Source organism: Archocentrus centrarchus, chromosome 18 (assembly GCF_007364275.1).
Source record: "Archocentrus centrarchus isolate MPI-CPG fArcCen1 chromosome 18, fArcCen1, whole genome shotgun sequence".
NCBI classification, from domain to species: Eukaryota; Metazoa; Chordata; class Actinopteri; order Cichliformes; family Cichlidae; genus Archocentrus; species Archocentrus centrarchus.
In genome coordinates, this window is record NC_044363.1 from 145,067 (window position 1) to 289,245 (window position 144,179).

The following is a 144,179-nucleotide window of genomic DNA, read 5'->3' on the forward strand; positions in this document are numbered from 1 at the left end:
AAAAAGGATCCATTACTTTTAAAACACAGTGTTTAAGACTGTGTAAGTAATATTAAACATCAAGTTTAACATGTTATGTTTAGTATTATTTTCTGCAGGGTTTTCCTTCATTTATGTACAGAAACATGTTGAGGGTCTGGACTCCCTTTTTCTGCTAAACTCTTGTTCTCTTGAATGCATCACTACAAATACACACTCAACAACAATTTACTAGGTACCCTGTTCAACTGCTTGTTAACTCAAATATCTAATCCATCATTTACACAGCAGCAACTCAGTGCATGCAGACATGGTCAAGATGAACTCCTCAAGTTTAACCTGAGCATGATGAGAATGAGGAAGAAATGTGATTTAGGTGACTTTGAACATGCCATGGTTCCTGCATTGCATCATCAGTTCAGACTGGTGGTGTAATGGTGTGGGGGATATTTTCTTGGCACACTTTGGGCCCATTAGCACCAACTCAGCACCAAACATCACAGCCTACCTGAGTATTGTTGCTGAATACTGTCCATCCCTTTATGACCACAGTGTACCATCTTCTGATGGCTGCTTCGAGCAGGATGTTGCAAAGCTCAAAGCATCTCAACTGGGTTCTTGAACACAACAGTGAGTTCACTGCACTCAGATGGCCCCACAGCCGCCAGATCTCAATCCAAAAGAGCACCTTTGGGATGTGAAAGAACACTCCATTCACATTATAGATGTGCGGCTGACAGATCTGCAGCAACTATGTGATGCTATCATGTCAATTGTCATGTCAGTATGTGATTCATTGAATTGGAACCGAACTTGGGCTGGGACTGATGATGTTTGATGAGTCCATAAGTGCACACAAATACACATATTCAGAAACTGCCTCAGTCATCAGCCACCAAGCACAAAAACATCTGTACCTCATCATGGACTCATTTAGTAACGCCACTAAAGATAGAGCGGCGCCGTGTAGGCACTAGTCAAAAAGAGGCATTGGCGTCTCTGTTATGTTAGATTTCAGCTGAAGGAAAAAGCAGGGGTAAGGTGCAGGACCCAAATGAGGGTCTGTCACACAAAGAGGATGATATATTTATTTTGAATTTTAATAGCAATCACAAAGAAGTAAACTGTTTGTAGACCCAGTTTTTTTTTTTTTTTTTTTTTTTTACAATAAATTGTCCATCAGTAAAAACCTAATTCATTTCCAGAGAAAAGAAATTGACACTCACATAAAAAAAAAAAAAGTCCAACCTCTCAGGGAGCTTTTGATCCCCTACAGCACCCTGACAGTCAAACATTTCTCATTAAAACAGAGTTTGTTCGGCTTTCCAAAGACTTGAATGCACCAGAATGAACACAAGGCTAATAATGAGGGTCACACACCTGTGACCCACATCAGGTGATCACAACCAAATTGTGCCTGGGTCCTAGTGCCTGCGCCCTAGAGCCAAATTGTTTGAACTAAATTGCTACCAATTAATTAAAAAAGACATAAAATACAATCACTCATTGAATTAAAAAAAAAAAAAAAATCAAACACCAGGTTGTCAGATTTTGTAATCTGACATCAGAATGATCCAGCTCCAAACTAAATAACTGACTAACTAAGGCTGCTTTGATACGGTTTACTATGATTAATGGCACAATGCACTTTATTATAAAAGCATTAATAAGCCTAAAACATGGCTGAATGTGAAATGTGGACAAACTGCGCTGAGCTGCTTTAACCTCCTCAGCATCCCTGTTAGCAGGGAGGAGGCGCCCTCTTGTGGACGCATCAGTTTTTCAGTTTCATCCTGACTTTCTTCTTTTACCTGGAAATGTACAATCGAACCCTGGCCCACATTTGAATTGTTTGAGCACCCCTGTGCTTCTTCATTTAAATGTCTGAAGTCTTCTTTCTGGATTTGGTGAAAATCTGTCTGAAAGCAAGCAACTGTCTCCCTGAGATTTTACTGAGTCTTCTGTCTCTGATCATTTTCAATCTTTCTGTAATTCAGTCCATATTTTACTCGTGCAAATATTAAATGCTTTACATGGTAGAAGGTAATGGAGGACACATACTAGTCATATGTGACTGATAACGGCTGATAACATCCAATTGAATGTGTTATAATCATAAACTGAAGAAAAGAAGCTTTACAGGACCAACAAACTTCAAGAACAGCAGTTTCGTGGGGTGTTTTCAGTTTGACAATTCAGAAGTCTGTTCTTGTTACTGAACGAAAGAAAAGATCTATAATCACTAAAGCAGCTTTTTCTTAGCATGAAATTTAATTGTGGCCACTGAACAAAAACAGATGAAACTATTGAAAGGACATTAAACTTCCAGAAACACCCAGCAGATCAACCAAACCAGCTCTGCCTGCCAAAGGTAGCGCCGTAAGAAACGGCTGCATGACCCAAGGACACATATCCCCCTATGTGTGTTGTGTTTGTGTATTTGGATGGTGTTCTGTAACTGCAATTTCCAATGTGTGAACTTGTTCACCCACATGGCAATAAAACTTCATTCATTCATTCATTCATTCATTCAGATGCAGCTCAGGGCAAATAAACATGCCTATCCTCTACAGTACAGAAGCCTTCATCATTTAGTTTTAGATTTAAATGTGTAAATGATTGAGTGTGATCAAACTCTGAAAAATGACATTAAATGGCATCATTTTAGATACAATCATTGATTTTTAGTATAAGCATCAAGTTAAAAATGTCCATTATAATCTCAAACAGCTCAAATATTTAAATTTTTGTTCCATTTTCAAAGTTCAAACCTTAAAAACATTAAGTTTACTATCGTATATGATCAAGAAAATCAACAATCTTCACATTTCAGAAACCAGAAGCAGCTTTAAATATGACTAAAATTATAAACCAATCAATTCTCTGATCATCGACTAACTGATAAATTACTGCAATTCCAGTGGATTCTTTGCATTTGAAAACCCACTACAGCAGCTACAGAATAAAACCACTAACCAGACTGATTCAAGGTTTAAAACATGCTGATTAGTATAATTTAAACTCACATGATTATCAGGCATAAGAACAGATCCAGATTTATATTGATGTAAGGTATATAAATGTAAGTACAGTTTGAATCAGTGCAATATTGTTTTCAGACACCAATGGACCACTGAACTTCTGAGTTTCTAAAACATAAAGCCTCATTTAGAAAATGAGGCTTATGTACTCAAGTACATAATGATCAGGGATCATCATGAACATATCTTCTCTGTCTATCTGACTTTAATCAACTCTGCAGTGGCTCCAGGACAGAAATAAAGCCAAAGTCCAGCATAGAGCGGCTGAGTGAATGTGGTCTGGACTCTGTGGAGGAGAGTCATGGTTTCAGAGATGCTGTAGAAAGACAGAATACCTGCTCTGTGATCCAGGTACACTCCTACTCTGGAGGACCAAGGACCTGAGAGGTCAGTGCAGACACTGTTGTGAAAAAAGTCATATCTATTTTTGACACAAAGTAATGCCCAAGAATTATTATTGTATCCAAGTAAACATTCTCTTGAATTCCCTACTCTGCTGATATTCTTGTATGTGACTGCTACTTCTATTCCACTCCCTCTCCACTCCACCTCCCAGTAACAACGTCCAGTCAGACTCTCTCTACTGAGGACCTGATCATAAAAGGTGAATCTGTCTGGATGATCAGGATAAGACTGTTGTTGTTTTGTTTGTCTTGCTTTTCTGTTTCTCCGAGACAATACTATTTCTCTGTGTGCTGTATTTGGATCCAGTGTGATTTCACGTGAATATTTTAAGAATCCAGCTCTGGTCTTTGGCTCTGATGGTGACAGTAAATCATCCACTTCAGTGACTCTCAGTGAGATGTTTGTCCATTCCTCTCTCAGGATGTCCTGTAGTTTATCTCTGGTCTCTGACACAGCTGCTGTCACGTCCTCAAAGTACCTCAAAGGACCAATATTGATGCTGGATGAGTGTGTAGACTCACTGAGAGCTGACAGTGAGGGGTAGCTGTGTAGAAACTGGTTGTGATCCTCTGTGTGTGAGAGCTGCTCCAGCTCGGCGTCTTTCCTCTTCAGCTCAGCGATCTCCTGCTCCAGCTTCTCCTGAAGCTCTTTGACTCGACTCACTTCAGTTTCCTGCTGGGATCTGACCTGCTGCTTCACATCAGAGCTTCTTTTCTGGATCAGATGAATCAGCTCAGTGAACATCTTCTCACTGTCCTCCACTGCTTTATCAGCGGAGCCACTGATGGCCTCCACCTCCTGTTGAAGCAGCTTCACATCTTTCTCTCGGTCCTGGATTCTCTGCTGGATGTTTAGTCGTCTCACCTCGAGCTCCTTCTGCTTCTCAGTCCTTTCTGCTGCAGCTGGGACTGTTTCATGGCCTTTATGTTCATCCATTGTGCAGAGATAACAGATACTCTGCTGATCAGTACGACAGAAAATCTTCATCACCTCATCATGACGAGAGCAGATGTTCTCCTGGAGCTTCTTGCAGGGGGCCACCAGCTTGTGTTTCTTTAATGGAGCTGCGTCATAGTGAGGTTGGAGGTGTTTCTCACAGTAAGAGACCAGACAGAATAAACAGGACTTGGTGGCTTTCAGCTTCCTCCCTGTGCAGATATCACAGGCCACATCTTCAGCTCCAGCATAGCAGTGATCAGCTGGAGCAGCTTGGAGTCCAGTCTTCTTCAGCTGTTCCACTAAAACTGCTAACATGGTGTTTTTCTCCAGGACAGGCCTCGGTGTGAAAGTCTTTCTGCACTGAGGGCAGCTGTGGATTTTCTTCTTCTCCTTCTCTGCATCCCAGAAACATTTAATGCAGTTCATGCAGTAGCTGTGTCCACAGTTTGTAGTCACCGGATCCTTCAGTAGATCCAGACAGATGGAACAAGAGAAGGTTTCTCGGTCCAGCTCAACTCCTTTCTGCGCCATTTCTCCTCAGTATCAGTGACTGTGTGAGTTTCTCTTCCTTATAATTGAAACTAGTCTGAGCTCTGATCTCAACAGCATGTGTTTCTGCAGTGAACGGAGCCTGTCAGCTTTGACACGTCACCACATGTTGGTTACACCCATCTTCAAACTGCTGATCTGAAGGGGAGGGAACGAGGAAACATGGACAGGGAGGAGGCGCTGTGTTTAAGAGCAGGAAGAAGAGGGAGGAGTTATCAGGAAGACGAGTGCTTTGAGAACAATACTGTGTTTAACCCTTTTTATTTACTGCTCACCTCAACCTCTAATCTTGTTTACCCTTCCTTCAATGTAAATAAACTTCACTTTAGAAATGTCAGAGTTCTCATTGAAATGAACAAACAGTGCTGCAGTTTTAGTCAATGCAGGAGAATAATGATCCTAAACATACAGATAAGGCAGAACTGGTGTGATGCTTATGTTAAGTTTATAGTAACTTTATTTGCTTTTACTCCTCAAATACCATCAAAGGTGAGAGGGTGCAGCAGATGTAGTAGTTGGTATATGAGGTGAACATAGTACAAATAGGCGTCCTGTTTTAGGATTATAGAACAAAAAGACTGGTTTAGAATCATTTGCAGCAAACAGAAAAAAATATCAAGGAATACAGCTGTTTCCAAGAATGGTGCACTTTCATTTTGCACTCAATCTCACTTGCATCAGCCACACTCTTGCTTATTAACACAGTTCCCTTCAACAACTTGTTTAAATCTCAAGAAAGAATGGGGAATCTTCTTAGAGGACTGCCTGTCCCACCAAGACAACATTCAGCTCCACACAGATGCTGCTCCCTTTGTCGGTGTGTGGGGTTTTATTGCAGACGGTAATTCTCCACCAAATTGCTTCCGTCCAGTTCAGTCTCCAAACTCTTTCCACTCAACTTCAGCTCTTCTCTGAATCTTCTTAGTTGTCATCATGATACTTCTGTGGGTGTTCAAGAGATCCCTTCTTATTCTTTCCGCCACCTGTAACAATGATAAAAATGCTGGAGCAACCTCCATCTTGGTGCTTTATCTAACACGGCTGAGTTAAGAACCTCAGCTCATAGTGCTGCATCATTACATCTGTTCCTGTCAGTTAAAATACGCACATGCAGTGGTATGTCTCAGTGGCATCAGTTCTACCTATCACTCACAGGTTACACCTGTTCACCATGCATGCACTTTATACATCACTACTCATAAAACAAGACTCAAAACAAGCAGGGAGAACAGCACATCATCACAGCTCTAAACTGATGTGGTGAGTTAGCTGGTGAGCTATATTAGATTCCATGCTTGGTAATTACCTACATACATGCAGCAGAGTTACAATATTAATATGCCTACTGACAGCCTTTCTAACAAAGACCGCAATCAACATCGCTGATGTAAACCTGGAGTTAAATTGGGCCTTGCAGATGGGAAACCTAACACTGAACTGAGGAATGATTCACTTCAGAACTGATTAGTGAGCTCCAGAGGACGTTAATGTGGACTGTGATCAGCTGACCTGTGCTGTTGCTGCTGCATTATACAGCACTGGTATTTATTCAGCACATTCATACTACAAGCAATTCAGACACATTCATACAGCACTTTTGAGTCTATACACCTGAAGCACTTTATCTATTGAACACGCACACCGTTGGAGGAATTGGTTTAGTGTGGGGTTCAGTGTCTTGCTCAAGGACATGTTGAACTGAAGGACCTGGGGATCAAACTTTTGATTAGCAGAGGACCTGCTTACTCTCCCGAGCCACAGCCACCAACACATTAGCAGAAGTCACATGAACTATTTTACTGTTATGGCTGCTTTCAGTAATACTAAAGATAATTATTGTGTTAAATTAAATTAATGACCGTGACCTTTTGACCTCGTAGTTAATCTCTCAGCTTCACACTGCACTTGCTTGGTACTTTCACAGCCTTCAGTCATGTATCCTGTAGCAAACATATTTTTACAACTTGCATCACTTTGGTTTCAACTCCTGAGGGAAATGAGTCACTATGGTGTACAATTGCACTTACTGTGGAGGAAAATCCTCGGCTCCGTCTGCCAAATGCTCCACTAATTCACTGCCAGCTGTGTCTGTGTGCTGAGTGCTGCTGAGTGGGTAGTGTGCTGCACTCTGTGGGAGGTTTTTATAATGAAATCTACAATATATGAGGCCCAGCAGGTGAACGGAGAGCTGAACCTAACAGGAATTTTTTTAACATCGAGCCTGTTTGTGTGTCGGCACTTCTCCAGAATGAGGAATCCCCCATCGTTTGAAATCCAGAGCAGCTGCTAAATCCTGTGAGAAGACGAGTGGAGAAGGTCTGTCATCACTTTGAGATGTCCGCTGATAATACATCTGAAACACTGTTTAAGTACTTGCTGTCTTTTGGGATGGATGTTAGCATGGAGTATGCTGAAATCTGTTCAGGGTTGTTTGTATGACAGTTCTTTAAATTTAGATTAAAGGTAGCTTCCCGTCACAAGATAACATTTATACAGTGGCCCAATGCAGGTTTACGCATGGGCCTCCAGTTAATCATTTATGCTTATGCTGAATTATTTATGCTTCTGCCCAGTAACTATTCAATTCAATTCACTTTTATTTATACAGTGCCAAATCACAACAGTCACCTCAAGGCGCTTTATACTGTAAGGTACAATAACTCATTCCATTACTAAAAGCACAGACTGACAACGGTCCGATGTTTCAATATTTTTTAATGTTTTTTTGTTTGTTTGTTTGTTTGTCTAAAATGTTTGCTCATATTGGTAAGTCAACAGGATTTATGAAGGGGTTGTAAGTGGTTATTTTGAAGGGAGAATTTTTTTTAACATCGATCCTGTGCCGCTTAACTATCTGCCAATTAGGATGAGCCTGTCGGACCTCCACTGGCTCACTGGGCCTACAGCTTCACTTTGGCTGCCAGGGAAAAGGAGCAAGACGATCCCTGCCCGAGACTACAGGTGGACTGCCAACACTGTATTTCACTCTGGCAGACTGAGGGCAGATTTGAAACTGTGGTATGAGCCCCCCATCCCAGCACTCATTTCTTACCGGGCACCAACACCTGAGTGCTTTTTTAGCTATCGGCTGATGGTATAGACCAAACAAGTAGTACATGATCTGTAATACAATTGTATAACTGCACTAGACATGTGATTGTGTGCTATTTACTGCCATACCTACTGTCTAAAACAATACGTAATCCGTTTTGAAGGTACTTATCAGGGCTACTAGGTGCTTTCTTCACTACACTGCATTGTGTAGTCGTGTAAACTTTCAGTTTTGTCAGCTGCCTAAAATAACAAGCATGTTGCCAACAAACACTGGTAGCTTGAGCACACAGCAGCATGTCGATCCACGCATGGACATTGTATTTATGTCGATAGATTTGTCCATTATGCTGTTTGCTTTTGTTGTCTATTACGGAGTTGGACATTAATGTTCCACTTGTTTTGGAATAAAATGTCCATCCATCCATCCATCCATTCGCTTCCGCACATCCTGTTAAGGGTCGCGGGGGGGGGCTGGAGCCTATCCCAGCTGTCATAGGGCGAGAGGCAGGGTACACCCTGAACAGGTCGCCAGCCTGTTGCAGGGCCAACACGGAGTGACAGAAAACCTTTCACACTCACATTCACGCACTCAGTCACACCTATGGGCAATTTAGATTAGCCAATTAACCTAACCCCAGTAATAAAATGTGTTCACACCAAAAGCTTTGACTTCTGCCCTTTATTGTTTGGAATTGGGATTTCAGGGGCTGATAAATAAATGCATAATTAAGAAAGACTACATCAACCAAATCTTACTCATATGTAGTGTTTAAAAAAATGACTCGATGTCTGTTAATAAAATGTCAATTTTTGGGTATATGGTTAATTTTTCAATTTCTGGCTAGAGCAGGACTTGAACAAGTGCCCCTGGAACCTACTCTTTTCTAAGTTAAACACATAAAATTGACAATATTTAATAGAATATACAATAGATATAAAAATGGACACATAGAAATGTTGATAATCAAGTATTAAATGGTCAAACATTAAAAATTGCCAGGTTTCTCTCTTTATTTCCCCCATTTCTTCTCTTCTTTTTTTTTCACATCCACTTATCCTGTTCAGAGTCGATCGAGAGAGAGAGAGAGAGGCAGGCCCGGGTCAAGGTGGCATCAAACCCGGGCCTTCCAGATGGTATTCTAACTGTGAGGCAGCAGTGCTAACCACCGCAGCACAATGCTGCCCTATTATTGATTTTCAAAAAGTGCCATGGGGTTGTTGTATCTACATTCTAATAAATAGTCATTTTTGGCTGCTACAAAATAACTTGATAGAACTGTGATATTATATTTGTGGCAATTTCTGCTGTCTTTGAAAGACACAGGCCAACAAGCCATTTACATCAGTTTAAATAAAAAACATTTTTATTGAAAAAAAAACGGAAATCACTTATTAGCAGACCATCCCTTTTTAGCACAACACCCACGGATGTTGGTGGGGCGGATCCTGCACTCGCCTCAAGCGGTGTCCAAACCAAACAGACCTTTGTGATGAAGCAAGTCCGCTGTGGGTGATCAAGGAAATGCTTCGCTGCCAGACTGACAAAATGAAACTTCTATTAGTGTTTGCGTCCATTCCCCTTTTTATCTGCCAGAGCCTGGGAGAATTGATCCAAACGACTGTAGGGGAAGATGTTAGGTTTTCGCTCTCAGAGGAGTGCAAGAAGGGAGAAGGCACTCTGCATCAGCGGCTGGATGATGCCAGCACTCAGCTGGTTGCATCTCTTAATGGAGTCTGGAAATCGGAGCGAGGTTACACTAGACGAGTGATTGCAAGAGGCGATTCTCTAATCTTGAAAAATGCAGATTTCAACGACAGCGGACATTATGAGTTTACCTGCAACAAGAAAGATCTGGAAGCCTACAAACTGGAAGTATTTCTACCGTTTGAAGTTGTTGTGACCGAGGGCAAGGATGCCATCCTCCCGTGTCGCTCCATCACAGCGGGCCAGTCGGTGAAGTCTGTGCGCTGGAGAAGAAGCAGGGAAGTGCTGCTCCATCTGAATGCTCAGTCGGGGGAAATCATATACGGGAATGGCTTTGGTGAAAGCCGGGTATCGATACCCTCAGACTGGCACCAACGAGCAGACCTGTCTCTCACCATAAAACAAGCTCAGCTGAAAGATGAGGGAGTTTATTACTGTGATATGGAGAAGATGCGCCGGCATCGCTCTGCTGTCCGCTTGCAAGTCCGCAAACCACCGGTAACCGCACCACTCTTTGATCTATCTGTCTGTCTGTCTGTCTGTCTACCTATCAGGGGGTTTAAATTCAGTCCGGGAGCTTGGTTTGGAGAGGCCTTTTATCCGATTGTACAATGGACAAACCATAATTTTAAAGCAAGATAACTTTATTTGCAGTATAAAAACACTATTTAAACGACCGGCCGCTCGGGAAACCTCCCGAGTCTCCCGATGGCCACCACGCCCCTGCTACCTATTTATAGCACTTCACATCCGTAGGTCACTGTTTTAATGGATCACAGCAGAGCTTTGGTTTTCTGTGTAAATGCATGCAGGGACGAAACTGAAAGGTAGTTAAATCTCCCACATACTGCACTGACTAATGTGTGATTTCTTTGTCTTGCCCTCTGTAGCCATCAGAGTCCTCCTCCCATTGGGTATGGACCACAATCCTCATAACAGCAGCTGTAACATCTGGGATCAGTGGTCCTCTGGCTTTCTATTTGGGCCGGAAAGCCAAGCCCACACATGCCTGAAGAAACCAGAGGAGACAGTGACTGAACAGTCCAATGAGTGGGCCAAAGGGGTATCCTTCTGTTGCTGTTGTTTGGGTTTTTGTTGTTGTTGTTTGTTTTTATAAATGATCAATCATCAAGAGAACAGTGCATCTCTACAAATGACCCTGTAAAGCTCTACTGCCAAAAATAAAAATAATAAACAAAAAAGTCTTCAGAGGTGCATAATGAAAATCAAGGACACATACAAGGTTGACATAAACTAATGTCCTCTTATAAACCTGAACTTTCTGTAGTACGGTACTTTTTGTGCCAAGGTCCAAACCACAACTTTTCTTTCACTGTGTAACAGAAGTCATTACTTCATTAATTACACAAAACAGCAAACATTTGCACACTGCTAACTTACAGACACTGTAAAGACACACACACACACACACACACACACACACACACACACACACACACACACACACACACAGATTTCTATTTTATTGACTTTTTGTCTGTCTGGCTAACAAAGATTCTTTAGACATATTAATTTAGAGGAGTCTGTGACTCAGTCAGCACCTCCAAAGATCTGTTTTATTCATGTACTTTATCCTGTCAATGATTTGTTTATTACTCATTTATTATTTACACCATTATGGGTGCCTGGGGCTCAGGATGTAGCGCAGGTCATCTACTAGTTGGAAGATTGGTGGTTCAGTTCCTCCAGGCCCATGTCCTTTGGCAAAGTACTAAACCCCGAGTTGTTCCCAGTGCATTCTTTGGATTGTGAATGTTAGATAGAAAACACTTAAGAGTGTGTGTGTGTGTGTGTGTGTGTGTGTGTGTGTGTGTGTGTGTGTGTGTGTGTGTGTGTGTGTGTGTGTGTGTGTGTGTGTGTGTGTATGAAGTACTTTGAGTGCCGAAGTAGAAAAGTGCATAAGAAGCAGTCAGGTTACCAGTTTAAACTATGCATAATTTGGGTGGGGCTAATATGTTGGGCAGTGTGTGTGAGTCTGTTTGCGTGTCTTCAAAAAGGCTTTTTGTCAAAATTTGTTTTATGTTCAATAAATGCACAACATTTAAGTTAGTGGATAATTGTGTTAAATTAAACCTGAAGTCAGTAACCAGGCTGCTCAGAGAAAATGTGCAGCATCAGAGAGATGCAGGATAACAAATCCAAACACAGGCAGGACCATCTTTAAAGGAAAGGAGAGCAATGAGTCCTGCAACATCCAGTACGAGACAGAGGTCTGACCTCCACAATGTGGGATTATGGAGCAGGGGCATCTTTCTTGGACGGCATCCTCTCAGTCCATTGTGAGGTAAAATGGCTTCACTGTGGACAGTGATGCTGGCGTTCCAGCAGTTCCCAGTTCACGGCAGGCTTGAGCTTTGGTGGTTCCTGGATTGTTCTTGAACACAGTCCTTTCCTGTCATCTGTGGGTGATTGTTTGGGTCTTCTTCCAGACCCTGGCAAAGTAATGAAACACCAGAATATCTTTCAGTTCAGTTCAATTTTATTAATATAGCACCAAATCACAACTGTCGCCTCTAGGCGCTTTACATTTTAAGGTAAAGACCCTAGCACCCCAGGCCTATAGCAGCATAACTAAGGGATGGTTCAGGGTCATCTGATCCAGTCCTAACTTGAAGCTTGATCAAAAAGGAAAGTTTTAAGCCTAATCTTAAAAATAGAGAGGGTGTCTGTCTCCTGAATCCAGACTGGGAGCTGGTTGCACAGAAGAGGGGCCTGAAAAGCTCTGCCTCCCATTCTACTTTCAAGTATCCTAGTACCCCACAGAGTTTGTCAGAGTTACAGTGGCTTGCAAAAGTATTCTGAACTTTTCCATATTTTGTCACATTACAACCACAAACATAAATATATTTCACTGGAATTTAATGTGAAAGACAAACACAAAGTGGTCTACAATTGTGAAGTGGAAAGAAAATTATTCATGATTCAAAACATTTTTTTCCAGTAAAATATATTTATGTTTCTGGTTGTAATGTGACACAATATGGAAAAGTTCAAGGGATATGAATACTTTTGCAAGCCACTGTGTCTTCATGGAATGCAGCTGTTTTTAAACATCCACTGAATGGGACACCAGTGATGATAGTATCTTACTGAGCACGATAACAGGCTGTAACTGATAGCTCATTTTGCACCATTTTCTTTTACCAATGGAGACTACTATGTAATGTCATTTGACAGTGATGTTTGTTGTTATGTCTCCTCATTTATTACAACTTCCTATCACGCATTTCTTAGACAAATAGAAAAAATGAATAGTATATAAAATGTTTTAACTCTTTTATCTTGTGTTCTTATCCTTGTTTTCTAATAGCCTGCTTCTTTTGATGAGCATGTCTGAGCAGATAAGCTGACAGTCTTGTGTCAAACTGAGGCGGGACGGTATTTGACAGACACACCCAGTGCCAGAAGTGCCAGAAGCCGTGGAGTAACGGGAAATGAAGTGAAAGGACTGACTCCGCTTTGGCAGAGCTGTTTAACATTTGACTTTAAATCAAAACTGTTTTTGCTCAGGTGAAGACTGTTCGGTTATAGTTTATTTAGCTTTGATGAAACAGCACTGTTACGCTGGCGGAGGAGGCCAGGCGGGCGGGGCTCGGTTATTGTTAAAATCAGAGGTGGGAAGTAACGAAGTACAAATACTTCGTTACTGTACTTAAGTAGATTTTTTAGGTATCTGTACTTTACTTGAGTATTTATTTTTCTGAGTACTTTTTACTTTTACTCCCTACATTTTTACACAAATATCGGTACTTTCTACTTCTTACATTTTCAAACAGACTCGTTACTTTTTAACACGTCAGGGAGAAGTTTGCATTTCCGGTCAGTGCGCCGTCAGTCATCAAACGATCTGAGCCTAAACGGAGGAATAATAACATATAAGAGACAATCGTACTGGCGTATCCTCCATCACCGGGGCTTATCGGGTACAAAGGGATTAAATACACAAACCCATGTAATTAATGTCTCCTTTATAGCGCTATAATCAGGGGTCACAGCGGGCCGGACCGAATCCGTAAGTTATGCTCGCAGGACATAAACAGCTTAGCTAGCGCTACTGAAGAGGAACGAGCATGAAGGGAGTAACGTGTGGCAGGTAAATGCAACGTTTTTAAATGCTCAACAAATATCAGCAAACACACAAAGTGTGTGCAGTTTGTCACACAGTGTGTCTGCTAGCTAAAAGAAGAGCTGCTGTATTTCAGGGAGAGAAAAGAGAGAGAAGTTCACTCAGAGATGGAGAAAGAGGACAGGAGAGGAAGAAGAGAGGTTAGAATTAAAGGTAAGGACTGGAAAATAAACTGAAGTATGCTGACTTTGTGTAATTCAAAGATTGGATGAAAATACTGCAGTTTAGTACGTAATAAACAGGTTATCTTGTTGTACTGTATTTACAGTAAAGCTCTGTGTTGGTGCACTTTGTGTTCATGGTCAGAGTTACAGGTTACATCAGTGCAGCAGAGATGAGTTTGAATCAAAGCTGCTGATGCTGAGATTCATTCACTGAATCCAACATTTCTACAGCCTGTATGCTGTCAGTGTAGGGGATGGAGATCAGCTCAGAGAGCTGTGAAATACTGGGTTACATCTTTGTGAGTTCAGTTCATCCACACAGAGCAGTAAACCTCAGAGCAGCAGCAGCAGGTCAGCTGATCACAGCCTGCACACCAACATCATTTACTGCAGCTCACAATAGTAAGTTGTTATTCTTCTCCCCATGCAGAGCCACTACAGCTGATCTTAGGGTTCCTCCAGCTTCTGAATCCCACTGTAACCCCTGAGTATCCTCATGTTGGTGTTTAGGTGGAGGCACAGTCACCCTCTACTATGGAGGACACAGAGAATAGAGCTGTGTTTAAATTCCCTTTCACAGTTTGTGTCCTACAGAACAGATTCAAGCTGAGTGCATTCATTAGGATTAAAATTTAGATTGGAATAACGTTTGTGTTCTCATTTATTATTTTATATTATTACAATAATGTATAATAAGGTTCCGTTAGCTTTACACAAAAATAGCAGGTAGAAACATCCTCCAAAGAGCTACTTTTACTTTCTTACTTTGAGTAAATTTCAGAGCCTGTACTTTTTTACTTTTACTTAAGTAAAGAAGTTGAACCAGTACTTCGACTTTTACTAAAGTATTTTTTAACACAAGTACTTGTACTTCTACTTAAGTACAGAATGTTAGTACTTTTGCCACCTCTGGTTAAAATACATGTGCTGTAATTTTGTGCCAAATGGTTGTACTGTGTGAATCTATTTTGGAATATTTTACCGTAGTCCAATATTTGGGCCTTTTGCCGTCATTCACGCTGGGCAAAGGATGGACTGTAAGATCGCATGTCTTACCGTTATGACAGACATGGTTATGGATGAACCGCCCCACCCATTTTATTCCCAGAAATGGTGAATTTCTGATTTATTGTCTGTTCTTTTATCATTTACAGTTTTATCATTTTCTTTTGTCATGTTCACCTTCACACTTGACCATACTGCGGTCAGCCTGAAATAAAGCAAAGAACGGGGGGCTGCCCTCACTATTTTACAGTCAATAAATATTCATCTGGCCCGCGACTGGGTTTTGGTCCGGTCTGTGATTGAGTTTGACACCCCTGCTATATGCACTTATTTCCACTAGCAAAAATGTATGATGAAAGGCTTACCGTCGTGAACCCACCTACTTCCTGGTTTGTTGCTCGGCATTTTCCTTCAGGCTGCTCTCTGGAGAGGAACCATGGATAGGCATGAGAAAAGGAAGCTTCTGTGAAGCACTGAACCACTTGAACCAATTGTTTCGAAAATATAGGTTCATGACTCGAAGCTTCAATTATAGCGTCCTCTCGTGGAAAAGTGCAATGTTTTCAATTACACACACGCAGCATACCCGCACACACCTCAGTGATCTGAAGCATCTTTGCATTGTTCGAGGCACACCTGTTATTACTGAAGTACATTGTTTATTCAACTGTTTTTCACAGACATGGGGAGAAGAAGAAAAAAGGCACTTTCAATTTAAGGAAATGCGCTTTTGCGTTAATATTGATAGGACAGAGTCCGTCATCACGGTGAAAGGACGGGCGAGAGATTGCAGCAAAGGTTGTCTTTAAATCATGCCTCAGCAGTAACTACAGGCTGTAACAACGCGAAAACTGTGCGAGTATGAATCTGTCTGTCTGTCTCACTCGCTCCTTCACTCGTAACCACCTGAACCAGTCAGGTGGTGCATTACGAGAATGAAGCAGTTGGGCTGCTTCGGACGTCACATGTCACGTGATTTTTTTTTTTTCTTCCTCCGCCCTAAAGCAAGCTTCGAAGCAGTGGTTCTCCGGAGTTGTAAGCCCAGGGCTCGAAGGGTCGGTTTCACACTCTCATCACTACATGGACGAATTTAGCAAAGTTTGTGTCGTTTTTCCCCACAGGCCGTTTTTCTGTGTGCTCCTGCTCGCCGCAGTCCTGTCTTCTTGTACAGGTAGGATTTGTTTGTAGGAGTGGTTTATGTGTGTGCGGCTTTTCCACCAGTCACTTTGCAAATCATATATTAATACATACAGTATTTGTTATAAAAGCTGCTGGGGTTGAGCCCGCTCGGTGCGGTGCAGAGCTCTCCCGAGAATCATCGGGTTTCTGGAATGATCGGTTAATTCAGTCAAAGCTGCCGCCACATCAGATGATACAAAATAAATATGAACTCCTGACAGGTAATTCGGCGTACTTCATTTTCCAAGTATTGGTCATATTGATGCCGAATAAAGCTCACTGTAACTTTGGTACGGAAGCGCAACTCATAAAAGGTGAGAAGAAAAAACATTGTAAACTGTATGAGAAAAAGGCATAAGTGATCATAAAACATCCCATAATCGTGAGAGTAGGATGCCATTATTTCGAAGAGAAAAAGAGGAGGAAAGATATGGGTCTCATAGCATGTTAAAAAAAATATAGTACTACTTGAAGTCGGGGTTTAACGCTGTCCTCGTTTGCTCTGTTTTCTGGTATTAATATGAATGTGATATTCAGTCTAAGTATTTTGGAAACTGTTTCGTTATAGGCGTAAACTTTGTGAGCAGCCCCCCCCCCCCCCCCCCCCCCCCAAAAAAAAAGAAAACCACAAAAAAAAAAAAACAGGAAGTTTAACGCTGCCATGCTAGACTACAAGTTAACTTCGTCTTTTTCTTCAGCACGGGGAACATTTGGTTACATTTCTGAGAGATGCAGTCCTGCCGTGTAGCTATTAACAAATAATTTTTTTAGCCATACGCCGTTAGACTTATCAACAGTGATTACTGGACTATTTCATTAGTGACGAAACCTGAAAATCTGCAGGGAACTCATAGAAGATCTGACACCTTGTAATCTCGGTATTGTAATAGCGGAAAAAGTGGGTGTGGTGGTGGAGGTGGAGGTGGAGGTGGGCTGCGCTTATGCAAATATGTCTGTAGACGGAGCACTCAGCTCATTTTTGCAGAATGTTGCTTAATGAATGCTGTGAAACAGCATTCATTAAGCAACTGTTAAGCAACAGCTTTTATAACAAGTAACTGGTTTTAGTGTTCTGCATATTTGACACACTTACATTTTCCAGCTTAAACAAAATTTAATATTAGACAAACATGACCCAAGTAAATATAAAATCCAGTTTTTAAATGATAATTTTGTTAAGGGAATAAAGCTGTCCAAAGCTGCCTGCATGAAAAAGTAACAGCCCCTCTCATTAAATTATGAATTAACTGTGATTAACCACATTTTTGGAAAAATGAGTTTAATTTCACGAGACACACCCAGGCCTGATTACTGCATGACCAAGAAATCCCTTAAACAGAACCTGTCTGACAAAGTGAGGCAGGTTTAAAGATCGCAAAAACTACTAACGCATCATACCACAATCTAAAGAAACAGCTGAGAAAGTCAGTGATCTCAGTCAGTCTGGAAAGGGTTGCAAAGCCTTTTCTAAGGGTGGCCGGCCTACCAAAATTACTCCAAGAGCACATCAAAAACTCATCCTGGGGTCACAAAAGAACCCAAAACAACATCTGAAGAGCTGCAGGCCTCACCTGCCTCAGTTAAAGTCAGAGTTCATGATTGAAAATTAAGAACGAGACTGGGCAAAAATGGCCTGTTCCAAGGAGAAAAGCACTGCTGACCAAAAAGAACACAAAAGCTCATCTAATATTTACCAGTTTGCTGGCTGGTAATTGTTTTACATACATTGCCATGAGAACAAAACAGTTTAGCTGGCAGTACTGCTGCTTGTGTGTTAACAGTAAATTATCACAGTGAAAACCAAACAAAGAGTAACTTACTTGACTTTATGTCATGCACAGAGTTTGGAGCATTTACTGTCAGCAAAGGCTGCAGCAAAGGTTAAAGTGTGGTTTATAAAGGGCAAGCTGTCAGCTGATTCTTCCTTTCTTTTTCTTTTGCATTGTACAACTTCCTGCTTTGTCCTGTACTTATTACTCAGTACAGGAAATACTGCACTGAAATACTTTTTCTTTTCTTTTTTTTTTTTTCTTTTTTTTTTTAGGTTTACTGGGTATTTAGTGCTTTTTTAAAAAAAAAAAAAAAAATCTGCAGCAATGTTAACGATGATGATTCAAATACCTAAGTCACTAGAGAGGAAAGACTGGGGCCTGTCTATCTGTATGACACACTGCTGTTTCCGTCGCCTCCTTTCATGGTGTTTATCAAAACAGTGACAAGGATGGATTTACATAACAGTGGGCAGTGTAGCGAGCAAATTCAACAAAGGAAAGGGGCAACAAAAATTGTGGCCTCCCAGCCAACCTCTCTCCTCCACTAATAAGAGCAGGTGAGTGTCACCTTTAAACTGCCGTCTGTTGCTGTCTTTGCCCGTGTGACCCAAACACCATGACAACAAGCATGAAATCAAAGCATAAATCAAGATGATGTATATATGTCTCTTACAGAAAGAGCTGCCTCGTGATGATTTTTAATTTTTTTTTAATTTTTAAAATTCCTTTTATAGGTATGGTTGCTCTTTTTTCTTTTACTGGTGTCTTCCCATAATCGTTGAAGGTAACTGTAAATGTTTTTCTGTACACTGTGTGACGCGTGATATGCACGATAGAAGTCATTAGCAGGACTCTGGAGAACTTGACTGCATACTGAGGAGGTAATTCAGCCATTTGATTCAGGTGTGTTGGATCAGGGACACATTTAAACCTGCAGGACACCGGCCCTCGAGGCCTGGAGTTGCCCACCCCTGGCCTACACTGTACATTTTTAAAACTCATTTATACTCCCTGGCCTTCAATCCAGCATGAGACATTGATCTCACCTGTTTTTAATGTATTACAGTTTTTATTTATTTTTAATTGATTGCTTTTTTTTTCCTTAATATTTTTACTCATTTGGTGTACAGCACTTTGTATTTGCTGTAGCTTTTTAAAGTGCTTGATAAATAAAGCTTGATGATGAGGAGGATGAGGATGATGATGATGATAAAGGGGCCTTATTTCCATATCCATGTTTTAATTGGCGGATCTACTGGAGTAGATTTCCACGATGTACACTGTTGTGGCAGACTTAAGACGTAATTTCAAAGCCACTCACCGGTATTAGCAGCAGGCAAGAATGATGGGCTTGACTCGTTTGCACCGTTCTTACTTCTTACTCCAGTCAAAAAAGAATCAGGTCGTAGTTTTGAGCGTTTATTTCCACCATCTTGTTCATCCAGGTCACATTTCCATCCACATACATCCGAGCTTCTCTCAGATCAGACACACATGAAAATATCCCTACAATGATCCACGTTTTAGATGGTAGCTAAATAATAACAGCATCAATCTTTACCTACAGTTGCAGCACGGTCAAAAAACCTTTTTACACTCTGCCGCTGATCCACACTTCTATTCTAACCTCTGTGTCCTAGTGAGCATGCGCAGAGCTTAGTTCAATAGCTAACTAAAAGAACAGAACAAAAGTTTTACAGTTAAATCTAATGCCATTTAAGGCCTTACATGAGCAGTAACAGCAACAACCAACAATAACAAATGAAGAACACACTATACACCTACAAACTAAAGTTGCACCATCTTAAGTTCACATTGGCTCCTACATACACTTTGTACACTTTTCCTTTTTTCTTTTTTCTTTTTTTTTTAACCTTTATTGCTGATAACCACATTTTTACTGGCAATTAACATCACAGGGCATCCTCTGAGTCCCAAAAGATGAAGTCAGACTCCGTTCATTATATGAAAAAGACAAAACAAATGTATAGAGCGGTGGAGGGAGAGGCATAATATAGGTGTTATTTTTAGCTGCAGCTGGGCAGTCACATGTTCCTCATTTTATATTCTTGTTTGCCCATGTGATCCCTCACCATGTCACAGTTCCTCCAGCATTTACTTCTGTGCTGGCTTTTAAATGCAAAGGTTGTTAATGGTGTCATGAAGAACCTCATTTTAGTCTTCCAAATTCTTTCCAAAGGCTTCCACAGGGAGTTCCCTGTGGCCTTTGAAACATGAGTGTCTATCTATCTATCTATCTATCTATCTATCTATCTATCTATCTATCATATAGATTAGAATAGATCTATAGAATATATATAGAGATAGATAGAAGCTATTATATATAATATAGATATATAACTAGAGAGTATAATATTAGCGAAATAGAGATCAGAGAGAGAGATATAGAGAGACGAGAGAGAGAGAGCGAGAGAGAGAGAGAGAGGAGAGCGAGAGGAGAGCGAGAGAGAGAGAGAGAGAGCGAGAGAGCGAGAGAGAGAGAGAGCGAGAGAAAGAGAGACGAGAGAGAGAGAGAGAGCGAGAAGAGAGAGCGAGCGGAGCGAGAGCGACGAGCGAGCGAGAGCAGCGAGAGCGAGCGAGCGAGCGAGAGCGAGCGAGAGCGAGCGAGCGAGCGAGGAGCGAGAGAGCGAGCGAGCGAGCGAGCGAGCGAGCGAGCGAGAGCGAGCGAGAGATAGAGAGAGCAGCGAGCTAGCGAGCGAGCGAGCTAGCGAGATAGAGATATGATATATAGAGAGTAGATATATATAGATATATATATATAGATATATATATATATTATATATATATATATATATATATATATATATAAAATATATTTTTTTTGTTACCAGGTTGTGTTCAGACAAAGTGGTTTTCTGTGTGAAGGTTCCTTTCCGATGTATTCTGTCTACTTTATAGCATAGCTTCAAATTTGTAAGAATGTACATCATTTAGAGATGAATTTGATTTACCTCAAAATTGTGTAAATGATTTGAATACACATCCATTGAGAAGCTGATTTATTTATTATAGTCAGACCATTCTCTGTCTATCTTGTATGAGCCCTGTCAGATAAGAATGGTAAAAACTCCACATTCCCTGCAATAGGCAAGGCCCTTGACGGTGCTACACCACCTCTAAGTTTCTTTTGGACCAAGTTCCATACTTTCAGTGTGTTACTGAGCCATAGCTTATCACTTTTAAGTTTTTTTTTTTTAAGATTTAGGACAAAAGGGGAGTGTGAATAGACATTCCAGGCATGGAGTTTTGTTCATTAATTCTAACGCTATTTGCATCTGGGCTGCCCGGTAGTAAAGTTTCAGATTAGGTAGGCCCAGACCTCCTTTCTCTATTGTAGACACCAATATTTTCAGTTGTATTCTTGGTCTCCAGATCTGCCAGATGAATTTTGATAGTAGTTTCTCTAATGACTTAAAGGTATTGCTTTGTGGTATTATGATTGGAAGGGACTGAAATAGAAATTATAAATTATCACAGATTCCATTCTGCCAAAGGGGGACATCTGCTCAAAAATATTGTTTATTTTCAGTGTCTTTATCTATTTTAGCCAAGTTTCCCCTTTGACATCCTACTGTACAAACGGATCCTTTTAGAGCCGTCTGAAACCTGAGATTTTGGATCACATGGATTACTCAATCATATGTTTCCCTATGTACGTGTGGTCTGTTGTCATTGGTCTGGTGTCAGTGTTGGTGCACTGGAGCCCTCATCTGCTATGGAAGAAACTTCTGCAGAAGTCTGTTGTCATTGGTGTTTCTAGGAAAAAGGTGCACATTACAAATGTATACTTTCAATTTAATGAAAAAGCTTAGTACTGGCCTAAAGCAAGGTGTAGTTTCTTAGCACTCTAGCACATATGTTGGTGTATTTTAATTTTGGAGAGTTCTGATGTTTATATTAGCAGCTTTTGGGCTGTGGAGTAGCCAAGTTGTTGTTACACGGGTAAAAGATGTTGACTTTGGCACTTGTTCTATTCACAGGATCAGCAGCCTCAGTCGATACTGTACTAAAAATCGTGGCCACTGCAGGTGAAACTGTCCTTCTGCCCTGCATCACCACTGCCAGCAATGATGTGCCACCAGTGGAGTGGACTAAACAGGGTACACATTCATCATCAGTCATCGCCTTCCTGTACCGGGATGGATGTGAGACCTTTGAGATGAAGGATCCGGTCTTTCGGTACAGAACAAATCTCGTCATGCATGAACTTCACCATGGAAACCTCTCAATGTTGATGTCCAACGTGCAACCAAATGACAGTGGAATATACCAGTGTGTGATTCCGAACAAGAAAAAGCAAGTCCTCACAACTCTGGAGCTGTTTGTAGGTACGTCTGCTCGAAGGTTAGAGCTGCATTTAGTCTCCCAAAAGTCCTTTTTCTCCATTTTGGAGGTCTGTACAGGTTTCATATATTGATTCAGGTTTCTCTGAACACCCTGAGGAGCTCATGTCACAGACTTCATTGTTTATTCTAAGCAACAGAAACCGTTGGAAGAACTCGTTTCTTTGAGGGCATTTTCACCCACATCATACGTGGTTCTCTAAGGTGCAGATGCAGATTCTTTAATGGGGTTCATCTCATAAAGCTCAGATGATATTTCCTAATTGTTTCCCACAGTAAAAGGTTTTGTATAAACATTTGAATTGAAATGTTGGTTGGAAAGTTTGAAGGCCACAGCCTGAATAATTCTTATTTTTGCAGGTGCCGTTTCTGAGCCGAGACTCTTAGTTGTTCCAGGTGTGGGAGGTGGACTGACTCTGCAGTGCGAGGCCAGGTGCTGGTTCCCCGAGCCTCTGATCACTCTGTTTGATAACCAGGGAATTGAGCTCAGTGCTGAACCCCAAAGGAGATTAAAGAACACCCCTGGGTGCCTCACGGTCATAAGAAGAGTGACTCTGCAAGCTGCTACCAACAGGTTTCAATTCAGCTTTAATACTCAAACTTAATGCAAATTTATATTCTGACAGAGATGTGGGAGTGGCTTCGTTTGGATCATTTACTTTATTTACTTCCCCCAAAGTGGCATGCTTTTTCAAAAGATGTTCTGCCTGCACAGTGATGTAATATGTGTGCACGCAGTCTTCTTTTTCCCAGGAAAAAACCATAAACCGAGTGAATAAAACTTAAATGTGCTTCTTTTGATCACAGGGTCACCTGCAGAGTCCATCAGCCTGAGATAAACCAGACCAGGGACTCCGAGATTTACATACCAGGTACACCAAAGCTTTACCGAGCAGCTGCAACAGCTAGATTACATAAAACCTCATTCATTTCTATATTTTAATACCCATGCAGCTGTTCAGACACACACAGAATATGATGATTGACTCATATAAGCGGATTAAACATTGTAACTTGTTTTATCTCAGTGTGATTAAATGAGGCAAATTTTAACTATATTTTGGATGTTAGAACAAAGATGTTTTAGTCATTAATACGTATTGTGACACTGCATTACTTCATTCTAATTATTTTAATATTATAACTCTATAACAATGTCAACTGCATTTTTCAGATTCACACCTTAGATGCATCCATCCATCTATCCATAGTACCATAATAGTGCCAATCAGAGAAAAGTGACAGTATTGTCAGTGTTTTATATTTATGATAGATTTAGCATTTCTTATTTCTGGATCGTTTGCGTTTGAATTGATTTGGTGAATGAAGTCACGAAGGCCCACATGCACCTCACTGAGATTTACTGAGACGTGTTTATGTACTTGTACTTCTAGGGGACTGGTGCCACTGGTGGTTAACAGTATTATTTTTTTTTTTAATCCCACTGTTCATGTTTGATCTTTTTTTTAATTTTTTAATTTTTTATCATTTCAGAGGAGTGCCTGAGATCCTGCACTGTAATCATTGCAACCACTGCTGCAATTACAACCATTGTAGTTGTGTGTATCTGTGCTGCTGTTGCCTTTTTAGTCAAGAAACATTACTTCTGTGGTAACTCCTTTTTTGTCTTTATTTTTAACTACTAGTGTTTTTTCATTACCTGGGGGGGATAATTTATATATATATAATAATAATAAGCATATATAATATAATATATATATATATATATATATATATATATATATATATATATATATATATATATATATATATATATATATATATATATATATATATATATCTATATATATATATAAGCATATATATATGTATATATGCTAATTATTATTGTCTTAAGACCAGTGAAATGTCAGGAATGAAGTCTTAACTGTATTTTTGTGTTCATGCAGCAGGGCAACAAAAATTTAGACCTGTTAATGAAGACAAAGACGTCACTGGATTAACCACTAAAAGGAGTGACCACAAATCCAAGCCAGATCAAGTCCAACAGCCCAGGCAGTCTGCAAATGAGCCCAGATCCTCACCGGGCACCTCAAGGCGCTACATCCCACCCCCACCAAAGTCTCCCTACAACAGCAACGCCCCCAAACCAGCATCCTCAAACAACATCGATCGTCCAAAATCTGGCTGCTTACCACAGACCAACGATTCAGAACCTGTCGTTTCAGGACAAAATCCAGCATACATGAAAAAAACCAGAAACAGTGGCAGTTCTGCTGTTTCAACAAGTGAGGGTGCTGCACCATCCATCCCTCCTCCAGATTCAAAAGAAAAGCCTCCTTCACGTTCAATGAGTGTGTCTGAACGACAGCCTCGTGGAGGTGTTGTAAGATCTCCGCGCAGGAATACCTTCTCTGTCCCGACTAACAACCCCTTCAGCGTCCTGTCAGAAGACTCCGAAGACGCAAAGCCGCTGATCTAGATGAAGAGTGGTAACATTTGACGAGGCAGCTTTTGTGTTTGCATATATGAAACAAAACATGCCAGGTTAATGATTAAATCTTAGTAAAAGCTGTCAGTTAGATGGGAGTTTGGGTGGTTTAAAAAAAAAATGTAATACAGGTTTACAAAATGCTTGATCCAACTGAGCCTATGAAGACAGCTGGACCATCAGCTGTGAGCAGGAAAGCTCAATGTAGCACATCACCACAAACCTTTACAGCTTGGGAGAAGTGATCTTTTAATACCTGTTACACATGGCTGTCCATAAGGAAATATTTCTGTTTTAGTACCATCTATTTATAACAGAAACTCGCTGTAAGTTGGAGGGGAAAAAAACAAAAATATAAACATGTTCTTAACTTGTTTCAATAAGCTTAACTAGCACAGACTTTTTTTTTTTTCTTTTCTTTTGGCATTTTCACAGTTATGCTTCTGGTACTCGGTGCTTATTGATCAGCAAGACATCAGCGTCCAGTCAGTGTTTGGGTCAGACTGTACACACACATATCTGTGAGTAAATTACATGTGATGGGATATTGTCCCTGCCAGGCGGTCGGCACGTTTTTAAATTTGTGAACCTGATGATTTGGGAACGATGTGACCTAAGATATTTAAATTGATATCACAGTTGCATCTACTAAAAATCTAAAGATCTGAACTAAAAATTCAAATCTTGAGGCCATTGACCTCAAGGTCAGAGGTCAAGTTTTCAGAAAATATTGTGGATGCGATACATTGAGAACAATGTGACCTGGGATGTTCAAATTTAGGCCGTAGATGCATCTGCTAAAAGTTTTGGTTGACTTGTCAATCACAGAAAGTGACAGCATTTATTTTTTTAAATTCCTGGTTCTAACAGTCATTTGCTTTTGAGATGATATTGTTAATAAAGTTACTGAGGCTCATATGCACCCCATTAAGATGTATTGTGCCAACTAAGAGTGTACTGCGAGGAGGCTGAGGGGGAGCACTGGCAGGTGACCGTATTGTATCAGGGGAAACAATATTCAGAACCTCCATTATATTAGCTTTGTAATTTTTTTTTTTTTTTTTTTTTTTTGTCACTGGTGGAAAGGTGCAGGCTTGCAATGTTGTCACTTCTCCAGGTAAACATATACCTTATTCCTTATATAGACAAATGGGAATATGTAGGGGGAAAAAAGTATCTAAAAAGTTAAATTAAAGTTGTCATGTAAGTAAAAATTGTTGTAATTACTGGGTTAAACCAGGCTGTGCTTTCCAGTAATATTTTATCACACTGAAATCAATTTAACAATAGTCTGATTTCCAAAGATTATCAATATTATATTTTTATACACCCATTGAAAGTTGGGGGCATGGAATTTTCCACTCAACAACTGGAACACCGTTAAGCCTACACTTAACAGTCTTCATGGGTCGATAGCTTATGACTAAAGCAAGATTAGGGTTTTATATGGGGTCACTGGGATCAAGGTCATATCGTTTTAAATCTTTGTTTTTTGTTCATTTTTTTTTTTTTTTAAATCCAGAAATGGTTTGAAGGTTTTGGATGAAACCTTGCATAATTATTCTTCATATCAAGACATTATGCAGAGATCAACTCCTGGAGGTTAAGGTCACATAATTATTATTAAATCTTTATTTTTTTATGTGACAACAAACGGGATTAATGCAGTGCGATGGGCGTATTTTGTCCCGCTAGATGTTGCTCTTGTTACCAGTTGCTCTTGGAATTAAACAAAAATTTAAAGACGCTATTTGAAAAATGAAATGTTGAGCAGTTAACATTTGCTCCATTGCTTATCTGTTGGATGACTCGGCTGTTCTGCCTCCTGGGTTGGAGATGGAACGAGAAGACTGTCTCCCCTTCTCAGCAGGTGCAGTTATTCTGTCACCTGTGCCACTGAATAAATCAAACTACAATAGTAATCCAATCATTCACAACTGTATACGTATCTGGAAGCAACTTAAGAAACAGTTCAAGCTTAGAAATGTGTCTTTCCTATTACCTATAGTGGCGAACCCCTCATTTGCCCCTTGTAATTCAGGTGGCTCTTTTTTTACATGGAAAGACATGGGAATCCAGACTTCAGGCGACCTGTATGTGGAGGGAGTGTTTACATCTTTTCAATAGCTTAAGGAAAAATATACTCTCCCACAATGTGACTTCTTTAAATATTTGCAGGTCAGGAGCTGTCAAATCACATCTCTCTGATTTTGAGGGTGCAGAGCCAGACAAATTGGATGGCTGTTTAAAATATCTAACTCTGTGTTTAGAATAAATTAGATTTCTGCTCAGAAAAAAACTCAAGGAATTTGATGAGATTTGGGACCATTTTGTCTCCTATTTGAAAGGCTTAAAGTAATTTAAATCCTGTAGATGACGATGCTATGAGTAACACTCGGGGGTGTTTGCATTTATATGTTGGTTTGTTTCGGTTTTTTTTTTCCCCTCACTATTTTACTGTCTTGTGGAATGTTACATAGTTGTTGTTGACTTTCCGTATAGGGTCTTTGTTATTTGATGTGATGTATTTCTTTTCATTCCTTTAATAATGACAAGATTTCCTCATAGTTTTTGTTGTGTTTAGAAAAAAGAGGACAGGAAGAAAAATTTTTTGTTTGTTTGCTTTTGTTTTTGTTTTTGATTTTTCTTTTCTTCTTGCTAAAATGTTAAATGAATACCTTTATTAGAATGAATGAACATGTTTCTTTCAATAAAAATATTTAAGACAAAAAAGAAAAATGAAATGTACAAAAAACTAAAGATGCTATGAACCTTGAGTTTGGAACTGCACCCAAGTTTTATTTTTGCTGTGAAAACTGCAGTTTATTCAGGCATCATGTAGCCATCTGCTGCTTCGCTGCAGTGAAAATAATCAAACTACAAATACTTTTAGTGGTTATTTTTCTGCTCTTGGGACTTTGTTGCTGGGATATAAATCCTCCTTATTTCACACTTTTATCTTGAATGTGATGTTCATACACATTCAGTACAGATGTTTCACTACAGAGGTTTCACTGTTGGGGTTGTGTACAGTTTTTAATGCTACATTTGAATATCTTTAATATGTCAGTGTTTTTACTTTTTATTATATACATATATAAAATATGCCTCCTGGATAAATCACGTCATTACATTGATCCAAAACCTGAAACTTGGATTTCTGAGCCTCATTCTTAATGTGATTTTTTTTTTCCCCTAGCACTTAACTTTGTATCCTCATCATTTAAATTTTTATTGACTCAATTAATATTTGTATGAAATCTGTATGAATAAATGCATATTTTTTCCTCTTTAAGACTTCTTGTTTTGGTTCAGATTTAATAAAAATAAATAAATACATAAATTCATGCTAACACAGTTACACTGCCTCAGACTTGGGGAGCTGCTCATACAAAATAACAGAAAAATATGTGAAATCAAATGAGTTCATTCAGCCTGGTGTTCTTTTTAACCACATGGATGAACTCTGACTACAACCTACTTACCAATGTAAGCAAAGATATTAGACATATAAACACATCCTGCTCCCAGGATGTGTTTCAAGGTCTCACTGGCAAAAACTGAACAGCTTAGTTTCTTTGCTCACTGCTCATGACTTTTGCCTGCATGTTCACGTGTGTAAAATTAAAATACACAGTTCACAGTTTGAAAAAACAAATGACACCAGCATGAATTAATAAGCAAGTTGTCATAAGGAAACTGCAGGGGAAATCTGCAGTCAGCTGAGACAGAGGAAGACACGTTTCTCCCTCTGAAAACGCTGTGTCCAGATAAACAGACAGTATGATGAAAGTATTACCGTCATGAGCCCACCGAAGCCCTACTTTGCGTATATACCACAGTCAAAACTGCTGCTCATCATTTTGCTTCAGGCTGCTCTCTGAGGAGCCATGGAAGACATTAGCAAAGTTTGCGTCCTTTTTTGCCCCTTTTTTCAAGCCCGTGGATCCCACAGGTCGTTTTTTTGCGTGTTCCTGCTCGCCGTGGTCCTGTCTTCTTGTACAGGTAGGCTTTATATGTAGGCTGCAGTACAGGGGGTTATGGCTTTCATATTTGCTATATATTTATTATCTCCCCTGTGAATCATCGGGGGGTTTAAGGTTTTTTCAGTCTTCAATTAATTCAGTCACAGCTGCCACCAAATCAAATGATGCAAAGTAGAGATGAACTATTAAAAAATTAAAAGTCTGAATTTTCTGTTTGTTTTTTTTCCGAAAAGGTCTTTACTCTCGGTACTGCAGTAAAGGAAAAAGTGGGAAAAAAAATAGGAATTTTTGCCCACTCTTCTTTGCAGAATTGTTTTAATTCAGCCACACTGGAGGGTTTTCCAGCATGAAAGGCCCGTTTGCAGTAATCAGGCCTGGGTGTGGCTAGTCAAACTGGATTGAGCGTTCTAAATAAACAAACAAACAAACAAAAAAACATGTTTAATCACAGTTAATTTATGATTTAGGAAAATTCTGTTTTTTACCAGAAAATCCTGAAGGAGAATGTCCGGCCGAGAGTTCATGCCCTGAAGCTCAGGCACATTTGAGTATGCAGTACGACAATGATCTGAAACACCAGCAAGTCCACCTCCGAGTGGCTCAAAACAGGCAAAATGAAGGTTTTGGAGTGGTCTAGTGAAAGGCTGGACTTAGATGCAATGTTTTAGCATGACATTCATGCTTGAAAACCCTTCAGGGTGGCTGAATTAAAACAGATCTTTAAAGAAGAGAAGCAGAGTAGCTCCAATAAACGCTTCTCACTTCTTGAATTTTAAAGTTCAGCATTCGGTTGTAGTCAGGGGGAAGTTTACTGTAACAGAACAACATGGCTGAAAGATTTTTGGATGTCAGTTCTCAGATTTCTTCATGTATGTGAAAATTTATTCACTTCCTTAAACAATAAGCGCTTATAATACTACCATTTAAGCAATAACACTCATACTGTACCTGGTTGTTGTTGCTGTTACCTGCTATTTCAGTTTCAGCTGTTGATCATATCACACTATGACTGAAAGTTTGTGGTTTTAGTCAATTAAAACTGGAAACACATCAATGTCAGCGTTTGTAGTTTCATTAGGAATGTGTGGCATTAAAGGAGGTCAAGTCTTAAAAAATAGAACGTGCTTATTTGAATGTTTTGTTTTGCTCATGTCATTAAATGTTGGTTTAAAGAGTTAGTGGTTTGACTTCATCAGCACATAAAAAGTAAATATATTAGTTTCAGTCATTTTCAAAAACAAAAGGCCGATCTGACTTTGAAAATAACAACACCACATCCATCGCACTGCTTCCCCAAAGACTTCTATACAACCACACTTTCTGGCCACCTTGCTGAGGCAGTACTCAATCGTAATGAAAAATAAATTAAAGTAGAGTCGAGTAGAGTCGAGTTGAATCGAGCAGGTGCTTTTTAAAATGTAAAATCCCTTTAGAAATCCTGTTTTACGGCAGCTGACAAATACAGTGCTGCTGCTGTTTGTGTGTCAACAGTAAATTATAACAATTAAAAAAATATACAGTAACTTGACTTCGTATTCGATACACAGAGAGTAACAAAGTGTGATTATGGTTTATTGTTAAAAACAGCAACAAATGTTAAAGTGTGGTTTGTAAAGGGCAAGCTGTCAGCTGATTCTTTCTCTCTCTTATTTATTTATTTTTTTTGCAGTGTACAACTTCTTGCTTTGTCCAGTACTTAACACTCAGTTCTGGTCTTGCTCTCTCTCTCTCTCTCTCTCTCTCTCTCTCTTTTTTTTGTAGGTTTGCTGGGAATTTAGTGCTGCTTATGATAAAACTTGCAGTAAAGGGTGGGTTTTAAAGGAAGAGCTGTCAGGTGATTTCCTATTTTTACTGCAAAACAGGGATTGTGGTGGTTGTTGTTTTTCTAACAGATGTCTTCCCATAATCGTCACTCAGTTCTGTGAGTTGAAAGTAAATGTAAATGTTTTTCTCTAAACAGTGACTTGTGATACACAGAGTTCAGGAAATTCATTTTGCAAGAACAAACAGGATTTTCAAAATTGCATAACTTAGTGGGAATAAAAGAGAAGTAAATGTTTGCATGCATTCAGAAGTATTTTCGTGTATGTCTGCGTGGCTTTCAACACTTTCCACATACCTTTTTAACTGCTTACAGGCTCAGAAGAAAAAACAACTACTGTATGTTACATAACAGTGGAGTTCAAACCATTTAAAGAAATCAGTTCTGCAGCAGAAATGCCTCCTTTTGTTCTAATAAGAGTGTGTACAGAGCAGAATGTTGGTTTCTCATCTTTCCTACAGAACCCTGCCAGCAGTTAGTCCTTATTAGTTAAAAAGTTAAAGAAAGCTTCCTATTCTGATTTCCTTCTCCATGTTTTGATTATTGGAGTCTGCTAGAATAGCTTTGCATGATACACACCTCAAAGTACTTTTTATTTTTATCCATCCATCCATCCATCCATCCATCCACCCATCCATCTTCTTCCACTTATCCGTTTCAGGTTCATGATTAACTGCAGTCTATACATCTACATTGGCTTTGTTTTTCCAGCCCTGGAAGTTTTCATTGATCTGCTGTTGTCGGTGTTTCTAGTGAAACTTGCATCTCACAAATATAAACTTTCAATTTATTGAAAATGTTTCATAGTGACCTAAAGCAGAGTCTGTGTAATTTCTTTTAGCAAACATTTCTCAAGCAGGAGAAAATACATTTCTTTGCATATTTTAATTTTGGTGAGTCCTGATGTTTACTTTAATAGATTTGGGGCAACAAATGGAGTTGAGTAGAGCAGAGGAGTAACCGAGTTGTTGTCACACAGGTTAAAAAAAAAAAAAAAAAGTTTGAATCAGTTTTTAAAAGAAACTAATTAGCTCCACTATGTTTCGATGTGTTTTATCTATTCACAGGAAAAATGTCAGTGGATACTGCACAAAAGATTGTGGCCTCTGTAGGTGAAACTGTCCTTCTGCCCTGCAACACCACCATCAAAGGTGATGTGCCAACAGTGGAGTGGACTAAAGAGGGTCTGTTTCCAAGCATTGTCTTCCTGTACCGGGATGGATGTGAGACCTTCGAGATGAAGAATCGGGTCTTTCAGTACAGAACAAACCTCATCAGGCACGAACTTCACCATGGAAACCTCTCACTGGTGATTTCCAACGTGCAACCAAACGACGGCGGAAAATACCAGTGTGTGATTCGGAGGAACAAGAAAAAGCAAGTCATCTTAAGACTGGAGCTGTTTGTAGGTATGTCTCCACTTTGAGATGCTTTGAAATCACAGTCTGTCTGAGATTTGTTGCTGATCATTTACTGAACTTTACTGCCATAGTTTACCATCTGTAATTGGTTCTTCCAACACGGTAAGGCAGCCTTTCACAGAGTTGGTTCAAACTGGTTCTAACAGTACTTCAGTAACATTCCCGGGAATTTGCTGGAACACCTTTGGCAGGATGGTAAATTTACTGCAGGAATGACAGGATGCAGTCATTTCAAGAAAGAGCAGAATCTCAAAGGAATGTTTCCAACATCTTTCCATTCTTTGTTTTAAGCAAAGTTATCGTCTGCAGATTGAACTGCTTGTTTCAGGGCATTTTCACCCACATCATATGTGGCAAAGGTTCAATAAGATACAGATTCTTGGTCAATGTCTCTCATAAACTTCAGATGATATTTCCTAATTGTTTTCCACACTGATACATGTTATAAAGTCTTGTATAAACAGGTGAATTGAAATGTTGGTGTGAAAGGTCAAAGGCAACGGCTTAAATAATTCTTATCTTCTTATTTTTGCAGGTGCTGTTTCTGAGCCGAGACTCTCGGTTGTTCCAGGTGTGGGAGGTGGACTGACTCTGCGGTGTGAGGCCAGGTGCTGGTTCCCTGAGCCTCTGATTACTCTGTTTGACAATCAGGGAAATGAGCTCAGTGCTGAAGACCCAAGGAGAAATGAAGACTCCTCAGGGTGTTTCACAGTCACAAGAAGAGTGATTCTGCAGACTGCTATCAACAGGTCTAATATCATTATAATACTTAAAGATTACGAACTTTAATCTGGCTCTATCTGGGTCATTTTCTTTATTGTCCTCAGGGAAGTGGGATTGTTAAATTATTACAGCACAGCACAGAGTTTTCTTTTCCCGACAAAATTATGTGAATAAAACTTAAATGTGTGTTTTTTGAAAACAGGGTCACCTGCAGAGTCCACCAGCCTGAGATAAAACAGACCAGGCACTCTGAGATTTACATACCAGGTACACCAGAGCTTTAACACACCTGGATTACATAAAACTGATATTTGTGTCTATGCTTTACGATTCGTCCAGCTCTTCTAAACACACAAACACGCACACACACACACACACACACACACACACACAATGCTGAAAATTTTAAAATAAAGTTAATTTTGAATGTCAGGAAAAATGAGTTTCTGGTTATCATTGTTTATTTTAGTGTTACTTCTGTTTTCTCTAATGACTGTAAATTTTTTTGTGTGATAACAAATGATGTCGCCTCATTACATAATTTTTGAAAATTTTAATGTTCTAATGTGTTTTTCAGGTGAGTGCCTGGGAAGCAGCACCAAAACGATTATAATCACTGTCTCAGTGATGATTGTTTTAGTCGCAGTCATTGCCTGTTTAGTTAAGAAATGTGAATGCTCTGGTGAGTCTTTTTTTTTTTTGGTATTACTTCATTTTTAAACAAATTATTTGTTCATTAACTGAATAAATTTGGCCATCAAAGTGTGAGAATATTTTAAAGATATTTTAAAAAGCAATCTGTTGCAAAGCTCAGTGGGATTGTGATGACGTCAAAGGTCTTATATTTTTTTCTTGTCCAAATAGAGATTCTGCTTGTAAGAACAGTGAGATGTCAAGATTGGAAAAAAAAAAAAAAAGCTAACTGAATGTTTCTTTGTGTGTGTGTGTTCATATAGTGGGAAGACAAAAGTCGAGCCTTGAGAAAAAACAGATCGTCCGATTAACTACTGAGCCAAATGACCTCTATTCTGTGTTGATTCAAGTCCAACAGTCCAGCCAGTCTACAAATGACTCCAGATCCTCACAAGGCACCACAAAACCTGTCATCCTACCCCCACCAGAGTCTCCCCACACCATCAGCATTCCCAAACCAGAGGCCTCAGCCAATAGAAACCATCCAAACTCTAACAGCTTAGCACAGATCAAGGATTCAAGCCCTGCCGTTTCAGGACTAAATCCAGCACCAGGCTGCCAGCTAGCACTGAGCACTCAACAAATAATGGTTTCATCAGATAATGGTGCTGTGTTGTCCAGTCCTCCTGCAGATTCAAAAGAAATACATCTTGCCCGTTCGAAGAGTCTGCTCATGTCCAGGTCTCGTACAGGTGGTGCACATGCCCTTCAGCGCAGCAAGACCGTCACATTGTAGAAGCAAGATGGCGCCGGTGTGTGTGGCTGCTCGTCTGTCATTCTCATGTTTGTTTGTGTTTATATTGTTTTTAACCTATGTCATTTATGGAACTGAGTCTCTGCTGGTGTATGATCGCCGAACACTACTGGACCTCCAACCTTCGGTCCAGGACATGGTGATATTTGGTGTTGGTGGACAGCAATCCTTGCCCCCGTTTCTGTCGGAGATTCCGAGTCATCTGTGGCGGGTTCCTGCGCTGCCTTCCCGGCGGAGACGTCATCGTCGTCGCGGAAGAAGAAGCGGCCGGCTGGTGAAGCTGAAATTTTACCTGACGCACTCTTCTGCTTCTACCCGATCGGTGCATGGATCGTTTCTAGGATCTCGTGTGCCTCAGCGTTTCCTGGATCCCGTTGATGCCTGTTTGGTGCCCATTGTCGGCTTTGAAGCCCTTCGGCCCCGCCGCCCATGCCCTCTCCGGCTCAACATGCGCCGACAATGTCTCCGAAACCTGAGACCGCTGTGCCGGGTTTCCCGACTTGTTGGAGCCCATGCTCCAGTTCCTGTCAGGATTGGCCTGGTAAATGCCAGGTCGCTGGCGAATAAAACTTTTATTCTTCGGGACTTTTTTAGTTCCCGTAACCTGGATCTTCTGTTTGTGACTGAGACGTGGCTGAGTGTTGGCGAGTCCAGTGCTCTGTCTGAGCTTTTACCAGAGGATTGTTGTTATTTTAACTCACCGCGGGCTTCAGGGAGGGGCAGAGGCACAGCGACTGTTTACAAACAGGACTACAAATGTAAGCAGTGCTTTCTACAGTCGTCATTCTCCAGCTTTGAGTTTACCTCGTTTGAGATGAGGCACATTAACCCGGTTTTCTGCGCTGTGGTTTACCGGCCCCCCAAATACAACAAAAACTTCATAAATGACTTCTCTGATTTTCTAGCAGGGATTATACCTAATTATGAATATGTTCTTATTGTTGGAGATTTTAATATACATGTGTGTTGTCCTGATAAGCCACTGGTAAAGGACTTTTTAAGCCTTCTTGACTCTTTTAACCTGGTACAGGCCGTACCCGGCCCTACACATGAGCACGGACACACACTGGACCTGGTTCTTTCCTGCGGTCTGCCTGTGACTAACCTGGAAATCTGTGACTCTGTATTCTCGGATCATCTGCCTGTGTTATTCACTGCTAGTTTGACACGTACTGCAGTTAAAACTCGCGCTCCTGTTCGGCGCTGTCGGGTTATTAACCCGTCCACTGCCGCTCAGTTTTCTACTGCTTTTTTTCACCTCTGTGGTTCGTTTGACTTTCTCTCCTCTGATACAGAAGAGCTTATTTCTTGGTTCTACTCTTCCTGTCAAACCATCCTGGACTCGGTGGCTCCATTAAAAACCAGGCAGCCAAAGACTAAACCTGAGCCGTGGTTTAATGACAGAACTCGTGCTGTGAGGAGGGAATGTCGCCGAGCTGAACGAAGGTGGAAAAAAGATAAACTGCAGGTGACTCTTCAAATTTTAAAAGACTGCTGGCGTCACTACCAGAGCACGGTTAAAGAGGCAAAAAGGGAATACTTTGCAAAAATTATTTCCTCCAACAGCCATAACCCACGGGTTTTGTTTAACACTATTAACTCTGTGCTTAATGCTCCACAGAATGCCTGTTTGGAAGCTTCTCCTGATACGTGCAATAATTTTCTGCGTTTTTTTTATTGAAAAGGTTGCTAGTACCAGGGCTCTTATCACAGCTCCTGGTTCTGACCCCTCTGTTTCAGTCCCTTGCTCTGCTGTTTTCACTCAGTTTGAGTCTGTGACTCTCTCACTTTTAGAGGATGTGATTGGCCATATTAAGCCATCAGGTTCCCCCCATGATCCTGTCCCTCCACGATTTTTTAAAGAAATTTTATCTAGTATAGGGCAGCCTGTTCTTACCATTATAAATAGCAGTCTGTCCTCAGGTGTGGTCCCTGCTATTTTTAAACATGCAGTAGTCCAGCCACTGCTTAAGAAACCTGGTCTTGATCCTGCTGTGCTGGCTAATTATCGGCCTATTTCCAAGCTGCCTTTTCTTTCTAAGGTTTTAGAAAAAATTGTGTACTGTCAGCTGAAACAGTTTTTAGATGAGAATAGCACCCTGGAGGTTTTTCAGTCAGGTTTTAAAACCCTTCATAGCACAGAATCTGCTTTATTAAGGGTTTTTAACGACATCCTTCTTGCATGTGATTCTGGGAACCATGTTGTTCTGGTTTTACTTGACCTAACTGCTGCCTTTGATACAGTAGATCACAACATTTTAATATCTCGTTTACACCACTTAGTAGGCATTGGTGGCACTGTTCTTAAATGGTTCAGTTCTTACCTGGCAGAGAGAACTTTTTCTGTGAGCATTCTTGATGCTGAATCATCTGCTGCTTCTCTGCCATGTGGTGTACCGCAGGGCTCAATTCTGGGCCCACTGCTTTTCTCACTGTATTTACTGCCTCTGGGTTCTATCCTCAGAAAACATGGAATCTCATTTCATTGTTATGCTGACGATTGTCAAATTTATTTGCCCTTGAAGAAGAAGGATATCCATTCCATAAAACATCTCCTGGCATGTCTAGGTGATATTAAAGCTTGGTTGGCCTTGAACTTTTTAAATTTTAATGAAAAGAAAACAGAGGTAATGGTGTTTGGACCCAGTGGCTCCTGTGAGTCCTCCTCTGTTGACCTGGGACCCTTGGAGGTATATTTTAAACCCATTATTACTGATCTTGGTTTTAAGGTGGACAGTGATTTTAAATTGGACAGCCAAATCAGAGCTGTGGTTAAGTCCAGTTTTTATCATTTGAAGCAATTGGTATCAGTAAAAGCATTTCTATCTAGGCAGCATTTTGAAACAGTGATCCATGCTTTTATTTTATCTCGACTGGATTACTGTAATTCACTTTATTTTGGAGTCAGTCAGTCGCTACTCTCACGTCTGCAGCTGGTTCAAAATGCTGCTGCACGACTTTTGATGGGAACTCAAAAGAGAGAGCACATGACCTCTGTCCTGGCCTCACTTCACTGGTTGCCTGTACATTTTAGGATTCATTTTAAGATTCTTATGTTTGTTTTTAAATCTTTGCACAATCTTGCCCCGCCTTACCTCTCTGAGCTTCTTCACCCCTACATACCTTGCCGGTCTCTCAGGTCAGCAGACCAGCTGCTCTTGGAGGTACCAAGATCAAGAAGGAAGCTCAGAGGGGACAGGGCTTTCTCTGTTGTTGGTCCTAAGTTATGGAATGACTTGCCTTTGCAGGTTAGAGCGGCCCCTTCACTGTCCACTTTTAAAGTTCGTCTTAAAACCCATCTTTTTTCCTTGGCTTTTAACTCCAGCGGGATCTAGTTTTAAACTGTTTTTTTTTTTTTAACCTGAAAGAGTTATTAAATTGTTATTTATTTGTGTTTTAATGTACAGCACTTTGTGTCAGCTGTGGTTGTTTTAAAGTGCTTTATAAATAAAGATGGTATGGTATGGTACATACAGGTCTAAAATGCCTTACAAATTCCTGAAAAATGAAACTTGAAGATTGATCGAGATACCTATCTAGATTAAAAGAGGAACCACAACTGAAACAAAACATTTTAGGTCAATGACTAAATCATAGTGAAAGCTGTTAATTAGATGGCAATTGGGGAAGTTTTCTATTTTTTTTAAAGTTTGCATTGCATGTGTACAAAAGGCTTGATCCCACTGAGCCTCTGAAGCCAGTTAAATGGTCAGTTGTGAGCAGATAAGATCTCCATAGCAGATTACTTGAAGTAGTAGTAGTGGCAGTAGCAATAGCAGTAATAATAGTATCATAAATAAATAAAAATTATTATATTAGCACTCTGTAAAAAAAAAATACTTTTGATAAAAATTATAATCCAAAGCTGTAAAAGTATTCAGTGAGGGTCAAAGGTCTGTGCTATAGCAACAATAATAATATTTTCTTTGTGGATTCATCGTCTGACTTTTTTTTTTTTTGATGAATTGTTTAATCGGCAAAAGGGCGATGCCATCAGATGGTCCAAAATGCCACATTATTTACAACAAAAAAGTTATAGAAGTTAAAAGGAAAAGCAGCCAGAATGAAAATCATTTAGTGTGCTGTATTTTTTCTCCACATGAAAAGTATAATTTTATGTCAACCGATTTTTCATTTCAATTAACTTTTATATACTAAATAAGTCAGTTTAATAACAAAGCATTACACTTACTAACAATTCAACTTTTTTCTTACATGTATACACAGTAATGTACTTAACAGTTGTCATGTAAATGTATGGTACTGTTAGGCCTCTCACAGTGAATATATTTATTGGTTTAAATTATTCTGATATTAGAATAAAAAAGATGCTCTTAATATTAAGAAACATTATGTTCAGCTGGTCAGTTGGGTATGTGGGTATGAAGCTGCCTGAGCTCCAGCCAAAGTAAAACTCCAACACAGGCAGCAGAGCAGAGGACAGCTGAATGTGTTTTAGCATTTTTCCCTCTTCAGCTTCGAAGCTTCACAGATAATGCCACTGAGAGTTCAGAGCTACACCCTCGTCTTATTCTTGTAATGAAACCTGCATTGTGTAGGGTAAATGTTTCTGTATCATAGTGATACTCTGATGCAAAAGCACAAAACTTAAACACAAAGAGCAACATTAAAGTCAACAAAGCTACTGAGGTCAGTCATGCTCCTCCTGGTGGTTAATGTCTGCTTGAAGCGAGCTAGATGGGAGAAAAGTGGGCTGGAAAAAACATCATAAAGAAGTGAGTTTGTTTTGTGTTTATGATTCTTTCATGATCAGCTGAACATGATGTTTGTATTACATTTTTTCCAATTTTTTCCTGCACATTAACACCCTAAAAAACAAGAAAAACAACAAAACCCTGAGTGGTTACACTTCATCCTCCTGACTGTCCTAAGTACTACATTTACATCTGAACTGCGGTGAAAAGACTCACGTAGAGTACAAATACTTTGAGCTTTTCTCATTAATGTAACATTTATAACTTTTTGTTTCATAACTGAGATTTCATTGATGTGACTGTTTCCTTTTACAGTTACTTGGAGGTTTTATTGCAAATTTTATTTCAGCTGCTCTGTAGACGTGATTGTCTTTTTCTAGCACTGTAATGATACACACTGTATATCCTACCCAATTTTTTCTGTCCTATTCATTGATTCAATCAGTGTGAGCAAAGTATAAGTTGATTTTTTTCCATTTGTATGAGACATAAATAAAGTTTTCTTTTGCCAAAACAATTTAAGAATCACATTCACACAGTCATACCTTATATCTGCAGCAGCTCCTACAAATAAATGGAAAAGACACAAAATGAAACCAATCATTTCCTCCTGAAAAGAGAGATGATTGAAGGTTTTGATGCTAATGCAGTTTCATTCTTCTGAAGCCCAGAGCCTTTAATGTTAAGATTTTCTGAAAATATTTGCCATTTGTAGAATATGCTCATAGAGATGAGTGATCCATCACATTAACATATTGCAAATTAAGGAAAACATGTTATACGTCTACACCACATTTTCCTGGAGATTTCAATATTACAATTTAGGCTTAATTAATAACGTCTCTGCTGCTGGACTACTTCCTGACTATGTCTATAACTTCTTGGGGTCTTGTCCGGTCATGAAAAGGTGCAGTGACCCTGCAAACACTCCATGTTCTTTGAGTTAGAATCGAACGCCAATTTTCAGCCCGTTTTCAGCCTGTCTTCCGACATCTAAGGATGCCAGACTTTAGCTCATGCTTACGGTGTCCCTTCTTAATCTTTCCCTAAAGGTGTTCAATCTTTTACCGTGGTGACCTCAGCTGATATGCTCCATATTTCTACCTGACACCGTCTGCTGAGTCAGTGCCCTATACACACATATGTATGTCATTAAAGATGATTGCAGTGGTGCAAAAGTCAGGATGCTGACTTTTATAGCACAATGCCAGAGCCGGGACGGACTTCAACAATGAGACTGTAGGCCTATCGCAGGTAGTAGAGCCATCACAACCTTCAAACTGCCTATCACTAACTGTTTGAAGGAAACTGCTTGTTTCCACCAATGAAAAAAACAAACAAAACAAATTCCCCCCCCCCGAAAAATAAATAAATAAATTTTGCCACTGCTAATTCAAAATTTCCATGTACAAACTCAAACTTCAGAAAAAACTAAAAGTCAAGTAGATAACTTAAAAGTCCATGTCGAGTCTATATTTTCAGGAAATTTTGACTCGTGGATGGCCTTTTTCTTTTTTTTTTTTTCCAGTGGTGGAAACAAGCTTCCATAGACATAGACAGAAATTTAACACAGAAGTTTCTTCTCTGTTCTGTTCAGTTCCATATGTATATAATTTATTTAATGAAACATGAGCAGGTTCAAGCCTTTTCTGTGAAAAAAGAGTCCGTATAAAGACATGAGCATAATATTAAACTTGAGTCAGTAAATCCAGGGAACTGTGATGGTAAGTGACAGTCACTTTTGCACAGACCTATGAGTCAGCATTTGATTGTATCAGGCTGTCAGCAGAAATGAAAAAAAAAAAAAAAAGTATCTTGACTGCAAACCCACAGAATATCATCAGTGACAGGTTAGAAGTGCAACTTCCATCAACACCAACTTCCACTGAGTCTGTAAACTGGAATCAGTCACTGCAGTTGTTCTGTCACAGAAACATTTTTACATTCCTAAAGTAAAATAAAAAATCACATCCAATTTTGTTGGTAATTTGAGATCCAATAGGCCAGTGATTATACATATATATACGGCTTTTGAGCTTTTGGTACCCCAGCTGCGGACAATGAGGCTTGTTATCATTGGAGCCAGTCTCGATGCAGAGAGATATCAAAAATTCAGATTCTACAGGTAGTGGCAATCCCAAATCTTCATAGTCTAGGAAGATGACACCACTCGCCCCCATAGAGCGTGGTTTATCAGAGACTACCTCCAGAATTTGGGAGTGGAAAGGATGGAGTGCCCTGCCTGCAGTCCTGACCTCAAACCCACTGAACACTTGTGGGATCAGCTTGGGTGTGCTGTATGTGTCAGAGTTACCAACACAACCACATTGGCTGACTTGCAACAAATGCTGGTTGATGAATGAGTGTTTGACTAAGCTGGTGACCAGCATGAGGAGGAGATCTTGCTTCTTCAGACTTCAATCATCCAATTCAATAAACCACATCAAACAAGAGTTAACAGGATAAGTTTTATGTCACTGGCAGAGAAGATTTGACAAGTTTTTCATGGGCACAACCCACAACTCTGCTGCTACACCCACAAGTGCATTTCCTTACAAATGTAGCACCATTTAAGGGGAAACAGGTTTTCCAGTGGTATAGGATTTATTGCCAAGAAGCATTGTTACAAAGATACAGTCGACCAAACACAAATATCGGATACGTTTATATATATGAGTGCCATACTGAAAATGAAGACTAACACTGAGTGATATTCACTCATGTGAAAGTGAGAGTTCGGGTTAGTGTTTTAGGGTAAATAGCAAACAGCCACTGTAGTATTTTTATGAAAGCAGTGGATGACTCACAAAGCTTATACCAAGAGTCATCACTGCATCAAGAGTAAGCCTAAAGCCTTCAACCGCTGAAGCTGAAGATTATGTTTGAGTGTTTTAATAAAGTAGCTGAGATGCCGAGACTTATTGGCATAATAAAAAAGCCACGAAATAGTCGTATTTTAAGATTTACTAGTCTGTAAAATTAAGGCTTGGCTTGCTTGTTCACTCATAACCTGAGAAACAGACAGTGTGGCCTTGTGGTAGGATATGATAACTATTTTCTTATCTGCCGCTAGATTTGATCTTCAGTTTTTTCATGTTTGGCAGACACTTTTTTCTCAGCAGCTCAGTGAGTGGTTCTGATTATTCTCGATATTGGTTTCTTTTTTCTTCTTTTTTTTTTTTTACTTTGAAGGACTCCCATGATGTTACCACACACCCCCAAAGTAAAACATTAGATGGCTCCATATAGCACATATATGGTTTGTGATTGTGTTTTACATCAATTTCTTTGAGTTTCTTTCTGTTCGTTTGCCTCTCTGTGTTGTTGGTTCTGTTCTCTGCAGACATTTTGCATCTGATTGTGAATGTTGTTTACCTCATCTGTCACGTGGACCTTTTGTGTCTTAAATGTGAGGTTTGCAGTGTTTTGTGTCTTTGTGGTCCTTTTGACCCCATTTGTGGTCATTTTTGCTCATTTTGTGTCTCTTAAGTATTTTGAGACACTTTGCACCTCTGCATTCTTCTTACTTCCAATAAGGAATGTTAGCTGTAATTCCAACACTCGCATTTTCCCACGGTTTTAATACAAAATGTGAGGTGCATTAGAAAATACAATCTTTGTTAACATGTAGTTATGTAGTAATAAGCACTACATAATAGACTCAGAAGCTGATGTTTGCTGACAGTATGACACATTATTCGACATTTTGTCAAATCAAACGTTCTCATCAAGGACTGACTAACTTTTGAGTTTGTTTCACTTTGTTTAGTCGGAGTCATCTTGCAGTCTAAGAGACATCAATGATTCAGCTCTCCTAAACTTAGCTATAAATACATGTGGTGTCTGGCCAAAGAGCTCAAGACAAAACACGAATTTCGTAAAATAAAAGGTCGTTATTTGAACAACTCACTCTTAAAACAACCAATAAAAACCCATAAAAGACAACCTGTGATTGAGTGCACTAACAACTGCAATGGTCTAGTTTCCTGTATTAACAGAAACACAAAGACATCAATCACAAAATAATCCCCAAAATAATTACACAACAAAATAAAATGTACACAATACTAACCCAAGGTGCACTGTTTCGAGGCCTACCCACAAATGCACCCCTGAAAATAACCTTCAAATCTACAAGAAACAAAAGAAGCAGTTTAATCAAAATTCAACAAAAAGAAACAAGAAATAAATAAAACAGGAAAAAGTAACCAAAAAGAAATACCATAAAGTCACCAAAACACATGGTCCACATCCCTTCAGGCCTGTAAAGTCATCTGACCTTTTGTCACACCAAGCAGCCTGGGAACATGGCCAAACCAAATAAACATTACAATAATTAACACTTACAAAAACAGTTTACACCTGACCTCAACTTCACATAAGCAGTTGCCATAACACAGGTAAATTTACCTCAGAAGCGCTTTCCCCAGAAACCTCAGGTGTGGCCTTCTACTTCAGCTTAGATGGGTGGAGTGAAAACAACTTCCTACTTCCCATGGAAGTATTTATAGCCTCCCTCCCCCTTCTACTACGACCTTCACAACCCCAAGAAAGTCCCCGGGAAAACCCACACTGCCCACTAGTGGCCAAAAAAGGGAAAACATCCTCCACCCCATTTTGCCACCCGGCTACATACAGTTAGAAAACTCTACGATGAAATTCACTTATTCGTGAACCACCTACTTCCCGTTTTCTCAATGAGACACTACAGTCAACACTCTTGAGCGTCATTTGGTCACAGGCTGCTCACTGAAGAGGAAGCATGAGAGAATTTATCAAAGTTTGCGTGTTTTTTCATCTCCACTTTCTTCTAACCTGTGGATCAGCCACGCTCGTCTGTCTTATCGTGCTCGCAGTGGGAATACCTTCGTGTACAGGTAGGTAGGAATTTTATAATCCCACGGGACTGGTTTCTGTCATGTCGGGTTGAACCCAAGGAGCAGACACAGCAATGTTTATTTACAGGTGGATACGATGGAGGGTGGACGGAGGAAAAAAACAAACGAGCGCCCGTGGGGGCGCGTCTGGCTAATCACGGGGAATCTGCGGGAGAGAGAGAAAATATGTTAAACAGGTGCAGGATATATAATGGCGGAGGTGGAGTGAGTGAGTGACCTTACTGTTAGTGTGTGAGGGAGAGACCCAGGGTAGCGGACCGTGGGCAGGCGGGCATTAACCGGGAGCGGGCTGGGGTGAAGGCGGCAGAAATTTGCCCAAGTTGGCAAACCCGCCACAGGTTCTACCTGAAACAAGCAGACAGCACCCCCAACCACCACCACCACACAGCCCACCCCTGTCTGCATGGGGTTTCCTCGACTTACTTTGCAAAATTCATGTTAATACATTCGTTAAAACGTTTGCTGAAATGGAGAGGACCTCGGTGTCTCTGCCTCTGAAGCGGTTTATCTGTGTACGCCATGCAGGCTGCAGATGAGCAGAACTTGCTCGAGAATGACTCAAGACGTCTTCAGTATTCAAGCGATTCGTTAAAAGCCACCGACATATCAAATGATGCGAAGTATAAATTAACTGTTAACAGCTGATTCGGCATATTGCCCTGAATATTTCAGCCGAGTAGCTCCGTCCGATTCACAAAAGAAAAAGTGGCTCACTTATCTCTTAATTGGGGGGAGGGTTGGGGTGCATATAAACATCACAAACATCCCATAATTACTCTGTTTCAGCTGCTGATAATACTGCTCCACCGCTGACTACATGTCTGGGTAGTTTTATTCAGCTGGAAATGAAAACACACTCACACAGTTTCATTTGAGCTTTTGAAGTTCTCTTTGTAGTATTTGGTGTTAAAGGAGGCCAAGTCTACAAACTATATTGTATTAGGTATATTAGGTTTTTACATCTGGGATTAGTGGTGCTTTGACTAACACATTTTTCCAAGAAAAAAAGAAGATACATGTAAATCTGACTATGTGAGATAATTTCTCAGAAGAACACAAATCCAAATCTCTGAAAAAGCTGCAAAATTGATTCTTTTTTGCTTTACATCCTGTGGTGAGCTGTTGTATAGGTGTTAACAGTAAATGACCACAGTTTCAAAAGTTATATTAACTGTTTACTTCATGCAGCATGCACGGCTCTTACAGAAACCAAGTGTTTCATGCTTCTTCTTACTCTGTTGGTTTGCACGGGTTTTGTGGCATTTACTGTAAAAATTGACAAAGGTTCCCAGTAATGGTGGTTCTAAAAGCCTGAATTGTCAGGTGATTATTTTTTTTTATATCTGCCTTTGTGTGTACTAAAAATAGACTTGTTGTGTGGTTTTTACACATGCCTTCCCATTACTGTTGCTCACTTCTGTTGAAAGTGGTAATGACTGCAAAGGTTTGTGTTTGCATGCATGTGATGCATGCTCTGCACCAGCCTTAAGTCTTACACGATCACAAAGGATTTCCTGCATTGCATAAGCCACGGCAAAAAAAAAAAAAAAAAAAATTTGATGTGCACATGCATAACTTTTCTATACAGTATGTCTCTACTTTGAGTATCTGCAGTTAACATATGAAGACATCTGACTTTTCACCACATCTTTCAACTCTCACAGGCTGAGAAAAAACTGCAGCTGAAACCATTTGAAGAGGTCACACTTTACTTTTTAACAAGGGCACGGGAGAAATGTGGTTTGTTGTTGTGTCATTCCTCACCTCACCGCCTGCAGTCTTTTCACTGAGAGTCCAGCAAACAATGAAATATTAGTCCTTTTTAAATACAAAAAAATATATGTTTTTATGTTTTTATTTCTGGAGTCTGCAAGTATGGGTTTCCTTTATCCATATTAGCCAATTCATGCAGATTTGTAAAAGTCTGAAGAGCAGGGTGGGGCTTCTTTCTTCACAAATGTGTGTCTCAAACGTTTGAAATGACCATTTTACAACTATCCCTTCTCTTTGATATCATACAGATGGTGGAAGCCTGAACTTTGGAACACAGGAATTGCTTACATGGACAAATGTATTGGGCCACAGCTCTTAATCTTTGAATTCAGGAGGTTTCAGTCCCATAGTCACAGGTGTATGTCAAGTACCTAGCCATGCATTCTGCCTTTAAAACCTTTTGTGAAAGAATGGACTTGTTGCAGCAGTGGCATCAAGTCAGTTTGTCAAATTGCTCTCCTCCTAGATATCACAGAATCCACTGTAAGTGATATTACTGCAAAGAGGAATTATTTAGAAACCAAATAAACTCAGCAAAAAGTGTCAGAACACATAAAGTTGATCTGAAACTTAGGATGGAGTTGCCAAATGCTGAGTCACAGAAGTCTCCAACGCTCTGCTGTGTTTCCAAACCTCCTCTGACATTAACATCAGCACAAAAATTCCACTGGCAGCTTCATGACAGTGGTTTCTATGCTCAAACAGCCGGCCCAGTACTTTTGTCCATATATAGTAGGCTTGCCTGATTATGTGAGACTTTGGCTATGCTTAATATGAACATTCACCGCTGTAACATTACATATATCAAAGAAAATGAGGAGGACCACATTCATTTGGGGGTTATGCTTTTTGTTAGCCATATTTAGGTTAGAATGAGGATATGGGGAATACTACCCAAATAATTGTTTTAATTTTGCTTCTGAAAAACTCTTATGTGCATTGACTTAAGTGACTCTTACCTGTGATAATTAACCGGTGACCCGGAAACTGGGCTCGGCAGATGGCTGCCCCTCCCTGAGCCTGGTTCTGCTGGAAGTTTCTTCCTAAAAGGAGTTTTTCTCTCCCACTGTCACCACATGCTTGCTCATAGGGGTTCGTCTGATTGTTGGAGTTGTCTCTCTGTTATTGTAGAGTCCTTACCTTACAATATAAAATATCTTGAGGTGACTGTTGTGATTTGGTCCTATATAAATAAAACTGAATTGAATTTAAATATTTATCAAGGATGGACACAGACACGTGACATCACCCATTGCTTTTGCAGAATGCATTTTGAAGCTTCAGAGTTCATGAATTGATTACCACAGTTATATCTGCCAATGTTGGACGAACTGCCAAAGTAGCCCCAACTCCCATAGTTCAAACATTCAACCTTATCAACACTTAAACTGGCCAGTTATACTAATAAATAAATTAATAAAAACATCACACCTACAGTTGTTATGTAGGGATAAAGTATCCACAGGGGCTAAAACTGGTTTATCTACCAGGCAAATCAAACTTGGGCATTTAAACATAGTAGTCTAAGGGGATGGACTCATTCTTGGAGCCAGCCTCAAGTAGCCCCTGGAAGAATGGCAGTCTGCACTATTGATCTCTTTTCTTGAGTATTGGTGTTGAAGAGGTTGCAACTTACAAATATATAAATATAACTTAAATATAAGGCTTAGTAATGACCTTAAACACGGTCTGTATAGGTAACAGTAAATGTTTCACAAACAGAACAGCACATTTGCTAGACATTTCTATTGTTACTGTTTTGGTGAGTCCTGATGCTTATTTGTGTAGTTTTTAGGCAATAATTGGAGTTCTACGGGTCAGAGAAATAATCAAGTTGTTGTGGCACACATAAATGATGTTCAGTTCTTTTACAATATGTAAAACACAGTAATTAACTCCTTCACATATTATACTTTTTCTTAATCACAGGAAAAGACTCAGCAATTATTCTACCAAAGATCGTGGCCTTTGTTGGTGAAACTGTCCTTCTGCCCTGCAACACCACCCCTACTGGTGATGTGCCAACAGTGGAGTGGATTAAGGAGGGTCTGTTTCCAGACATTGCCTTCTTATACAGAGATGGATGTGAGACCTTTGAGATGAAGAATCTGGTCTTCCAGTACAGAACAAAGCTCATCAGGCACGAACTTCACAGTGGAAATCTCTCAATGTTGATTTCCAATGTGCAACCAAAAGATAGGGGAACATACCAGTGTGTGACTCGGAGGAACAATAAAAAGCAAATCATCTCAAGACTGGAGCTGGTTGTAGGTATGTCTCCACTTTGAAATGCTGCACATGTTTCATATTTTGGTTTGGGTTTATCTAAACACCTGAAGGAGTGTGAGTATCTGTGACCTCTGTGGCCAGATTGAATGGTTTATGATTGAAGACCAAGTTTGAGGTCTCTGGAAAACAGAGCAAATAGATGTTTTTACTGAATTAGACCAAAATCCATCAAGGATCCATCAAAAGACAAGAACAGAAATCTGAGGCTTCATTCAACACCAAAACTGGGAAGATAAACACGGTTTGTTACATCACCATATCTGATGCTGTGGATGAGACAGGCAGGCTTCCGCCACTGATGGTGTGACGATCTTGGGAATCTTTTTTGGCACATTTTGTTCCCCTAATCAGATTTTCACTGGGTGTGAGCAGGATGGACATAATTTGGAGACAAAGTTAGAGAGGCAAGGCTGAGATGTTTTGGACATGTGTAGAGGAGGGATAACGGATATAATTAATAAAGAATGCTGAAAATGGAGCTGCCAGGCAGGAGGAAAAGAAGAAGACCACAGAGAAGATTCATGGATGCAGTGAAGGAGGATATGCTGAGGGTTGCTGTGAGAATGCCAGGGAGGGTGAGATGGTTCCTGAGGGGAGCAGCCAAAAGAAGGAGAATGAATATCAGACAGTGAAGGCTGAATACCACAGCATGTATATGAATTATTGCTCATCAGTACAGCACTTTATGACCTAAGTTTGCCATCTTTAAAGACTCCTTTCAACACAATAAGGCAGGCAGGCAAACTGTGCATCACTGTGTATGCTTCAGTAGCGTTCCCAGGAATCTGGTGGAACACCTTTTAATGAGCAGGAAATTTACAGCTGGAATGACTTGACAGTCATTTTGAGAAAGAGCAGCATCGCAGAGGAATGTTTCCACTGTTCTAATTTAACTGGTTAGTGGGTGTTAGAACCAGGTGAACAGTTTTCTCCATTTCATTCTTTGTTCTAAGCAAAGGCAAAGGTCATCTGCAGATTGAAGTCATTCCCCAAATGTTAAACTCCTGAGGGCACTTTTAACCACAAAATTCAGACAATGCATTCATATTAAAGTGTTTCCACGCATGTCTATTTGATAATGTTTTGTACAATGATTTTAATTGAAATGTTGGTTGGAAAGTTCAAATGTGGGAGCCTGAATAATTCTTATTTTTGCAGGTGCCGTTTCTGAGCCGAGACTCTCGGTTGTTCCAGGTGTGGGAGATGAACTGACTCTGCAGTGTGAGGCCAGGTGCTGGTTCCCCGAGCCTCTGATTATATTTCTTGACAATCAGGGAAATGAGATGAGTGCTGAAGACCCAAGGAGAAAGGAAGACTCCCCGGGGTGCCTCACAGCCACAAGAAAAGTGACTCTGCAGACTCCTACCAACAGGTTTAATATCATTTTAATATCTAAAGTTTAGATGCCAAGTGGCTTTAACTTTATGTGAGATTGTTGAGTTAAATTATTACATGAGTGGACATGGAATTTTCTTTTACAAGAAAAAAAAAAGAGGAACAAAACTTAAATCTTTTGATCACAGGGTCACCTGCAGAGTCCACCAGCCTGAGCTAAACCAGACCAGGTACTCTGAGATTTGGATACCAGGTACACCAGAGCTTTAACACACACCTGGACACACACCTCAGCTGATTACTTTAAAACAAATATTTGTGTCTATGCTTTACAGTCTGTCCAGCACTTCTAAAACATTCAGATGTATAAATGCTGAATAAATTATCTACATTATATGGATTTAAAAAACCTGTTAAAAATAAAGTTAAAATTAATTTTGATGGTTAGGTCTGTTTTGGTCATCATCGTGTGCTTCAACATTACATTATTTTTCTGTAATGACTGTAAATGTTACATTTTTGTGTGGTAATATTGCACCAAAAGGCACCTTCAAAAAACAAATAATGCAGATGTTTCTTTGTGCAAAATGTATTTATTTATTGTAACGTTCCTGTTTAATCTGTTCTTTTATCATTTTAGATGCATGCCTGAGGTCCTGCACTGTAATTGTTGTAATATGTATTGTAGCAATGACCTCTGTAGTCCCAGTCTTCTTTCTCATCTTTTTGTTGGCCAAGAAATATTGCTGCACTGGTGAGTCGTTTTTAGCTCAGCTGTTTCAAAGAAAAAGTCAAACTATTGTAATTGCCTACAGCTGTTCTACAAAAACTTTAACATTGTTTTATTGTAATTAATTCATTCATTGTTTTACAAAAAAGCAGGAAAAATAAAGCACATAATTGTTTGACTGGGTGCCAAATTTGCTATTTGCTGAATAAATAACGATATCATGTGTTAGTTTGAATTATTTTAATGATAGCGGGTGTCTGTCAGGGGCACAGCTGAGACTTTCAGAGTAGGTAGGTATTACAAAGTAGCTGCAGAAGAAGCAGCAGCTGCAGACGGGGTAAAGAAGCTTAAATAAGGTGCTATAAATCAGATTTGCCATTTTATTGGTTAGAAGGATATCAGCTGAGTGACCAGGCTGAATTTGGATTGTAGCCTTCCTGAACCAATGTGTGTGTGTGTGTGTTACAGGAGAAAAACAAAAATCCCCTGTTAAAGACGAGACCATCGAGGAGCAAACTAATGAAAACAATGAACGCAAACCCAGTACAGCCACGATGCCACCCAGCGAGTCATCTAATGATTCCACATCCTCTCTAGGAATCTCTAATATCTTCCCACAAACAGCAGAGTCTCCCCACAGCAACCACAACAACAACCCCAAACCAGAGGCCACAAGCACCAGCTGCCCTTCAATAGCTAACAGCTTATCAGAGACCACAGAAGAAGATTTAGGACCTCACAGCTCAACACGAACCCCAGCACCTGACCCCGTGATGAAAAGCAGCAGTCAAGACAGCAGTTCTGCTTTTTCAATAAACAGTAACACACTGTCCATTCCTTCCACTCATTCAAAAGACGTCCTAAACGTTACGAACAAGCATCGTACAAGCAGTGTGCGATCTCAACGCAGAAGTAACAACTCTCAGGAGTCAGAGCCGCTCATTGGATGATACTGATATAGGCGGAGAGATGAACCTCAGTATGAGGATGAGGTGCCTTTGATATTTGGACAAAAAGAAACAAAAACACTGAGGTCAGTGAGTAAACTAACTCACAGCTGTCAGTTGGGCCGGAGTTCATGAAGTAATTTAATTTTTTGTCAACTGATTTTTCAGTCATATCCAATCATCGCACGTGCACTTTTGGATATTTGATAAGTGAGTTTTATAGCCAAGCACTCCATTTTATAAGCAGCCCAATTTTTTAAAAATACTGTAATACTTTTTATATATATAATACATATAATCTAGAAAGTAAGCAAATGTCATGATAATGTGCAGTATCATTCATGATACCTGCTTTTCTTGAATATCTTCTGAGAAATAATTGTAATTCTCTGAATATGTTTCTCTTGAAAACAGTTTATTACTCAGTGTTAGTTGAATAAGACTTTATCTTCAGCTGGTTATCTGGGTCTGTCAGTATGAAGCTACCTGAGCCCCAGCCAAAGTAAAACTTCAACACAGCAGAGCAGCAGAGGTCAGTGTTTACTCACATGGAGCTTAATGGTTAATGCCTGCATTAAAGTGATCTACACTGGTGAATGTAACCTGAAAATACATCATAAAGAAATGAGTTTATTTCTCATTTATAATTTTCTAATGTTGAAATAATATTTTTCCTGTTTATTCACTTCCCTAAAAACGCCCACCCACCCCACCCCCAAGATATCAAACCATGGCTGTGGAGAGTCTTTACACCACATCCTCCTGACACATCTGAGTACCTCATCTGCTTCTGAAATGTAGTGAAAATGCAGTGAATATAAGGTACAAATACTTCAAGTACTTACTTTCCATTCTTGGAAATTTATTTTGAACATTTTTTCCCTGGTTCTATATGGTTTTCTAATACTAGTGCTACATTTCAAAATCTTTATGCAAGTGCTACAATATAACTGCAGAACTGATAAAGAGCGCCCCCCAGTGGGCAAATGATATGTTTGCATTAATCAACCAACATTCAGCTTGTGCTTAGACACTTGGAACCTGGACGCTTTAATGCTAACTTCATTTAATTTTGAGCTGCTCTCTAAATGTGATTTTTCATTTCTAGCTCTGTACTGTATATTCCGTTTCTCTCATATTTATTGATTTACTACAGTCGCAGTATGTATTCCCTTTTTTGTTTTACATTTGTATAAAATGTGCTATATGAAAAAAAGTGTTTTAGCTTTTTAGACTTAATAAAAAATTACATTCAGTCAGACCCTGTGTGTGTAACGTTGTCAGCGTTTTCACCCTTTGTGTAAATGAGAGAATGTACCTGCTGACCATATTTATCTCACCACCTTCCCTTTACATTATGTAAGGTAACGTCACTGCACTTCCCACTTTCTCAGAGATAGTTGTGAGGGATGGGCGAGTGGTGGAGCTATAAATCAAAAGGCTTCTAAACAGTTTGAACAGTCCAATTTTTGATATGCACCATATTTACAGTGCAGATTGGCCAAAATTGAAGAAAAACTCCAAGTACAAAAAAGAGTCAAACTACAGAACAAAAGAGAAATAACTAGCAATCTCCAGCTCAAAGAGGATACCAAACTGAAACACTACGGCCCTCTCGCCAGCCACTGTTGATAATTGCTGTTATTTTTCTTTTCATATTTTGAGGGGGGTTTTTTTTCAGTTTGTTTCAGTTTCCTCCCATTGTTAGATTTAACAAATAGTAATAGTACAGAATAATGCCAGTTAAATAGAAAGTCAACTTAAAGCAGTGCTTGATCTGTCATTCAAAATACATCGGTAACAGGTTAACAGTGGAAAAACAAATGTAGTAACATTAAGAGAAAGTACTTGCTCTCTTAAAATCAAAATGTACTGAAAACATGAGTCAAACCATCCAGCTCAGCTTCCTGTTTTGTTTGCTAAAAGCTCTTGTTTGCATTTTGATCTTTATGAATTATTAAGTGGAGATTTAGTTTGATCCTTTAAAGAAAAACAATGTGGGATTTAAACAATATTTCATAGATTCTTTTTAGCTTCTTGAGAGAGGTGAAATGTTCTTCACTCATTATTGAAGGTTGGCTCATTTCCTGTGTACTCAAGTGTACGGCATGAAGCTGGTGGTTGGCTGAGGTGTGAAACAGTGGGGGTGGGAGAGCATGAGAAGGATAAGAGTGAGGGTCTGGAGGAAGAATCTTTAAAAAAGCACTGCATGCTGCAAACAGAGACCGCGGGGCGTGGAAAAAGAAAGTCCCTGAATGTGGTCACAAATAAACATGTAGATTTGACATTTGGAGCATTTTTTTTTAGAGCCCCCCAAGACTTAACCATTTGAAACTTTAAGCCGAAGAGACCCCGATGACTTCCTGTAAGTCACACAGCTGCCTAAAAGTTTCTAAGAAAGAAAACTATCAAAGGATGGAGATGTCTTCAGTGTGTCTGGTACTCTGTAAGTACATTTAACATTTTTTAAAAGATGACCTAGCTTTCTCTACTATTGCTGCTTCTAACCCACTTTTATCTCTTCTCAGAAGCATTTGTGATTTAAAGGATCCTTGCACTTACAGGACATTTGCAGGTTTTATCGATTTTAACTTTCTTATAGGCACTAAAGGAAAATGTAATTTCTTTCTTTCGTCATACTATTTTCTGAAAAGTATAAAGAATTGCTCCCAAGTTGGCCTCATTTTACCTTCAATTTCTGCCATTTTGAGTGTCATAATTTGAAGGTTTTTTATTTCATTTTCACTTGCTCGGTTTCAGGTTGTTGTTGCTGGTGATACATTACCAGTGATGGCTTAGTTACCTTGAAAAAGTAATCTGATTACAGATTAATGATTACTCCTTTAAAAAGTAACTTAGTTACTTTACTGATTACTTAATTTTAGAAGTAACTAAGTTAGATTACAAGTTACTTTATTAGTTAGATTCAACAGCTGTCAGTGATCATCTGCCATAAAGTGATTCAGATGTTTCTGTGTATTTTTACGTGTAATTCCTTTGCTTACATTGGCTAATAGAGTGCAGTCAGCATGATTTATGAAGGGCTCATATATAAAATGAAGAAATAGCTTGTTTTGCAAGAATATATAAAAGCCAAAAACTGATAGCAGTTTCTACCTTGTGATAGAAATGCTGTTTTTAACTCAAAATGACTTCATATCATTCATGAGAGATATGTTTGACATATGATTCATAGATTATAAGTCAACAAGTCAGCTATTTAAATGCAGATGATCATTTTTTGCCACACCTCCTGTTGTACCAGCAGCACCCCCCGCCACATCAACAGAAAAATGAGTCAACCGTGTTTAAGGGCAGCATTTCCTCTGACCAACTTCTCCAACTCTTCCCCACTTACTGGTTTTGCACTTTTGTTGTTTGGGTGGTGGGGGGCCTCCTGCATTAGCTGCACCTCTCTGCTTCGCACCACCTGGTGGGACTCCAAATGTTTCTTCAAATTTGACGTAGTGTTTTCAAGCAATATACTAGACTTTGTCACCAGCACAGAGTGCACAGTGAACCTTGATATTGTCATCTTTAGCTGACACAAACTCAAAATAGTGCCTGTATTTCCAGCTTGAAAACACACATCTCTCTCCTCCCTTCATTGTTTACGTTTGTGTTGCTGTGTGCTGTTATTGTCCTCATGCTGAAAACGGGACTCCATTGTCGCATCAGCCAGATGTCACTCCCCGAGAGGCAAGAAGAAAGCAAAAATATATCTTTGTACTGAGTAAAATGACAAAAATCGTAACACACAGTGACCTGGATAAGTAACTTTATTCTGATTACTGGACTGCAAAGAGTAACGCGTTAGAATACTCGCTACTGAAAAAAATAGTCAGCACATTACTAAGTAGCGCGTTACTGACAACACTGTATATTACAGGGACAGAATGATGTTCTGCATGAAGATTTGCTAGTGAATGGAGCTTAAATGGCTAAACTGAAGCTAAACTACACAAATAGTAGAATAGTTTCCCAGTTATCATACATTATACGATCTCAAGTTTTGGGCTGTTAATCTTTGAATTCAGGTGTTTTAAGTCTCGTGGCTACAGGCTGTGTGTGTACTACAGGCTGTGTGTGTACTACAGGCTGTGTGTGTACTACAGGCTGAGTGTGGCTACAGGCTGAATATGAGTGTGGTACTGATTAAAGTCAGTTAGTGAAATTTCTCCCCCCTAGATATTCCATGATCAACTTTAAGTGTATTATTTCAAAATGGAGCATCAGCAGCTCAGCCATGAAGTGGCAGACCACACAGAGCGGGGTCTTTGAGTACGTAAGAGTTTCCAACGCTCTGCTGACTCAGTCACTGCAGAGCTCCAAACCTCCTCTGGTATTAACATCAGCAATAAAATGTGCACCAGGAGCTTCCTGGCATGGGTTTCCACAGTCGTGCAGCTCCTGTAGGTGTAATGTATAAGTGCCCCAGTACTTACAGTGTATGTCCAAGTAGTGTGAGTGTTAGTTTGAGACATTCTTTGCAACTTAAATTGATTACATTAAAAATGACCAATTCAGCAGCCAATCAAAACAAGGAATACTCCTTTATAAGAAGCATGTGTTATTAATAATATCAACAAATGATTTGTTAAAGGAAAAGTGACCCAGAATAAGCCAGAATAGTGACAGTAGGTCATCAGACACAATTCCATTTTGTCTCCAGTATACATATTTTATAGACAAATGTTTTTCCTGCTGCAACGTGTTAACGTATCTTCAGTGGAAAATGACTCATTTGGTTCTATAAGAACCTACAGACACCCATTGTGACCTGCTGAAAGTGCAGCAAACAGCTTGTTACCAAATTCAAGATGAAATCACTATAATTATGTATTTTCATACCCTTTTAGTGACATTTTGAAAGAATGCTGGAGGTCTCTTCCTGTTAAAAGGGACTTCCTCTTTGCCTCTTTCTACTACTACTTGATCATGAGGGATTTTTCTGATATTGTAGGGTATTTGCTGGGGCAAAATGACAACACCTCAGGTCTATGATGGATAATAGGGTTTGTGTAATTTCAGGCTATGAAGTTGTGGGAAAGGAAACATCAGCTCATCTACACAGGCCTTCCATGGTCTCAGCAGACTGAGGCAGCCTTGTTATCCTCTGTTTAAAAGGGGTTTCACCTTCCAATGGACATTATGCTGTTTCCCCTTATCAAAGACCTTCCAATGGACATCTGTCTTGACTTTTTGAATTGGCTATAACTAGGCCCCAGTATATCCGGATCCTAGGGTATCACTCATGCCATCAATGTACTATAGATATGCTGGAGAAAGTTTCGGCTCCAGAATGGTTAAAAGGAAGATTCACATGTATTTGTATGCACTCACACACACATCTACCCTCAAATTCTGCTGGGATCACACAAACTTCTACTCACAAGAATGGCCTTGACAGTACCTTTGCATTCCCCAGCTCATACACAGAGCAGTGCAGCTCATATGCTTAACTTTATTCCTTCTCATTCATTCTATTGATTAGACTTATACTTTATTACAATTACTATTTTACAACTACACATTTGTCTTCTCTCTCTCTCTCTCTCTCTCTCTATATATATATATATATATATATATATATATATATATATATATATATATATATATATATATATATATTAAAATAAGCGTCTGAATATATAGAATGAAACTTGAATATATTGCATGAAACTCTAAATATATAGAATGAAAGTCTGAATATATAGAATGAAAGTCTGAATATATTGAATGAAAACTGACGTCACAGAAGATCTTGCACCATCTAGTGATTTTGTTACATAAAGCACATAATGTAGCTACAAGAAGTGGCACTATGAGTCAATCTGCAGGGAATTTAGTGGCAGAAATCCTAAATGATGTAGCTAATTAACACCCTGGCAAATGCATTTACTGGCCAACATAATACTGGCAGCAGTGTTCTGTATCGTACTACTGATGAAGAGTTTTATTCAGTGAATCTCTCAGGTCAGACAGCTCCTGAGTATCAAGCTAACATCAAGCACAACATGCCTTCCACATCCATATCTCAGATTCTAGACAGGGCCTGTTGTTGTGGAGGGTGCCTGTGCATGTTCTGCGTAATGTTATCTTGTATGCAGGAGCTGTCTGACCTGAGAGGTTTGCTGCATTTGGTCTTCCACGATGAAACAGTGAATAAAAATCTTAATCACTAGTACGATAAGGAACTCTGCTGCTAGTATTAAGTTGGCCAGTACATGCATTTGCCAGGGTGTTAATTGTAAGGTCCCAGGCCTATATTGTGATTGACATGTGGCTACCATATAGGCAGGTGGTGTAAAATCATTGATAAAACCATGACACTTGATTTCTAATGACATCTAACCAATGGGTAATGTGTCTACATTCAATTTTTACATAAAGAATATGCTTCAAAGAAAATTTGCTTGGGGCAGCATTCAAGTAACATCCCCTTATGGCCTTTTACATCTGCTTATGAATGGTAAATAAGCTGGTTCTTATGTAGTGCTTTTCTACTCCGCTTGAGCACTCAGCCATTAAGACTGGGCCCTCTCATAGCAATGTTACTAAATAATATAAATATGTAACCTTTACATTCTAGAAAGATTACATTTGGTAATATAATATAATAAAGTACCCTGATGCTGGTATAGAATCACAGTTGTTAGTAAAATACATACTATTTATGCTGTTCCCTTAAGTTATTGCAGCGTTGCAGAAAAGAAATGTTATCATAAGTGGCTCTGTGGTGTAGTGGCTCTGCCTTACACCTGAAAGGTCCCCAGTTTGAGACTGGGAGGAGATACAAACCCAGTCTCAAAGAGTCATAAACTAGTGTATTCCAAGCCCAGATAAACGAGAGGTTTGCATCAGGAAGGGACTCCAGTGTAAAATCTGCAAATCAAATGTGCATCCATCTGCTATGGCAACCCCCTGGGAAATAGTGGGAGAGGAAGATAATGAGCAATGTTGTCACAACATCACCAGCTAGTAATTTTGCATCTTACCAAATTATGGCAAAATGCAACATTGGCATTATATAATGCATGTGCAAGGTACACTATGACAATAGTCATATATAAGCAGGCCAATAAATGACCAAATAAACTGCTTCTCAAAGTGACGATGGTAGTAGCAGAAACTGCAGGTTGACTAAAGCCCCAGTCACACAGTATTGTGTAAGTGCTTTGAGTGCTCAGACAGAGTAGAAAAGTGCTATATAAAAACTATTTACCATTTACCATTACACGGGCCTAAAAACTGCTTGGTGACCTCCTGGCAATCCTTGAAACCTCCAGGGACTGCTAAATGACTGAAATTCACATTGTTATTCAGTGGGTGGTTTAACATAAGAGAGTATACATTTTTCGCCAGTGCCCAATCGTTGCCAGTGGATCACTGACAGGTCTCCAGGCCTGTGTGATTGGGGGTTACCACAAGTCTGCAGACTTGTATCGTTCTAGACAAACTAAAAGGACCAAATGTCAGCTTCATGTTTTTTTCTTATTATTATTTCCTGTTTCAAACTCCAGCAGCCATCCTGAGCATCCACCCTGACAGATCTCAGTTCTTTTGGTATGAAATGATCACGCTGAGCTGTAGAGGGGCAGATAACTCTGGGAATTGGACTCTGAAGAGAAACACCTCCTCTGAAACTTCTGAGCCATGCAACTCTGGCTGGGGAATGTCAGATAACTCGTCGTGTACTATTATGGACACCTACTCATCAGACACTGGAGTGTACTGGTGTGAGTCTGATCGAGGGGAATGCAGCAACTCTATCAACATCACAGTCACAAGTAATGTTCTTTATTATTTCATGTTTTAGACTTTTTATCTGTCATTCACCTGAGCAGTCACAGCACGGTTTGATTTTCAGACGGAGTGATCATGGAGAGCCCCACACTTCCTGTGAGAGAAGGTGAAACAGTGACACTTCTATGCAATTACAAAAAAGATGAAGCAAGCAGGGCGACTTCTAATTTCTCAGCTAACTTCTACAAAGATGGTGTTTTGATCGGTACTCAACCTGCAGGAAACCTGACTTTCCCCGCCGTGTCTACATCTGATGAAGGTTTCTACAAGTGTGAACACCCCACCAAAGGAGAGTCACCACAGAGCTGGTTGTCTGTCAACAGTACAGGTGGGTTCATGCTACAAGAGATCTCTGGGAACAAAAAGTGTTTACAGTTGTTCTGAATGGCCACTCTGAAAGGTGAAGTGAGAATGAAAGGAAAGGGAGAAGTGATGGATAATCAACAATATGCAGAGTCTGTCCTTGAAGATATTCAATGTGTTGCAAAAACAATGTATCGATTATTTTAACCTATTTAAAAATGCTGCTGAGCGATGCAACTACTGAGACATTAAATCCCTACTGAGGTTGTAAATAAGTCAAATACAATCACAATAGTCTGCACACACAATCAGTATATACACATGCATGTTGCATTGTCAAAAAACTGTTTGCCTCTAGCTTGTAGCACCTGTTCATAGACAGATTAAATTATTTAGTGAGGTCCTGTTATGAAGCCTCAAGTTGAGCGCTTCACCACTGTAGTGTTTTGAAACTGGACATGATGGGAGAGGTGTGGATCTGACTGTGAAACTGAGGACAGTGCACGCTCCTTGTCTAAGAACTTGTGACTGGAAAATCATTTGTGAGTGAGCACACTCTGGATAATCCTCCCATCTTCCCGTAGTCTTCTAGAACAGTGTTTTTCAACCTTTTTTGAGCCAAGGCACATTTTTTTCATTGAAAAAATCATGAGGCACACCACCAGCCAAAAATGTTTAAAAAAGATACTCTGTAGCCTATATTAACAATATAGTCATTCTTATCAAGTGTCTTGAATAGGAATCAAATAAACACAAAAAGATCTTTATCATATAATATATATCTTGTTTCAAATAAAAAGTGCACTTAACATGTCCACTTCAAAAACACAGCTTTATCCACCAACTCTGTTATTTTGTTCTCTCTCTCTCTTGCAGTCATTGCTCAGCCATCAGTATCTGTTCCTGGGCTGATTGGTGCTGTTCTGGTGAAACTCTTCTACACTGTGATGATTACACTGGGTGCAAATGTACACAGATGCTGAGTTAATGGTAGCAAAGCCTGAGAAAATAAATTATATAACAATAGTGATTGCATTTGACATGAATGCCCCCAAATATCTTCTGTGCAGCAGTGTGTCAGTTTTTTTTTTGAAGATGACAGAAATTAAATAAGTAGAAATAATAAAGCCTTTATGAGCATTTGAGACATATAACACACTCAGATGTGCAAATGTTTAGTGATGTGTTTGCTGTGGAGTCTGCAGATGTACTAATATTAACAAATCTCATAAGAGTATTTAAATACACCTTTTAAACATGTTAAAACATCCATCCATCCATTCATCCATCCATCCATCCATCCATCCCACTGTAGTTATCCAGCTGAAGTGGTGCTGAAATCTATCCCAGCTGTCACAGGGTGAGAGACGCTATGGACAAGTTGCCAGGTCTGTTGTAGAGACAGACCTGGCAGCTAGCAAATCACTCTCACGTTCATACCTACAGAAAAATTTACAATCACCATTTAACCTAACATTTCTTTGGACTGTGGGATGAAGCTGGTGTACCGGGAGAGAATCCACACCAGCACAGGGAGAACATATAGATACACACAGAACACACACGACAGGCCCAGACTCCTGAATCCAGGACCTTCTTACTGTGAGCCCATGTTGCTGACCACTGTATCATCATGCTGTCCATGTTAAACTATATGACTGTAACTTCCCTCTAGTGTGTTATAAAGCATTTATCATGTTAATATGGTTCTAATAAATGACTAATGAGGCATTAAAGAGTTCATTTTGTGTCTGCTGATTTTTCATTAATTTGTCCTTCTTCATGTTAAAGTCAGCAGTTTGAGATTTAATCTCATATTAACCCTTAGGAGGTATTAGGGACATTTTGCGTTTTTTTTTTTTTTGTTTTTTTTAATTTGCCTGCCATTTTGTCTGTGCTGATTGAACATAACTCAAATTTGCCAAAAGGTTAATCATTTTCAACAAATTTTAGAACTGTCAAATCAGTTTTTAAAAATAGCCTAAATTAGCTTAGCAATTCAAAAAGTCCCACTCGTTATCCTAGGGACACAAAATGTCCCATTCAAAACCATTGAAAATTGCATTTTTGATCACACGTTTATCTTCACATAAACCAATGCAATCTTTTTCATTAAGATTTTATTTTGGACTACTGACTTTGAATTTTTGATTTTTATATTTGTCCACCAGGTGGCGCTACTTTTTTACCATTCAATGCATGCATCAAAATTACACACTTTTTACTGTTTTCTGCAAGGTTTTCTTGCTCCCGAAATAATAAGTGTGCGTCACTATTGATGTTGGATCATCGTGTATGTGTGTATATGTGTGCACGGGCATGCATGTGCACGTGTGTGTGTGTGTGTGCGTGTGTGATGTCCAACTTCAAGTCTTTTCTCTTTGAAGGCCAGATTCTGCTTTATAAACCTAATTCAAGAATAATAAACAATGAGGGACCTTTCAGAGCTTCAAAGAGGCCTCAGCAGCAAGAACCAAAACAAAATTGGACTTTGTTCTGGTTCTCGCTCAGGTAGATTATGCACCTGCACTGCAGCCATGGCTATAAGAATGAATAGTGCAGGATTAGCCCTTTTGGAGATGACAAGATTTTACAGCACATGGCATGGTGTTTTCAGGTCAAAAAAATGAATCAACTCAAATCTACAAGGTGCTGCTGCAGGCCCCTCTCTCATCAGTAAATGTAGAAGTAAAAAGCAGCGTGAATTTTACATGCATTTTACATTTGCAGTCTCCACTTTACCTTAGCTGGACTCTCACAATCAGACAGACACATAGCTCTACACTCTCCCATCCTGTCTGTCTCTCACCCACCCACTCTGTCTCTCACCGTCTTTCTCTTTTGCTCTATATTTTTACAGCAGTTTTTGAGAAGGTGACATTTTTTGTCCTCAGAACCTCAAGTATGATTTTTTTTAATTTGTCACTGCAGGAAAAACAAAAAAATGCATGAAAAAACATATTGCTGCCAATCATTTACCATCTCATGGCCTAATAAAAATCAAATATTCCATTCATTTGGTTCCACTTATCCAATTCTGCGTCACAGAGGGTCTGGAGCCTATCCCAGCTGCCATAGCGCGAGAGGGAGGGTACACCCTGCACAGGTCACCAGCCTGTCACAGGGCCAAGACAGAGAGACAGATAACCATTCACATCGATGGGCAATTCAGAATCACCAAATGACTTATCCCTACAAATTGCATGTCTTCGGACTGTGGTAGGAAGCTGGAGTCCCCTAAGAGAACCCACACATACATGTGGATAACATGAAAACTCCACCCAGTAAGGCCCCAGGCAGAAGGTGGATTTGAACCCAGGACCTTCTTATCTTCTTGGTGTGTGCCAACAGTGCTAACATTTGCACCGCCATGTTCCTCTCCTCCGTAAAATGTATTTTATGTGAATTATTTTAGTTATTTGGATGTTTGATAAAAAAAAACAGTGGCGGTATGTAAGAATACTGGCCTTTGAAGGGTAAAAATACCCAAAAATATATGCAATATTTGATATATTTATTTCAAGCTGAAGTAGTTCTAAAAGACTATATCATTTAAAGTGGAAAAAAATATTACTTCATAATATTTTTACAACAGTTTTTGGGTAGAGGACAGTATCTGTCCTTAGGATCACGAATGTAAGTTTTTCACAAAACCTGATACTGTAGAAAAACAAAAAATGCATGAAAAAGAATGTTGATGCCAATCAGTGACTCATCTCAGGGCCTAATAAAAATAATAATCCAATAGTCCCCAAAATACATTTTATGGAAATTATCTGAGTTTTCTTGTTTTTGTCCATAAAAACACAGTGGCACTGTGTAAGTAAATGGGCCTATAAAGGGTTAAAAATGTTCAAAAAGTATATAATATGTGGTATCTATGTGTCAGGCTGAAGTAGTTCTAAAAGACTATATCATTTGAAGTGGAAAAAAATATTACTTCATAATATTTTTACAACAGTTTTTGGGAAGAGGACACATTTTGTCCTTAGGATCACGAATGTAAGTTCTTTAAAGGATCTCCCAAGGGTTAATGTGGTTTACGTTCTTGTTAATAAAGGTTTTACAACTTTATCTTTGTCTCAGTCTCTTCCTCTTTTCATGGTTTCATGGTTGTTCTCGGAAAAATGATTATTGTGAAATGCAAAGTCATCGTTCAGTTTTAGTCCCCGTCTTTTTGTTGTTTCATGTTGGTTGTGTGTTACCAAAGTCTGTCTGCTGACTGTTCTCAAAAGAGGAGCACTAAAATAATGTTAGCAGGTTTTGTTGCTTCACCAACAAAACCTGCAGATACAACTCACAGTTGAACACCCTCAACTTTGTTATTCTCGTAACAGATTAATGAACTCTCCTGTTTGTAATCATCTGATTTGTGCTCGTTAATCTGGAAACAGTTAATAAAGTTGGCTCTGAAGATTTACTTGCTGTGCACTCTGTGCCTTTGCCAACTGTTTATTCTCCTCTGTGCAGGAATCCAGCTCTGTCTGTGAGTGAGTTACCAAAAGAGAGCATTCCCTGTGGAGAGATCCATGGAGCTGGGAAATATGTATGGGAAATATGTTATTATGCTGCCACCATACCACAAAATGGCATGGTGGCAGTACCCAAAGAGCACAAAGGCATAAAAGTGAGGTCCACTAGTCTATCTATGCAACCTTACTACAGTGTGAAAACAACAAAATGCTGTCACCACACACTGGACAAAAAGGGCCTGTATCTGGAAAGATCCAGAACGCTCTGGAATGATCCGTGGCAGATCCATAAAGTTGGATCGTCAAAATGTATCTGTCAAAGATCCGGTGCACATTTGTCAGGATATTGTCCATATCTGTGACGGATGCAGAGGTATCATACCTCGGATAGTACCGTATTTTAGGGCTTTTATTCCAGTGACAGGAACAGTGATTAAACCAGATGGATTAAACCACCACAGCTCACAGATGCAGTTATGTCTGAACATGCATGCATGAATAAAGTCAAGTTTTGCCCAGCTAGCATGTCCCGTCCACTGAACCACTACCTGAGTGAGACTTCGTGACAAAAAACAGGACAGAGACAATATATACACATGAGGTAATCAGGGAGATAGGACACACCAGGGAGTAAAACCGAATACAATGATACAAAGGACTGCTAAAGTAAAACAGGTTGTTGACACAACACATGGAAGCAGACACACTAAGGATCTACAACACCTACATTAGAGGCACAAGATCATTCTGGGTAACTAGACACAAGAGTATAACTTAAACTACAGCACAAGGAACAGAGACCAAGACTAAATCCACCTAACATGAGAATAAACCCGAAACAATAAAACACCAAACAGAACTGGGAACAAAGGAAGCCTGAGAACTGAAACAGAATTAAATAGAAAGTGACGAACAGCCAAGAAGGAACTCAGAAAACTAAACTAAAAGCCTGAGGATATAAACAATGAAACCAACCAGGAATTACCAGAAAAAGACAAAAATTCTGCAAAAACACAATAATTTAGGAATCAAACAGTAACGTTAACAATAGAAATAGAAAAAATGAAAGTTCTAGTCCTAAAACTAAAACCCAGGAACATGTTTTCTTGTCATCCACTGGATAAAAGTCTGATTTTAGAAAAGAGTCTGTCCTGTGTATGGCTGGACCTGGGTCTGGACCTTGTTGTGCCTTGCCTCCCTGCTGCTCCTCGCTGGTCGCTCCTGTGCCCCTGCCCCTCCGCCCCACTGGGTTGTGGGTGCCTTGGGGTTTCTGACTGTCACAAGTCAAATTTTATTATGCAGGTTCAGCTTAAGCAGGTTGCAATTAGCTCAAAATCAATTCTCAATCAATCCATGCAATTCAGTAATTAATTCAACATTCAAAATTCAGAATCAATTCTAATCAATCATAATACTAATCTCACAACAGATAAATACCAATCAGAAAAGAATTACTTATGAGCTGGTTGGCTGAAGAAGGGGGAATGGAGAAATATCCAATTCTATTTAAAATCCTTTTTGGGAAGAAAGGACTTCAGATGAGTCGCCTGGCCAGAAGCGACCACACCCAAAACCCAGTCCAGTTTAAACTGCCTCCGAGAATGCACGCAGAACAGTTAATACATGGGTCTGTTAGATACTTTCCTCCTAGGGTTATATTCAGCTTGTTTTCTCCCCTTTGCTCCTACTTGTCCCTAGGCAACAGTTTCAGTTCCTCATTTTACCCTCAGCTCAAGGATTTCACAATTTCCTTAGTACAATGCATATAAATGCGATACACACACACTCCCCATCTGATTCTAAATCATATAATTCCGTTCTCTAACAGTTCTATAAATTTGAATTATGATTGTACATTCAGCACCAAGCTTAGGCTAGCGGGCAATCAAGATCTCAACTTCACTTGACAACATGCACACAAAAACACACAGACGCGCGCGCACACATACACACACACACACACACACACACACACACACACACACACACACACACACACACACACGCGCGCACACACATAGACACTTGCACGCACACACACACACGCACACAGAGTGCGGAGGAGAAAAGAGGAAGCTAGCGTAGCTGACTGATGGACTATTTTTGAATACAGTGTAAAACTGATAATCATAATAAGAGCACGCCCCATTTGACACACTTCTTGGTAAAAAGTCGACTTCTTCCTTGAGCTCAGTTTATATTTAAGGAGGACGACCCTGCACCACACTGACTGTCTTGTTTCCACTGCTCTGTGAACCTAACAGGACACCAACTCAGCTGGTTTAAACCTGAAGTGGTAAGAAATTCTTTATTTTATTTATCTTCACATCTGTCATCTTAGTGGATGTTATTTCATACAAATCACAATAACCCTCCTCAAACATGATGAATTAAATTACTTCCAAACTTTTACAAAATGAAAATAAGAATAAAAATATGATTATTTAACTGGAATTTCACTTTCCACAGTTTTATTGGTTTGACTGGGTCAAACTGTAACATCAATTCAATTGCGTCCATCTCAGGTCACTTGGGCCAGCCTTGTGTGTTATTTAAGGCTGTCACCATATCTGATTTTCTCTAGATGATTAAAAGATTTCACCTTAATGTTATTATTGGATGTTTAAAAAGGACACTTGGACATACACACTCATAATTTGAAACCTTGGTAATATTTAATATAAGCGTGCGCCAGTGTAACAGTATGCAGGGAGTAAGGACACAGGTCTAATGTAATTGTTTTTTTTTTCTCTGACCTGATGACACAGGGCTCACCGATGGTATCATTGATGATGCAGCACCTCCTGCCTCCTGTTGCTCTCCTCCTTCTGTCAATCATTCCCACAGAAACTAAAGTGGTGACATCGATGGCAGAATGTAATGAATTTTTTCTTCAGCAAACTCCACCAAACATCCCGGGAATTTTGGAGGGAGGGAACATCCTGGACCAGAACAGATACAAACCCATTTGCCAGACTTTAAGAGACATCAGTAGGTTTATGACACTGTACGACATCCGCAACAAGATTCCAGTTTTTTCTGCCGCAAAGTACGGAGGGGGAGGTGAAGGAAAGAAAAGTTTTTGGAAGGTTGAACCACAGGTATCAGTAGAAGTAACAGTCATCACTTTTAATACAGTGCATTTTTTTTAAGATGTAATAAAACATTTTGATACTGCAGTGCTACATGCTAATGAAATATATTTATTACTGTGAATCTTAGTATACCACTATGATCATAACTGACTGCCCACAGTGCCAGCTACAACACTGCACTGGTTAACTGCAAAATTCTAACGGCTGCTACTGCTGCTGCTACTAACAACGATTTTTACATAAGCATCCTATTTATGATTTATTGAAAGCTCTACATGTGTTTTATATTACACAGTGATACTGAACTGTTCATATCTTTCCTTTGTAAGAGCAGTCTTGAAAAATTCAAGGTTTCTTTGTAAAATGTGAACATAAAATTAATTTAAATATGTACAGCTTACACCATAAGATGACCTATTATTGTGTTTAAATTATACAACTTTGTTGAATCAGTTAGTAAATGTACATTTAATCCACTGTGCAGCAGCCATGTATGAATCACTAATGTACCCTTTTGTTTTTACAGCTTGAAAACACAGCTGAAGGTGACAATATGATAAAAGCAGAAAAGAACATCACCTACATCAACCAGGCTGGAGACACTGATTACAACAACAAGGAGGAGTATACGAGAGGGCATTTATTTCCAAGCTATTACAGATCTGATGAAGTTGAGAAAAGATCTACCTTTACCCTGACTAACGTTGTTCCACAAAAATTAAACTTCAACAGTGGAAGCTGGAACAAAATGGAGCATTGTGTCAAATGCATTCTCGATAATTACTGCATTAACAACAACAATATTATAGAAGGCTTTGTAGTGATAGGAGCACAGCCCAGCAATGGAAACATCCTCAACAACAAGATCAATATTCCTTCAATGCTCTGGTCGGCATTCTGCTGCTATAGTGGTAATCAGAACAAATGGCTGGCAGGTGCACACTGGGGTGAGAACAGAGATAATGGCCACACATATCTGCAGACCAAAACCTTGGCAGAACTCAAGAACATCCTGGGAATTGAAGCATTTCGGGGAACACAATGTCCTAATGACATAACTGTCACTCAGCTTTACTTAAAACATCCCTGTAAATCCCACTGCCGACAAACAGAAAAAAGCCTTACTCCTCCTACAAGCACCAATACCCCTTCGGTTTAAACACCACTTTCTGCCACAGCTGCAATTCACAATACCACATCTGGCAAATCTACACCTGGCCCTCCAAGTACCACAGCTAGTGCACATATATCTGTTCAAATTTCTAGCACGTCAAAAATTTTAGAGTAACCTGCATAAGGTGATCATTCTGAATAACTTTGTATTGATTTGATTTAGGCTTTTTTGAGATGTAGTTACTTTTTCTTTTAAATAAACATATAGCAGATGATGTAGCTTTTTTTGTGGTGTTTGCATCAGAAGCATTTTTGTGAAATGGAGAGCCTGTCGTCCTTTTAAAAAAAATGGTCTCACAGGTTGCTTGTGCAGCGCGTTTTACAACCAATAGCTCTGTCTTACAATTAAGCGACCTCTAGCGGTCGTACCTGAAAGGGCATGTGAATAAAGTATTTCGTTTTCTCCTGAAAATGCTAAAGAAGTACGTTAATATTAATTTTCTCACATTTCTGTTCATACAGAATCATACTTTATATTCTGGATCAATATAAAGTATGATTCTGTTTACTTTAGAAAATAAAGGTTAAGTTAGTCATCAATATTTTCTTTTGTTTTATATTTTATTTATGCACTAATAACTATGAGGGTTAAATTTGTGGTTTATTTTGATACTGAAAGAATCTTAAAATTCTATAACAGTGTACTGAGGCAGCAATGGTTACACAACAGCACCTGCCTGAGAATCCATTCATTATTTAGATTTTTTTCATTATTATCATAACCTAGTGATAGTTACCAGTATGTTTGATGACACACAGCACAGGAAACTGTTATTAGTTAATTTGGCAAATTAAACTTCAACAAATGCAAAAAGAAACAAGCAAAAGGGCTACAAAACAGCTGTCTCACTGTATCCGTGGTAACATACTTCGTGTCTCTCTCTCTCTGTGTCTCTCTCTCTCTCTCATATATATATATATATATATATATATATATATATATATATATATATATATATATATATATATATATATATATATATATATATATATATATATATATATATATATATGGGGCGCCCCCCACCTGAGGGGGCGCCCCACTATTTGAGAAGGACTGGTCCAAATGAAAGACTGACATCACTTTAATAGATTGAGCAAACCAGCAATTTTACACTAAGCTACACTGAAAAGGGTTTAAGAAAGCTCACTCACAAACCTGATGTCACAGTGATGATTCCCACCATTGCAGCTGTAGCCTCCTCCTCTCTGGAACTGCAGCCTCATACTCTGGTCTCTCTGGAGCCCCTGTCAATCCTGTCATGTTGATATGAAAAAGAAGTATAGATGAGTGAGAGTTTAGCCAAGATAAAAAATGTTCATCACCACATGAATGTGTGGCATACAGGCAACTAAAAAGTAAAAAATGTACCTTCCAGTAGAGACAATAAAGTATATGTGTAGTACAATTACTTCTTATGTCTGTGTTCTCATTTTTGTTTTTGGCCATTACATATATGTTGATTACATAATCTGAGTTTGTAAATTATCAGATTACATAATTTGAATGCAATCATCCATCCATCCATCCATCCATCCATCCATCCATCCATCCATCCATCCATCCATCCATCCATCCATCCATCCATCCATCCATCCATCCATCCATCATCCACACTAGTTCACTCTTTGGTAGAGAAATTCATTTCTGTGAACAATTTCTGTAAAGAAATGTAAAGATCATGTGGAAAACAAATGAAATGACTCTTCAGCTGACACAGCAGCCTCACACTGTCACAGTTGCTGTGGCAGTCAGGGCAGAGAGGACCTCAAAGCAGGATGTAAGGCTAGAGCTGAATAGTACTTAACTTTTATTGAAATGAACTTAAAGGGACAAGGCTGGGCAGGGGCCAGCTACACAAAGACTAAATAGTTGAAACTACACACTTGAAACTCAAAAACACACAGCATGGCCGCTAACGTAATCGTTACAATGACTAGGTCCCGACAGAGGACAAAGAAAACAGCAGACAATAAATACACAAGGGCTAATGAGGAGAGTGACCACAGGTGGGATGACAGCTGACCATAATCACACAGATGAGACAAGGGGACGCAAAAGTAAACACAAGACACAAGGAACCCGAAATTATTAAAAAAACAAAAAACAAAAAAAAAACAGGAAGTGACCAAACACACATGCAGACCTAACACAAGAAAACCTGACAGAGGGGAACTAACACCACACAACACTGCATGAAAAGTAGGTTTTTCGACAGTTTCTTGTATGTAATATTGCCGCGCGCCTTGAGCTTTAGGGCTCTCAGCAGGAGGCTTTGGCCAGAACAATAAACTGTAGGGAAACTGCCGTGGACTCTCTGTGTCAGTGCTCCCTGAGCTCCCCCCCTCTCCTCAGGTCTAGGGCAGACTCTCATATGTAAAGGAGGTTTCTGTGAGTCATACAAATGCAAATCAAGTACTCACCAGTGGTCACCAGTACTCACCAGTGGTCTACCCCTCCCAACAGTTGTAACACATTTTTTATTTTGAGATATATATAATCAAATTTACATTATCATCTTTTAAGCCTTTTTCCATTACAATGTGACTACATATAAATTATACAGCGAAACATTCAAACAAGACTAAACTCAGAAGAAGTCATTCTATTTTATAAATTAGTATTATCTAGTTAGAAATATACTTTTGGACGTTTTCAGCTTATGTCCCTTTTTCCAATAAGGCTGTGAGCTTCTGTCTGTGAGCCTTTGTCATGGAGTTTTTTGTGAACCCTGAACTTTAGTGGACTGAGGGAGATAAACAAAGGCTATAACTTGATTTTGGTGACACCACAAGCATTATTTTCATTGAAAAGCATACTCAGTTTTCAGTCTAATTCACTGTAACAAAAAGTCTGTCACACCATCATCCTCTCCTGTGCAGTGGCTTCCCAGCTAGCATTAAACATTCAGACAACATCCCATGAACGCTGCTATAAACGTTCAGTGAATGTTCACATGCATTAATGACATTAAAGACTACCAAGGCAGATGTAATAAGAAAACATATAAACATATAAAACATAGAAACTTTCATTTTGCTATACATGGATGTACATAAGAGATATCAGCAAAACCTTCATGAGAAAAATGTAAAAAAAAAAAAAAAGTAAAAGTAAAATGTAAAAAAAAAAAAAAAAACCGGACAGTGGATGTGTGTCTTCCACTGGGGGTCGTTTTGACTGTTGGGTTTTCTCTGTATTATTGTAAGGTCTTTACCCACAATACAAAGCGCCTTGAGGCTACTGTTTGTTGTGATTTGGTGCTATATAAATAAAATTGAATTGAGTTGAAACGAAATTAATTGAATTCCGTGTGGCAACTTCCTCGCCTGTGATTGGACAATACAGATCACGTGCAGGATCGCGCTGAAGGTCTCCCAAGCCCAAAGGAAATCAGCGCAGTCGTTCTCTTTCTTGGTACAACAATGGAGGACGTCGTCTATATTTTCAACACCCCAGGAGCTCCTCGTGAAAGCAGGCCTCTCTACCGGCCAGCCTCAACCAGCCCCGCTGCAGACGAGAAGACACTGCTGGCTGCAATGAGTGGGTTATCTCCTCAGTTACTCAAATTTCTACCAGCAACTGAAAGACAAGATGGCGTCTATTGTGTAGAGACTCGATGCTCTAACAAAGACTCACCTACTAAAGAGGAAAAGACGGCAGCACAATCCGAAAACTGCGGTAAGAGTGGAGGAATGGTCACAGTAAGCTGACAGAAGTATTGTGATTTGGTTTCTTATTTTTATTTCATCTTATAGGAAGAAGTTCGCGGCCTGCACAACTCTGAATCCAATAAAAGCCGGTATGATCCTCTGCAGAGGTAAGAATCAGAAACAAAGCAGCAGTATTCAATGTGTGGAGGAGAGGAGAACTTAAAATGTTTTTACTCTTATTTATTTTCACCTTTACTGTATTTTCCACAGACTGTGTTCACCTCACAACGCGAGTGTGAGTGTTCCTAATGCGTGGACTGTGATATAATTGTGTGTAAGTATCTACTGGTGTTGTTTGTTTGTGTGTTTTTTGCCTGGATATGTTTATGTATGCACTGTGTTTATGCTCTTTATTTACAATGTACAAAAATGTTTTACAGCTTCTTGCAAAACCTACAGACGGTCCGCCGCAGCTTCCGCTACAGTCAGCCTCACGTTCAGGAAAAGGCGGCAGCCATTAAAAATCCTGCCCGGTGACGTGCAAGAAGGAAGCCGGTAAGACGTGTTGGATTGTATTGTTGGTCTGCTGTATTTGTGTAGTTAGCTTGGAAATGCAGTTTTATTTTTAGGAAATATTACTTATTGTTTTTTTTTAACTTTATATAAAATCTGGCTTCTTTTGAACAACCCAAAATGTATGTAAAAATGAACAACTCATGAACAATTACCCTAAGACTGTTACCACCACCCTCCACAAACGCTGATGACCCTATGTCTATGCACCTGTCTGATTGCACTGATGTACATATTAGTGGAATATAGTCTACATTCTTTTATCTTTTAATTAGTCTCTGCACTGTATATTTTGTAATTTTGTAATATTGTGCTATAGTTATAGCTCTAATATCTCTGTATATTTGCAATTTGTATACTTGTATATTGTCTTATAGTTTTTATACTTATTTGTTTTTTTCTGTAAGCACGAAGTACCGCAGCAATTTCCTAATGCTGTGAACCTGTTCACCCATATGGCAATAAAAACCTTCTGATTCTGATTCTGATTCTGATTCTGAAAAAGGTGATGCAGTGAAGGTGAAAATAATTAACACTGAATGTTTATAGTTGTAGCAGCTGTAACATTTTGGGACCTAAAAGATAAAAAGTGTATAATCAGTTTAAAGGTGCCTCAAGGGTTAATGACCAAAATCACTGAAGTACTTTTATCAGTGTGAAATGTTTTCAAAGTACTTGTTCATTTGTCTTTTATTCACAGGATGCAGGAGTTGGTACTTTGTCAGATAACCATTGTTTTTGATGACAAAGATGGGCTGATCAATTTTTTTTTTTTTTTTGCATTCAGGGTCTTATCTGCTATGTGTGCATTCAAAGTCAAGAGACTCAAACTTTCAGTGTAGTTTCCTGATTTTTCACAATATTTCATACAGTTTCATAATGACTTCATGTGTGCTCTTTGTCAACAACTGCTGGAGGCGAGGACGAGTGTCCTGGCAGTGAAGGAGGTTGCCTTCTGGGACGGTGTCACCACTGACCTCATGTTGGATGAGGAGGATGGCGTCTCAGAGGGCGTGTCGGGCTGGATTAAGACCCCCAAGCTTCCCCAGCCAGGAGCTCAGTGACCTCTGAGCCAAACTGCAAGACAGACTAGAAGCTCACCCTAAATACAACACTGTGCACCATAAGTGTTTGTATGCTGGACCATGCTCTGAGAGAAAGCCACCACCACATGGCCCAGAAGTAGCAAAGCATTATATGTCATAATGTTTTTGTTTTCTTTATATATATAGATTATATGATGTGTGTGTGTGTGTGTGTGTGTGTGTGTGTGTGTGTGTGTGTGTGTGTGTGTGTGTGTGTGTGTGTGTGTGTGTGTGTGTGTGTGTGTGTGCGTGTGTGTGTGTATGTGCATATTGCTTTATAAATAAAACAAAAAAAAATATTCAAACTTGTGCCTCACAATTTGTTTCTCTTAATTGAATTCCTTTTAGTTGAGGTTATTAGCATGGCATGAATACAACATAATTATCATACAAGGTATATCACAGAAATAATAATTAAAAATAATTTTTATTACTGGTATGCTGCCCTCGCAGTGCGTTTCTGGCAGAGCTAGACAGCTAGTTAACACTTTGATACTCCAATAAACTCACAAGTCCTTGCTTGGCTTTGCACAGTTTAATTAAGAAGTGTCGCCAGTGTAAAACTGAAAAAATACAGAAACATAATCATATATTAATATACACACACTGTAATGGACTCCTCATGACACATTACTAAGCAGCTAACTATACATGTAGAACATTCCCCAACTTAACAGGCTAGCTTAACAAGAATAGCAACTATAAAATTATCCAAAATAAAACATCAGAAGACTAACAAATAGTAGAAAGCATAGTCAGAACTAATACATGAACTACTTACAGACAAATGTGTCCAAGGCACAAGCGTATGAAAGGGCACTCTTTTGCACCATGTGCTTAGCTGCTTTCCCTGTAGCCAACTGCTTTCACTGATTAGCTACAAATCTATTCCATTAAAAATAAAATAAAAGGTCCACTAGGTGGCAGCATTGTACAAATGTGGTCACATTACCACTGCTTAAATTACAATGTTTTTTATAGAAAACAGCACAACTGGGTTATTATTTATTAGGGAGGGGCTTACCCAGGCCTGTCTTTATAAAGGCCAATGGGGGGACAGATCTACCAACCAATCACATGTGAATACTGAATTGTGATGTCATTTTTATCATCCAATGACTGAGAAGCCACGTGGGTCTCTTGCCGCTGCTTCGGCTTGCAGCGCTGCTATTCATATGTAAAGTGGAGTCGTTAACACCTCGCGCCTGCCGGCTTCCCCCGTACCTTTACCCCCCGCTGATTCTAGTGGTACATAAACGACCATATCCGTCTCAGGCGAACGAATATGCGCATCCCCGTATGCTGACGAAAGCTGCCGTTTACTAGCGGCGCCCACGTCAGTATACGGGGACGGATATGCCTCTTTTCGTGCAGTGTATATCTCTCGGCTGGCCTGGGAATGCCTTGGGGTCCCTCTGGATGAGCTGGATGAGGTGGCTGGGGAGAGGGAAGCCTGGGCTTCTTTGTTTAGGCTCCTGCTCCCACGACCCGGCCCCGGATAAGCGGAAGAGAATGGCTGGATGGAAAGTGTAGGTCAGTATCAACAGTTACTTTAGGTTACATGTGCTGAACATTAGTGCAACAAAAATATATTACACTTTTCTCTTAGCAGTACTTAGTATGTAGTAGTATTACTACAAAGCCTACAAATAGAAGTATTTACAATAATTGTGCTTAAATTGCACAAACATACATAGAAGCCTGAATATTGCCAGAGGTGTTTCTTCATCTTTATGGCCATTTTGTGGTTTATAAAAGCAAACTATTCGTCTGTACTTATTTTTTCAGGTCTATGTGGTTTCATTTCACCCAAATAAAAACAGCAGCTTACGTTTCCTGTAATCTTCCACTTGTCATGGCTGTTCTCAGAAACATTGCAAAATGGAAAGGCATCATCCAGTTTTTCTTCCCAACATATTGAGTGTTGCAGGCTGAAATTTTCTGATCAAAGTCTCTCTGAGAGTTATTTTCAAACAGACAGATACCAAATTCCAAATAAAAAGTAAACAGGAAATCAACCATAAGTTTTAACACTCCTTGTTAATGCTTTCCTACAGTTATTATAGCCATTTTAATCATAATATGGGAGGTATAATCCATTGAAATAAATACATACCATTTATATCTACACACATTTCTGTTGGAGCAGTTTCTTTTTCCCACTGAGATAATTTTTATAGAACCTTAAAAAAATAATATGTAAAACAGGAACAGAACATTTCAATTAAAGCTGCTTTTCAGAAAAGAGAAACAGTCTTTCTTTTTTTTTTTTTTTTGTTCTTCTTCGGGAAGTGACTTTAGTTCACTCTAAAAATACTTTTTAAAAAAACATCAAAAAAATCTTATGTAAAAAAGCAGAAACCTTAAAATTTCAAATGTCCATATATAATGCATTCATACATACTGAGTCCTGGGAGCATCATCCAGTTTCTTCTCCCCGCTTGGCATGATGTTATCATGCCACTATCAAACTAAAGAAATGTCTCTAATTAGGAAACTGAAATCTCTTCTGTTTTTGTTCAATTTTCCTCAGAAATTAGGACTACAAGTTCTGAAACTGGTCTCAGGAAAACCTTGACAGTTCCTTCCTTCACAATCTTCATCTCCACTTTGCGAATAGCCTGGTCCTTGCTTGGCAGGGTTTTAACAACCACCCCTACTGGCCATTCATTTCTGTGAGCTTGGGTGTCTTTGAGTAAGACGACATCTCCCACTTTGATATTTGGCTTTCCTTGAATCCATTTTCTACGACTTTGTAGAGTGGACAAATATTGCCCTTTCCATCTTTTCCAAAAAGTGTCTGCGAGACACTGGACCTGCTTCCACTGCTTACCATGCAGGTCAGCCATTTGGAACTTTCCAGAGGGGGCTGCAACAGGATTTGTCTTTTGTGTCAGAAGCATTGCTGGGGTGAGGACTGTAGGCATGTCTGGGTCAGTAGACACAGGAACCAGGGGTCTTGAATTCATGATTGCCATGACTTCAGCCATGAGGGTGCTCAAGACCTCATGTGTGAGGCGCATCTGGCCTGTCTGAAGCAGCATTGCATCCAAAATGCGCCTAGCGACACCTATGAGCCTTTGCCATGAACCCCCCATATGTGATGAATGTGGTGGGTTAAATACCCATGTGCATCCCTTGTTTTGGAGGTAGGTTTTTACTGCTGAATCTTGTGCGCTGATGCTCAATTCCTTACAGGCACCCACAAAGTTTGTTCCCCTGTCAGAACGAAGGAGTTTGCATGGGCCTCGGATAGCAAAAAACCTTCTCAGTGCATTAATGAAGCTGTCAGTTGACATGGACTCAATCAGCTCAATGTGTACAGCTCTGGTTGCCATACAGGTGAAGAGTACTGCCCAGCGCTTGCTGTCCGCACTCCCTCCTCTTGTACGACGTGTAATGACGGTCCAGGGTCCAAACACATCAAGGCCTACATTTGTAAATGGAGGCTCGGGTGTGAGTCTGTCAACTGGCAAATCTGCCATCCTCTGTTCTTGAAATTTCCCACGCAACTTGCGACAAATAACACACTTGTGTATAATAGAGGACACGAGCCGTTTCCCACCAATAATCCAGTATCCAGCCACTCTGATTGCTCCCTCTGTTATATGGCGTCCTTGGTGAGATACTTGCTCATGATAGAATCTCACAAGAAGTGTGGCAATGTGATGAGTGTGTGGAATGATCAGAGGATGTTTTTCTTCTGTTGAGAGGTCTGCACACGATATGCGACCTCCAACCCGAAGTAAACCATTATCATCTGTCACAGGATTTAGCTTTCTGAGCTGGCTTTGCTTGTTACATGGCTTTCCCTCCTTGATACACTTTAAGTCTTCTTTAAAGACATCTTGTTGCACCGCACGTATAATCACTATCTTGGCTTGTGAGAGCTCCATCAGGGTTGGCCTATCTCTGAAACATTTCCAGCCTTTGTCTTTTGTTCCTTGCTGATTTTCTTTAAAGGACGCTGCGACGTGAATCAGTTTGGCTGTAACACCACAGAGTTTTCTCCAGTTTGAGAATCGCTCAAAGCGTCGTGACCCTAATTGGGCCCCAATGGTTCTGGTGATCATGGTTGTGACTTCAGGTCGGATTTCTGCATCCGTGTCAGGATTCACAAGAGAGCAAAAACAGGGTTCAGGAACCCCCTCTGCACTGTCACAAGTTATAAAACTGGGTCCTGACAGCCAGCTGCTCTGTTGCAGTTGTTCTGCTGATGTACGCCTGGTTGCATGGTCTGCAGGATTCTGGTTTGTAGGGATGTAGCACCACTGATCAGGATGGGTACATTGTCTGATGCGAGCAACCCGGTTGGCCACATAGACGTAAAATCTTCTTTTGGAGTTGTGAATATATCCAAGTACAATCCTGCTGTCAGTAAAGAACCTCACAGTATCCATTTGGATATCAAGCTCATCTCTGATCTGTTCATACAACTGTACAGCCAGCACAGCTGCACAAAGCTCAAGGCGTGGAATGGTAGGAGCTGGGCATGGGGCTAACTTGGACTTTCCCATGACGAATCCAACATGATTTTTCCCATTACAATCTCTTGCTCTCAAGTAGGCTACTGCTCCTATTGCCATTATCGAAGCATCTGAGAAAATGTACAGCTCCTTTGTCTGTGCTGAAGACAGTGAGACAGGAATATAGCATCTCTTTATGGACAGGTTTTTCAAGGCATTCAGAGAGTCTTTCCATGTGTTCCACTCATCTTGCTTGTCTGGAGGAAGCGGAGTGTCCCAGTCAGTACTTCCACGTGAGAGTTCCCGGACTAATGCTTTTCCTTGCATTACTACTGGAGCCACAAACCCTAGAGGGTCGTACAGGCTGTTCACTGTGGACAGCACACCTCTTCGAGTAAATGGCTTCTCCTCCTGGGATACCTGAAATGTGAAGCTATCTGTTTCCAGGTTCCAGTAGAGTCCTAGGCTACGTTGTAGAGGAAGAGGGTCCACACCAAGCTCCAAATCCTTCAAGTCTTTTGCACGATCTTCCACAGGAAAGGCTTCCATCACCTGCCCACTGTTTGATGCCACCTTGTGTAGCCTCAGATTGGATGCTGCTAGCATCTGCGTAGTTCTTGCCAGGAGATCTATTGCCTTTTCTGGTGTGGAAACTGATGTAAGGCCATCATCCATATAAAACTGCCTCTCCACAAACTGCCTTGCATCAGAACCGTATTCTTTTTCACCCTTCTCTGCAGCACGTCTCATGCAATATATGGCCACGGCAGGGGATGGAGTGTTTCCAAACACATGCACTTTCTTCCTGTACTCTACCATATTTGTGTTGAGATCACTGTCCTTGTACCAGAGGTAACGAAGATAGTCTCTGTGGTCCTCTCTGACAATGAAACAATAAAACATTTGTTGCACATCTGCACTGATAGCTACAGCCTCTTTGCGAACCCGCAGAAGACCTCCCAACAAAGTATTGTTTAAATCTGGGCCCTTGAGGAGTACATCATTCAGAGACATGCCTTCACACTCAGCACTTGAATCAAATACGACTCTTATCTGCTCTGGTTTCCTTGGGTGATACACACCGAATGTTGGCAGATACCAGTGTTCTTTCTCTTCCTCCATAGGTGGTGCTAGCTCAGCTTGCTCACTGTCAAGTGTTTTCTGCATAAACTCTATGTAGTGAGTTTTCATTTCCGCCTTTCTCTCCAGTGTCTTCCTGAGTGAACGGAGACGTTTTACTGCCTGCTCCCTATTGCTTGGAAGGCGTTGTCTAGGAGTACGAAATGGTAAGGGCGCCACCCAGCTGTGCTCCTCATTCTGATAAACTTCTTTGTCCATGATGTCCAGGAAGGTCTTATCATCCACCGATAATGCTGGTTTGTCATCATCCTTAGACCTCTCAAACACTGAGCATCCAAAGCTATCTGTGTTCTGAGAACGGCCTCTCTTTTCTGCACTGTTCACAGTGGTGGGCTGATGTAAGATGTTGCCATAGTCACCCTTTATCTGAATATTATTTGGACATGGACTGAGGAAGGATGTGCGACCATTATGTAGCACATTTGCTTTGTACACATTTACTTTCTCTGGTCTGTGCACTGCACCCAGACAAGCTTCTCCCACGATGACCCAGCCCAGGTCAAGCCGCTGCGCATAAGGAGTATTGTGAGGCCCATTGATGTGCTCCCTTACCTTATGCACCCTTAGGATATCTCTTCCCAAGAGGAGAAGGATTGGAGCGTCGGGGTCCACCTCTGGAATCTTATTGGCAACTGGCCGTAGGTGTGGGTGATGCTGCACAACCTCAGGGGTTGGAATCTCCGATCGATCATCTGGCACCATGTCACATTCAATTAAAGTGGGGAGAGGAAGCTGTAGTTTTCCATCCACTGATTCAAGCACAAAGTTGTTGCCTCTTCTGCCTGAGGCCTCCACTGTTCCTGCACACGTTTTTAATGTGTATGGAAGTGGACTGGCCTTGATGTCAAAGAGCTGGAAGAATTCTGTCCTTGCAAGTGATTTGTTACTTTGCTCATCCAGCACCGCATACATCTTGATAGCTTCTCCTCTTTTCCCTGCTGCATATACTTTAACTAAACAGATCTTAGCACATGAACGAGGGCTCCCCATATCCCCGCAAACCTCTGTACACTTAGATGTGACTGAAGATGTCCTCTCTGCATGCTCCTCGTTTTCCTCCTTCTCCACCACGGTATTTCCTTTAACCACTGGAGGTGGACTAGGGTGTAGAGCTGTGATATGGCCATTACTGTTACACTCAAAACATGTGATTGCCACCTTGCAGTCTTTAGCCATATGTTGTGTTGATCCACAGCATCTGAAGCAAATACGGTGTTCTTTCAGATATGCCTTGCGTTCTTCTAATGGCTTGCTTCTAAAGCTTCTGCATTTTTTAAGTGTGTGAGGCTTTTTGTGGATTGGACACTCTCTATCTGGCTCAATCCCTTTCTTTCCAGTAGAAAGGATACCACAATCTGTGGTCTCGGAAGAGATCTCTGTCTTGCGCACACTTACGGAAGCTTTGTTACTGTATTTTGTGGCCTTTTCTCTCCTTGCAGGTATGTGACTGGTTGAAGCGGAGAAAGCAAAGCTAGGATCATTTCTAACCTTGGCCTGCTGCCGGACAAATTGTGAGAAATAAGAAAAAGGTGGGAATGCTACCCCATAGTCCTCTTTGTATTTGGATCCTTGAGTAACCCATCTCTCTTGCAGGCTGTACGGTAATTTCTCGACTATAGGGTTTACACCACGAGCAGTGTCTAAATATGCCAGACCGGGTAGGAATCCTTCTTCTTTAGCACACTCCAGTTCAAGAAGGATGTCCCCTAGTTCCCGCAGTTTGTCGTTGTCTTTATTGGTTAGCTTAGGAAAATTTTCTATCTTCTTAAGCAGCGCATTTTCTATGACTTCTGCCGTCCCATAGCATTCTTCCAGACGTTGCCACACCATGTTGAGACCTGCTGAGGGATTGAGAATGTGCACTGAACGTATTCTCCGTGCCTGTTCTGCTGACTCTTCTCCCAGCCACTTGACCAGCAAGTCTAATTCTTCCCTGGCTGAAAGATTTAAGTCCTGAGTGGCACCAACGAAAGATGCTTTCCATGACCAGTAGTGTTCGGGTCGGTCATCAAATTCCAAAAGCCCCGAAGTCACAAACTCCCTGCGCATGAGATATCGAGCAAGCTCCTGTGCACTGTGTGGCTCAGGTTCAGACCCCCTATTGGGCAAGCTAACCAGCTGAGACCTTTGACGGTAAGGGTTGGATGGAGGTGTCTTCCCTGGTTCTTTTTCCTTTGTCTCAAAGTCTTTCAAACTTGGATGTTTGTGCTTCTGGGGAGTGATTGGATTACATTTTACAGAGTCCGCTGGCATTTGTTTGGAGGATGATTCTCTGCCGAACAACTCTGAGTGCTGTTGAATATAATCGCTTGTGCGTTCAGCTGGGCTGAGAGGCTTTTCTGGAACATGTAGTTTGTAATGCTTCTCCCCGCTTTCAACTTCCTCATCTTCATAAGCTGAAGCTTCAGCCTCTGCAGCTGCCACAATCTTTTGGCTGTGGAGAATGTGGAGACTAGCTTCGAGGTCAGCTTTTTGCTTCATAACACTGGCTTCCGTCTCTGCAAATACCAGCTGAGCTCAAGCTGCCTTCGCCTTAGCACGTGCTCTGGTGGCTGAAGCTGCTGTGGACTTTGATGCTTCACTGGACCGCTGCGACGACTTAGAAGACTTCTTGGAATACTGTCATTTAGTATCATGTGTATGGGGAGGCTCCTCCTTGTCAGGTGGATCGCAGGCTTCTACATCTTGACTTACTACATGTGGTTGCTGCTCGGTAGCCAGACTATATTCCTTAGCATAGGACTTGCCTGAGCGTAGACTCATGGTGCCTGAGTTTTCCCTTGTTGTCCTTGAGCCCGCTGCGTAAGTGTCTTTTTACTATGCTGCCCTCGCAGTGCGTTTCTGGCAGAGCTAGACAGCTAGTTAACACTTTGATACTCCAATAAACTCACAAGTCCTTGCTTGGCTTTGCACAGTTTAATTAAGAAGTGTCGCCAGTGTAAAACTGAAAAAATACAGAAACATAATCATATATTAATATACACACACTGTAATGGACTCCTCATGACACATTACTAAGCAGCTAACTATACATGTAGAACATTCCCCAACTTAACAGGCTAGCTTAACAAGAATAGCAACTATAAAATTATCCAAAATAAAACATCAGAAGACTAACAAATAGTAGAAAACATAGTCAGAACTAATGCATGAACTACTTACAGACAAATGTGTCCAAGGCACAAGCGTATGAAAGGGCACTCTTTTGCACCATGTGCTTAGCTGCTTTCCCTGTAGCCAACTGCTTTCACTGATTAGCTACAAATCTATTCCATTAAAAATAAAATAAAAGGTCCACTAGGTGGCAGCATTGTACAAATGTGGTCACATTACCACTGCTTAAATTACAATGTTTTTTATAGAAAACAGCACAACTGGGTTATTATTTATTAGGGAGGGGCTTACCCAGGCCTGTCTTTATAAAGGCCAATGGGGGGGACAGATCTACCAACCAATCACATGTGAATACTGAATTGTGATGTCATTTTTATCATCCAATGACTGAGAAGCCACGTGGGTCTCTTGCCGCTGCTTCGGCTTGCAGCGCTGCTATTCATATGTAAAGTGGAGTCGTTAACACCTCGCGCCTGCCGGCTCCCCCCGTACCTTTACCCCCCGCTGATTCTAGTGGTACGTAAACGACCATATCCGTCTCAGGCGAACGAATATGCGCATCCCCGTATGCTGACGAAAGCTGCCGTTTACTAGCGGCGCCCACGTCAGTATACGGGGACGGATATGCCTCTTTTCGTGCAGTGTATATCTCTCGGCTGGCCTGGGAATGCCTTGGGGTCCCTCTGGATGAGCTGGATGAGGTGGCTGGGGAGAGGGAAGCCTGGGCTTCTTTGCTTAGGCTCCTGCTCCCACGACCCGGCCCCGGATAAGCGGTAGAGAATGGCTGGATGGAAAGTGTAGGTCAGTATCAACAGTTACTTTAGGTTACATGTGCTGAACATTAGTGCAACAAAAATATATTACACTTTTCTCTTAGCAGTACTTAGTATGTAGTAGTATTACTACAAAGCCTACAAATAGAAGTATTTACAATAATTGTGCTTAAATTGCACAAACATACATAGAAGCCTGAATATTGCCAGAGGTGTTTCTTCATCTTTATGGCCATTTTGTGGTTTATAAAAGCAAACTATTCGTCTGTACTTATTTTTTCAGGTCTATGTGGTTTCATTTCACCCAAATAAAAACAGCAGCTTACGTTTCCTGTAATCTTCCACTTGTCATGGCTGTTCTCAGAAACATTGCAAAATGGAAAGGCATCATCCAGTTTTTCTTCCCAACATATTGAGTGTTGCAGGCTGAAATTTTCTGATCAAAGTCTCTCTGAGAGTTATTTTCAAACAGACAGATACCAAATTCCAAATAAAAAGTAAACAGGAAATCAACCATAAGTTTTAACACTCCTTGTTATTGCTTTCCTACAGTTATTATAGCCATTTTAATCATAATATGGGAGGTATAATCCATTGAAATAAATACATACCATTTATATCTACACACATTTCTGTTGGAGCAGTTTCTTTTTCCCACTGAGATAATTTTTATAGAACCTTAAAAAAATAATATGTAAAACAGGAACAGAACATTTCAATTAAAGCTGCTTTTCAGAAAAGAGAATCTGTCATGGCCGGGGAGGAAACGGACGAGGAAGGACAAACATGCAGGACTCCGGAGATGGGCATAACTAAAGGCGTTTATTAATGTAGGGAAAAACAATACAAAAACCGTTCAGAAGGGAGACGAAGGGGAACCACAGGGAGCACAGGAACACACGGGCACACAACATCAACGACGCGACAACAGGCATAGAAAACGCAGGACTTAAATACACAGAAGGGCTGATGAGGGAAGAGGAAACAGGTGGGAACACAGGTGACACTGATAACTAAGACGAGACCAGAGGGAAGCAAAACTGAATACAACAGACGGGCTGGATGAATATCAAAATAAAACAGGAAGTATGACAAGGGAACAGAGACGCAAACCTGACAGAATACAGAAAGACACGAGGGACTAGAAATAACTGAGGGCAACTCTAATAGATAACAAAACAACCTGAGAAAACGGAAACCATACCAAGAAAACATAAAACACTGGGCCACCGGCCCAGGACATGACAGTACCCCCCCCCTCAAAGGCCGGCTCCTGACGGCCAAAACAAGAAAACAAAACCAGACCAGGGCGGGAGGCGGGGGACCAGGAAGGAGGGCCCGAAACAAAAAAACAAAAACCAGGCAGGGAGCAACAAGGAAGAAGGCCCAGGGACAAAACCAAAACACAGGGGACAAAACAAAAAACAACAAGGCAGGCCAAAAACAGTACAAAGTGCAGGGGAGTCCATGGGAAAACCAAAACAAAACACAGGAATCCAAAAACAGGTCAGAAGAGTTCAGGGGAAGGCCCAAAACAGAAAACATAGGTCAGGAGGCCGCAGAGGCCAAGGGGCCACAAAGCAAAATCCCAACGAGGGAGGCCAACCGCGCTCCCAGCGGCGGCGGCGACGACGAGGAGGAGTCACTGGAGGCCGACCGCGCTCCCAGCGGCGGCGGCGACGAGGAAGAGTCACTGGAGGCCGACCGCGCTCCCAGCGGCGGCGGCGACGAGGAAGAGTCACTGGAGGCCGACCGCGCTCCCAGCGGCGGCGGCGACGAGGAAGAGTCACTGGAGGCCGACCGCGCTCCCAGCGGCGGCGGCGACGAGGAAGAGTCACTGGAGGCCGACCGCGCTCCCAGCGGCGGCGGCGGCGGCGGCGACGAGGAAGAGTCACTGGAGGCCGACCGCGCTCCCGGCGGCGGCGGCGGCGTAGACGAGGACAAGACACTGGAGGCCGACCGCGCCCCCCGCGGCGGCGGCGGCGACGACGAAGACACACCAGAGCCGCAACATGCCCGGACTCCCCTGAGCCCAGGGCGGTCAAGGACACAGGAAACTCGGAAGGTCCGAACCGAGCGGGACCCCCTGGCGGCTCGGACTGAGCGGAACACTCCGAAGACTCCGGCGGCTCGGACTGAGCGGAACACTCCGAAGACTCCGGCGGCTCGGACTGAGCGGGACCCCCTGGCGGCTCGGACTGAGCGGGACACTCCGAAGACTCCGGAGGCTCGGACTGAGCGGGACCCCCTGGCGGCTCGGACTGAGCGGAACACTCCGAAGACTCGGACTGAGCGGGACCCCCTGGCGGCTCGGACTGAGCGGGACCCCCTGGCGGCTCGGAGTGAGCGGAACACTCTGAGGACTCTGGCGGCTCGGACTGAGCAGGACTCTCCGGCGCGGAGCGCTCGGACTGAGCGGAGACCCCCATCGGCTCGGACTGAGCGGGACCCTCTGGCGCGGAGTGCTCGGACTGAGCGGGACCCCCCTGGCTCGGACTGAGCGGAGACCCCCATCGGCTCGGACTGAGCGGGACCCTCTGGCGCGGAGCGCTCGGACTGAGCGGAGACCCCCATCGGCTCGGACTGAGCGGGACCCTCTGGCGCGGAGCGCTCGGACTGAACGGAGACCCCCATCGGCTCGGACTGAGCGGGACCCCCTGGCTCGGACTGAGCGGAGACCCCCATCGGCTCGGACTGAGCGGAACACTCTGAGGACTCTGGCGGCGCGGACTGAGCAGGACTCTCCGGATGCTCGAACACTGGATGCGCAGGCTGGGGCTGCTTTGCAAGGCATAGTGCGGGTGAGTCTGATGGTGAGGATGATGGCGACATGGGAGTTAACTGGGACTCTGACTCAGAGGCCAGAGACTCAACAGCAGTCGACGGGAGAGACCGGGGCTGAGACAAAGAAGCTGAGTGCGTGGGAGCTGACCCTGGGGAAGCTGAGTGCGTGGGAGCTGACCCTGGGGAAGCTGAGTGCGTGGGAGCTGACCCTGGGGAAGCTGAGTGCGTGGGAGCTGACCCTGGGGAAGCTGAGTGCGTGGGAGCTGACCCTGGGGAAGCTGAGTGCGTGGGAGCTGACCCTGGGGAAGCTGAGTGCGTGGAAGCAGGCCGGGAGACGACTGGCTGCGTGGAAGCAGGCCGGGAGACGACTGGCTGCGTGGAAGCAGGCCGGGAGACGACTGGCTGCGTGGAAGCAGGCCGGGAGACGACTGGCTGCGTGGAAGCAGGCCGGGAGACGACTGGCTGCGTGGAAGCAGGCCGGGAGACGACTGGCTGCGTGGAAGCAGGCCGGGAGACGACTGGCTGCGTGGAAGCAGGCCGGGAGACGACTGGCTGCGTGGAAGCAGGCCGGGAGACGACTGGCTGCGTGGAAGCAGGCCGGGAGACGACTGGCTGCGTGGAAGCAGGCCGGGAGACAGAAAGAGCAGACTGCGAGCTAGAGAGGGCAGACTGCGTGGGAGCAGGCTGCGAGCTAGAGAGGGCAGGAGCTGAGGGAACTGACTGAGAGGGCACTGAAACTGCTGACACTGGGGACCAAGGAAGAGCGACTGGAGCTAGAGCTGACTGAGGGCGAGGGAGAGCGACTGGAGCTAGAGCTGACTGAGGGCGAGGGAGAGCTGCTGGCTGCGTGGGAGCAGACTGAGGGAGAGCCGACTGCGTGGAGACTGACTGAGAGCTAGAGAGAGCCGACTGCGTGGAAACTGACTGAGAGCTAGGGAGAGCTGACTGCGTGGAAACTGACTGAGAGCTAGGGAGAGCTGACTGCGTGGAAACTGACTGAGAGCTAGGGAGAGCTGACTGCGTGGAAACTGACTGAGAGCTAGGGAGAGCTGACTGCATGGAGACAGACTGAGAGCTAGGGAGAGCTGAGGCTGAGGGAGACCCTGCTGCTGCTGCTAACGCTGAAAACCGATGCGAAGGCTTGGACCTGGTTGCCCCCACCCGCGGAACAGGTACGGTTGCAGAGGTCAGCCCGTCCGTGGCTGCCCCCACCCGCGTAACAGGTACGGGTGCAGGGGGAGCTGGAGCCAAGGGAGCGGGAGCAGGGTGAGCAGAGGGAGCTGGAGCTAACTGAGGGGTCTGAGACTGCGACTGAGGAGGAGCTGGAGCTAACTGAGGGGTCTGAGACTGCGACTGAGGAGGAGCTGGAGCTACAGCTGACTGGGAACACTGCGACTGAGGAGGAGCTGGAGCTACAGCTGACTGGGAACACTGCGACTGAGGAGGAGCTGGAGCTACAGCTGACTGGGAACACTGCGACGGAGGAGGAGCTGGAGCTACAGCTGACTGGGAACACTGCGACGGAGGAGGAGCTGGCGCTACAGCTGACTGGGAACACTGCGACTGAGGAGGAGCTGGCGCTACAGCTGACTGGGAACACTGCGACTGAGGAGGAGCTGGAGCTACAGCTGACTGGGAACACTGCGACTGAGGAGGAGCTGGAGCTACAGCTGACTGGGAACACTGCGACTGAGGAGGAGCTGGCGCTACAGCTGAGGTCTGTGGCGCTGGCTGTGGATGAAGGGTGGTGATGACAAAGTCTTTCACGAGCCCATGCAGAGAGTCCAGCAGCCAAGGATGGTCACACACTAGCCCTTGCAGTTTGGCTGTGATAGCTTTCTGCTCAATCTCACATGGGTCAGACAGCAGCTCAAAGACCAACGAGTCCACCCACCGAATGATGGTCTGCTTTGCCACCTCAGGGAGGGGAAAAGCAGCGGGGTCAGAGACGGTAGTTTGCGCATGACGCGGTGACAATATCCGCGGCGTTATACCGCTCGGGGCTGGGGGGGCCCCCCACCGATGCTGCCGGGAACTCCCCCTCCTCCGTGGCCGCCGCGACTGCAGTGGAAGGGGGAAGCCAGTGAGCGGAGCCGCAGATGAAGGACGCTGACGGGCACTGTTCTGAAATGCTGGGCCCCCCAGCGCCAGACGAGTGCCGTTGAAGTAGCCGGAGCTAGCCAGGTCTTTAGTATGGTCGCGTCGTTCTGTCATGGCCGGGGAGGAAACGGACGAGGAAGGACAAACATGCAGGACTCCGGAGATGGGCATAACTAAAGGCGTTTATTTATGTAGGGAAAAACAATACAAAAACCGTTCAGAAGGGAGACGAAGGGGAACCACAGGGAGCACAGGAACACACGGGCACACAACATCAACGACGCGACAACAGGCATAGAAAACGCAGGACTTAAATACACAGAAGGGCTGATGAGGGAAGAGGAAACAGGTGGGAACACAGGTGACACTGATAACTAAGACGAGACCAGAGGGAAGCAAAACTGAATACAACAGACGGGCTGGATGAATATCAAAATAAAACAGGAAGTATGACAAGGGAACAGAGACGCAAACCTGACAGAATACAGAAAGACACGAGGGACTAGAAATAACTGAGGGCAACTCTAATAGATAACAAAACAACCTGAGAAAACGGAAACCATACCAAGAAAACATAAAACACTGGGCCACCGGCCCAGGACATGACAGAAACAGTCTTTCTTTTTTTTTTTTTTTGTTCTTCTTCGGGAAGTGACTTTAGTTCACTCTAAAAATACTTTTTAAAAAAACATCAAAAAAATCTTATGTAAAAAAGCAGAAACCTTAAAATTTCAAATGTCCATATATAATGCATTCATACATACTGAGTCCTGGGAGCATCATCCAGTTTCTTTATAGAATTCAATACAGATTTAAGTGCATCACAGTCTACCTCTCAAGTCAACAAAAAAAAAAAAAAAATTTCTTACATAGAAAAAACTCTTCATAAGTAGGGCCCCATAACTTTTAATTTGCCAACACCCCTCCTTGGGGGACTAGTCCTTCTCTTTTATGTAGTATTTATTAACAAGGTATGATTTTCATAGAGAGATAAATTAAAAGTTGTGATCAATTTTAATGTGGCAAATGATGTATGTATAAATGTGCAGTTGTGTGCTGAGAAAATCTATGGAGCACTTCCACTCTGACCCACTGATGTATGTGAAAAAAAACTTCCTCTTTGGGCTCACTTTATATTTAAGGAAGTCAGTCCAGGTCCTCACTGGCTAGCTTGTTTTTTCTGCTTTATGAACCTGTAACAACACCAGTTTAGCTGTTTTTCAGAAAATAAGCAGTGGTAAGACTTTCCTCAGTTTTTCATTTTCCTTTTATTAACCTTTCAATTTGCAATTTGGGTGACTGCAAATTAAAATAGCCAGAAATTACAAATTAATAGAGTTTTCATGTTGCTTATGCACCACGTATGTCTGATATTCTTGTCTGCATGAGTGGAATCATTCTGTTATGGTTTCAGGGTATTTGTATACCTGAATTTAGTATTCCCAGTGAATACTGTGGAATTTCAGCTTCTGTTTGAGTTTTGTTCAGTGTGTGATTTCTGTTTCTTCTTCATGTTTTTTCTTTTAGGAAGGTACTGTTTTGCAGTGCTTTGGATCATGGTCTCATTGTTATTCTAGTATGTTGAGCTTTATGCTTGTTCTAACTCTAGCTTCAATATTCTAATTTTATGACCAGCACCTGCTTTTTGAGTTTAAAATTTTTCATGCATTTAAGTTTGTCTGTGGTTTCCCTGTGTGTTTCTCTCCTTGTCTTGTCTTTCTGATCCAATGTCTTGTCTTGAATCACCCTGTTGTCAGGGGGATTCTTCTTGTCTCTGTGCTTAGCATTTGTCCTTGGGTTATTTCTTGTTTTATTTTGAAGGCTAGTTTTATTTCTAGTAGCACATTTGGGTTTTCCACATCTGCCTCTCCTAGTACATCATCCGACTCCTTTACTACAACATTTGGGAAGACAACATCTGGCCCTTTTACTTCACCATTTGGTTCATTCAGCACCACATCTGTCCCATCAAGTACAACATCTGGCCTGTCAAGTGCAACATCTGGCCCTTTTACTGCCACACCTGGGTCTTCCACTACAACATCTGGCCCGTCAAGGACAACCTCTAGCCCTTTAACTACCAAAACTGTCCCTTCAAGTGGAACATCTATCCCTTTTACAACCACAAGTAGTTCTTCAAGTACAACATTTGGTCCATTTATTACCAAAACTGACCCTTCAAGTACAACATCTAGTCCTTTTCCTATCACATCTGATCGACCTTCTACCATACAACAACCATCTGTTGTTCCACTGTCTTTAAGTACAGCTCTTCCATTCAGTTTGCCTTCCAGTCAAAATAGAATACCTGATTTTGAAACCATAAATGCTTCTCGTCCAACCACAAGTGTTTCTCCTTCAGTTGCTTATGGTATCATTGCCACTCACAATCTGCCCTCTCTCTCAGCTCCTCCTCCAACCAAATCCCTCATTTCTTTTTGCAAATTCCTCCATACCATGTACATCCATTGCACAATTCTTTCACCATTACCAGAATGTCCTTGCCTACTACCAAACGTTATATCAATACCAGAACAGTAGATAATTTCATGCCACAATATTTATAGTAATCCCAAATCACATGATTATAATGGATTAGCAATTAAGATAAGACAAAAATATACAGCAGAATCAAATATTAATAATAGTAAACATACTTATTTTTGTAATTTGTTTTGTATCCAAAAATTCAATAAGATCATACTCCAAATATCTTTCTCAAATTTTTTTTTACAATATACAGTATATTTTGAATTGTTGCTGCTTGAATAAATATTTCTTGTGACAAAAAAAATGCAAAAAAATCTATAAGGAGTTTTCACTTTTTAAATTTGACAAATCACACACTTACACATAACAACACACACAGTAAAATACACCAATTAATCACGCATAAGAGCATTTCCAGGTCATTTAAAATAATGTTTAATAAATTTAGTGAAACCAACTCTGGTGTAAAGCCAGTGAAATAATTACAAACATTATAACCAGTACTGAAAGTCACCTGAGTGGTAAAAAAAAAAAAAAAGCAAAGCCAGAAAGACAGAGGTCCTCTATCCTAAAAGTGTTTAGATTAAGTTTCCTTTTCTATTAATTTGCCTCTTTTCTAATTGTTGTTCTCTTTATATTAGTTTTATCATGCTTTAATGATTAATTATACAGTTTGTACAATTCAAATGAAAAAAACATGGAGACTTTAATAAAATATGAGGTTATCAAATATGGCTCCAAAGTACCACCTCATACACCACTTGTATAGTTGTATAGTCTCAAATTACTGTCAAATTACAGTGAATAATCTGGGAAACAAATCAAAAAATATTTTTATTTTTATTTATTCATTTTTTTTTTTTATTGTTCTGGTTTCTTTTTTTGTGTGTATCTTTTTTAAATGTTCTTGCTTTGATTTGAACTTGCCAACCATGGCTAAAACACTGACAAAGCCAGTTTTGGGAGTTGTACCTCTAATTTTATCACCACAGGAAAGATCAGTTGACTTGTAACAAGCAGGTGTTTGTAGCATACCAGAACTTTATTCCCACAAAGAAACATTTAGTTTTTAGTTAAAACAATGCATCCAAACTGCCTGGGTCACCTCACCTCATCCTCCCTCACCCTCAACACTGGATCCCCCAGGGCTGTGTGCTCAGCCCTCTGCTGTACTCACTGTACACCCATGACTGCGAGGCCACGTCAGAGTCCATCATCAAGTTTGCTGACGACACTGCCGTTGTGGGACTAATCTCTCACAATGAGGAGACAGCCTACAGGAGAGAGGTCTCCCGCCTGGAGAACTGGTGCCAGGAGAACCACCTCCTGCTCAACGTCAGCAAAACAAAGGAACTGATCGTGGACTTCAGCAGGAAGCAGCAGAGGGACTACCATCCACTTCTCATCAGTGGTGCTGAGGCGGAAAGAGTGGACACTTTCAAATACCTGGGAGTGACCATCTCACGGGACCTGTCCTGGACTCATCACATAAACATCACTGTGAAGAAGGCCAGACAGCTTCTCTACCTCCTCAGGCGGCTGAGAGACTTCAAGCTCCCACTCAAGGTGCTCAGGAACTTTTACACCTGCACCATCGAGAGCATCATGCGTGGGAGCATCACCACCTGGATGGGAAACTGCACCAAGCAGGACTTCATGGCCCTAAAAGGGTGGTTCGTTCAGCTGAACGGACCATCAGAACCACCCTCCCCAACCTGCAGGACATTTACACCAAGCAGTGCAGGCTGAGGGCCATGAAGATCCTAAAACAGCCCAGCCACCCCGGACACTCTCTCTTCTCCCTGCTCCCATCAGACCGGTGTTACCGCTGCCTGAGGGCTAAGACTGAAAGGTTGAAGAAGAGTTTTTACCCACAAGCCATCCGTCTGCTCAACTCTGAGCCCTGACTGGACTATTATTGCACAATGTAAATATTATAATATTCTATAATTCCATGTAAAGTGTGTATAGTGTATAGTATATAGTGTATTGTGTGAATTACTTATTTTTATTTTTAATTCTTCTTATTTATATGTGTGTGTATATATGGCTGCAGGTACAAAATACATTTCACTGTGCATTGTACTGTGTATAACTGCTCATGTGACAAATAAACACAGGACTGGGGGCCGACCGCGCTCCCAGCGGCGGCGGCGGCGAGGAGAAGACACTGGAGGCCGACCGCGCTCCCAGCGGCGGCGAGGAGACAGGACTGGGAGCCGACCGCGCTCCCAGCGGCGGCGGCGACGTGGAGAAGACACTGGAGGCCGACCGCGCTCCCAGCGGCGGCGGCGACGACGAGGAGGAGTCACTGGAGGCCGGCCGTGGGGCATGCGGCGGCGGAGACGGACGACCCCGGGCTCTGGTGGGGAACCCTCGGGCGGCGCGGAGCGCTCGGACTGAGCGGGACCCCCTGGCTCGGAGCGCTCGGATTGAGCGGAGACCCCCACCGGCTCGGACTGAGCGGGACCCCCTGGCGCGGAGCGCTCGGACTGAGCGGAGACCCCCACTGGCTCGGAGCGCTCGGACGGAGCGGAGACCCCCATCGGCTCGGACTGAAGTTCAGGACTCCCCGGCTGCAGTGCAGGGCGCACAGCCGTCTCCTCCAACGACTGGGGCTGCTCAGCTGATGGACCGGGAGAGTCCGAAGAAGGTGATGAAGGCAGATGAAAAGCAGGCTGAGTGGCTGTCTTCCTGGGCAACAGGGGCGGCGTAGGGGGCAGTTTGGGTGTGGCGGACACCACCGACCGCGTGGAAGCAGGCCGAGGAACGACTGGAGCTAAGGCTGACTGAGGGAGAGCAACTGGAGCTAAGGCTGACTGAGGGCGAGGGAGAGCAACTGGAGCTAAGGCTGACTGAGGGCGAGGGAGAGCAACTGGAGCTAAGGCTGACTGAGGGCGAGGGAGAGCCGCTGGCTGCGTGGGAGCGGCCGGAGAGCTAGGGAGAGCCGCTGGCTGCGTGGGAGCGGCCGGAGAGCTAGGGAGAGCCGCTGGCTGCGTGGACACTAACTGCGTGGAGACTGACTGAGCGCTAGGGAGAGCTGACTGCGTGGAGACTGACTGTGTGGAGACTGACTGAGAGCTAGGGAGAGCTAACTGCATGGAGACTGACTGAGCGCTAGGGAGAGCTGACTGCGTGGAGACTGACTGTGTGGAGACTGACTGAGAGCTAGGGAGAGCTGACTGCGTGGAGACTGACTGTGTGGAGACTGACTGAGCGCTAGGGAGAGCAGACAGAGCAGACTAGCATTTGTGCTGCTTTCGTTTCGGAGATATGAATTATTATTTTGGCCGATAATGTCACCCCCTCACCACCACCACGTTTTCTCAAAACATGTGTAAAAATATAGTAAATAATAAAGTTATATACAACTCTCATTAAAAAGCAGGAAAGACCTCAGGTATTTTTCTGTACAACTATTTGCAGAGTGACCAGAAACAACACTTACCAAATGTCCTTTCCTGCGTTGACAACATCCGACAAATTCACATTGAATGAATTGGTGACAAGAAAGTGCTGAAACACAACCGACGCATTACCAAAACAGTAATTACAGCCTGCAGCAGGTGATTCATTGTCTTCTAAATAGGTGAAGACATGTGATCGCCTGACAGTAAAACATAACACTGACCGGTAAGCAGCACAAAAGAATTAAAGTACCGTATTTTTTGGACCATAAGGCGCACTGCATTATAATATCATTATAATATCAATGAACGGGTCTATTTTCATATTACGCACAAAGATACGGGCCAGCATAGATGAAAATAGGCCAGGAACATGTAGAATAAAATTCATCATCGTTTTCTGCGGTTTACTGTGTACGATTTTTGGAACAATGCTTCCACTTCTTGTTGAATTTACCTCCGGCGGCTTTGGCTGCTTTCCACATCTGCTGCGCCGCACTCACAGCTTGTTTCTGTCTAATATCGTCAGTAGAGTCATTTTGTGAATCGATTTTACAGAATTCAATGAGGCCTTTGAACTGATCTGCCAGACCGGAGGAAATATTGCTGCAGACCCCACAATGGTGCAGTGGTGTGGATTCCTCGGCCATCGACGGTCAGACGGCAGCGCTCAACTATTTGAAAAGCGTATGCTGGGTGTTACCCCCCTCCCCCCTGTTGTACGCTCTGGAAAATGTCGATATTTATTAAACGTCCATCACCAAAGTCGCACCAAACGTTTCGACAGATTTTTGAGCGCAGTGTACCACATAAAATTGTTTCAAGGTCAGTAGAATTCATACATAAGGCGCACTGCCAATTTTTGAGGAAAATTAAGGATTTTAAGTGCACCTTATAGCACGAAAAATACGGTAAAGCTAGATTTAGTTGATATATTTGGAAAAATCTCAAAGAGGAAAATTTATCAGACAGTATTTTGTTATCCTAAAATTAACACATAACCCTTGAGCGACATTCTGGTCCACACTCCATACCAGTCGGTGACAGTAATGCACCAATTTCCTTGCCCGGGGGTCGGGGTGACATTATCGGCCAAAAAAATAATTCATATCTCCGAAACGAAAGCAGCACAAATGCTAGTTTTAACAGCACAAACCAGCACAAACGAAGCACTAAAAAAGTAGACCACTCTGGTTTGTTTTGAAGCATGATTTGTTATTCTCTCAACAGATTAACTCTCCTGTTTGTAATCATCTGATTTGCTGTGTGCTCGTTAATCTGGAAACAGTTAATAAAGTTGGCTCTTTCTATCAGAACATTTACTTGCTGTGCGCTCTGTGCCTTTGCCACCTGTTTATTCTCCTCTGTGCAGGAATCCAGCTCTGTCTGTGAGTGAGTTACCAAAAGAGAGCTTTCCCTGTGGAGAGATCCGTGGAGCTTTCTGTATTGGAGCCTTGGATTCACTAACTGGAAATCCTTCAGTTGTCAGAATCTTGTCTTTGCTTCTTTGTAAATACACCTGTTAACTTTTATTCTGAGTCCCGTCCACATCAGAAACTCCTCCATGCAAACTTGCATATGTAGCTAAACTTCCACTGTCTTCACCCTGCTACAGTGGTTACTAGGCCGTCTTTACGCTTGTGTGACTGAAGCATAAACCCCATAAATTGATTGGAATCTCGATTGAATAGGTACCAAAAAAGTACCTGTTACCAGGTATTACCATCTAATTGAAAGCCCTAAAAACTGAGTGGAGCAAGCCGAGTAGGTACAAGTGGAAAAGAAGCTTTAGAGTAACGTGATCCGTGGTGTCAAAAGTCACAATCTAGACGAATTAAGATGGACTGTTGAACATGTATTCACACTGGTTCCTAGCTGGCCAACCTTAGCTTGCTTGTATGCTAAAGTTTGCAAAAATACTGTCTGACAATGATCACTTCTTCCATAGGAAGATCTGGAATACTTTTTACCACAACTTCAGGTTAAGTTGAAAAGTGATTTAAAAGAAGGAAGATAAAAGCATTAAATGTTACACTATATCGCCAAAAGTATTCATTCGTCTGCCTTCGCACACACATGAACTTGAGTGACATCCCATTCTTAATCCATAGGGTTTAATATGACATCGGCCCACCCTTTGCAGCTATAACAGCGTCAACTCTTCTGGGAAGACTTTTCAAAAGATTAGGTGTGTGATCGTGGGAGTTTCTGACCATTCTTCCAGAAGCGCAATTGTGAGGTCAGACACTGATGTTGGATGAGAAGGCCTGGCTCACAGTCTCCACACTAATTCATCCCAAATTTGTTCTATTGGGTTGAGGTCAGGACTCTGTGCAGGCCAGTCAAGTTCTTCCTCACCAAACAATGTTCGATCTATTGTTTTGGTCCTTTCTTTGTGCGCTGGCTGCAGTCATGCTGGAACAGGAAGGGGCCATCCCCAAACTGCCCCCACAAAGTTGGGAGCATGAAAGTGTCCAAAATGTCTTGGTATGCCGAACCATTAAGAGTTAATATATTACCACTAACAGTTGAGTGTGGAATATTTAGTAGTGAGGAAATTTCACTACTGGACTTGTTGCACAGGTATCATCCTATCACGGTAACACGCTGGAACTCACTGAGCTCCTGAGAGCGACCAATTCTTTCACAAATGTTTGCAGAAGCAGTCTGCATGCCTAGGTGCTGGGTTTATACACCTGTGGCCATGGAAGTGATCGGAACACCTGAATTCAATTATTTGGATGAGTGAGTGAATACTTTTGGCAATATGGTGCTTGTTAAATGTATACAAATAACCATGACATGTATGACTGACTTTTTAACAGTAATAAAATGGAATGATTATGAGGTGATTGAATGAGATTCATGTTCCTTAGCATGTATTTACTTAGTCATGACAAAGTTGTCATCATGTTTCTTCAAAGGATAAAGAGGACCACTTAGAACAACTTTGTGTTTTTCAGGTTTTCCCATTAATTTCTCTCTAAGGTGGCCAGTTTCATCAAACTCATTGTGTCACAATAAGTATGTGTTTGTGTGAATCGGTGTGTGATGGGCTGTTCCTGAGAGACAGTCTGAAATATTCATGAATTATAACTTTAAAATAATAGCACACAAATACAAACCACAGAAGCAACAGGTTTTGGTATTTAGCATGTGAAGGACACATATATTACTTGCTTACAGCTTTTTCCAACTCTCTCACTAAGTAGAGGAAATAATCCCTTTTCTAGCCCAACAGTTTTAAAATATAAACTGTGAGTTCAGCTGCAGTCCTGTGTGGTAACCATTTTCGGATTTCAGCACCTTAAAATCTCCAAATCAGACAATACACCATAAAGTTATAAATGGATTTAACTGATCCTTGTTGGGGAAAAGACTTTGGGCTTTCCCATTAATTTGTCCTTCCTCTTCATGTTAAAGAGTCTGAGATATACTTTCATAATAATGTGGTTTAATTTCTTGTGAATAAAACCTGAACAGCAGTTCAGGTTTCATAACTGTACTTTATTCTGAGCTTCTTCCACTTTTCACAGTTGTTTTCAGACAGATGGTTGTTGTGAAATGCAAAGTTAGCGTTCAGTTTTTGTCCCATCATTTTGTTGTTTCATGTTGGTTTTGTGTTACCAAAGTCTGTCTGAGAAGCAGACTGAAATCTTTGTTTATGCAATAGCCATAAAATAAAGTAAAAGTTTGTTCTTATTGTCTAAGATAGTATTCTCATCTTGTGTTTCCCCTTATCTAACCCGACAAGTTTTAAAATATATACTGTCAGCTGGAATCCTGGTTGTGATGCACTTCCTGTTTTTTCTTTTTTTGGCAACTGTCCTTCTCTGTATCTTCTTTTCCATCTTGTCATTATCCTGAGTTTGTATAAACTGTCTGAGTCTCCCGCTGTTCTTTCCCGCTGTGCTCACTCATGCTTGTGTGTTCCTTTGTTCCATGTTTTCCTAGAGATTCTCACTCTTTGGATAATTTGCTCCTGTTTCTGCTTCCCAGAATATTTTTGTATTTTTTAAAATAAATCATCATTAAAGCTGTTTAAGTTTAAGTTTATGTCTTCCGTGCTCTGTAATTTGGGTCCATCCCTTGCCTTCCACACAGCCAGCCTTGACACTTCCACTGGCTTCCCTCAGCTCATCTTTTCTTTGTGGTTGTTTTCATCATGTTGCCTGTTTTCTTGTAATCCACTGGATAAAAAAGAGCCTGTCCTGCAGATAACAAGAAAAAATCAAAATGCCGGTCACCATTTCAATGTGACAGTATGACACCTGGTCACCCAAGTGTATTGCAACTATTCCCATACTTACTCTTTGATTGTAGTTTCATATCTTCTAAGTAAAGACGCAGCAGATTATGCTTCATGTAATTCATACAGTTTCAAGATCTGAACAATTATTATGGTGAAATTCAAGTTTTAGTTTAGTTTTAGTTCAGTTTCAACTCATTTGGTTGCCTCAAGTGTTGCGTACCTAAAATCTGGACAATAGTGGATGATTACAGTGAGGTGTCATTTTTTTTTATATATTTCTATACCTACTGTATATGTTTTTTTTACTTATTAAGCTAAATACAAAGTCTGAGCCCTGGAAGTATCCTCTAGATCCTCTAGAGTACTCAGTGGACTTTACTGCATCCAGAAATTGAGCAGGTTTAGCCCTGACTTCCAAAAAAAAAAGTGTATTTTGCGCACACATAAAACTTTGTGTAATCAGGTTCACATAACCTCCACTTTGCTAATAGCTCTCATCAGGAGGCCAGCCCTTCTCTTTGATGCACATTTTTATATATTTGGTTAAAAATTAACTTTTCAAAACTGATTATACAGTTGTTTTTCCATTGTCATACTAACCTCCCTATTTATTTTTTTCTAAATGCAACACAATATATTACATGAACTTAGCACATAAAGAGTAAAGTTTGGTTGATTATTTCATTGCTGTAACAATGCCTTTTGGCAAGATATCTTATACCATGGGAAAGTCTGTTTATTTCCCCTTAAATGGTGCCACATTTGTAAGGAAATGCATTTGTGGGTTGAGCAGCAGAGTTGTGGGTTGAAAATCTTCTCTGCCAATGCCAAACAGCTGTCTTGTTACAAATGCTGGTTGCAGAATGGGATGCCGTCCCACAGTCGTGTGGTGACCAGCGTGAGGAAGTATTACCAGGCTGTTGTGGCTGTGTGTGGTTCTTCCACATTCTTCTAAGGCCGGTTTGTTAAATGAATAAACTGTTAAATTGCCAACATGTCCACAAATACATTTTCCTCAAGGGGACATAAACAGGCTTTCCAAGGGTATACGATTTATTGCCAAGAGGCATTGTTACAACAATGAAATCATCCAGCAAACACAAATTTCCTTTCCAAAGTTTATATTAAATGAGGCCCAAGTTAATGCTACAGTCAGTCTGTGTAAGGTTGTCCCAGTGGAATGATGAGGTATGGAGTGGTGGAGATTGGGCTGGCAGATGACGTATTCCACTGGTGAGTTTTGTTTTTGTTTTTTTTTTAAGTGATTTCCTGGGATAAACATCTGAGGGCGCTGAAGGGGAATTTGAGATGAAGAAGTGAGTGAAGTATGCAAAGGAAACCACAAACTTGAATATGTGAGCCTAAACCTGTTAACACTACTGGAACTGAAACAAGCTGGCAAAGAGTGAATAACAGAAATCAATGAAAGTTTAGAAGAAGATGTGCTGATGGTTGTTAATGTGTTCATTTATTTGTGAAGGAAGACACCTGAACACTTTAATTAAAAAAGTAGACATTTAATATATTAAAGAATCAGAAGATATCACACACGCACACAGGGGACTCAGAGTTCAGGAAGAGACAGGCCTGTGTGTGTGCTCCATCTCTCTCCCCTCTGTGCCCGTGTTCCTCACTAACCATAACATTTTTAAACTGCCACTATCTACACATGAACAGAGTCTGTGTGCTGCGGGTTGGCCTTCCTCATTTGTCCAGTGCTGGTTTTTCATGACTCAGATTCTTCTCATCAGCGATAAAGCCAAAAAGCACATCTTCTCCCCTGATGTTTTAATGAGTCATAGAGAGCAATCTTATCCAGGTTAATAACAGTACATCGTGATGCTTTAATTGTATGTACTGTGGCCGAACCTCCAAGATAAAATACACTAAGACTGAGAAGTTAGTCTGGCACTTTCTAATGCTTAATGTATCCATTTATTTATTAAATTGTGCATTGTTTGCATCAGCCACTGTTTATTAATTAATTTCCTGGAGTTTATTTTTAAACATTTGTCCATTTGTCATTTTATTCTTTGAGTAAAAAATAAAACCCCAACAGGTCCTCACAGACACGCACGCACACACACACACACACACACACACACACACACACACACACACACACACACACACACACACACACACACACACACACACACACACACACACACACTCACAGGGAGGAGGAGAAAATACGAAGCTAGCATTTGTGGTGACTGGTGGACCATGATATAGATTTTTGAATACAGTGTAAGACTGATAATAATCATAATAAGAATTCCCCCCCCCCCCCCCCCCCCCCCCCCCCCCCCCCCCAGGTAAAAAGTGGACTTCTTCCTTGAGCTCAGTTTATATTTAAGGCAGACAGCCCAGAACCACACTGCTCTGTGAACCTAACAGGACACCAACTTAGCTGCTTTACACCTGAACCGGTAAGAACTTCTTTATTTAATTTATCTTCACATCTGTCAAACATGATGAATTGTGTGTGTGTGTGTGTGTGTGTGTGTGTGTGTGTGTGTGTGTGTGTGTGTGTGTGTGTGTGTGTGTGTGTGAGAGAGAGAGAGAGAGATCAAAATTTCTTAAGGCAATATACCACATACGGTTGGACATAAAGCAGCACTAACTTAAAAAAAAAGAAAATATAGAAGACCTGAATTAAAAGCATTAAGTGTGTTTGTGTATCTTAACTCCATAACTCTTTTCTGAACTTGCTCTTATGCTAAAGTTAATTTTAACAGATTATAAACAAGAAAAATCTGACTTCACAAAGACACATTCAAAGAACTCTGATAGCACATCATCAACACATCATGGAAGCAGCAACCTCTGTTACCTTTAACTTATTCCAAACATTTAAGACATGAAAATAAGAATGCTGTTATTGAACTAGAATTACATTTTCCACAGTTTTAGTGGTTTGACTGAGTGGACTGAAACACTGATTAGTTTGACTCCATCTCAGGCCACTTGGGTGAGCGTGTTATTTACTATAACAGATTCTCTCTGCATGATTAAAATAATTCACCTTAATGATATTATTGGATGTTTAAAAAGGACACTTGGACATACACTCTCATTATTTGGAACCTCCATCCATCCATCCATTCGCTTCCGCACATCCTGTTAAGGGTCGCAGGGGGGCTGGAGCCTATCCCAGCTGTCATAGGGCGAGAGGCAGGGTACACCCTGAACAGGTCGCCAGCCTGTTGCAGGGCCAACACAGAGGGACAGACGACCTTTCACACTCACATTCATGCTCTCATTCACACCTATGGGCAATTTAGATTAGCCAATTAACCTAACCCCAGTAAGTGCATGTCTTTGGAATGTGGGAGGAAACCGGAGTACCCGGAGGAAACCCACGCAGACACGGGGAGAACATGCAAACTCCACACAGAGAGAGGGAGAGGCCTGTGCCAAGGTGGAATCGAACCCAGGCCTTCCAGATGGTATTCTAACTGTGAGGCAGCAGTGCTAACCACTACGCCACCGTGCCGCCTATTTGGAACCTTGTAATATTTAATATAAGTGTGCGTTAGTGTAACAGTATGCATATGGCAGGGAGTAAGGACATAGGTCTGATGTAATAATTGTTTTTTTTCTCTGACCTGATGACACAGGGCTCACTGATGATGTCACTGATGATGCAGCACCTCCTGCCTCCTCTTGCTCTCCTCCTCCTGTCAATCATTCCCACAGAAACTAAAGTGGTGACATCGATGGCAGAATGTAATGAATTTTTTCTTCAGCAAACACCACCAAACATCCCGGGAATTTTGGAGAGAGGGAATCTCCTGGACCAGAACAGATACAAACCCATTTGCCAGACTTTAGGAGACATCAGTAGGTTTGTGACGCTGTACGACATCCGCAACAAGATTCCAGTTTTTTCTGCTGCAAAGTACAGAGGAGGAGGAGGCAAGAGACCTAAAATATGGTTGACTGAACCACAGGTATCAGTAACAGTAACACATCAGTTTTAAAATAGCTTTTTAAACTGTAATAAAATGTTTTGATACTGCGGTGTTATATGATGATGAAATGTTTTTATTACTGTGAATCTTAGTATGCCACTATAATCATAACTGTCTACCCCCAGTGTGAACTACAACACTGCACAATAATTATTACTTATTCAGTGATCCTATTAGGATTTATTGAGGGCTCTACATATGTTTTCTATTACACTGTGATACTGAACACTGTTTGTCTCTTTCCTTTATAAGAGCAGACTTGACAATTCAAGGTTTCTTTGTTAAATGTATACAGCCTACACCCCAACCTGACCCATTATTATGTTTACATTATACAACTTTGTTAAATCAGTTAGTAAATGTACATTTAATCGACTGCGCAGCAGCCATGTATGAATCACTAATGCACACTTTTGTTTTTACAGCTTGAAAACATAGCTGAAGGTGACAATATGATAGAAGCAGACAAGAGCATCACCTACATCAACCAGGCTGGAAACACTGATTACAACAACAAGCAAGGGTTTGACAGAGGACATTTATTTCCAAGCTCTTATAAATCTGATAAAATATCTACCTTTACCCTGACTAACATTGTTCCACAAAAAGCCACATTCAACCAGGGAAGCTGGAAAAAAATGGAGAGCTGTGTCAAATGCATTCTGGATAATTACTGCATTAACAACAATATTATAGAAGGCTTTGTAGTGACTGGAGCACAGCCCAGCAATGGAAACATCCTCAACAACAAGATCAATATTCCTTCAATGCTCTGGTCGGCTTTCTGCTGCAGGAGTCAGAACAAATTGCTGGCAGGTGCATACTGGGGCGAGAACAGAGACAATGGCCCCACATATCTGCACACCTTGGCAGAACTCCAGCGCGCCCTGGGAATTGATGCATTTCCTGGAACACAATGTCATAATGGTATAACTGTCAGTGATGTTTACTTAGAACCTGCCTGTAAATCCTACTGCCAACAATAGTGGAACAGAAAGAAGAGTGTGTGTGTATATATATACATATATATATATATATATATATATATATATATATATATATATATATATATTAGGGCTGGGACTTTAACGCGTTAATTTCGATTAATTAATTACGGGGAAATTAACGCGTTAAAAATTTTAACGCATTTTAATCGCACTTTGCACCGTGGAACGTTTCTCAGCGCACGAGTTCCCGGCATACAGATTATATCGACGCACAATGTCCAAATTCAGGGGCCGCATCCTGCGAAGGACCCGGCCCACGTCCTTCAGAGCCCACGAAGACCGCAAAGGGAGGATGTGAGCGGCTAGCCTTCATATCAGCGTCACCTGTCCTCACCTGTAGCTCATGTCGCCTAGCAACCATGAGTGTGAAGCCCAGCTGTGTAAAAGCAGCTGTTAAATGGAGAACGAACTTTTTCTCCTTTTTGTGGTTTAATTTTAATTATTTTATTCAAAATAAGCTGTTAAAACAAGCATAACACATTTCAACATCAAGGAATACAGCTGAGAGAATGATTAATTTTCAACTATATTAAGTGAGACATTAATGTTGAATAAAACTATCCAGTTATGATGCTTAACTTTAATTTCAGGAGTTTATCACAGGAGCACTTCCACCCTTCGTTGGTCTGTGTAGTAGACTGGTGGGAAAATAAACAACATTTTGAAGTTTAAGCTTATGTATATTGATTCATTCATCAACTAAACTTAAATTAATATTTATCATGTCAAATATTGAAATGCGATTAATTTCGATTAATTAATTACAAAGCTTGTAATTAATTCGATTATTTTTTTTAATCGAGTCCCACCCCTAATATATCTATATCTATATATATATCTATATCTATATATATATATATATATATATAGATATATATATATCCTTCTCCTACAAGCCCCACTACCCCTTTGGTTTAAACGAGTCTTTCTGCCACAACTTTTTTCAATTCATAATAAAATTGTTATCATGTGATGCAGCTGCCTGAGATGATACTGGGTGTTTCATGCCTCTATACTGTAGCTTGATTTATGTTTTGTACATCTGATATGGGAAGAGGATTGTACAAAAATGTTTGCTTTTTAAATATGTTTATATGAGAAGGGAACATTTGTACACTTGCGTAAGGTGATCACTCTGAATAACTTTACATTGACTTGATTCAGGTTTTTCCATTAATTTGTCTCCCATGTGTATGTTTTTAAAAAGCCAGCTTTTTCCTGAGATGTAGTTGCTTTTTCATGTAATTATGGCTTCATGTCTTTTAAATAAACATATAGCAGATGATGTTTCATGTAGCTTTTTTTTGTGCTGTTTGCATCTGAAGCATTATTGTGAAATGGAGAGCCTGTCCTTTCAAAAAAAACTGCCTCACAGGTTATTTGTGAGGCACGTTTTACAAACAATACAACACAATGCAATAGCCTACAATTAAGTGACCTCTAGTGGTCGTACCTGAAAGGGCGTGTGAATAAAGTATTTGGTTTTCCAAAGAAATATGTTAACATGGACTTTCTCAGATCTCTGTTTCAGTAACTCTGGATCAACATAAAGTATGATTCTGTTTACTTTAGGCCTTTAACAACCCTGGATTCTTTTGGCAAATTGTTTTGGGCCCGGATACAGGCCCTAGTATTGTTAAAGGATTAAAAACAAAAGTCACCGAATTAGTCATTAATATTTTATTTTGGCTTGGGTGCACTGATAACTATCAGTGGATTACTTTGATACTGAAGAAATCTCAAAAGCCTCTAACTGTGTACTGAGGCAGCAATAGTTACACAACAGAACTTGCCTGACAATCCAGTTGTTATTAAGGTATCTTCACTGTTAACTTAATCTAGTGATAGTTACTACTATGTTTGATGACACACAGTACAGGAAACTGTTATTAGTGAATTCGGCAAATTAAACTTTGACAAAGTAAACAAAAGGACTACAAAACAGCTTCCTCACTGTATCCATAGTAAAACTATACTTCATGTTTCAAAAACATGTCTTTGAATCCAAAAGCATATATATATATATATATATATATATATATATATATATATATATATATATATATATTGTCATTTATAAACCACTTTAAGAATTGTCTGACCATCAAAGTAACCATCAAAATATAGCTGCTGAGTTAAGAGAAACCAAACCTGAGGCGTTACATACGACTGTTGACTGATGTATAGAAATTCTGTGGCTCATTTCATTAATATCATGAGAGTGTCTGAATGAAGTCATGAGGAACATTAATGTAAAACCAGTCTGTGTCTAAACAACAAAATGACATCACTTTAATAGGTTGAGCAAACCAGCAATTTTACACCAAACTAGACTGAAAAGGGTTTAAGAAAGCTCACTCACAAACCTGATGTCACAGTAATGATTCCCACCATTGCAGCTACAGCCTCCTCCTCTGGTCTCTCTGGAGCCCCTGTCTCTGTCCATCATATTGATATGAAAATGAAAAGGTATACACAAGTGAGAGTTTAGCCAAGATTAAAAAAAAACAAAAAAAAAAAACTTATGACCACATGAATGTGTGACATGTAGACAACCAACAGGTTAAAAAGTACCTTCCAATAAAGCCAATAAAGTATATGCCAGGTATGTCTGCGTTCTCATCTTTATAATTGCAGTTACATATATTTTCATTACATACACATACATACTTGTAAATTATTAGCTCACATTTGAATGCAATCCATCCATCCATCTATACATACAGCCATACAAACATGCTAGTTCATCTTTTGGTAGAGAAATCCCTTTCTGTGAACCATTTCTGTAAAAATCATGTGGAAAACGAATGAAATGACTCTTCAGCTGACACAGCAGCCTCACACTGATAAAATAATCTTCTGTGGATAAAGAAACTGCCAGACACCATCCTGGAAAATGTCTAATGAGTACAAGGTCTCTATGTGCAATGACAAACTGTTAAACATGGTAATCAAAAGTACACATTTCCATTATTCTAGCACAGAATTATATTTTAATAATAAGGACTTATATAGCGCTTTTCAAGATACACAAAGATGCTTTACAATTTCATGCACTATTCATTCACACCACAATCATACTTGGTGGTGGTAAGCTACTAATCTAGCCACAGCTGCCCTGGGGCAGTCTGACAGAAGTGTGGCTGCCAATTCATGCCTACAGCCCCTCCGACCACCACCACCCATGGACACAACAACAGCATGCGCTCAGACGGGTACTCAAACCAGCGACCCTTCGGTTGCAGGGTAAGCACCTTCCCACTGAGCCATTGCCACCCCTGTGAATTTTGTGCATTAGAAGTGAGAATAAAAGATATATCTGCTCTTCTCCTCCACTGGATAAGAATGTGAAATGTGAAGTGGAAGGGCATCATCCAGTTTTTCTCCCCAACATTTTGAGTGTTACAGGCTGAACTTTTCTGATCTGAGTTTCTCTGAGGATTATTCTCAAACAAACAGATGCCAAATTCCACATCACTCACCTTCCTGGGAAAGTAAACAGGAAAACAATCATAAGTTTTAACACTCGTTGTTATTGTTATTCTACAGTTATTACAGCAATTATAATCATAACATGCGAGGTATAATCCTTTGAAATAAATACATACCATTTATATCTACACACATCTCTGTTGGAGCAGTTTTTTTCCACTGAGATCATTTTTATAGATCTTTTTTTTTTTTTTTTAATGTAAAAGAGGAAGAGAACATTTCGGTGAAAGCTGCTTTTCAGAAAAGAGAAAATCTTTATTTTGTTGTTCTTCTTCTGGAAGTGACTTTAGTTCACTCTAAAAGTTCACTCTTTTTAAAAAGTGTCACGGCTGGGTGCTGGCAAGGCAGGGAGGATCCCAGTGCAGGACGCGGCGAGAGCAGGTTTAGAGGGAAGTTTATTTGATAACTTCAATAATTACAAAACAGCAAACTCGAAACTTGAAAGCAGGAACTAGAAACTCGAAAACTCGAAGACAAAACACACAGGCAAAAACTGAAGAGGACCCGAACACCGAACTAAACAACACTGAGACTAAAATACACAGATGGAACAAGGGGGAGTGGAAAACAGCTGAGCACAACAGGTGAAAAGAATAAGACTAATAACACAGGAAGTAAACATAACAGAAAACACAGGGAACACTGGACTACCAAAATAAAGCAGGAAATACTAAACATAACAGACGCAGACCTAATACAGAAAACTTGACAAAGGCAACATTACAAAACGAAACAACAAAGGAAACACTCAAACAACAAACAGAGAAACCAATACAAACACTAAGAAAACAACCTGAAAAGTACAACAAAAGAAAGCTACACAAAAGAACTCAAACACTGGGCTGCAGGCCCAGGACCATGACAAAAAGCCATCAAAAATCTTATATAAAAAAGCAGAAATCTTAAAATTTCGAATGTCCATAAATAATGCAGTCATGGTTAGAACAAATTATGTCTCATTGTCACATTTCTGCAAATTTAAGTTTTTAAATTTAGTCATCAAGCGAAGCACTGAGTCCTGGGAGCATCATCTAGTTTCTTTATAGAATTCAATACAGATTTAAGTGCATCTAACAGCCTGCATCTCGAGTCAACAGAAAAAAACAAACATAAAACTATATTAAATAGAAAAAAAACTCTTCATAATTAGGCCCCCATAACCTTTACTTTGCCAACACCCCTCCTTGGGGGCCAGTCCTTCTCTTTTATGTAGTATTTATTAACAATTTATAATTTTCATAGAGTGATAAATTAAAAGTTGTGGTCAATTTTAATGTGGGAAATGATGTATGTAAAAATGTGCAGTTGGGTGCTGAGAAAATCTATGGAGCACTTCCACTCTGACCCACTGATGTATAAGAAAAGAAAACTTCCTCTTTGGGCTCACTTTATATTTAGAGAAGTCAGTCCAGGTCCTCAGTGGCTATCTTGTTTTTTTTTCAGCTGTACAAACCTGTAACAACACCAGTTTAACTGCTTTTCAGAAAATAAGCCGTGGTAAGACTTTCCTCAGTTTTTCATTTTCCTTTTATTAATCTTTCGATTTGTAATTTGGGTGACTGCAAATTAAAATAGCCAGAAATCACAAATTAACAGGGTTTTCATGTTGCTTATGTACTACGTATGTCTGATATTCTTGTCTGCATGAGTGGACTCATTCTATATGGTCTCAGGGCATTTGTATACCTGAGTTTAGGATTCCCAGTGAATATTTTGGAATTTCAGCTTCTGTTTGAGTTTTGTTCAGTCTGTGATTTCTATTTCTTCTTCATGTTTTTCTTTTAGGAAGGTACTGTTTTGCAGTACTTTGGTTCATGATCTCATTCTTATTCTAGTATGTTGAGCTTTATGCTTGTTCTAACTCTAGCTTGAATTAGGGTTCTTTATTCACATTCAGTGTCTATTTTGAGTTTATTTTTCATGAATATAGGTTCCTCTGTGCTTTGCCTGTGTTTTTCTCTCTTTGTCTCATCTTTCTGATCCAATATCTTGTCTTGAATCACCCTGTTGTCAGGGGGATTCTTCTTGTCTCTGTACTTAGCATTTATCCCTAGGTTATTTCTGGTTTTATCTTGAAGACTAGTTTTATTTCTTCTTTGTGACTGGCTTGATTATTTATATGTGCCTTGTTCCCAATTGACCTTCAGTGAAAAGGCTTATGCTCTGTATTTGTGCTCCTTGTGTCAGTTTGGATGTAGGGTACTGATTTTGTACTCTGGTAATGTGCAGTGAGTTTTAAACATCAGCAGAATTCTTGCCAATATGTCTATTATCTATAAAAGTCCATGAGTATCTAATTTAAAAAAAATAATTTTGTCACCAATGACAAAAGTTGCCACACAGATTACTTATAATCCTGCTCTCATCTCTGTAACCAGGTAAAAGCAAGAGTAAACAGGAAATCATGCCTGAATGCTGACTGGTTATTTTTAACCCTCATAGGGTCTTCGAGTCTGTAGGACCTGTTTTCAGTTTTAGCTTAAGAAAATGATACAAATAATTATTTTTTCAAACTAAGATTCATTGGCCTTGGCTCATTTTGTATATGGAACATGAATCAGAAAAAAATTTCAATGCCCCCCCCGCTCCCCCTTTCACATTTATATTACATATAGGGTCTTCAAGTCCTCTGTACCCAGGGCTAGTGAAAGTGTGGAAATCATTGCTTGTGCGTGCGTGTGTGTGCGTGTGCATGCGTGTGTGCACATAGAGAGAGAGAGAAGGATAAGTAGAGAGTAAAGTCAGTGAAGGGCCCTTAGGGTGAGCACTCACAGTGTGCTCCCACTGTTCCTGCACAAGGTTGCAATATTGTTGTAAAATTGGAGCACCCAACACTGTCTGGACCCACATTCCCACACATTTTACCCTCTGTCTTGCGGGGACCAATCTTATGGATCTAACACCATAAATAACTCTGCCAGCATGGTTCTATACCACAACTGATCAAGATGGCAAAGCGATTCACAGTTCAGATTGCCTTACAGTTGATATTGGAGGAGAGTTTTAATAGTGATGCAGAGGATGAAGTTTCAGAATATGAGGATCACATTTCTGAAAATTCAGAGTCTGACACTGAGTTTGAAGGGGAGGATGAGCATCAGCCAGCTCCAAAGCATAAAGAGTCTCAGGACCAGCCTGTAAGCAGCCAGCCATAGGATCAGACTGTCAGCAGCTTGAAAATGACATGTGGATGTCAAAAAATGGCCGAATTGAATGGTCTTCTGCTCAAACAATGACCCTCCCCCCCCCATGCTCGGCAGTCACTCATGCACAAGACATCAAGTCTTCTTTTGATCTTATCATGCCATACCCTATCAAGAAAATCATCCTGGATTGCACAAATTTAGAAGGAAGCAGAGTTTTTGGAGAGAAATGGAAGTTTATGGATGAAGGGTGTGTTATGGATGGTGGCCAGTCTCCCCTGTTTTACAACCCTGGGCCCAATGTCACCATTGAAGAGCAGTTGATGCCATTTGGGGTCACTGCCCATTCCAGCAATATATCCCATTTAAGGCCACCAAGTATGGTAAAAAGATTTCATGTTGCTTCATCTTAATTTAAAAAATGAACAGAAATGAGTGGCATTTCTAGTCATAAATGTGATTTAACAAAGGTAAAGGGAGCAAATTTAATGTAAGTGTTGTTTATATTTGCAATTGGGATGAAGTAAACATCTACTATTTAAAAAAAAAAAAACAGTTTGATTATGCTAAATTAAAAGCCCAAAAAAGGCAATGGGTCCACCTGATCCAGCAGGACTCCTTGTGTAACAAAAAACGAAGACCCTATAAGGGTTAAATGAGAAAAGTTGAGAATTACTATTTTGAAGTGACGCAGAATGCTTTAGAGCCTCACTCATTTATATCTTAGTTCTTGTTCTGCTGACTTTGTTTTCCTTTAGGTGAATAAAGTCATTTCTAAACTGGTGCAGACAAGATGCAAATGAGGCTTAAAAATTCATAAGAAGGCAAGAAATGAAGCACCTGATTTTCTGGTGGACCCCAGACCCCCCTCACTTCATATGCAAGTTTCTGCCTCTATATTTTTATGGCCTCTATATTTTTATGGAGCTTTTGGCTCACAGTGATTACTTGTACATAGACTGACCTCATTATATTTAATATAACCATGATCATTTTTGCAGTGTACATATTATAGAAAATTAGGAAACTCTCAGTTGTTTAGTTGTAATTTATTTTATAAGAGTTTTTGCTTTCTCTTCTGACCAGATGATGCTGGGCCCAGTGATGCCATTACTGAAGAACGTCTTGTCCCTTGCTGGTCTCCTCCTGTCCGTCATTCCCACAGAATCTCGAGTGGTGACATCAATCACGGACTGTGATATGTTCTTTCTTGAGCAAACTCCACCACACATCCTGGGAATTTTGGAGAGAGGAATCATCCAGGACCAGAACAGATACAAACTGATTTGCCAGACTTTAGAAAACAAAGAAAGATTTGTGACACTTTATGACACCTACAACAGGATTCCAGTTTTTTGTGCTGGAAAGTACAACGGGAGCACCCCCAGGAGACCCATACCTAAGTGGATGATTGAACCACAGGTATCAGTGGTAGTGACATACAGTTGTGTACAATTACTGTTATGTGTTATATTACAACAGCAGTTGTAAACTGAAACCATATTGCAAACTATCCACAACTGCCAACAATCCCAACGTTAGCACTGTGTAAGCTGACTCCAACAGTCTAGTGCTGATACAACCATTTTTACTAATTCAGATATCCTGTTTATGATGTGAGGGCTCAACTATGGTTTCCATTACACTGTGATGTTCAGCATTGTTCAGTAGTCCTTAATTCTGCACTAACTGAATTTGCCTGAAATTAACTTAAAGCAACCATTGCATCCATCACTAATCTGCCCTTTCAATTTTAACAGCTTGAAAACCAAAATCACAATCCTAATATGAGACCATCAGTTGATAAAATCAACTACAACCACCAGGCTGGAAACCAAGACTACAAAAACAACCCAGAGTTTGACAGAGGACACTTACTTCCAAGTTCTTATGGATTTGCTTATGTACAAAAAAAATCTACTTTTACACTGACTAACGTTGTTCCACAAAGAAAGAAATTCAACCAAGGAAGCTGGAGCAACATGGAGCAGTGCGTCAAATGTGTTCTGAATGAATACTGCAGTAACAACAATGAAGAAATAGAAGGCTTTGTAGTTATTGGAGCACAGCCCAGCAAAAGCAGCAGCCTCAACAATATGATTAATATTCCTTCAATGCTCTGGTCAGCTTTCTGCTGCTATAGTCGTAGTCTTAACATCTGGCTGGCAAGTGCACACTGGGGTGAGAATGTGGCAGATGGCCCCACATATCTGCAGACAAAGACCTTGGCAGAACTTCACAAAACCCTAGGAGGACAGCTTGAAGCATTTCCTCTAACACAATGTCCTCTTCATGCAACTGTCACTCACTTGTACTCAAAACTTTCGCCTGACTGCCACTGCCCACCACGCACATCAAGTACATTTCCTTCTCCTACAACAATCGCTACCCCTTCAAGTTCAACACCTGTGTCTTCCACCTCCATGTTCACTTCACCATTCTCTCCCAGTACCACATCCTTCTACACTACAAGAACAGCTGTCCCACTTTCAACCTCATATGCATATCCCAGCACCACATCTGGCATTGTTGCTTCCACACTGGGTACATCTACTTCTGACTCTACCAGTGCTATGGCTGTCCCTTCTTCTCCCACAACTTCTCAGATTAGTTCTACATTCAGACTTTTTACTACCACATCTTTCCCGTTTAGTACCACATCTGGCACTTTCACCACTGACCCTCAAAGTGCCACTTCTGACCATTTTACTACCACATCTGTCCCATCTTCTACCACTTTTAGTATCACATCTGGGTCTTTTACATCTGGTTCTCCTGGTATAACATCTGGCTCCTCAGCTACCACATTTGCCATGAGAACATCTAGCGTGTCAAGTGAAATATCTGGCCTTTCAAGTACATTTGGTCACTTTACTACCAAAACTGGCCCTTCAGGTACAACATCTAGCCGTTTTACTATCACATCTGATCCCCCTTCTTCCACATCTTCTACTTTTAGTAGCACATCTGGGTTTTCCACATCTGCCTCTGCTAGTACAACATCCGACTCCTTTACTACAACATTTGGGAAGACAACATCTGGACCTTTTACTTCAACATTTGGCTCATCCAGCACCACATCTGGCCCAACAAATACAATGTCTGGTCTGTCAACTGCAACATCTGGCCCTTTTTCTACCACACGTGGCTCTTCCAGTATAACATCTGGCCTGTCAAGGACAACCTCTAGCCCTTTTACTACCACATCTTCTACTTTTAGTACCACATCTGGGCTTTCCACATCTGACTCTCATAGTACGACAGCTGACTCCTTTACTACCACATTTGGCCGGACAACATCTGGCCCTTTTACACCAACATCTGGTTCTTTCACTACCACATCTGGCCCATCAAGTACAACTTCTGGCCTTTCAAGTGCAACATCTGGCCTGTCAAGGACAACAACTGGCCCGTCAAGGACAACATCGAGCCTCTCTAGTACAACATCTAGTCCATTTACTACATCTTTCCGACCTTCTTCCACATCTTCTAATTTTAGTACCACATCTGGGTTTTCCACATCTGCCTCTCCTAGTACAACATCCAACTCCTTTACTACAACATTTGGGAAGACAACATCTGGCCCTTTTACTTCAACATTTGGCTCATCCAGCACCACATCTGGCCCATCAAGTACAACGTCTGGTCCGTCAAGTTCAACATCTGGCCCTTTTTCTACCACACGTGGCTCTTCCAGTACAACATCTGGCCCATCAAGGACAACCTCTAGCCCTTTTACTACCACGTCTTCTACTTTTAATACCACATCTGGGCTTTCCACATCTGACTCCCGTAGTACAACAGCTGACTCCTTTACTACCACATTTGGCCAGACAACATCTGGCCCTTTTATGCCAACATCTGGCTCTTTCACTATCACATCTGGCCCATCAAGTACAACATCTGGCCTTTCAAGTGCAACATCTGGCCCATCAAGGACAACATCTAGCCCTCTTACTACCATAACTGGCTCTTCAAGAACAACATCTAGCCGTTTTACTATCACATCTGATCCACCTTCTTCCACATCTTCTAATTTTAGTACCACATCTGGGTTTTCCACATCTGCCTCTCCTAGTACAACATCCGACTCCTTTACTACAACATTTGGGAAGACAACATCTGGCCCTTTTACTTCGACATTTGGCTCATCCAGCACCACATCTGGCCCTTTTTCTACCACACTTGGCTCTTCCAGTACAACATCTGGCCCGTCGAGGACAAGCTCTAGCCCTTTTACTACCACGTCTTCTACTTTTAGTACCACATCTGGGCTTTCCACATCTGACTCTCATAGTACGACAGCTGACTCCTTTACTACTACATTTGGCCGGACAACATCTGGCCCTTTTACACCAACATCTAGTTCTTTCACTACCACATCTGGCCCATCAAGTATAACGTCTGGCCTTTCAAGTGCAACATCTGGCCTGTCAAGGACAACAACTGGCCCGTCAAGGACAACATCGAGGCCTCTTACTACCACAACTGGCTCTTCAAGAACAACATCTAGCCTTTCTAGTACAACATCTAGTCCATTTACTACATCTGTCCGACCTTCTTCCACATCTTCTACTTTCAGTAGCACATCTGGGTTTTCCACATCTGCCTCTCCTAGTACAACACCCAACTCCTTTACTAAAACATTTGGAAAGACAACATCTGGACCTTTTACGTCAACACGTGGCTCTTCCAGTACAACATCTGGCCCATCGAGGACAAGCTCTAGCCCTTTTACTACCACGTCTTCTACTTTTAGTACCACATCTGGGCTTTCCACATCTGACTCTCATAGTACGACAGCTGACTCCTTTACTACCACATTTGGCCGGACAACATCTGGCCCTTTTACACCAACATCTGGTTCTTTCACTACCACATCTGGCCCATCAAGTACAACGTCTGGCCTTTCAAGTGCAACATCTGGCCTGTCAAGGACAACAACTGGCCCGTCCAGGACAACATCGAGGCCTCTTACTACCACAACTGGCTCTTCAAGAACAACATCTAGCCTTTCTAGTACAACATCTAGTCCATTTACTACATCTGTCCGACCTTCTTCCACATCTTCTACTTTCAGTAGCACATCTGGGTTTTCCACATCTGCCTCTCCTAGTACAACACCCAACTCCTTTACTACAACATTTGGGAAGACAACATCTGGACCTTTTACTTCAACATTTGGCTCATCCAGCACCACATCTGGCCCAACAAATACAATGTCTGGTCTGTCAAGTGCAACATCTGGCCCTTTTTCTACCACACGTGGCTCTTCCAGTACAACATCTGGCCTGTCAAGGACAACCTCTAGCCCTTTTACTACCACATCTTCTACTTTTAGTACCACATCTGGGCTTTCCACATCTGCCTCTCCTAGTACTACAGCTGACTCCTTTACTACCACATTTGGCCAGACAACATCTGGCCCTTTTACACCAACATCTGGTTCTTTCACTACCACATCTGGCCCATCAAGTACAACGTCTGGCCTTTCAAGTGCAACATCTGGCCTGTCAAGGACAACAACTGGCCCGTCAAGGACAACATCGAGGCCTCTTACTACCACAACTGGTTCTTCAAGAACAACATCTAGCCTTTCTAGTACAACATCTAGTCCATTTACTACATCTGTCCGACCTTCTTCCACATCTTCTACTTTCAGTAGCACATCTGGGTTTTCCACATCTGCCTCTCCTAGTACAACACCCAACTCCTTTACTACAACATTTGGGAAGACAACATCTGGACCTTTTACGTCAACATTTGGCTCATCCAGCACCACATCTGGCCCAACAAATACAATGTCTGGTCTGTCAAGTGCAACATCTGGCCTTTTTTCTACCACAAGTGGCTCTTCCAGTACAACATCTGGCCTGTCAAGGACAACCTCTAGCCCTTTTACTACCACGTCTTCTACTTTTAGTACCACATCTGGGCTTTCCACATCTGACTCTCATAGTACGACAGCTGACTCCTTTACTACCACATTTGGCCGGACAACATCTGGCCCTTTTACACCAACATCTGGTTCTTTCACTACCACATCTGGCCCATCAAGTACAACGTCTGGCCTTTCAAGTGCAACATCTGGCCTGTCAAGGACAACAACTGGCCCATCAAGGACAACATCGAGCCTCTCTAGTACAACATCTAGTCCATTTACTACATCTTTCCGACCTTCTTCCACATCTTCTACTTTCAGTAGCACATCTGGGTTTTCCACATCTGCCTCTCCTAGTACAACACCCAACTCCTTTACTACAACATTTGGGAAGACAACATCTGGACCTTTTACGTCAACATTTGGCTCATCCAGCACCACATCTGGCCCAACAAATACAATGTCTGGTCTGTCAAGTGCAACATCTGGCCCTTTTTCTACCACAAGTGGCTCTTCCAGTACAACATCTGGCCTGTCAAGGACAACCTCTAGCCCTTTTACTACCACGTCTTCTACTTTTAGTACCACATCTGGGCTTTCCACATCTGACTCTCATAGTACAGCAGCTGACTCCTTTACTACCACATTTGGCCAGACAACATCTGGCCCTTTTATGCCAACATCTGGCTCTTTCACTATCACATCTGGCCCATCAAGTACAACATCTGGCCTTTCAAGTGCAACATCTGGCCCATCAAGGACAACATCTAGCCCTCTTACTACCATAACTGGCTCTTCAAGAACAACATCTAGTCCTTTTACTATCACATCTGATCCACCTTCTTCCACATCTTCTACTTTTAGTGCGACATCTGGTTTTTCCACATCTGCCTCTCCTAGTACAACATCCGACTCCTTTACTACAACATTTGGGAAAACAACATCTGACCCTTTTACTTCAACATTTGGCTCATCCAGCACCACATCTGGCCCATCAAGTACAACATCTGGCACTTTGAGTGCCACATCTGGCACTTCAAGTACAACATCTGACCTACCTTCCACTACATTTGCCACCTCAACATCTGGCCATTCTAGTGCCACATCTGGACCTACAACTACAGAAACGCTAACTACTATACAATTAACAAGCACTCTGCTTAGCAGCACTGTTCCAACAACAACCAAACTTCAAACTACCATTTCACCAACAACAACATCCATTGCCACCACTACCAAAAGTACTACAGCTAAAACAAGTACTCCAACTACAACCACTACAACCACTACTTCAACCACAACAACTACAACTACAAAGAAGGAAGATAAAGACAAAGACAGAGAGGATAACAATAATACAGGTAATGATGGAAGTCCAGGAGGAAATATTGTTCCACTGTCTGTTTTAACAGGGCTATTTACTGGAATTATGAGTGCATTTTTAGGAATTGGAGCATCATTGTTAAATTCTGGCCTGTCAAGTACAACATCTGGCCCTTTTACTGCCACACCTGGGTCTTCCACTACAACATCTGGCCTGTCAAGGACAACCTCTAGCCCTTTAACTATCAAAACTGGCCCTTCAAGTGCAACATCTAGCCCTTTTACTACCACAAGTAGTTCTTCAAGTACAACATTAGGTCCATTTACTACCAAAACCGACCCTTCAAGTACAACATCTAGTCCTTTTACTATCACATCTGACCGACCTTCTACCACACCTTCTGCTTTTAGTACCACATCTGGGCTTTCCACATCTGACTCTCCTAGTACGACAGCTGACTCCTTTACTTCCACATTTGGCCAGACAACATCTGGCCCTTTTACTACCACATCTGGATCTTTCACTACCATATCTGGCCTGTCAAGTACAACGTCTGGCCTGTCAGGTATAACAAATAATTATCCTTTTGCCAATACTGCTCCAGTAACCACTCATATGTCTGATCTAACTCCAACAAGTCCCCACAAAACTACAGTAATTTTAGAAAAAGACATTACTGTTCATCCAGCAACTACTAACCAACAATCATCTGTTGTTCCACTGTCCCCAGCTGAGAGTCCAACAACTACCACACCCCAAAAAACATCAAGCCATGCATACACAACTGTGGATTTTACATCAGTGCTGTTTTCTAATGCAGCCACAACTACAACTCAAACATCAGTCACTTTGGAGGAAAGTACTACCAAACTTTCTCCCATTACTACAGCAGTTTCAGCTAAAACTCACATTAATGCCACCACTTTCATTCGCAGTCCTCTCACTCCAAACTCAACCGATGGTCTGATAACGTTAGAACCAGTTTCTACTTCCTATACAAAAGCAGTAACAGATCGATTAACCTCTACAACATCTCAGTACACTACTCCTTCAGACATTACTGTTACGCCTTTAAGTACAGCTCTTCCATTCAGTTTGCCTTCCAGTCAAAGTAGAACACCTGATTTTGAAACTATAAATGCTTCTCATCCAACCACGAGTGTTTCTCCTTCAGTTGCTTATGGTATCATTGCCACTCACAATCTGCCTTCTCTCTCAGCTCCTCCTCCAACCCCCAGCCTCCAACCAAATCCCTCATTTCTTTTTGCAAATTCGTCCATACCATGTACATCCATTGCACAATTCTTTCACCATTACCAGAATGTCCTTGCCTACTACCAAATGTTATATCAATACCAGAACAGCAGATAATTTCATGCCACAATATTTATATTAATCCCAAATCACATGATTATAATATATTAGCAATTAAGATAAACCAAAAATATACAGCAGAATCAAATATTAATAACAGTAAACATACTTATTTTTGTAATTTGTTTTGTCTTCAAAAATTCAATAAGCTCATACTCCAAATATCTTGCTCAAATTTTTTTTTACAATATACAGTATATTTTGAATTGTTGCTGCTTGAATAAATATTTCTTGTGACAAAGAAAATGCACAAAAATCAATAAGAAGTTTTCACTTTTTTAATTTTTTAAATTTGACATTTATTTAACCTGGATAACATGATGCTTAAGATGAAAAATCACACACTAACACACAACAACACACACAGTAAAATACACCAATTAATCACGCATAAGAGCATTTCCAGGTCATTTAAAATAATCTTTAATAAATCTAATGAAACCAGCTCTGGTGTAAAGCCAGTGAAATAATTACAAACATTATAATCAGTAGTGAAAGCACCAGAGTGGTTAAAAAAAAAAAAAAGCAAATCAAAATAGTCAGAAAGACAGAGGTCCTCTATCCTAAAAGTGTTTAGATTAAGTTTCCTTTTCTATTAATTTGCCTCTTTTCTAGTTGCTGTTCTCTTTATATTAATTTAATCATGCTTTAATGCTTAATTATACAGTTGTACAATTCAAATGAAAAAAACATGTAGACTTTAATAAAATATGAGGTTATCATATATGGCTCCAAAGTACCACCTCATATGCCACTTGTATAGTTGTATCTTCTCAAATTACTGTCAAATTACAGTGAATAATCTGGGAAACAAATCAAAAAAATTTTTATTTTTATTTCTTTTTTTTTTATTGTTCTGGTTTCCTTATTTTGTGTGTATCTTTATTTAATTTTCTTGCTTTGATTTGAACTTGCCAACCATGGCCAAACACTGACAAAGCCGGATTTGGGAGTTGTACCTCTAATTTTATCACCACAGGAAAGATCAGTTGACTTGTAACATGCAGGTGTTTGTAGCATACCAGAACTTTATTCCCACAAAGAAACATTTAGTTTTTAGTTAGAACAATGCATCCAAACTGCCTCTTACTGATCATTTCTTGTCCAAAACTCCTTCTGATTTCTACGGGAGATCTCAGAAGGTTGTTGACAGCTGTAATTCTTTGATTTTTTTGAACAGTTACATGAAATCTTTTCATATATACATGGAAGCATTAGTGACAATTTATCAGTAATTTGAATTATTATATTTTTGATTTCTTTGGCTATCTTGAATTTATTGTAAACAGTCAGCTATATTAGGAGGCAGCCTTAGTGAACTGCAAACATTTAATAATAGGAATAACCCATGAGTATGATATTATGGGACATATGATTATATGTAAGATATTCATGTTTATTGGTTTTCAAAGCACCAGAGAGATGCAGCGTGCTTTAAAAAAACTCAAGTCAATTTTATTTATGTGGTTAAATATCACATATAACACATGTTCATCTTATCTCATAGAACAAAAATCAATAACAAAATTAAGAACCAGTGATGTCAGTGTACCACACACTATGTTTAATTCATGCCTTTAAATTAGGTCCAGAAGAAGGATGTCTCATTTTGTTAAATAATTGTTATAGCTCCTATGTTCATATCTCTTTTACCTTCTACACTCTTTTTGGGAGCATAATGAGATTGGCAGTGGTTATTCAGACCTGAGGTGCTTCTGCAAGTTTCTTTAACGAAGCACAAACCTTTCTAGTAAGATAGGTTTGCCTTGTGATGTACAACACGGCACCTATCTGTTCAGAGAGACTCTGGTAAGAAAATATCAGCAGAAAATACTGTATGAAAAACCAAAAGTTGCTGCAATTATTGAGCTGTGTGGTGTGTGTGTGTCCTCCATCTCCCACTCAGAAGATTGGGAGATGGAGGACTGTTAGCTGCTGTGAAACAAACTTTGTTATCATGGTCACAACATTAACCTCCTGATTTGATATTTCTTAATTCATAATACAACATGTCTTTGTATCAACCACCATCTATTTTCAAATATCAGTATCTGTATCGGAGGCTAGTACAGTCAACCTAAGAGGTGTAGGTTATACACTGGAAAAATATCTTGTTTTCAGTACACTTTATAGCTATGATATTAAATGGGATTGAATACATTTAAAAAACAGGTAAAAAAAAAAAAACTTCACCTGGAAGTCAATTATTAGGCAGTGGACTTGGGAATGCATTATATAAGCAGAATGCATTCCTTCCTGCACAACCTTTCCATTCAGGTCATTTTCCAATCATAGTAACCCACAACCAAATTTCTCATTTCCCTTTGCAAATTCCCCAATCCCATGTGTTGCTCTTACACAGTACATTTACCAGAATGTCCTCGGCTACTACCAAATGTTACATCAACTAGATTCATTCTGCAATATGAATTAAACCCAAATCACCTGATTATTGCTATTAATTTTTTAATGAATTAAGACGAAATGAATGTAGAAGAGTGCCAAGTACTAACAATTGAAAAGATAATTATTTTTGTGATTCTTTTGTCATCTTCAAAAATCAAATAAAGTGATTTTCAGAGGAACTGTGACTTGCAATCTTTCATCATGTTGCTTAAATGCATTCCTTTAGCAAATTTAGTTTTGAATTGAAGCTGTTTGAAAATATTTTTAGAACTCAAGGCGGAAAATGCACAAATCTCTGCCAACAAACAGTTTTAAATTTTTTTTATTTAAAATTTATTTAACCTGGATAATGACTCTTGAAATTTTAAATCACACACAAATGCTCACAGGTGTATATTATATAAGGTGTGAAGTATAACAACCATGAAAATGATCAAGTTCAAAGCTAAAGAAATTTTAAACATGAGTGACATTTTTTGTTTCTTGTCTTCTAACAGTGTTTAGATTAAGTTTCTATGATTTTTAATTTGCCTCTTTTGCACTTTATGATTTTAGATAGAAGTATAATACGGTCTGTAGTCAGAGTTAGTCTTTTTTAGTTTATGTATGTTCATAATTTCAAAAATATATAGTCTCTGATAACCAGATGCAAACACAATAGTTTTTATTTATTTTACTTATTTTTCTTCTCTTCTTTTTAAAGTGCAGTTTTAAGTGGCAGCTGCAGCTCTAAATCTCAGTTTGATCAACAAAGGAAAAATCAGTTTACTTCAATTTACTCTGACATAAAAAAGAAGTAGTCTTATAATGTTTGACCATACAAATTTAATACAGTGATTTTTAGGTGTCTAATTTTGACATTCTAGTCACGCCAAGTCCTTGGATCATCATCCATATTCCAGTGAACAGGGGTGGGTAAGTAATTTTCCCAAGGGGCCACATGAGAAACATTTTTACCACAAAGAACTTATAAACTCTTGTTAAAAGAATAAGAAAGTTGTCAGTGTTTATCCAGGCCTGACTTATTTCTGCAAGTTAATGAAGCATCAACAAACTTTCCCATTAAGGTACGTTTGCCTTGTGATATGGAATATGGTTCCTGTCTGTTAGAAAACAATGTTCAGAGAGTCTCTGGTAGGAAAATATCAGCCTGAAACAACCAAAGTGACTGGGAGAAAAATCTGAATATTATCTTTCTTTTTCATAACAACATTTCTGAGAAGAGCCATAAAAGCTGGAAGATCACAGGAACCATAATCTGCTGTATTTTTATTTATAGTAAATGAAACATAAATACAGTAAAATGGTTGCCTTTTTTAACATAGCCATAATGACCATACAGGTGATGCAACTTCACTAGCAGCAGTCAAACATTTTATTGGGAAATCAAGTAAATGTATACTTTACAAAGTTTCCCAGCAGGTACAAGATGACTGAAATGAACTTCTGTGTACCTTTTTTGCTAATTATTTCAATACACTAAGAATCAATTTAAGCAGAACTGCTAATTAGTAGATTTACTGTAAATACATTTGAGTAGAATAAATTAGAAATTCTAGAAATTATTTATTGTCATAGCACATTTCCATGCAACAAAATTCTGTTTGACAGCTCTACCTTTGTTTTCACAGCAGAATATGAATGAGAACAAGAAACAAGAAAATAGCTACAAATATAAATATAAATAGCACAAAAAATAACAGACAGGGGGGAGGGGAGGTGAAGGAGCACAGTGGTGCCTAATCAGCGTCCCTCTGTTATTGATCATATCATATGCACAGCTGTTAAGTACAGAACATGCTGAGTAGGGAAATAATTTCCCCGCATTGCTTTGCCCCCACCCCCGTGCTGCGCCCCTGTGCATTGCATATAGTGCATATCCACTTTTTACGCCACTGGTCCAGGGTGTGTGTAATGAGTAGTACTAATAGAAAAGTGTACTTGTAATATATTTGAGTTGTACTAATATTCAGCACATCTAAACTAGAAAAGTAATTGTTGATGGTGAAGTCCATTTTCAGTACAGTTAAGTATACTCTTTTTGACTTTTGTGCAAAGGGGGAAAAAAACCTGAGTTACATCTTTCAGTTTCACAATAATCATCTTACTGAGAACAACAAAAAAAAACCTGAAAAATGCTGAGATAGGAAAAAGGTTCTGTAAAATATAATCAGCTGGATCTTTATTTTCAAGAAATGAAACCATGAAATGGAAAAATAAGTGCTGGGAAACAGTTACACACATCTCTGTTACACACAGGGGACAAATTAAAGAAAAACAAAAAAGGAATGAAACCGGTACAAGGCTATTTTGATACTGCCTTATACAAGTTTCTATCCTGTTGCCAAATCCTGATTTCTGCCCAGTGTAGGCGCACAAATGATTACTTCTAAAAAGCATAGATCTAAAAAAATATATATATATAAAATCCTCTATTCTCACATCAAATGCACAAAACACAATTCTGCGCTACAGTATATAGGCATGAAACATCTAATGGTTGTCTACCACCTTTAATGGCTGTTCTCAGAAGCTTTGTTATGAAATGAAAGGACAATACTGAGTTTTCTCCAGGGCACAAGTTGTTTCACGCTGATAATTTCTTACCAGGGACTCTCAGAGCATTGCTCTCTAACAGACAGGAAACATATTCCAGGTCACAAGCTTTTCTGGGAGAGTTTGTTGATGCTTCATTAAAGAAACAAGTCAGACCTGAATAAACACTACCAACTTTATTATTTTTCTAAAAGAGTTTAGAAGTTATCATATGAAAGTCAGGTTATATTTCTTTGTAGTAAAGATGTAAATGCAGCATTTTTAATAAAACATTCATTTTGTAAAATACAAGGCAAGTATAATTTTAACAAGCGTTACAGAAATTTTAATAATAAACATGTGGGATATAAACCATTCTAATTAATACATACCATTTATATCTATACACATTTCTGTTGGGGCCGTTTTTTGTTTCTGCTAAAAACTGTTCATGTAAAAGAGGAACTAGAGATTTCTTTAAAGCTGCTTTTCAGAAATGCTGTTGTTCTTCTTTTGAAAGTCACTTTAGTTCACGCTGACATAAAAAGCAGAGGCCTGAAAATTTTGAACGTCCAGTCACGTGCAGTCATGTTTAGAACAACTATGCCTCATTTTGACATTTCAGTTTTTAATTCTAGCAATCAAGTTAAAAAGTGAGTCCATCATTCAGATCCTCACCAACAGGGGTGGGCAGTTTGTTTCCCCCAAGGGGCCACATGAGAAACTGGGACGGATGTGGAGATCTCTGTCTCTGTAGGTTCAACTCAGCCGTGCTCAATATGATTTTTTTCTCTTTATAAACTGCTCCTGGTAAGAGTAGATGTTACAATTAGGCAATAAAAATGAATCTCCTCTACTCTCTCCTATCCTGGTTGCAGAAATAATGTGCCAATCAACCAATCCAAATCTAAGAAAGTGCATTTCTGATATTTAACAAGTTTTTTATTAATTTCTTTTATAAATTGATTCAATTAAACATTTGTACACGTTAACAAATATAATGCAGAAAAACAACATATTAATCTATTACTTCCTGCCAGAACTGCTAGATCGGCATCAAAGGTCACCACTGGATGCCAGCACTATATGTTGCTGGCTACAGAATATTTGATGCAGCAACAGATGTAGATGAACCAGGATTTTATTATTTTTAAATCCCATTGTATTGTGTGCCTTTCTCACTTCCTCTTTTGTTAGTTTTTTCCCCCTTTTAATTTTACATTGAGTGCTTCAAGCTCTGATGCTTGGATTTGCAATTATAGATCAACCAATTAATTCTGGAGCATCAGGATCCTGGTTTTAACATGAAAGGTCCACCATCCCCTCATAAATGACAGGAAGAAATTTGGCACACTGACATAAACAGGACTGATCTGTAAGTCTGCAGCATCTGTTACTTAAAGAAAAGTTCAAACCAGCTGACACTGACAACACAGTAGCTGTTACAGTTCCAAGAAGCAGTGTGTATTTTTTCCTCATGTAGAAAACCAGTAGCCAAGCATGTGAATGAGAAATGGTGAGCTACCTGTGAGAAAAGAGCCACATATTTACAAGTAACAAAAAGTTAATAATTGGAGAGTCCCTATCTTTTTTTTTCTTTCTTTTTTTATATTTTCAAATGAACAGCAATTTAAAAAGACCTGTTGAGAAGCAGGTTCACATCAATAGCTGGTGAACCTGAACCTGCAGACACTGCGTGCATGTAACCAGTCAAGTCTCCAGTGTGACATCAATACTGCAATACAACTGAGTCACGCCTGATTCCTGGCTTCTGGAAATTTGCCTTTCAGGCCCCTTTTCTGTGGAGCCAGCTTTAAGTTCAGTTTTTGTATGAAGGAGAAAATCACCTTCTCTTCTGTTAGTATTAGGCTTAAATTTACCTTTTTGGGCAAGTTAGTCTGGATCAGGTGACACTGAACCCTCCCTTAGTTATGCTGCAATAGGCCTAGGGTGCTGGGGGCTTCCCATGATCTTTCCACCTTGTTTATTCAGCACTCTGCATTTAATCATTGGTTATTATTAATTTCTGGCTCTCTTCCATAGCATGTGTTTATACCACACAGTCTCTTTAATACTGCATGTGGCTACATAAATATCTCATTTTCAGACAGGTAAAAACAAACATGTTAATTTCTAAATTTATCACTGACTGATTCTTGGTTCTGCCTGAGCTCTCCTTTAAAATAATGTCTGAACATCTCTGGAAAAATCTTATCAGCTTTGGAGCTCTTTCAGGTGGATGTGTGGCAGAGTTGCATGTAGTGCTGTAACACACCCCACTACACATCTTGTAGTGTGTGATCAAATATTGACAAAACCAATGCGTGATGACTCATAAGTCCCACACTAACAGACAGATCTCAGTACCTTACACAGAGAAAACACGAGCCAGTCCTCTCCGTCTAATTCCTGAATTTAAAATTCCCCTTTGGGAATCTGCTCACAGGCAAACTGAGTACATTCCACGGCAACCAAAAATGCTTCATAGTAATGCTCCACAACGGAGTGCCAAAACCACACCAACACTACAAACAGTGGATGAAGGGCTCATTCAGAGAAATTGCAAGACGCACACGCACTGCTTAAATCTAAATCAGGTGACCCAAGGAACAGATAGGCACTCCTTTTATCCAAATATGAGACAAACAGTAAACTTATGGTGACATGTCAACTCCACTCCGACAGAAGAGAAAATATTCAGTGCTTTCAGTTTTCAGTAGAACGATTTAGCATTCATTATCAGTGTCAGTTTACTGCATGTCCAAACATACAGTAAACATCCAGATTATTGGATTCAGTTGTTCTGATCACTCCAATGGTCACAGGTGTATTAAACCAAGCACCTACTGTAGGCATGTTAGTTATGCTATGATATGCTGCTATATGCATAGGCTGCTGGGGGTGTTCCCATGAGTGTTTCTTTTTATTTACCTCTTTCTACTCTGTTTATACATCATCCTGCATTTAATCATTAGTTATTATTAATCTCTGTCTTGTCTTTTGTCCCCTCAGCCCCAACTAGTCGCAGCGGATGACTGCTCCTCCCTGAGCCTAGTTCTGACGGAGGTTTCTTCCTGTTAAAAGGGAGTTTTTCCTTCCCACTGTCACCAAGTTCTTGCTCATAGAGGGTTGTTTTGAAGTCTAGGTTTTCTCTGTAATTATTGTAGGGTCTTTACCTTACAATACAAAGCACCTTGAAGCGACGGTTTGTTGTGATTTGGCCCTATACAAATAAAATGGAATTGAATTGAATGAATCGTTCTCAGGTTCTCAGTAAAGTATGGTCATGTAATATGGTCATATGGTCATGAAATGTCCTCGCTACTAAATATTCCTGAGTCAGCTGTTAGTGGTATAACAAAGCATCTCATGGAATGGGTTTCCCATTAACACTGCTACACCTTGTGGAAAACCTTCTCAGAAGAGTTGAAGCTGTTATAGCTGCAGAGGGTGGGCCAGCATCATATTAAACCCTATGAATTAAGAATGGGATGTCACTTAAGTTCATACATATGTGAGTGAAGGCAGACGAGCAAATACTTTGGACAATATGTGTGAAACAGCACATTCGTAGTTACTTTGGAGCTCGGTGAGTTTGGCTGGAGTTTTATGTACATGGAGACATACTTGATCAAGTGATGTTTCCCGCACAAGAGCTGCATCTGTTATTTGTTATTTGTCCTCAGGTAAAGCAGAAAATAATTAACAGTTTGAAATGTGTTAAGTAAACTGTACTTTCCTTATTTATTGCATCTAGTTGTGTGTGACATTTTGAGAATATCTTCTCTTCATCAGACAATGAAACACAGGGCAGCGCCATCTTAAATCACCTGTTATAGGTCACATGATCACAAGCAGTGGCAATATATCCAATCAGAACCACTTCTTACAAAGGACAGACATTTGATGAATAAATCATCTCCAAATAATGGCATGAGTCAGAAACATCAGTGCCTAAAGGAAAAATAGAAAGTGACAAGAACCTGACATCCTTATGTTCAAACATGTTTACTGCAAACTGTGGTTGTCACAGAGATCCACTAACACAACACCACTCGAGTTTTTCCCAATCACCCCCTCCAGGTTTCACTGTCATTGCCCACATGAATGTTGAAGTCTCCCAGTAAGAAGACAGAGTCACCAGATGGAGCACCGTTATGACCTGTTCCCTGACTTAAAGTCACCTTTTTTTTTTGTTAAAGCCTGTCGTGTCTGGCAGATCTTTCAAGCAGAACTGTGATCTGAATGCACTGTTGTGCCAAACATATTTGCTCTTTCAAGATGAGCTCTATAGGTTCTCTATAGGTTCCTCTTGTTACTGTGTGACCCTGGCCGCGCTGCTCCACACATGGCCTCTCCAAGACCCTACATTTGTGAGTGTATTCTGTGTGTGTGTGTGTGTATGTGTGTGTGTGTGTGTGTGTGTGTGTGTGTGTGTGTGTGTGTGTGTGTATGTGTTGGGGGGGGGGGCACCTGAGACCGGTGCCACTGCCTACACCGCAAAGGGTAGCCTGCTCACACTAGACACCCATTCACTCGACAAGAGACAGGACAAACTGGCCTAAGTTGGAAATCCAGTGTCCTGTCCCTCTGACCACCCCCACTGTGCCCACCATCCCACCTCTCACTGAGGTCAAGCCCAAACTGGAACAGAGTTAATTTGGGGTGACCCTAAATACACTGCTCAAAAAAATAAAGGAAACACTTAAACAACACAATATAGCTCCAAGTAAATCAAACTTCTGTCAAATCAAACTGTCCACTTAGGAAACAACACTGATTGACAATCAGTTTCACGTGCTGTTGTGCAAATGGAATACACAGCAGGTGGAAATTATTGTCAATTAGCAAGACACACTCAATAAAGGAGTGGTTCTGCAGGTGGGGACCACAGACCACTTCTCAGTACCTATGCTTTCTGGCTGATGTTTTGGTCACTTTTGAATGTTGGTGGTGCTTTCACACTCGTGGTAGCATGAGATGGACTCTACAACCCACACAAGTGGCTCAGGTAGTGCAGCTCATCCAGGATGGCACATCAATGCAAGCTGTGGAAAGAAGGTTTGCTGTGTCTGTCAGCATAGTGTCCAGAGGCTGGAGGCGCTACCAGGAGACAGGCCAGTACACCAGAAGATGTGGAAGAGGTCATAGGAGGGCAACAACCCAGCAGCAGGACCGCTACCTCCACCTTTTGTGCAAGGAGGAACAAGAGGAGCACTGCCAGAGACCTGCAAAATGACCTCCTGCAGGCTACAAATGTGCATGTGTCTGCACAAATGGTTAGAAACCGAATCCATGAGGATGGTATGAGGGCCCGACGTTCACAGATGGGGGTTGTGCTCACAGTCCAACACCATGCTGGATACTTGGCATTTGCCAGAGAACACCAGGATTGGCAAATTCGCCACTGGTGCCCTGTGCTCTTCACAGATGAAAGCAGGTTCACACTGAGCACATGTGACAGACGTGACAGAGTCTGGAGACGCCATGGAGAGCGATCTGCTGCCTGCAACATCCTTCAGCATGACCGGTTTGGCAGTGGGTCAGTAATGGTGTGGGGTGGCATTTCTTTGGAGGGCTGCACAGCCCCCCATGTGCTCGCCAGAGGTAGCATGACTGCCATTAGGTACCGAGATGAGATCCTCAGACCTTGTGAGACCATATGCTGGTGCGGTTGGCCCTGGGTTCCTCCTAATGCAGGGCAATGCTAGACCTCATGTGGCTGGAGTGTGTCAGCAGTTCCTGCAAGATGAAGGCATTGAACCTATGGACTGGCCCGCCCGTTCAACAGACCTGAATCCGATTGAGTGCATCTGGGACATCATGTCTCGCTCCATCCACTGACGTTGCGCCACAGACTGTCCAGGAGTTGGCGGATGCCTTAGTCCAGGTCTGGGAGGAGATCCCTCAGGAGACCATCTGCCACCTCATCAGGAGCATGCCCAGGTGTTGTAGGGAGGTCATACAGGCATGTGGAGGCCACACGCAATACTGAGCCTCATTTTGACTTGTTTTAAGGACATTACATCAAAGTTGGATCAGCCTGTAGTGTGTTTTTCCACTTTAATTTTGTGTGTGACTCCAAATCCAGGCCTCCATTGGTTAATATATTTGATTTCCATTGATTTTTGTTGTCAGCACATTCAACTTTGTACAGAACAAAGTATTCAATGAGAATATTTCATTCATTCAGATCTGGGATGTGTTGTTTGGGTGTTCCCTTTATTTTTTTGAGCAGTGCAGTTTGGGGGAGTGTGCGTTAATCTGTTTGCAAAAGGTTTCTGTAAACAGATTTTTATGTTCAATAAATAAACTGTGTTTAAATTCCTGAAAAATCCTGTTAAACTGAAGCCAAAATCACAACCCACACACAGCCCTTCCCAGCTCCCTAAGTTTTTCCTTAGGGTTTATTTTCAGTGACTAAATATTTTCTTTAAAAAAACCCTGCATTTTTAAACTATCTTAAGCAAATTCTGACTAAAAGTAATGTCTGGAGCAGAGGCTTTCAGAAGATGAAGTCACTTTATTTGCATTTCATTTTGCTTTTTACACACTGGCACCCCACCTCCACCACCACCAAGACCACCCCGAGTAAGGGGTGGTCTTGGTGGTAGAGTGAGAATGAAGTCACTTAATTCAACAAATACATTTTCTACAAATCTCCTAAGCATTTCCACTCAGACGGACACAAACATGAACCCTCCTCCTTATGCTCAGTTTATATTTAAGCAAGTCAGTGCAGGTCCTCACTGGCTGGTTTCTGTGGCTGAATGAAGCTGTAACACCAGCTGGTTTCCAGAAAACAAGAGGAGGTAAAATCGGCCCTTTTCCTTCTATTAATCTTCCAATTTGTAATTCAGGAGATTGCAAATTAAAATAGGATAGAATAGATTGTTGTTGAGCCCTTGCAGGAAATTGCATTCTAAATGAATACACGTTACTTATACTATGGATGTCTAATATGTAATATGTATTTAATATTTTTGAACGTTTATTTTAGCAACATTGTTGAAAACACTGTTTTCAGAAAGTCTTGCCTGTATGTGTGGACTCAACCAGTCTGAAAAAGTGCTTTCCTCTGAGCCAGTTATTGAGGAGACGTGCACCCGACAGCGAGGACCAGAGGGGGTCAGTGCTGAAATCTAAATTCATAAAGAACTCAGAGTGGAGAGCAGGTGAGACCATTTTGATTTTCTGATTGTACTATAATTTTACAGAAAGACAATTTGATGAAACCTTGGAATTGTTCTGTGTTTGGTAAGAGGGTCTGCAATTCAGTGAAACTTTCTGTAAACACAGCTGATTTGGGATCAACACCATTACCATTGCAAACTATTGGTTAATTTTGGCTGATTGCAGGTTAATGGCATTGTACATTACCTAAGTTACATAACTCAAAATCCAAAACAGAAAAGCCAGCACAAACTAAGTATAGCCTAAAACTCTAAATGTCCAATTTATGAAAACAAAGAAGGTGAGAGATATTGCAACAATAAAATGTGTGCATAAAGGAACTTATGTTTCCAAAAATGAGTCTTTCAGTATGAGGTAAATGAATGCAAAAAAGAAAACTAAAACTGAAAAAAAAAAGAAAATGAAGATGAGAAGAAAGCAAATTAGTCAATATGAAAAATAAGGATGTGTTGTTTAATGGAGAATGTGAACTCACAGCATGCAATGGTAAAACGGACTGCTTGGTGACTGTTGACACGTTCTCAAAATGGGTAGAAATTTTCCCTTCTAGCAAACAAGATGCAGATGCAGTGGCCAAAGCCTTACAGTGAGAAATCATCCCAAGGTGATGAATTCCAGGTAAGCTCAGCAGCCTCTCTGTTTCAGCAGTTTTGGAGCAGGTAAGCTACTACCTTGAGATAGATATCAGACATCACTGCATCTATCATCCAGCTAGCACAAGGGCAGTGGAAAGAGAGAATACTTCCATAAAAAGCAAACTGAGCAAATGTTGTGCAGAAACAGGACTCAGCTGGCTAAAAGCCTTACCCCTAGTGTTAAGAGTTAAACATGGCCTCAGGCCTTTTGAAATTGTCTTTGGACATCCATCAAATATTAAGTTAGGGCCCCCAAGTTGTCCTCTTCCAACCACAGAACACTGTAAGGATGAAATGTTACGCTACTGTATAAATCTCTCATCTGCTCTGACCTCTCTCCAGGTTACAGCAGCCATTCTACAACCAGCCCAAACAAACCTACACCCTCTCAGACCAGGAGACTGGGTGTTGATCAGAGAGCTCCATAGAATCAGCTGGAAGCAAAAACGGTGGGGGGGCACATTCCAGGTACTGCTGACAACAAAGACAGCAGTTAAGGTCGAAGGTCACCAGCTATTGCAAGAGCATCCCAGATCCACAGTAATAACCCAAGGGTTTAGAAAGATTTGACACTGAGACACACGTTGACACTGAGGAAGACAACAAGGTGTACGACGTGCCCTACCGTTTCAACTGTAGCTGCGGTGGAACCAAAAGTAAGAGAACAGCGTGCCAAGCTCCAACACAGTGACGTGCAGACCCTGTGTCACCCACGAGGGATCAGCGATGGAACGCAGACACCTGCCGAAACAATTAGGATGGTTTGGGTCGAGAGGGTCAGTGTGTTTTTTGGTTATGGCAGCTATTTGTGTGACTTGTCTGGTCATTTTTAGACACGATAAACATCCACATGACTCTCCAAGCATCACAGACACAGGGAAGACTTATTTGAATCATTTAAGGCGCTCCCTTGCTGAAAATTTCAACCCTTTCTCTAGTCCTGACTTTATCAAAAATAATTTGTGGCTGCAATATGCAAATTTCACAACTACTTCACTAACAAATTACTCATGCACGTTCTGTATGGCAGCTAGACCGCTACTCATGGTGACACCTGTTCCTGACACCTCAGAAACCTGTGCATCAGATCCTCATTTTCATAGCAGCAATCACAACTATAGCTGTAAATTCCTTTGTGATATCTATTACACAAATTCTGACACATCATCTAAGATTCCAAAATTTTGTGATAATTTCATTCCATCAAATGATTTTACTAGGCCTCCAACAGGATTTGAACCACCGAAGGATATAGTTATTCCTTCAGAGCTAAATGCAACCGACTGTTTCATCTCCCCCAATGGCACCACTGACGTGGGCACAGTAAAAGCAAATTGTAAATACCTTTGGGATGTTCGCACCCGTTATCATAGCACAATTGATAATGCGCTGTTACATCAGACCGATTATCTTGCTACAGTAAACATCACAAAAGACTGTATGAACTGCAGCCGCTTTGAGTGGGTAGCAAAACGCCCATCTGTCACTCCACTGCAAAATCCAGATCAAAAGGTAGCTGATGTATGGTGGCTGTGCGGAGACTCCCGGCTGCGTCCGGTATTACCTCAAACTTGGAAAGGCACTTGCATCAGAGTCAAATTAATTCAACAAATTATGCTTTACCCACAGATTCAATCAGAGGTATTATCCCCTCAAGGTAGGTTTAACCGTTCCAAGGACATCTTTGAGCCTGACTCTAAAGTGAATATCGATTCAATAGCTGTCCCCCGAGGGGTCCCTGATGAATATAAAGCACGCAATGAAATTAAGGCAGGATTTACATCATGGATTCCATTTATTGGATCTGTGATAGAAACCAACAAAAACACGGCATGGATAAATTATCTCTATTACAACCAGCAAAGGTTTGCTAATTTAACTAGAGATGCTGTCAAGGCTTTAGGAGAACAAATGCATGCAACTAGTCTCATGACATGGCAAAATAGACTGGCACTAGATATGTTGTTGGCAGAGAAAGGAGGGGTGTGTGTGATGTTTGGTGATGCATGTTGTACATTCATTCCTAACAATACTGCAGCTGATGGTTCTTTTACAAAGGCACTTGATGAATTGATAAAATTGGCTGATGAATTTAAAGAAAATTCTGGCACAGAACGTTTTATGTTTAACAGAATTTGGGGGAAATGGAAAGCTTGGTTATTGTCACTCATAGCAGGAGTCATTGGAGCTTTAGCTCTCTTAACACTGTGTGGATGCTGTGTCATTCCCTGCATTACAAACCTTACTGTTAGAATCTTTGAGAAATCTGTCCCATGCCTGAACAAAAACCCCTAATGTAAGAACAACTGGATTTAAACCCAGTACCTACCTGCACACCTTCCTATCATGATTATGATGATGTAGAGTCTGTAGACCGTGAACAAATGGACGATGTGTAAAATCTCTAATTCTCTTTACAGTTATGATGATTAAAATTCTAGTGTCTCACTAAGCCGCTAAGGCTATTTCACCTTCCAATTTATGATGTGTTTACTTAAAACCCCAGGTGTGTAAGCACTGATGTTATATGGAAGTTTTTTTTGTTATTATTACTATTATCATTACTATATTATTGCTACATACAAATTCTATAAGGGTGATTAAAAATAATCAAAAGGGTGGAAATGTAATTCAACTCTAATAACCTTTGTGTACTTCTGTAATTGTAATTTTCTTGTGCAGTGACTGAGTGTGTGAAGACGAGAAGAAACTAACTAAAATGTAAGCCGTGTCAAAGGTCATGGCACAGGTTATCATGCTGATGCCTACATGGAGGTGGGAACTGAAGCTCTAGAGAACAAGACAGCGTTCACACAATGAGAACAAAGGAGCATTTACTTTGCTTTTTGTCAATACTGGTGTGAAGACTGTGCTGTACTGATCCCCTTGCAAAAGTTTACTCTCTTTCAATAAATCATCAGAAAATCAGTTTAGTTTTGGCATTCAATTTATTTTTTGTTCACCACAAGTCAAAACAAAAGAGGAAACAGGAAATCACACCTGAGTGTGTGCTGACTGTGCACTGGTGATATTTAAATGAGAAAAAGTTGAGAATGACTATTTTGAAAAAACTCAGGACCGAGCTACAGTGAATTATACGTCAATTTTCAGCTGACTTTTGCTGACTTTCCTTTAGATGAATAAAGATGTTTGTAAACTGGTGCAGAAAAGATTCAAAATGAGGATTAAAAATTCCCAAGATTGCAACTTGGAAACATGCAGGTTTCCATGGCTATGTTATTATGGTTAGACTCTACCTGAGTATCTATGTAAGATTCACAGTTCAAGATCATCCTTATTCCTGATCTTACTGGGCCACTCAGTTTATCTTCATCTGAAAGAAACTGTTTGATCTTCTTTTCTTTGAATCCAACTTACTTCTGACTGCATGTTGCTCAAAAACAGAAGGTCTGAACAGCAGGTGGGTGGAGGTTTTGTGGTCACTGCCACAGCTATGTGCCTTTTTGACATCACAGAGTGCCAAGAATGGAACAATAGAACAAAGAAAATCTAAAATTAGTCCTGAGCTTTTGGCTCACATTCATTACTTGTACATAGACTGACTTCATTATTTGAGTCTTTGTCCATATTTAACATGAACATCAAATATGTTAACATTAATATGACAGAAAACAAAGAAAATCATTACTGTTCACTTTAAGTGTTTTATAATAGTTTTCTTTTCTCCTCTGACCAGATGAAGCAGGACCCAGAAATGTCATTGCTGAAGCACCTCCTGCCCCTCGCTGCTCTCCTCCTGTCCAACGTTCCCAAAACTAACAGTTACAGTACAAAATAAATGTTATGTGTTACATTACAATAACAGTTTAAACTGAAACTAATTATTATGATGCTGCAGTCCTACATGCAAAACTAATCACAACTGCTGACAGTCCCAACATTAGCTCTGCACAGGCTGACTGCAAAGCTCTAGAACTGCTGATACCATTTTTTACTAATTCAGAGATCCTGCTTATGATTTAAGGGGGTTCTACATATGTTTTCCATTACACTGTGATAATCAACATTGTTCAGTATATTTTCCTAGCAGTGGTTCTTAATCCTGCACTAACTGGGTTTGGCTAAAATAAACTTTAATGTTGTCGGACTCACTTTACTGTGTAAATGAAAGAAACCAAAATTAGCTGAAATCATCTATTTTAAGCTCACCTGCTGTTTTGTTTTGTTTTGTTTTTTTTCAATTACACAACTTTGTCTAACAAATTATTAAGTATAATTAATCTATTTAGAAGCAACTATTGGATGTATCACTAATCTGGTTTGACAGAGGACATTTATTTCCATTGTCTTATGGATTTACTCAAACTGAAAAGACTTGTACACTGACTAACGTTGTCCCACAACAAACCACATTCAACCAAGGGCGCTGTACCAACATGGAGACGTGCATCAAATGTTTTCTGGATAATAACTGCATTAACAGTAATTATGAAATTGAAGGTTATGTAGTCACTGGAGCACAGCCCAGCAACAGAAACCTTCTCAACAACAGGATTAATATTCCTTCAGTGCTTTGGTCGGCATTCTGCTGCTACAGTCATCTTCGTAAGACCTGGCTGTCACGTTCATTCTGGAGTGAGAACGTAGCAGATGAGCCCACAGCTCTGCGCTCACAGGACCTGACAGAACTCAGCAGAACACTGGGAGCTGAACCGTTTCCTGTTCCACAATGTAAATGTAAGCCAAATGTTAAAGGTTCAAGGTGCTCAAACCATTACTGTGAATACCAGGCTGTTGGGGTCAAATCATCATGAGCATTAGTGAGTCTTAGTGTGCATTCATGAGCATTAATTTTGTTGTTTTGATCATTTCTTTTCTTCTCCTGCTAGGAATGATTTTACTGCATAGATTTTTAATAACTTTAAAAAGATGAATTAGGCACTGGAGGTTGGATTTATTTTGGGTTACATTTCTTTACTGTAATATTACACCTTTTTGAAAAAATTTTTTTAACAGTGGTCAAAATTACACAAAATTCTTCCCATAAATATTTTAACATTATTCAACCAGGAAAATATGACCATTCAAATTAAAAATCAGCAGTGCTTACACAGACTATTGACACACAAATGAACAGTAAAATACAAAAAATAAGTATACAAATGTACATGCAATAAAGAGTGGAATACAAACACATCCATCAGAATGTCAGGATGTCAGTCTCAGACCATAAACTGGGACCGCAATGCTCAGCTTCAAGCAGCGTTTCTGTATATTTCAGTGACAGCTGTTGCGCTGCGTGTGCGTATCCGTGTTCTGTTCTCTCTCTCCTCCCCCTGCAGGAGCTTTCATCCTTTCTCCAACAACAGGTGTTCCCATTCCCAATCAAGGACACCCTGTATAAAGAGGAGAGGAAGATGGGTGGATGGGCTGGTTGGGCTGATTGAAGAAATGTGTTGCGCTGTGTGTGGATGTGTGAGAGTGAAGCCCACGACATCGTGTTACTGCTGCTGGAGAGGGTGAACTTTGTGTGTCTGCTGTTTAGCAACAGATGGGGGGGTCTTCACAGGCTGGGCTGTATCTTCAGGTTGGAGATCGTTTTAGGTTCTAGTTAGTATTTGGGAAACATTGTTGCAATTAATGGCATTAATTATTTGCATTAACTTTAACTTTTGTTTCTTCCTTTCAAGCCTGCTTGTCTGATGTATTTTTTTAGTTCATTCCTTGCTCAGTCATATGTAACTCCTATGTCCTCTAGACCCACGGGACCTACAGTTTAGGAAAATTATAGTGTTACATCGCAATAAATAATGGAAAAAAAAAAATGTAAAATGAAAAAATAAATAAATGCATTTTTCTCCAGTATTTTTATTTTTCTCATTTTGTGTTTTTTCTTCTTTTTGAATTTAAGTTTTTTTTTAAATTTAAAGCCAAATCTAAGGTTATAGCTGGCAATGGCATAACATTGTTTTAAGAGTCAGTTGCAGCTCAACTCGGGGAAGATCAGTTTACTGCTAACATTCGTTTATATCAGGCCTATTCCAGAAAGCAGGTTCAACAGACTTGTTGATCAACTCTGAGATCGGTAACTCTGAGTATTCTGTTCCAGAACAGCTGACCAGAGCTGGTTCAACCAACTCTGAGTATGTCCATCCTGTGTTGGCGCCTGTGTGAGTAAAGAAAGAAAGCCATCATTATTGGAGCTCCGATGAAAGGATTCACCATGGTAACGGGTAAATAAAGAGCAGAGCCTCCATTTTAATCAGATGGATTGAGGACTATATGTGTCAGTGCGGAGTGGGACGGTTATCTTAAAAAACAGGGAAGGAAAGTGTCATTTTAATTAGCTCGGCCCTGTCATCTTCCAACGTGGGAAGTAACAAAGTATTAGTACTTTTTATGGTACTTAAGTAGATTTTTCAGGTATCTGTACTTTACTTGAGTATTTATTTTTCTGACTACTGTTTACTTCTACTCCCTACATTTTTACTCAAGTATCTGTACTTTCTACTTCTACTGTATTTACAGTACAATATACTTTCTACTTGATTTTACAGTAAAGCTCTGTGTTGGTGCACAGAGGCTGTGTTCATGGTCAGAGTTACAGGTTACATCAGTGCAGCAGAGATGAGTTTGAATCAAAGCTGCTGATGCTGAGATTCATTCACTGAATTCAACATTTCTACAACCTGTGTAACAGTGAGTCATTGTGACTCTAAAGAGAGAACAAGCCTGTAAAATATGCTGAATAGCAACCCATCACAGTGATCACTGTGAGAATATTTACTGCAGTTATATTTTTATTGATAGATTCTTTAAGTTATCAATTAAGTTAAGTAGACTTTATTCCCCCCAGAAGTCTCATTTCTATAAAACCCACAGTATTTTTTTCACAGGCAAAGCTTTTCATAGCCAGGTCCCCATCTGAACCACAGAACGTCTTAACCGACAAGATTCATCCATAGCCTCTAATGTAATGGCTGCCCATAGGGTTAGTTTATATTATAGTTTATTATGTATTGTCATAGATGATTAGAGACAGTGACATGATGATGGCACAAATATTATTTTATTTATGTGCTTTTTTAAATATTATTTAGTCATCTGTTCTCTAATAAAAGTTTGATTAAAGATGTAAAGTGTAAGCCCACTGTAATTTCCACAACATCAAATAAAAACTGACCTGTAGCTAAATGCTGAAAACAAATCTAATAACCAGAACAGTCCACTCAAAAAAAAAAAAAAAAAAAAAACAGCTCAGACTTGGCACATTTGTATTTTTGTAGCTTTAGTTTAATTTCAGCCTGGTTTTGTTTGTTTTCTAACAAAATTATACTTTTCTTGGTTTTCTTTTACTGTTTTGATGCTTCAGTAACCATGCAGATTAATTAATTTGAGTGTCTCCCTCTGTATCAGTGGCAGGGCTTAGCCAGGGGTATTGGCTATTTTAAGTCGCTGGGTTACTCTTGTGAATGAACATATTTAAATCAAAACACAACTTTTTCCGAAAGCCAACCAGGAAGTTCTGTACCTAAAACCAAAATTTAAAAAAGCAACTGAAAATAAACAGTGAGCATATTTGGTGGTAATCACGTTCTCTTCACTGACACTACTGGGATTTAGACTCCAGGGGGTGCTGTCCTAATTCCGGTCATTGCTGGGACTCAGTTTTGCTGTGATGGTTCTTTGGAATCTAACTGGCAAATTGCCAAGTCCTGTACGAGCACAGATGTGGAGGTTTTATCTGAGTGGTGACACCTATCATTTGGGAGAATACTGCAGCTAGGAACTGTGCTCTCAGTACTGGTATGAATGGTGGCAGGGCTGGGGTGCTGACATTGTTTGTGTATAAGAAAACCATAACGGGCCTTTAAAGTGAGGCAGACAGTGAAAAAAAGACAAAGAGGAAATTACAGATAAAAAGACGCACCAAAATGTACTGAGAACATGAAGATATGAACACACAGGCAACACAGACAGAGGGCAGCACGAAACACAAGAAAAAAATCATAACAAAATCCAAACCAAGACCAATTAACATGAAAGAAGAACCTGTGATCATGACAATGTCTGATTATTTTTTAAATTCACCATGGACATCCCCTGTCTGGTCCTTGGTCCTCCAAAGTGCCACCACTTTTAAAAAGTCCTGAGCTCCCCCGTACCACAAATAATCCATGCATTTGTATTTGCTGGTTTTTTGTTTTGTTTCATTTTGTTTTGTTTTATGTTTGAATATCGCAGATCTTAATGTAAAGTTCTCCTCCACTGCTGAGCTTACATCATTTCTTTCAGCTTTGGTGATCACAGTGAATATTTCTCAGTAGCAAAATGGTTTATGAAGGATTTAGACAAGACAAAATAGAGTAACTAAAGAACATGCCAGCAATTAAGATATTCTGACAGATGTCTTTGTTTATCTCATTTCCAAATAAAACATAAATCCATAAAATGTTTTGAAAACAAGCTAACCTTTGTTGCTGCTCGAGTCACAGCAGCAGCACCAGCAGTAGCACCACCAAGGCCAGTGAGAGGGAAACCCCCAAAACAGGAAGTAAGTCGTGTGTCAGAGGGGTTTCAAAAGATTCAGGTCGCCCACCTTCAACACAGGAAATACAGACAAACACAATTTGGCCTTGATGCAAGCACAACAGCAACTCTGTACAGAGAGCACAACGTGTGAAATATTTGTTAAAAAGTCTGAAGATCATCTGGCCTCTGACAGCCAACCAGCTGGCTGGTGAGCTTCCAGCACCGTAGATGTTACACTTGTAGAAACCTTCATCAGACTTTGAAACTTTGTGGATAGTCACGATTCCTGTAGAGCTGTTCCCAATGAAGAGGCCGTCTTTATAAAAGTTAGCATGGCTGGAAAAAGAAATGCTCTTATTAGTGCAGCGCAGAGTCACAGCATCGCCCTCCTGCACAGGATGGACCGGACTCTCCAGAATCACAAGGCCACCTGAAAGACAGCATGAAAAAGACCCGAAAATAGTTTAGGGGTCAAGTTAGGCTCAAGTTAGCCTAAATATGCAGGTCTGGAAAAAAAAAAAATCAAACATTCACATAGTGGAGAGCTGACCTGAACCTTGCTGGCATCCCAGGCTTTAGCCCAGATACTATATTCCATTAGATGAATTCAAAAAACGTTTTCCTCCTTTCATATTTGCCTAAACTCAACTGAATCAATTTTAAGCTGTATCAGCTGACTATAACTGCTATTTTAGGCCACTACTGTGCACCCACCACATAATGCTTCTACTCTTTCTAAAAGCTTTAAAAATCATTACAAAATTTATGAAAGTTTATTTTTTCAGAAAGATTAACAGTTTCCTGCTGTTTCCAACCTTTGAGCGAAGCTAACAGGCTGCAGGCACTAGCTTTAACAATAAATCATCATGTCTGTATTTTGCCAAATATCCAACTATTCATTTTGGTCTGGAAAATGCTTGTTTTAGACATTTTTTTAAAAAATTGCAGGTGACGCTTGGCTTGATGCATAAGCCTAGTTTTTTTCTATACTTAAATCTATACTAGCATGAACAAAAGGATCATATGACTGATCAAACAATGATGTCAGGTGCAGTCTTGCATTTTCCAAGAAGCGCCCTCTTGACTTTAATGGTCACCCTCAGCGATTTGGTTAAACTCACCAGTCACTGTGATGTTGACAGCTTCACTGCAAGCTCCAGCTGCAGTTCCAACTCCAGATTCACACCAGTACACCCCACTGTCTGACAGGTAAACATCCTGAATGTAGCAGTGTGATTCATTCCGTTTCCCCCAGACTTTAAAACACTCTTCATTTGTGTTTGTGAATGTGTTTCTCCTTATTGTCCAGTCAGAAGAGCTTTTATGATGTCCACAGCTCAGTGCAACAGACTCATACATGAAGAACTGACATCTGCTGGGAAAGATTCTCAGAGAGGCTGAAAGAAAGAGATGAGACGAATGATTTGTGTTCACAATGCCAGATTTCAGGGCACAATCACGGGGGGGGTCACAGCTCAGTCTGGCCAGTGGCCACCCACTACACCCAAGTGAAAAGCTGGTAGGGGGGTCCTCACAATTTAATTTAAACACATTTACAGATTTACATAGTATGACGTTAAAAAAAAATAAACACTCATAACATGTGAATATCTTATGAGTCTTATTGTCAATCGAAACCTTTTTTTTCAACAGAGGGTTACATTAAAAACAGTTATTTAGTATTGCTAAATAGCTGATACATGAAGGTTTTCATGTATCTGTAACATTAAAACCTTTTTATTTTTTATTAAATTTCACTGGTAAATGCTTCGATGACTTTGATGATCTTTGATGTTGTCTGTGTTTTAATAAGACATGAACAACAATTTCCAGAGTTAGCAATTACAAGATTGTAAAAAAGATTTAAAAATTTTTACTACAAAAAACTCAGAACTCCAACTTATGAAATCAATTTAAGAAGAAGTCTGGATACAAAGAGGTATTTTATTTTGCTTGTACTGCCCAGCAGTATTAATACTAGGTATAGTTTTATAAAATGCTTTATGCATTTTAAAGTAATAAATATTATATAGTACTATGCTGTGTATATTTAGTAGAACAATTCAGATAATGTAAACTATGTTATTTAATCTACAATGAATTCATGTGAAATACTGCAGCATGCTTCCTTTAATATATTCTGATATCGCAAGCTGAACTATTTGTTAATGTATTTATTTCTAAAATCCAAAGACAATACCCACACACACTCAGACACATCGCAGACTTTAGTACTTACCAATAATGGTGCACAGAGTCATGGTCTCCATGCTGCTTGGCTAGTGTTCGACTCAGACTGAGGAGTTTTGCAGAACTGCGTCACAGCTCAACTGACTTTGTGAAAAAGTCACTTTAGCAGGATGTGTCACCATCTTACCTTTGAAACCACGAATGTCAAACATGCACTTCCTTTACCCCGAAGACCCGAAGCATATCATTATGAAGTGAAGTTATAGAGCATTTGATATCTCTTAAAATCTAAATCAAAATTGATTAATTATTGATGTTTTTTAAAGTTTTTTGAGAGTTTTGCTTTGTATAAAACCGCATGAGAGAGAGAGTCTTTTTTAATAGGTTGCTGTAGCATCAAATTTACATTTGTAGATTTGTGCAGGTCTAATCAAGATGTGATAGATGTTTTTTTTTAAGTTTTAATCCAAGGGTTTTAGCAAACATTTTCTATTAACATAATTTTAAATATAAGGATTTTTTTTTGAATATTTGGATAAAAATCCTTTGTGGTCAAATGTTGCCTTAAGTCTAGAAACCATGAATATCACCATTTTTTTTTTTCCCTTGAGATTCTGTGCTAGGCCCATTTCAGAAACAATGTTTTGGGGACACAAATTCACACATCACAATCCTTTATGTTGCAGTGAAAGCTTATTTTCAACAGGTATGTGGACAAAACACAGGAAATAGCCTGCTATTGGCATTAAGAGAGAAATACTGTAACTGGAGTCTTCAGTGTCCATTTCACTATGAAGCCTATACTGTTTAAGTGTCATAGTCCCCGCCCTCTCTGGGCCGGCAGTGTGTTGTGTGGGTGTGTTTTTGTTGTTCTTTGGGCAGGCGCGACATTTGTTCCACCCTCTGGCCAGCCTCTTCCAGCCGTGTGCTGCACACCTGTTCTCTATCACTGATTACTCAACTCTTTTCCCTGAGGCTCACTTAATGGGTATTTAAGCCAAAGGAAGTCTTCAGTCCTTGCTGGATCATTGCCCCTACCAGATTATTTTTGTGCTGTGTCATGTTCTCTTTGCCTTGTGGATTAATCACTGTTTGTGTGCAGAGCTGAGCTGGGTTGTTTGCGTGTGAGCCAAGTGAGGGCCAGTGAACGCATTGTCAGACCGACGGAGTGCTGGAGACGAGCCTGCCTATTCCCGGACCTCCACCCTCAAAAACTTTGTTGGATTTGTACAAATAAATACTCTAAACATTTTACGTCTGCCTCTGCAGTTGGGTCCCTACTTTCCCTGCACGTCATGATTTTAAGAGCAATACAAAAAACTAACAGATTCGTTATCAAGACCAAAACACCTTATGAGATTGTGCTTTCTGGAGGCGTCCCATAGGTATATCTACTTCCTTCTGCCTGAAAATTCAAGTAAAAAGGCAGAAAGAAGCAGTGGGTGTGTAACTTTCCCTGCTTTGATGTGCCTTAGACATAATGATCAGTAGTGGCTTTGCATGCCCAGCAAGGACAGTTGGTGTTTCCAATAAAGTGGCCACAGAGCGTCACAGTTGTCACACAATCAAAGATGCCTGATTATTGACAGTTTGTTGTTCATTCACTGCAAACACTAAATTCAGCAGTACTTACCTGAGTACCAAATGTTTCAAATCTATACTCAGTCTTATCAGTTTTCTTTTTCTAGTGATTGATTTGGCAAATTTATTTTTCAATTTATTTTCGGGTGCATAAAGACTCACAGTACAGTTTTGCATTTTCTTTAAAGGTACAATATAAATCTGTGTTCTATTCTTTTTAGCATTAGTGACAAAAATGGCAGGAATTACTTTCAATACAGTATGCAGAGCTTATTTTTCACCACCTGGTTTCATTTATCTAGCTCTCTATCTACAAAGGTATGAAGTCCATTGGAACAGCCAGGGCCCTGAAAGCAGGAAAGGCCCAGCTGAAATTAGTATCGAAGGTGCTAATTTCAGTGGGGTGAACCGGCAGGAAGGAAGGAAAAGAAAGCCACATAATCCAAACAACACACATTCCCATAGCGGTGCGTTTTATTTTATAAATTGGTTTATTCTGTGTGGCACTGAACTACTAAGCAACTGAAACAACCTCATGCCTGTTAACAGAGAAAAGTAGTATTTCCAGAAACATGGTTCTTTACGGTCACACCTGTTTTTAACAATCGCAACAACGTTCTTTCTTTGTATGGGGATTTCTCCAAAACATGTGTTGATCATAATTACTGATAGTCTGGTACAATAAGTAGCTTTGTTTGGAATTGTGCACAGCTGTTTTGCATCAGTGTTACAGAATAGTGTTATCAAGATGTGGCAATAATCAAATTAGACAGAAGATTGGACCCTGAAGAATCCAAACTCTGAATGAACATCTATTATATATCCAGATAATATCCATTTAAACATCTGTGAAAGATCAGATCTTCCCATATTCTCTCTGGAAACATTTCAAATATGTGGCAGATAGATAAAGTTGGATCTGCCACGGATATTTCCGGAGCGTTTCGGATCTTTCCAAATACAGAAGAAAGAAGAAGAAACAGCCTTTATTGTCCCACAGAGGGGAAATTTGGGTGTAACAGCAGCCGCAGTTATTATAAATATAAATAAAGATATAATAATTCACACTATTAAGAAAAGAATATATATAAAATCAACAAACAATATTAACCTTAATACTACTAATAATAATAATAATAACACTATATACAATGTACATGATGTGCCTGTGTGTTGAACCTTAACAGGCCGGACTATTTACAGTATATTATATATTATCCTACATTGTGTAGGCTATTGTGGTTTTTGTTGGGAGCAGTGATGGTTATAAAGTCTTACAGCTGCTGGGAGGAAGGATCTGCGGTAACGCTCCTTTGTGCATTTAGGATGCAGCAGTCTGTCACTGAAGGAGCTCTCCAGCTCAGCAACAGTTTCCTGCATGGGATGGGAGACCTTGTCCATCAGTGATGTTATTTTGGT

General features: G+C 40.5%; 10 protein-coding genes and 1 long non-coding RNA gene across 11 annotated transcripts; 8 read left to right on the forward strand and 3 right to left on the reverse strand.

The window, feature by feature from the left end:
* Positions 1-2,656: 2,656 nt before the first annotated feature.
* Positions 2,657-4,957, reverse strand: LOC115797345 (tripartite motif-containing protein 16-like). Its single transcript, XM_030753903.1, has one exon. It carries the CDS (start codon positions 4,893-4,895, stop codon positions 3,216-3,218), a length of 1,680 nt encoding a protein of 559 aa, XP_030609763.1. The 5' UTR covers positions 4,896-4,957; the 3' UTR covers positions 2,657-3,215.
* A 4,500-nt stretch (positions 4,958-9,457) lies between these two features.
* LOC115797543 (uncharacterized) lies at positions 9,458-10,975 on the forward strand. The gene is made up of 2 exons (XM_030754136.1): positions 9,458-10,170; positions 10,563-10,975. Exons 1-2 carry the CDS (start codon positions 9,490-9,492, stop codon positions 10,683-10,685), a joined length of 804 nt encoding a protein of 267 aa, XP_030609996.1. The 5' UTR covers positions 9,458-9,489; the 3' UTR covers positions 10,686-10,975.
* Positions 10,976-16,016: 5,041 nt separating this feature from the next.
* Positions 16,017-28,045, forward strand: LOC115797541 (butyrophilin subfamily 2 member A1-like). The gene is made up of 6 exons (XM_030754133.1): positions 16,017-16,159; positions 21,941-22,288; positions 22,664-22,877; positions 23,111-23,175; positions 23,798-23,914; positions 24,214-28,045. Exons 1-6 carry the CDS (start codon positions 16,069-16,071, stop codon positions 24,744-24,746), a joined length of 1,368 nt encoding a protein of 455 aa, XP_030609993.1. The 5' UTR covers positions 16,017-16,068; the 3' UTR covers positions 24,747-28,045.
* Positions 28,046-28,569: 524 nt separating this feature from the next.
* LOC115797542 (butyrophilin-like protein 2) lies at positions 28,570-37,748 on the forward strand. Its single transcript, XM_030754134.1, has 7 exons — positions 28,570-28,760; positions 31,631-31,972; positions 32,520-32,733; positions 32,910-32,974; positions 33,285-33,389; positions 33,664-34,129; positions 37,625-37,748. The coding sequence occupies exons 1-7, from the start codon at positions 28,646-28,648 to the stop codon at positions 37,668-37,670; spliced, it is 1,353 nt and encodes a 450-aa protein (XP_030609994.1). The 5' UTR covers positions 28,570-28,645; the 3' UTR covers positions 37,671-37,748.
* Positions 37,749-38,596: 848 nt separating this feature from the next.
* On the reverse strand, positions 38,597-43,342 carry LOC115797546 (uncharacterized). Its single transcript, XR_004021430.1, has 3 exons — positions 43,280-43,342; positions 39,415-39,433; positions 38,597-38,868 (listed from the first exon to the last, which is right to left on the reverse strand). It is a non-coding gene; the product is annotated as an uncharacterized LOC115797546 (long non-coding RNA).
* A 171-nt stretch (positions 43,343-43,513) lies between these two features.
* Positions 43,514-51,521, forward strand: LOC115797529 (butyrophilin subfamily 1 member A1-like). Its single transcript, XM_030754124.1, has 6 exons — positions 43,514-43,746; positions 47,470-47,811; positions 48,988-49,201; positions 49,353-49,417; positions 49,805-49,918; positions 50,363-51,521. Exons 1-6 carry the CDS (start codon positions 43,632-43,634, stop codon positions 50,842-50,844), a joined length of 1,332 nt encoding a protein of 443 aa, XP_030609984.1. The 5' UTR covers positions 43,514-43,631; the 3' UTR covers positions 50,845-51,521.
* A 1,633-nt stretch (positions 51,522-53,154) lies between these two features.
* Positions 53,155-60,482, forward strand: LOC115797537 (low affinity immunoglobulin gamma Fc region receptor II-a-like). Its single transcript, XM_030754132.1, has 4 exons — positions 53,155-53,287; positions 58,365-58,631; positions 58,712-58,975; positions 59,827-60,482. The coding sequence occupies exons 1-4, from the start codon at positions 53,197-53,199 to the stop codon at positions 59,931-59,933; spliced, it is 729 nt and encodes a 242-aa protein (XP_030609992.1). The 5' UTR covers positions 53,155-53,196; the 3' UTR covers positions 59,934-60,482.
* A 5,128-nt stretch (positions 60,483-65,610) lies between these two features.
* On the forward strand, positions 65,611-67,905 carry LOC115797432 (endonuclease domain-containing 1 protein-like). The gene is made up of 3 exons (XM_030754011.1): positions 65,611-65,718; positions 66,191-66,523; positions 67,044-67,905. Exons 2-3 carry the CDS (start codon positions 66,200-66,202, stop codon positions 67,674-67,676), a joined length of 957 nt encoding a protein of 318 aa, XP_030609871.1. The 5' UTR covers positions 65,611-65,718; positions 66,191-66,199; the 3' UTR covers positions 67,677-67,905.
* A 44,055-nt stretch (positions 67,906-111,960) lies between these two features.
* On the forward strand, positions 111,961-113,660 carry LOC115797586 (mucin-21-like). Its single transcript, XM_030754185.1, has 3 exons — positions 111,961-113,224; positions 113,409-113,443; positions 113,514-113,660. Exons 1-3 carry the CDS (start codon positions 111,961-111,963, stop codon positions 113,658-113,660), a joined length of 1,446 nt encoding a protein of 481 aa, XP_030610045.1.
* Positions 113,661-114,366: 706 nt separating this feature from the next.
* LOC115797587 (mucin-21-like) lies at positions 114,367-116,081 on the forward strand. The gene is made up of 3 exons (XM_030754186.1): positions 114,367-114,659; positions 115,107-115,893; positions 116,007-116,081. The coding sequence occupies exons 1-3, from the start codon at positions 114,367-114,369 to the stop codon at positions 116,079-116,081; spliced, it is 1,155 nt and encodes a 384-aa protein (XP_030610046.1).
* A 19,366-nt stretch (positions 116,082-135,447) lies between these two features.
* LOC115797499 (Fc receptor-like protein 3) lies at positions 135,448-141,280 on the reverse strand. The gene is made up of 4 exons (XM_030754085.1): positions 141,229-141,280; positions 140,111-140,386; positions 138,930-139,419; positions 135,448-136,623 (listed from the first exon to the last, which is right to left on the reverse strand). The coding sequence occupies exons 1-3, from the start codon at positions 141,257-141,259 to the stop codon at positions 138,947-138,949; spliced, it is 780 nt and encodes a 259-aa protein (XP_030609945.1). The 5' UTR covers positions 141,260-141,280; the 3' UTR covers positions 135,448-136,623; positions 138,930-138,946.
* Between the last annotated feature and the right edge of the window lie 2,899 nt (positions 141,281-144,179).

Bases quoted from the DNA above. Each gene is read 5' to 3' on its own strand.
- LOC115797345 (XM_030753903.1), bottom strand. From the start codon at position 4,895: ATGGCGCAGAAAGGAGTTGAGCTGGACCGAGAAACCTTCTCTTGTTCC.
- LOC115797543 (XM_030754136.1), top strand. From the start codon at position 9,490: ATGCTTCGCTGCCAGACTGACAAAATGAAACTTCTATTAGTGTTTGCG. The intron at 10,171-10,562 runs GTAACCGCACCA...TGCCCTCTGTAG, and splicing joins TGCAAGTCCGCAAACCACCG to CCATCAGAGTCCTCCTCCCA.
- LOC115797541 (XM_030754133.1), top strand. From the start codon at position 16,069: ATGGACGAATTTAGCAAAGTTTGTGTCGTTTTTCCCCACAGGCCGTTT. The intron at 22,289-22,663 runs GTACGTCTGCTC...TTATTTTTGCAG, and splicing joins AACTCTGGAGCTGTTTGTAG to GTGCCGTTTCTGAGCCGAGA. The intron at 23,176-23,797 runs GTACACCAAAGC...TTATCATTTCAG, and splicing joins CTCCGAGATTTACATACCAG to AGGAGTGCCTGAGATCCTGC.
- LOC115797542 (XM_030754134.1), top strand. From the start codon at position 28,646: ATGGAAGACATTAGCAAAGTTTGCGTCCTTTTTTGCCCCTTTTTTCAA. The intron at 32,734-32,909 runs GTCTAATATCAT...TTTTGAAAACAG, and splicing joins CTGCAGACTGCTATCAACAG to GGTCACCTGCAGAGTCCACC. The intron at 33,390-33,663 runs GTGAGTCTTTTT...GTGTTCATATAG, and splicing joins TAAGAAATGTGAATGCTCTG to TGGGAAGACAAAAGTCGAGC.
- LOC115797529 (XM_030754124.1), top strand. From the start codon at position 43,632: ATGAGAGAATTTATCAAAGTTTGCGTGTTTTTTCATCTCCACTTTCTT. The intron at 43,747-47,469 runs GTAGGTAGGAAT...TCTTAATCACAG, and splicing joins GGGAATACCTTCGTGTACAG to GAAAAGACTCAGCAATTATT. The intron at 49,202-49,352 runs GTTTAATATCAT...TTTTGATCACAG, and splicing joins CTGCAGACTCCTACCAACAG to GGTCACCTGCAGAGTCCACC.
- LOC115797537 (XM_030754132.1), top strand. From the start codon at position 53,197: ATGACTTCCTGTAAGTCACACAGCTGCCTAAAAGTTTCTAAGAAAGAA. The intron at 53,288-58,364 runs GTAAGTACATTT...TTCAAACTCCAG, and splicing joins TTCAGTGTGTCTGGTACTCT to CAGCCATCCTGAGCATCCAC. The intron at 58,632-58,711 runs GTAATGTTCTTT...TTTGATTTTCAG, and splicing joins TATCAACATCACAGTCACAA to ACGGAGTGATCATGGAGAGC.
- LOC115797432 (XM_030754011.1), top strand. From the start codon at position 66,200: ATGGTATCATTGATGATGCAGCACCTCCTGCCTCCTGTTGCTCTCCTC. The intron at 66,524-67,043 runs GTATCAGTAGAA...TTGTTTTTACAG, and splicing joins TTTGGAAGGTTGAACCACAG to CTTGAAAACACAGCTGAAGG.
- LOC115797586 (XM_030754185.1), top strand. From the start codon at position 111,961: ATGAGAACATCTAGCGTGTCAAGTGAAATATCTGGCCTTTCAAGTACA. The intron at 113,225-113,408 runs GTACAACATCCG...TTCTACTTTTAG, and splicing joins TTCCACATCTGCCTCTCCTA to TACCACATCTGGGCTTTCCA. The intron at 113,444-113,513 runs GTACGACAGCTG...ACCAACATCTAG, and splicing joins TTCCACATCTGACTCTCATA to TTCTTTCACTACCACATCTG.
- LOC115797587 (XM_030754186.1), top strand. From the start codon at position 114,367: ATGTCTGGTCTGTCAAGTGCAACATCTGGCCCTTTTTCTACCACACGT. The intron at 114,660-115,106 runs GTCAAGGACAAC...TGACTCTCATAG, and splicing joins TCAAGTGCAACATCTGGCCT to TACGACAGCTGACTCCTTTA. The intron at 115,894-116,006 runs GCGACATCTGGT...TGGCTCATCCAG, and splicing joins CCACATCTTCTACTTTTAGT to CACCACATCTGGCCCATCAA.
- LOC115797499 (XM_030754085.1), bottom strand. From the start codon at position 141,259: ATGGAGACCATGACTCTGTGCACCATTATTG. The intron at 140,387-141,228 runs GTAAGTACTAAA...TCTTTCTTTCAG, and splicing joins GACTCTGTGCACCATTATTG to CCTCTCTGAGAATCTTTCCC. The intron at 139,420-140,110 runs GTGAGTTTAACC...GCTGTCTTTCAG, and splicing joins TGTCAACATCACAGTGACTG to GTGGCCTTGTGATTCTGGAG.